The sequence below is a fragment of the Aotus nancymaae genome, unplaced genomic scaffold, assembly GCF_030222135.1.
Source record: "Aotus nancymaae isolate 86718 unplaced genomic scaffold, 86718_ANA_hifiasm-v0.15.2.pri h1tg000041l, whole genome shotgun sequence".
Taxonomy (NCBI): Eukaryota; Metazoa; Chordata; class Mammalia; order Primates; family Aotidae; genus Aotus; species Aotus nancymaae.
This window is the reverse complement of record NW_026988455.1, coordinates 6,881,177-7,001,795: the sequence shown is the minus strand read 5'-3', so window position 1 is coordinate 7,001,795 and position 120,619 is coordinate 6,881,177. Positions and strand designations below refer to the sequence as shown.

General features: G+C 41.2%; 1 protein-coding gene across 2 annotated transcripts; it reads right to left on the bottom strand.

The window, feature by feature from the left end:
• Positions 1-10,051: 10,051 nt before the first annotated feature.
• RAB8B (RAB8B, member RAS oncogene family) lies at positions 10,052-87,946 on the bottom strand. 2 transcript variants are annotated; one of them, XM_012443151.2, is made up of 8 exons: positions 87,796-87,946; positions 31,036-31,096; positions 26,328-26,388; positions 20,451-20,528; positions 19,292-19,381; positions 16,487-16,552; positions 12,666-12,716; positions 10,052-11,858 (listed from the first exon to the last, which is right to left on the bottom strand). In XM_012443151.2, exons 1-8 carry the CDS (start codon positions 87,917-87,919, stop codon positions 11,766-11,768), a joined length of 624 nt encoding a protein of 207 aa, XP_012298574.1. In that variant the 5' UTR covers positions 87,920-87,946; the 3' UTR covers positions 10,052-11,765. The 2 variants fall into 2 exon arrangements, with proteins under 2 accessions (XP_012298574.1, XP_064217453.1); XM_064361383.1 differs by lacking the exon at positions 87,796-87,946 and adding an exon at positions 85,135-85,162.
• Positions 87,947-120,619: the final 32,673 nt, after the last annotated feature.

The window sequence follows — 120,619 nt, the reverse complement described above, 5'->3', positions numbered from 1 at the left end:
AAAGAATTACTACCTAGTTTGTAGTAAGTATCCATGGTTATAATGCCAAGTTGATTCAATTTATGTTCCAAATTTATAAACCATAAAACTAAATATCTTCATTTAGACATCAGAGAGAAAATTGCAATGATGGTAAAGTATCAGATGATCTGCATTAGAGAAATTACTAGTGTTTCTTGGAATTTTAGAGCTGGGAAAGGACTTAGAGATAATCCAATGTAATTTTTAAAAAGCCAACAGAAGATAAAACAAGCCTAGAAAATGCTCCATTAATAAGCAGCAGAACCAGCTTGGATCCTGAAGTCTTCATTTCTAGTTCAGGATTCTTTTTGCTAGATCCAGCTGCCTCACCTAAGCCTGAGACTTTTTTGATAATTTGTTGATTAATGTGACTATCTGTATGAAGTATTTCCGTGAGATTTCACTGTAATATTTACTCATAAGGAACAAAACTCATTTCATGTATTTAGCGGTTGCCATTCTTAACCACAGCTATTTCTATTTTTCTTTCATGTCATCACCCAACTACTTTTAGGCAAATATATATTTATTTATTTTATTTGCTATGGTTCATTCTCGTATGTCCTTGGAACAAATATTGGAACACCTTAATCTTGAGGGTTGGAAGCATGAAGCAGGAGAGAGGGTTCACTCAATTTATCAATACCTAAACAACATTCTGGGTGATCTTATTAAAAGCAAATCCTTCTTACTCTAAAGATTAATATGATATTTAACACAGATTAAGATAGTATAAGGCAGTGGTCCTCAACCTTTTTGGGAGTAGGGACTGGTTTTGTGGAAGACAATTTTTCCATGGGCTGTGGGTTGGGGTGAGGGGGATGGTTTCAGGATGAAACTGTTCCAACTCAGATCATCAGGCATTAGATTCTCATAAGGAGCACAAACTTAGATCCCTCACACACACCGTTCACGATAGAGTTTATACTCTTATGAGAATCTAATGTCGCCATTGATCTGGCAGGAGGCAGAGTTCAGGCAGTAATGCCTGCTGGCCTGCCACTCACCTCCTGCTGTGTGGCCCAGTTCCTAACAAGCCACAGACCAGTACCTATCTATGTCTTGCGGATTGGGGACGCCTGTAAGGTATTTAATAAAGATTAAAATTGTATAAGATAAGAACCACAATAAAGATCATATAATAATGGGAGGTCAAGGTAGGAGGATTGCTTCAAGACCAGGCTAGGGAACATGGTGAAACTCAGTTTCTACAAAAAATACAAACATTAGACTAGGTGCAGTGGCTTACACCTGTAATGCCAGCGCTTTGGGAGGCCAAGGTGGGCAGATCATCTGAGGTCAGGAGTTTGAGACTGACCTGGCCAACATGAGGAAACCCCGTCTCTACTAAAAATACAAAATGTTAGCTGGGTGTGGTGGTGCATGCTTGTAATCCCAGCTACTCTGGAGGCTGAGGCAGGAGAATCGCTTGAACCTGGGAGGCAGAGGTTGCAGTGAGCCAAGGTTGCACCACTACACTCCAGTCTGGGTGACAGAGTGAAACTCCGTCTCAAAAAAAAAAAAAAAATTTTACCCAGGCACAGTGGCCCATGCTTGTAGTCCCAACAACTCAGGAGGCTGAGGTGGGAGAATCACTTGATCCTGGGAGATTGAGGCTGCAGTGAGCTAAGATGGCACCACTGCACTGCAGCCTGGATGACAGAGTGAGACTGTCTCAAAGAAAAGTAAAGGGAGAACCAAACTTTTAAATCACACTTAGCTCCCAAATTGCACTTCACTTACTTCATGGGCATGCTAATTTTGATGCTGACTGAAGTTCACTGATTCTGAGTTATTATTTTGACACAGGGTCTCACTTCTGTGGCCCAGGCTGGAGTGCAGTGGCACTATCACAGCTCATTGCAGCCTAACTTCCTGGGCACAAGTGATCCTCCCACTTAAGCCTCCAGAGTAGCTGGAACTACAGGTGCATGCCACCACGCCCATATAATGTTTGTATTTTTTCGTAGAGTTGGGGTTTCTTTTTTTTTTTTTTTTTTTTAGAGACAGAGTTTCGCTCTTGTTACCCAGGCTGGAGTGCAATGGCGCGATCTCTGCTCACCGCAACCTCCGCCTCCTGGGTTCAGGCAATTCTCCTGCCTCAGCCTCCTGAGTAGCTGGGATTACAGGCACGCGCCACCATGCCCAGCTAATTTTTTGTATTAGTACAGATGGGGTTTCACCATGTTGACCAGGATGGTCTCGATCTCTTGACCTCGTGATCCACCCGCCTCGGCCTCCCGAAGTGCTGGGATTACAGGCTTGAGCCACCACGCCCGGCCGAGTTGGGGTTTCTTTATGTTGCTCAGGCTGGTCTCCAACTCCTGAGTTCAAGCGACCCACCTGCCTCAGCCTCCCAGAGTGTTGGGATTACAGGCATGAGCCACTGTGCCAGGCGATTATTTCATTTATTAAACACCTACCCTGTGCCAGGCCCCTTACTGGGTATGGTAGATACAAAAACTAAAGACACAACTCCCACCCTTCAGGAGCTTAGAGTCTATCTAATGGGGAAGGAAAGTAAAGAGACAACTCAAATCTGTGTGTTGAGTGACACTTTGGGCACACACAGGAGGCTTTTTTTTGAGACAGAGTCTCATTCTGTTGCCCAGGCTGGAGTGCAGTGGTGTGATCTTGGCTCACTGCAACCTCTGCCTCCCCGGTTCAAGCAATTCTCCTGCCTCAGCCTCCTGAGTAGCTGGGACTACAGGCACGGTGCCACCACGCCCAGTTAATTTTTTGTATTTTTAGTAGAGACCGGGTTTCGCCGTGTTAGCCAGGATGGTCTCGATCTCCTGACCTCATGATCTGCCCGCCTTGGTCTCCCAAAGTGCTGGGATTACAGGTGTGACCACCCTTCCTGGTCCACAGGAGGCTTCAAAGTAGGGGGTGGGTTGTGGCCAAAATGTTACCAGAGAAACCCTCAGTGAGTCTTTTTTTTTTTTTGAGACAGAGTCTTGCTGTGTTGGCCAGGCTAGAATGCAGTGGTGTGATCTTGGCTCACTGTAACCTCCACCTCCTGGGTTTAGTGATTCTCCTGCCACAGCCTCCCTAGTAGCTAGGATTACAGGTGCCTGCCACCACGCCCGGCTATTTTTGTGTTTTTAGTAGAGACAGGTTTTCACCATGTTGGCCAGGCTGGCCTCGAACTCCTGACCTCAAGTGATCTGCCTGCCTTGGCCTCCCAAAGTCCTGGGATTACCATGCCCAGCCCCTCAGTGAGTCTTGAAAGTAAGTGGAAGCCAGCCAGGTAAAGAAGCAGGAAGTCAGCAGAAGGAGCAACGTAAGCAAAGGAATAAAATGATATGATGTGTTGGGGAACTGCAGTTATGAGGTTCAAAAGAAGAGTATGGGCCAGGCGTAGTGGCTCACGCCTGTAATCTGAGCACTTTAGGAGGCTGAGGCGGGCAGATCACCTGAGGTCAGGAGTTTGAGACCAGCCTGACCAACATGGAGAAAACTGGTCTCTACTAAAAATACAAAATTAGCCAGGTGTGGCGGGCACCTGTAATCTTAGCTACTCGAGAGGCTGAGACAGGAGAATCGCTTGAACCCAGGAGGTGGAGGTTGCAGTAAGCCAAGATCCCACCATTGCACTCCAGACTGGGCAACAAGAGCAAAACTCGAGAAAGAAAGGAAAGGAAAGAAGGGAAGGGAAGAAGGGAAGGGAAGGGGAGGGGAGGGGAGGGAGAGAAAGAAAGAAAAAAGAAAGAAGGAAAGAAGGAAGGAAGGAAAGAGAAAGAAGAGTATGGGTTAAGGTGTGACAAGATTTAAGGCTGGAGAGAAAGACGTGGGGATGGCAAAGGACTTTGTTTACCATCTGTAAAACTTTTTTACCACCTGTAAAACTCAGCACTGCGAAAACTGAATTGGAGGAAAATAAAATTAGAGGTGGGGAGAGACTGGTTTGGAGAGGTTACAGTGATCTAGGCAGAAGCTGAGGGGACCTCAGCAAAGACGGCAGTAACAATGAACAAGTAAATAGAGGTAGGACCCATAAAATCTGGAGGTTGACTAAGGATCCAGACAGATGACAGTGCTACTTATGATGGAAAAAGGACAGGCTGCCCCCCTGGAACTGCGCTTTGCTTGTGGAAGGGGAAGAGACAAAGCTGAGTTTGAGTTTCAGACATGTTGTGTGTGTGATGTACCTGTAGCAGATCCAAGGGCGGGCGGCCGGTACGAAGGTAACTTTGAGATCTGGTCCTCTGGAACGTGGTTGGGGCTAGAGATACACGTTTGAGCTGGTTTAGCTTTCTATTGCTGCTGTGCTAAATTACCACAAACTTAGTGACATAAAGCAGCACAAATTAAGCCTCACAGTTCTGGAAGTCATTAAGTACAAAATGGGTCTGACCTGGGCTAGAATCAAGGTGTTGGAGCAGGCTGGTTCCTTCTGGAGGATAGGGGAGAATCCTTTTCCAGATCCTGGAGGCTGCCCACATTCCTTGGCTCATGGCTATGCATGGCATCACAGCACCTGTTCTCCCTCTGCGTGCATCATCACGTGGCTTTCTTCTGACTCTTCCTGTCCTCTCATGAGAAGGAGCCCTGGGATTACACTGGGTCCACTTGGATCAGGATAATCTCCCATCTCATGATCCTTATCTTGATCCCCTCTGCAAAATCCTTTTTGACATATAAAGTAACATTCACAGGTTCCAGGGATTAAGACATGGCCATCCTTGAGGAGGGTAGGGGAAGGTGGGGAAGGGCATTTTTCAGCCTTACCATAGAAGTTATGAGCATTTACAGAGCCGTGAAAAAGGGTGAAATTATTGTGCACAAGTGGGAATCAAGAGAATACTGTCACAGAAGCCAAGGAAAGAACATTTCTTGGGTAGGGGAGAGAGAAACATACCCGTGAAATGCTGCCAAGAAGTTAGCTAGGGGCTGGGCGTGGTGGCTCACGCCTGTAATCCCAGCACTTTGGGAGGCCGAGGCGGGTGGATCACCTGAGGTCAGGAGCTCAAGACCAGCCTGGCCAACATGGTGAAACCCCATCTCTACCAAATATATACAAAAATTAGCCAGGCGTGGTGGTATGCGCCTGTAATCCCAGCTACCTGGGAGTCTGAGGCAGAAGAATTGTTTGAACCTGGGAGGCGGAGTTTGCAGTGAGCTGAGATTGTGCCACTGCACTCCAGCCTGGGTAACAAAGTGAGACTCTGTCTCAAAAAAAAAAAAAAAAGAGGTTAGCTAGGAACAGAACTGAAAACTGTCTGCTGCTTGCAGCTAGGCTATCATAAGCACAATGTCAGCAAAGTGGTGAGGGGGTAGACGACAAACTGGAGTAGGTTAAGGAATAAATGAAAATGAAAAAGTGAAGATAGTAACTATGGGCACCTCTTTGAAAACAGGTGCCTTTAAGCATAATAGGAAGACGAGGAAAAAGAACAGTAGGGGAGAGAGGGCCACAAGCCGCAGGGCGGGAGGGCTGAGGATGCCCAGAGGCCGAAGGAAGGGCTAAAAAAGGATAAGCATTTGAGGGTACAAGAGAAAGAGCTGTGAGATCCTTAAAAAGCAGGATAGCAGTGGGAGGATGAATTCGGAGAAGGGACAGAGAGAAGAGCCTGGGGTAAGAATGCCTCTGGCCAAGCATGGTGGCTCAGGCCTGTAATCTCAGCACTCTAGGAGGCCGAGGTGGGCGGATCACAGGGTCAGGAGATGAAGACCATCCTGGCCAACATGGTGAAACCCTGTCTGTAATAAAAATTCAAAAAAAATAGCTGGGCATGGTGGTGTACTCCTGTAATCCCAGCTATTGGGAGGCTGAGGCAGGAGAATCACTTGAACCCAGGAGGTGGAGATTGCGGTGAGCCAAGATCGCACCACTGCACTCCAGCCTGGGTGACAAAGGGAGACTCTGTCTCAAAAAAAAAAAAAAGAATGCCTCTGAGACCAAGAGGAAAGAGGTGAGGATGAAGGTGGACTGTAGATTAGGGAGGAAGAGGAGGATAAAGTGTTTTGTGACTGATGCTTTTCTCTGGAAGGAGGGAGGTGAAAGAGGGACGGGGAAGAGGTAGAAAGCTTAAGAATCATGAGGGTTTGAAATGGCTGTGGGATAAATGGGAAAGACTGAGACTGAGAACATATGCAAACAAAGTGGGAGAGGGTCAACAGTTCTGGGGCCATCAAATTCGGTTCTTTCTGTCTGAGCTGAAGCGAGAGGATCACTTGAACCTAGGAGTTCGAGATCAGCCTGGGCAACATAGTGAAACCCTGTCTCCACCAAAAAAAAAACAAAAAAAAACAAATTAGTTGGGTTGGGTAATGCCTGTAGTCCCACCAGCACTTGGGAGGCTGAGGCGGGCGGATCACCTGAAGTCAGTTCGAGACCAGCCTAGCCAACGTGGCGAAACCCCGTCTCTTACTAAAAATACAAAATTAGCTGGGCATGGTGGTGTGTGCCTGTAATACCAGCTACTCAGGAGGCTGAGGCAGGACAATCGCTTGAACCTGGGAGGTGGAGGTTGCAATAAGCTGAGATTGGGCCATTGCACTCCAGCCTGGGTGATGGAGAAGGGCTCCATTTAAACACACACACACACACACACACACACACACACACACACACACGAAACTGCATTATTTTAAAGTGAAAACAAAAAACAGAAACAGAAACTAAATTTGCAAAGACTAAGAAGGGAAGGGTGATCAATATAAAGCTGCAGGTTCCACAACAGAATGACCTCCATGTATGCTGAGCTAAGTATGATGAACAGGGGAGCTAGCTATTTTCCTAGGTCTTTTTTTTTTCTTTTGAGACAGAGTTTCACTCTTGTTGCTCAGGCTGGAATGCAATGGCACGAACTTGGCTCACTGCAACCTTTGCGTCCTGGGTTCAAGCCATTCTCTTGCCTCAGCATCCCAAGTAGCTGGGATTACAGGCATGCACCACCATGCCCGGCTAATTTTGTATTTTAGTAGAGATGGGGTTTCTTCATGTTGGTCAGGCTGGTCTCAAACTCCTGGCCTCAGGTCATCTGCCCGCCTTGGTCTCCCAAAGTGCTGGGATTACAGGCGTGAGCCACCGTGCCTGATCTATTTTTCTAGGTCTTTAAACAACCCTGGGTCAGATATAACATTTGCTAAAATATCCTCAAGTCTGCCACGGTTTGAATCATATACCTATCAAATTTGCAGAAACTTTTTACTTCATTTTATTTATTTTTCTGAGACAGGGTCTCACTCCATCTCCCAGGCTGGGGTGCAGTGGCCCAATCCCGGCTCATGGCAACCTCCATTTTCTGAGTCCAAGAGATTCTCCAACCTCAGCCTCCTGAGCAGCTGGGACCACAGGTGTGCATGGCCGTGCTGGGCTAATTTTTGTATTTTTTAATTTTGTCGTAGAGATGGGGGTCTCACCACGCTGGCCAGGTTGGTTTCTAACTCTCAACCTCAAGTGATAAACCCGCCCCAGCCTCCCAAAGTGCCAGGACCACAGGCGTGAGCCACCACGCCTGGCCCAAATTTGCAGAAACATTTTTAAAATGTGCAGTCCATTTCAGAGTCATGAGTATTTTCATTTTCATTATGTAGTTTTTATTTTAGACGAACATTATTATAAAAAAAAAGTTCACCTGGAATGAAATCCATTTAAAAAAAAAAACACAGCATCATATCAGTACACAGTTAATGAATTGGCTTAAACAAGATTAACCACGTGACAGGTCCACTTATCTGCAGGAGCTTTTCACATTAAGCCATTGGAGCAAAAATAAAATATGTTTAAACATGTACAGTAGGATAATCATATGGAAAAACTAGAGAGCTTCCATTAGGGGCATGATTTTCATCAAACAGTATATGGTATTTTGCATGAGAGGAACTGCAGTGTCAGCTGCAAACAAAATAAAACCCATCTGTAAGGCCACAGAAATGAACTACTAAATTCACATTTTTTAAAAAGGTAAGAAAGTGAAATAAGTTCTATTAGTTTCTTGGCACAAGAAATGCAATTGCGTATGGCACATGCATTTCAAGAAATGAAGTAAAATCTGAAAATATCCCTAAAATAATTGTTTGCTAATCTTTATTTCTCTACTTTTCAGTCATTTAGATTTTTTCATAGTGAACATGACAGCCATTAATTTTATTAGTCTAAAAAAAAAAAAAGACTGGTTCTACTCTAAAATTGTGCTAGAATTTGAAATTCTTTTAGCATATCCTGTCTGTCTAGGCCCCTCTATATCAAGGGATTTCATTTTTAGACATTCCTTTCTGCCTACCCCTACGCTCCCTTTGGATGTAACAGGGGAAAAGGAATGTCTTTTCTGTTTAAAAAAAAAAAAAATTGAAGAAACCTGATTGCAGAAATGCGTGCTTAAAATTTACAGTAAGTAAACCAACATAATGAAATGTGGTTTTAAAATTTTAAGCTTAGAAGCTCATCTTTAAAGATTGAGAACTAAATTTGTAAAGGAATCTAAGTCATGAACTTGAAAAGAATGTCTGCTTAAATGTATCACTTACTGATCACAGGAAAAACTTTATAAGCCTTAATACAGACTCTCAGCATTCAGAACCTGCATAATGGAGTTATAATCTCTTACTTAGAAACTTCTGCAAAAACGCACCTATATTGCACAGCTAAATTTATTAATGGAGACAGGGAGATAATACTTCTTTTAAGCTACTGGATATGACATGTATGCTCTATTCTAAACTAGTAATTCCTACTTTTCCCAATGATGTCTTCAGTTCAAAACAAAACAGAATCTAAATTTTGTTAGATGCTTAAAGGCTGGCTCACTGTTTTTCTACCAGGTATTAGAATACTAGTTAGCTAAATGAGGTATAATTAAAAAATAGTCCTTCAAAGTAAAGAGTAGTCTTCTGAAAATTTATAACAAAGACTGCACAAAATGTTTATGTAAATAGTAAGAAACCCTGCAGCACCTACTAACCGATGCACAGGTAGATTATTTTATCATAATCTGTCCGAAGTAAAATATAGCTAAAATAAGTTCCCAGTGAAACATTTTACAATCAACTGATTTACATGCTACTTAGTTACAGCACATTTTCACTGGCTGATACCCTCAGACTCTATTTGAAAGGTCTAGTCCAACCATTGTCAAAAATTAATACACTGATAATAAAGTGCAGCCACTGAACCACTAATACTGCTGCAAAAATCTTCATGTACCTTATCCATACGACCACAAAAATGTTCACAAAAAACTAGATTTCTTCAGTTTCAGCAGGGAACAGACAATTATCTGTCATTAAATTCATCTACAAATAGAAAAAATAATGCACTGTATGTACATTATTAAGCAAAGTGGAATATTTATTGGGTCATTTTACCATGCAGAAAGTGAATTTCCTAAGGTCTTAGCTCAATGTATATACAATTTAGCAAAGCTAAATGTAAGAAAATAGCAAGGACAATTTATTTCTATATAACAGAGCATATACTCCCAATTTGCTGCTACTTCAAAGAGCACTTTTAGACTCTTCTAACTTTTACAGGCTCTTTCAAGTGAAGTTCATGGAGACTAGTTATTAATCCATAGAAGACAAAAGAAGAAAGAAGAAATACAACCAAATCACAGCATTATGTTAAAGATAATAACAAAAGCTAACCACAGAATATGTCAGTTTTGGTTTGCAGACAACCCCTGAGATTATATAAACCAAAGTGTTAAGACACCAAATAGTTAGAGGTAAATTACTAAAGAATTACATTCATACATGGTGTCATAGCACTTGTCTTTCAGAAAGTACTTTGTGACCATCCAGAAAGCTTAACTGCTTGGATTTTTTTCAGGAAATAGTAAATATAAGATGTTTCTAAAAAATTATGTTTTCCTTTTGAAAATGTATTTAATTTTAAGATAGTAGAATTACAATCAACTTTCAATGACAGAACTACTAATTATACTAGAACAGCAATGGATGACTTTTAAGCCTATAGGTAATTACAAAAAAAAAAAATTACAGAGGCTGAAATTTGTCAACAAGTTAGTATGTCTATTAAAAATAGCTTGGGAATATTTGCAGCTGCTAAATTCTTCCTATATTTTCAACTGCTAAATTCTTCCTATATTTTCAAGTAAGTATGAAAGATTGACTGGTCCAAGCATTCTAATGCCACATCTTAATTTGAAGAGAATTCTCTGCGGTAATAAGCAATCCCTTTCTGCTTCCATCTCCTGTTCCTATCCAGCATGATAGTAGCCTTTGTGAAGCAAAACAGGTATACCAGGAAGAATAATGAACAGAATTCATTTCCCTCATCCGTTCTGTATCATCCCTCACTGTGTTATGACACTGAAGGCTAGAGTAACAGCAATGACATAGTGATCTGAATTTGGCACGTAAGCTAACACTAAATACCTTGTGATGGTTTCATCTACAAAAAGTATACCAGTACCAGTGTTTGTTGAAAAAGGCAACTAAGCTTTGGGTTGGCTTTAGCCCAAATGACTGGACTTAAGTTCTATAACAATGAACTAAACAGATGGAACTGGGTTCTACACATTCAACAACAGCTGTTGGTCCTATTTTCTCTAATGAAAAGATTTTCCTAGAGGCGGCACTAAGTCTAAGTACTTTTATTTCTAAATAAAAACAACCAAAAATCATTATTTTCACCATTACCAAGAGCTAGCTCTATTAAATTTGTATCAACAAGTTAATCTCCCTCTCTACAGGTAAGCTTTCCACAAACTAACATCTACAACATCTTGTTACACAAACTAACATCTACCTAACTCTTGTTAACTTTTGTAGACAGGGATTATGGTAGGAATTTGGTGTTACAACTAAACCAGTCAGCTAAGGAATGAAGCTAAGAAAAAATATATTACATATCCTTATTGACAGAACCACAGTTAGATGCTGAACTAAAACTCTAAACGGTGTATCTCTCAGCCCACATAAAATTTCAGCTCAAGAAGTTCACAGATAGAAACAGATAATAATGTTCAAATATGTTGTCAGTTTTAAGTAACTGAATGATTACAGTAAGTCAAACATGAGAAAGAATAGCAAATACAAAAGCCAAGGAAAAATGAGATTGTGATTATTTCCTAATGCAGTTTCTATAGATTAGGCAGAGGTAATCATTTTAAAAAGTGATTCATTCAGCTACCCAGACTCTGGCAAATAGGTCAGGGATGAGGCAAAGCTCTTAATAATCTGAAGAAACAAAGAAATTGTGGTCTTTGATGACTAGATGGGCATTTCGGTAAATTTTAAAAATGAATTTAATGATTTTTATTTAAGAAAAAGCCCTTAAATAAATGCTACCAAGGCAGTAATATTTGACCTTATGAACTAGACCAAATACCCTTTAATTTTAGTATATTAACCTCTGCTCTAAATGCTCTGCTTGTAACATCACCAAATGTACAAATTTGCCCAGAACTTCATGACACAAAAGTGTGCAAATATGAATCTAAGATTGTGCTGAAATAGGGAAAGGGTAACTAACGCTGATGTGCAAAGTAAAAAAGAAAGGTAACAGCTTCTGCAACAGGTAATAAAACAAGGAAAAAGCAAGTTAGGTCCTGCATATGTCTCCACTTCATTGCTTCCATGTTTGAAAAAAGGAGCCTGTTCTTTTGCTAGGCCATGAGGCTGGAATCCACTTGGCATTCTGTGTCGAGAGGTCTAAGTTCAGTGGTGCTCTCAGCAGCAGCCAGGAGGTGTGATTCTGAGGCTGGGTGACCTGTGCTTTCAGAGAAGCAGGAAAGGGCCCTCTAGGTGTGCTGCAGTCTCTCAGAAAGAGTTCATCAAAGTAGCGAGCAACGAAAGAAACTGGTCTTCTTTGATCGGTTTTCTGTTATTTTCACTGGTCCACCTGCTCCTGCTGAATTGCTGTCATTCTGAAAAATAGAAGATAAAGTTACCAAGGAAATAAAAGTTTCATGATTTGACCTCAGTTACCAAAAAAAATCAAAATAACTAACCAGATCATGTGAAATGTGTATTCTAGTGAAATGTGTATTCCCTCGAGTATTTTATTAGAAAGGGAACTACTTAAGCACCAATGTTGTCTTTTTCTTTGGAAATGGTGAATTAAAAAGAGGAAAATCCCCTTACGATAGCAGCTTTTATATCAATAATATATTAGATAGGAAGCTTCTATTTCTAGTTCCAATGGAGTTTACAGTTTCAAAGATAATGATGGAAACAATGTTAAGATACTGACATAGACAATTCTGTTAAGAGTTAAGAAAAATGAGTAGTATATAGCATGCAATTATACTAAGGACTCAGGATAAAAAAACCTTTCAAGGTTGTCTTAGTAATTTGTCACTGAGACAGTTTCAAATTTAAGCAAACTTTAGCAACTTCAATGTCATAGTTATGTAGATATAAATATCTGTCACATGAAAACTGAACTGGATAATTTGATGGCAAAAATATAATTTGTGCTATTATTATTTTCATTATTTTGATCAAAATTCAATTAAAGATCACTTAAAGAGCCAGATGAAAGAACTGAAACAGCTGCAGTTCAGAAATAAGAATCCTCAACAAACAGAACTAGGAATCGGAGTTCAACCAAATGAGTATTTGAGTCAGGAAAAAACTGAGTTTTATGTGAATATATTATAATTAGACCTATCCTTTTCATCAAATGCCAAATAAAGAGCAAAATGGAAATAAAAATTATAAGTGATACAAACCATTTTTCTGTTGAGTTTTGTCATTATATCTCGTGCAAGTGTAAAAAATGCCTGTAGGTAAAACAAAACATTTTCATTATTATATATTCACTATATATATTTATTCCCCTTCCCCCATAGATGGGGTCTTGCTATGTTGCCCTGGCTGGATTGGAACTCCTGGGCTCAAGCAATGCTCCCACCTTAGTCTCCTGAGTAGCTGGGACTACAGGTGTGAGCCACCATGCCTAACTTATTTTAAAATAGAAATACATAATTGTTCATTATTTCAGTATAAATATACCACTTTCAAGTTTTACATTAAGAAAATAACAATTGTAATCATAGTTAGCACATGTTTACTCTTTTGAGATTGTATCATAAACATTTTCCAATGTTATCAAACTATAATTCATTCATCAAATATTTTCTTCATGTGATATAATATCTATCACAATAACACACTTGTAGAGTCATGAGTAACTTCCTCAGTACACCAAAAACAGGATGGAAGCTCTGTCTAAGCTACCCCACGACCCTAGAGCAGGGCACGGTGCTGATCCAGGAGATGCTGAATATCTGGTATAATGAGTGAAAGAATAATTATGTATTATCCTATAGTTCTAAAATCTGTCTTCACAAAAATCTCTACTTTTTATTTCTGAGCTTTTCTTTCAAATTGGTCTCACTTTTATACCTGAATATGTATAATCTTCTGTGTCTGAACACTCCAAAATCCCAACAGTTCCTGGAGCTCTCAGCTAAATTCTCCACCGTGGAAGTCAGTTCAAATGGAAGCGGGGCAAATCTGATTAATCTGGGTGATAATTTATCCATAATGTCTCTTGATACAAACCAAGTATTTTGTAAACCCATCATCACTTTATTTTTCTACAAAGCCAAGAACTGTTAAAGAGTCTTCATTTGTCTCCATGCTAAACCCACTATTATGTCAGCCTCTTTGTTCCCAACACTCCTGATCCCTAAAAACTGTTCACAAAAAAGATTATTTCCAATCCAATCAAATAAAAACAATATGACAACTACTATTATTCCTCATTGTCAGTGCCTCACTGTCAAACTCATCACCTATGAGTTTAACTACACTGATTAAAAGCTCTGGCAAAGTTGCTGCCATCTGTATGCCTGGCTAGAATAAGCAGGTCAGGCAGCTCCCAGTTTGAATCCATACTGCTGCAAATGATAGGATTTCATTCTTTTTTATGGCTGCATAGTATTCCATTGGGTATATATACCATATTTTCTTTGTCCATTCATCCACTGATGGACACTTAAGTTAATATACTGATTTCCTTTCTTTTGGGTAGTAAGACTGCTGGATCATATGGTAGTTCTATTTTTAGTTTTCTGACTGTTCTCCATAGTGGCTGTAATAATTTACATTCCTACCCACAGTATATGAGAGTTTCCCTTTCTCTACATCCTTTCTAGCATTTGTTATTGCCTATCTCTTTGATAAAAGCCACTTTAACTGGGGTGAGATGGTAGCTCACTGTAGTTTTGATATGCATTGCCCTGATGATTAGTGATGTTGGGCATTTTTTCAAATACCTGCTGGCCATTCGTTTGTCTTCTTTTGAGAAATGTCTATTCAGATCTTTTGTTCATTTTTAACTTGGAGTATTTCTGCTGGCGGGAAATCCTTTCGTAGCAAGCAGAGGGAAGCATTTTTCTGCTTATCTAAGCTTGTGTAAATAAATCAGTAGAGGCTTCCTGTTTCCTAACACCCACTGGCCAACCTAAACAAGTAACTGTTATTTAAAACAAGGAAAAAGTTCTGATCAGTGTCCACTGGCTAATAAAGTCATGTAGGTCTCAATTTTTAACCATTAAGTTATGATGAACAGTGAGTAACCTAGGAAATTAAATGTTTATGAGACCATCAATATTATTAAGAGAATTACATGTATTAACACATATCACATGTAAATTAAATGTACTATTTTTATGATCAGTTAAAAAATGTTTTTATAAAAAAGAAAATATCAGGCTGGGCATGGTGACTCATGCTTAGAATCCCAGCACTTTGGGAGGCCAAGGTGGGCGGATCACGAGGTCAGGACATCGAGACTATCCTGGCCATGGTGAAACCTCGTCTCTACTAAAATACAAAAAAAAAAAATTAGCCAGGTGTGATGGTACGTGCCTGTAGTTTCAGCTACTCGGGAAGCTGAGGCAGGGGAATCACTTGAACCTGGGAGACGGAGGTTGTAGTGAGCAGAGATCATGCCACTGTACTCCAGCCTGGCGACAGAGCAAGACTCCATCTCAAAAAAAAAAAAGAAAAAGAAAATATCAGGCCAGGCATGGTGGTTCACGCCTGTAATCCCAGCACTTCGGGAGGCTGAGGCAGGTGGATCACCTGAGGTCAGGAGTTTGAGACCAGCCTGGCCAACATGGTAAAATCCATCGCTATTAAAAATACAAAAATGGCCGGGTGCGGTGGCTCACGCCTGTAATCCCAGCACTTTGAGAGGCCAAGGCAGGTGGATCACAAGGTCAAGAGATCAAGACCATCCTGGCCAACATGGTGAAACCCCGTCTCTACTAAAAATAAAAAATCAGCTGGGCGTGGTGGCACGTGCCTGTACTCCCAGCTACTCGGGAGGCTGAGGCAGGAGAATTGCTTGAACCTGGGAGGCAGAGGTTGCAGTGATCCCGTCACTGCACTCCAGCCTGGGGCCTGGTGATGGAGCAAGACTTTGTCTTGGAAAAAATAATAATAATACAAAAATTAGCCAGGCATGGTGGCATGTTCCTAATCCCAGCTACTCAGGAGGCTGAGGCAGGAGAACTGCTTGAACCCAGGAGGCGGAGGTTGCAGTGAGCCAAGATCACGCCACTGCACTCCAGCAGAGTGAGAGTCTATCTCAAAAAAAAAAAAAAAAAAAAAAAAAAGAGAGAAAAGAAAGTATCAACAGTTCTTCTTTTGGTGAAGAAAATCTATTCTTTCTTTCTTTTTCTCTTTCTTTCTTTCTCTCTCTCAACAGTTCTTTTTGGTGAAGAAAACCTTTTCTTTCTTTCCTTTCTTCTCTTTCTCTCCCTTTTCTTTCTTTCCTTTCTCTTTCTTTCCTTTCTTTCTCTCCTTCCTTCCCTCCCTCCCTCCCTTCTCTCTCTCTGTCTCTCTCCCTCTCTTTCTGTCCTGGGATACATGTGCAGAACATGCAGGTTTGTCACATAGGTATACACGTGACATGGGGGTTTGCTGTATCCATCAACCTATCATCTACATTAGGTATTGAAGAAAATCTATTCTTGCAAGACTTTAGATGGTTTGGTTTTCCTTAACAGCTAACTTAGTGAAAATTTATTAAAGCCACTCTCTGATAAACACACTTTCTTATTTCTACTAAATGCCACTATGTTACAATTTATTGTGCTTAATCTACCTCAAATGTGTATACTAAGGGAATGTGTCCAATAAACTAACACTTTAACTCTCCCTTGAGAGTATACAGCCCTGAAAGTGAATAACTCCTGTGCTGCAGGCATACGGGATCACGTGAATGAGCACAGCACACTGGTTGGTCTTCTAGTCCAGGATTTCCAGCTGCCCAAACAAAGCAAAACTGAACTTCTATCTTCTATCTTGTGAATCTTAACTGCACAATCTAATATAACCCAGATGGAGGCTAGATGCTAGAAATTCAACAACCAGCATCTACATAAAAATCAGAAGCACAAAAGTGTACAAAGTGGAGGTGGGTCAGCAAAAGGCATTCAATAGGTCAGAAAATGCCAAGGCTTTGAGAGCTGTTTGAACACAGGCCCCTAAGCAGCGGTGCTGCTCCGTAACAAGTCACCAAACGCTTCCTTCTTACCTCTTCTACATTCGTACTGGATTTTGCACTTGTCTCCAAGAATTTAATCCCATAGTCAATTGCTAGCTGAAAGGCAAATATAAATATTTCAGTTTAGGAAAAGATGCTTGAACATACAATGCATTTATATTTCTTAGGTTTTTCAAAGTCTCAAAGGTAGAATATCTATTTCAGAATTCCTGTGGTTCTCAAATTTCTTCATTTTCTTCTACTGTATTTGGAATTTAATAATTTAACATAATCATCATAAGAAAGATGGCACAACTTCCATTTAAAACGTAATTTAAGGCCGGGAACGGTGGCTCATGGCTGTAATCCCAGTACTTTGGGAGGCCGAGGTGGGCAGATCTCAAGGTCAGGAGATCAAGACCATCCTGGCTAACACAGTGAAACCCCATCTCTATTAAAACTACAAAAAATTAGTCAGGCATGGTGGCATGTGGCTGTAGTCCCAGCTACTCAGGAGGCTGAGGCAGGAGAATCGCTTGAACCCGGGAGGCGGAGGTTGGAGTGAGCCAAGATTGCACCACTGCATTCCAGCCTGGGTGACAGAGAGAGACTCCATCTCAAAAATAAATAAATAAATAAATAAAATAAAATAATAATTTCCGTATTTATCTTTTTTTGTACTTTCAGTTCTCTAATATGGGATAAACACCCACCCTCCCAAGGCAGGAGAATAGGGTCTGGAGGCAGGGAACCTAAGGCCAATTCACACTGACTTCCTACAATAAAAAAGAAAAACCCCAGCCTTCCACGCCCAAGTAACAAAAGAACAGGGGGTACTCCCTTTTGCAACCTCCTCCCCTTTTCTGCTTCACAGATGAAAAATGGAAAGTACCTCTGATTGGTCCCCTTCCACAACCAATCAGAGTTTCTGCACAGGGTGTAACCTTGTAACTTCAATTTCATCCTCTGATTGGACGTGGAGGGCAACCAATCAGACTGGTCATGAGCCACTACTTCATTTACATAGGGTGTAAGCCAAATAACCCACAGGAAATTTCTAAAGGGTATTTAAACCCCAGAAAATTCTGTAAACAGTGCTCTTAAGCTGCTTGCTTGAGCCCACTCCCACACTGTGGAGTGTACTTTCATTTCAATAAATGTGCTTTTTTTGGCTTCATTCTTTCATTGCTTGGTTTGTGCATTTTGTCCATTTCTTTGCTCAAAATGCCAAGAACCTGGATGACTCATAGTCAAGACCCTCCACTGGTAGGTAACACTACCATTATTTTGGGATTCATTCATTCCTTTTATGTGCTCCCAAAGTATAATTCTCCAGCAGTTACTATACTGACTTTTAGGCCAGGCGCAGTGGCTCATGCCTGTAATCCCAACAGTTTGGGAGGCCAAGGCGGGCAGATCACCTGAGGTCAGGAGTTAGAGACCAGCCTGGCCAACATGGTGAAACCCCGTCCCTACTAAAAAAACAAAAATTAGCCAGGTGTGGCAGCAGGCGTCTGTAGTCCCAGCTACTCAGGAGGCTGAGACAAGAGAATCACTTGAACCAGGGAGGTGGCGGTTGCAGTGAGCCGAGATGGCGCCTTTGCACTCCAGCCTGGGTGACAAGAGTAAAACTCCATCTCAAGTGAAAAACAAAAAACTATACTGACTTTCAATGATTTTTTTTTACTTTTAATAAATGAGTTCAGAATAGAACAAAAGCTAAAGTATTCATGCTTTGATTTCTATTGATTGAGACAAATTGTGAACTCTTACATATTCCTCAAAAAGTTCCCAGTTCATTTACAACACTAAAATTAAGTGAATGTTTTTAGGGGAAAAAAGTTTGCATCAAAAGTCAGATTGAAAAACAAAATGTGGCCGGGCACGGTGTCTCACACCTGTAATCCCAGCACTTTGGGAGGCCGAGGCAGGTAGATTGCTTGAGGCCGGGAGTTCAAGACCAGCCTGGCCAACATGGCAAAACCCTGTCTCTACTAAAAATACAAAAATTAGCCAGGTGTGGTGGCACATGCTTATCATCCCAGCTTCTTGGAGGCTGAGGCACAAGAATTGCCTGAACCCAGGAGGCAGAGGTTGCAGTGAGCTGAGATTATGCCACTGCACTGCACTCCAACCTGGGCAAAAGAGCAAGACTCTGTCTCAAAAAAAAAAAAAGAAAAAAGAAAGAAAAGAAAATGCATTTTGCATATATGATTTTTTTTTTTAAGGCTAAAGCAAAATTCAAGACTTAAAAAGTGGAGCTTCTAAGTCAATTTCGAATCTGCCACAGAAGTAAATATGTGTACAAAATACTCTTCTGCTTTACAGGACATAAAAGAGAGAAATGCCCACAACAGTGTATAAATGACATCCATAGCCTCATCAGTTACAAGGAATTTATCCATAAAACCTAAAGCTAATGTGTAGTAAAATATTCTTAAGGAAAAAAATGAATTGGAAAACGATTACTATTGAAACTTCACCTATCCTATAACTTTTTTTTTTTTCAAAGAATGAATTACTTTAACTTCAAAAATGGGCATTTTCACACAGATCTGGAAGAAACAGCGTGAACTCTAAGCTGCAGGAATCTAAGAGAGGACCAATTTGTATCTCCCAGAAAACATTAGCAAATTCTTTAGGAATGAGTCATGACCAAGCAGTATAGGGAGCTGGATCTCGAATACTAATTCACACCATTCAAGTATGGATTACATCTCTTTGTTGTTGATATCCAATTTAAAAGGATTAAAACACAGATTTAAAAAAAACTTAAATCAATAATTAAATAATATGAAGAAAAGAAATGCTTAATGTGAGTAGATTCCAACCTTTATCCATTCCATTCACATTTACCTTCTCCCCTCTTTCTTTTGACACTTGTCTTTTGTCATTCATATCACATTTGTTACCCAGGATCATTCTTTCAACGTCGGAAGAGGCATGCTGCAGGGAGAAAATAGCATGCTATGAAAACAGCCTGAGAAAAACCCGTTACTTAATAGACAAATCCGATCTGTCAGAAACACATGAATTTAATAAGACAAATAATCTTTCACTCACACAGGCCTAATTCAGAGAAAAGTTTAAAGACGGGTGGAGGGGCAAAGTTACAGCACAAGGGCCCTCACAGAGCCTGTACAAACCTTCTTCCCGAGGTTTGGAAAGAAGGTCGAACAAACACAAATAAAGCTTACGGTGATCTAATGACAAAATTTCCAAATATTTGTTTGGGTCAAAAAAGTACAAAAACTTGGTACTGAGTGAACCAGTGGAGAAGGTATTCTGGATTCTGAACTATTTAAAAAAGAAATTCATGTAGGTTAATAGAAACGTGTACAAAATTATTTCAGAGTCAAATTTCTTTCTTAACTGACAAAGACATTAAAAAATCTTAATACCAATTATCCCGGAATTTCAAACATCCAAGATGGAGAAAATGTCAAAACGGCAAAAAGTTGCCAGTTAGTAAAGAGATATTGTTGCTAGCCAAACAGCATGGTGGGATAGAGGCTGGGAACCAAATGTTTTAATCCTGATTCTTCCTTGTTTTTCTTTTTTTTAGAGTCGGGGTTTCTCCATGCTGAACGTTGGTCAGGCTGGTCTCGAACTCCCGACCTCAGGTGATCCACCAGCCCCGGCCTCCCACAGTGCTGGGATTACAGGTGTGAGCCACTGAGCCCGGCCAGTTCTTCATTTTAAAGGCTGTATGAGCACAGGCAAATAACTTCTTTCTGGTCTCAGTTTCTTCATGTGTAAAATGTGATCTAGGATTAAACTGTTTCCCATATCTGGCCAAAGCTTAGAATCTTGTGACATTACTTCTCTGTCCCTCTGACTCCCAGTAGTCACACTGGCAGCACCAGAGATTTATGGCGCTCTTCAGAGAGAGAGGTGTCCAACCTGCCAACGGCCTGCTTCTAAGCAGCTCAGCTGCCTTGCAGAGACAGAGGAACCTTTTACAAGCACCCAGCAGGACTCTTGTCCAATGTCACCATTCTTTTTCTGCACATACCTCTTCAATGTTTCTGATCCAATTTTTAATATTGTCAAAGGATTTTTCATTTGTGATGTCATAGACCAGCATAATGCCCTATAAGGGGGAAAAATATTTATTTAGTACTTTATATATTTATAGTATATAATGTCAATGTACTCCTACCCTCCAGAAACCTTTTGTTTGTCCACTTTTTTGCCTTTAAAAAAGGGTTCAGCCGGGCGCAGTGGCTCATGCCTGTAATCCCAGCACTTTGGGAGGCCGAGGCAGGAGAATCACCTGAGGTCAGGAGTTTGAGACCAGCCTGACCAACATGGAGACACCCTGTCTCTACTAAAAACACAAAATACAAAATTAGCCAGGTGTGGCAGTGCATGCCTGTAATCCTAGCTACTAGGGAGGCTGAGGCAGGACAATCGCTTGAACCCAGAAGGCAGATCTCAGTGGTGAGCAGAGATCTCACCATCGTACTCCAGCCTGGGCAACAAGAGTGAAATTCCATCTCAAAAAAAAAAAAGAAAGAAAGAAAAAAAATGGGTTCATAATAAATTTGAAAAGTACAGAGAAACCAAAATCAATAAATAGATTATTCCATTGATCTCACCATGTAAATAAAAAAGCCCATTAACATTTTCACTGTTAACCTTTAATGAATTAGTGATTGTGGTAAAGGTGATACACCCTTTTTACCTGACCTAACATGATAACAATCAGCACCAATTGAAGCTGAGTCAAAACAGAGATAACATTGAAAGTAAGAGTTAATCATTTCCATTGTGCATTTGTTTATCCCAGGAAGAAACTACCTTGCTTTCTACTCTTCTCCTAAGACTGAGACCACACTGCTTCAAACTTATTTTGTATATAGGCTGATCAAAATGTCGCTGTTTATCTAAGTACATCACAGACACTTAAAATCCAATGCATTTGTTATACTGGTTTAATGTAAGGCATTCATGTCATATTTTTAAAGTCCCCACGTCTGGTATTTCTAAAGGCTTTACCTTCCAAATGTTTCAGCTAACACCATGTATGCTAACTATTCCAAAATCTATATCCCCAGACCACACTTCTGTACTAAGTACTAGATCTACTCACCTGTCCGTCCACTACACAAATATTTAGTGAGCACCTACTGTGTACCTGATACTATACTGGATGCTACTAGCAGTGAACAAGATAGAAAAGGTCTCTTCCTCTTGTAGATGGCTGGAAAAGACAACAGACAATGAGCCAATACCTATACAATTAATTGTAATTTTGACAATTGCTATGAAGATACACGGGGAGCTCATATGCTAGGGGTGTAATCGAATCTGGTTGAGGGGCTGGAGTGAGCAGGGGAGGCTTCCCTGAAGAAATGACATTAAAGCCAAAGCCTGGGAACTTAGTAGACTTAAACTAGGCAAAGGGCTAGGAGCTGGGGTGAAGAGGGGAAGTCCAGGTACCCAGCAAATAGCAGAAATATTGTAAATCTTTTGCTGATGTTGAACCAGAGACCACTGGATTGAGTGAAAGAAAGTCAGCTTGGTAAGGCTGGACAGATCTCATGGGCAAAGGGCACAGGATGAGGCTGAAGGGCTAGGCAGGAGCCAAAGGTACTTGAGAGACCACTGCCTAGACACTGGCCAATAGATATCCCCTGTGGTCACAGCAAACTCAACAAAGTAAAACATGAGATTGTCTCATCTCCTCTGAATCTTCTATTTGTCCTTGTATTACCATTTTGGTCAAAGTAACCCTGTCAGCCAACCCAAGCAAATGTGGGAGTTATCTTCTCTATAGCCAATCAGTAACTAAGTCCTGGAGACCCAATGACCTAAATATTCCAGAATCTTACCTACAACACATATGGTCTTATTCGGATTCTCACAAATTAGTCTTTACCTGGATTCCTGTCATCTTTAATTGATCTCCCTTATTAATTTTATTCTTTCATTTTCTTTCTTTTTTTTAGAGTCGAGGTCTTGCTATGTTGCCCAGGTTGGCCTCAAACTTCTGAACTCAAGCAGTCCTCCCACCTCCGCCTCCTGAGCTGCTGAGATTACGGGCATGGGCCACTACATCCAGCTTTCCTGCTTTCATTCCTTTATTTTTGAGACGAAGTCTCACTCTGTCGCCTAGGCTGAAGTGCAGTGGTGAGATCTTGGCTTCATTGCAACCTCTGCCTCCCACGTTCAAGCAATTCTCTGCCTCAGCCTCCCAAGTAGCTGGGATTACAGGTGCGCACCACCATGCCCGGCTAATTTTTTGTATTTTTAGTAGAGACCGGGTTTCACCATGCTGGCCAGGCTGCTCTCAAACTCCTGACCTCGTGATCCACCAGCCTTAGTCTCCCAAAGTGTTGGGATTACAGGCATGAGCCACCGTGCCCAGCACCTGTTTTCATTCTTAATGTCCTCTAATCCACTTTCCATAAGGGCACAAGAATTATCACTTCATTGATCAAAATCCTTTAGCACCTCTCCATTACTCTCAGAATTAAATTAAAATTCCTTAGTATGATAGGGGAAGTCCTTCCAGGTCTGGCTTCCAACTTTGTAAGTAAATATAAAATATCAATATCAATAAATATAAATCATATAAAACACACATATACACATAGAAAGGAATACAGGAAATAAAACATTAACAACAGATCTCTCAGAGTGGTGGGATTGTAGATGATTTCTTGGGATTTTCAAAGTTTTCTACAGTGTATGTATCCTTTTGCAACCAGAAAATCATACATTATTGTTTAAATGACAAACAACTCCTCTATCCTCCCTCCTTCCAGCCTCAAATACAAATGTTTCACTTTGGCTACATGCTATAAAAGCGATGTTAAAATTGTCTCAATGTAAATAATTTTATTTTAAAAAGGTCAGGCCAGGTGCAGTGGCTCATGCTTGTAATCCCATTGCTTCAGGAGGCTGAGGTGGGCCAATCACCTGAGGTCAGGAGTTCAAGACCAGACTGGCCAACATGGTGGCCGTCTCTACTAAAAATGCAAAATTAGCTGAGCGAGGTGGTGCGCATGGCTGTAATCCCAGCTACTTGGGAGGCCAAGGCAGGAGAATCACTTGAATCTGGGAGGTGGAGGCTGCAGTGAACCAAGATCATGCCATTGCACTCCAGCCTGGGTAACAAGAGCAAAACTCTGTCTCAAAAAAAAGGTCAAAGTAGAGAACTATACATTTTAAAATGGTTAAAATGGTAAATGTTCTCTTATGCTATTTTACCACAATAAAAATAAATCAAAGTGAATTCTGCATAATTCCTGATGCAATGTATTTGGCTGCCTACAATATTAAATTTATCAAATAACTGCTCTAGCTCTACCATCCTTTTGACTGTATGAACAACCCAGATCATTTATATGCCATGTCATCATGAAGTTTCATTTTACTGGTTAGCACAGAAAGGATGAACATTGTGTGGTGTTATGAGCACAAGCTCTAGAGTCTGAGGCTTTTAACTCAGGCTCCCCCACATATTAACTGGGAGATCCTGGGGACTTTATTTTATTCCTCTCAGTCTCCACGTCCTCATTTACAGAACGAAGACAATACTTCTTCCACTCTAGATCATTTTGAAGATCTACTGAGATATATGTAAACTTACAGGCTGGGACATAGCTTGGACTCAATAAATGGCAGCTATTATTAATGTATATCTTCAGTTTCAATTGCAGAAATCATTCACCTATTTTCTTATGTTTTTAAGCTCATTGATATTAAGGATCAGTCAGAAATACAAATTCCAGTGTATCAGTTAAAACTTTATATATTTAGTATATATCCACAAGAAGAACTGCTTCCTAAGAATTCAGAAGATGGTGTTGGTCTATGAGAAATTTTAATAATGTAATGATATGATCCTGTTTTTCCCCAAAGCCCAACTATCCATCAGGATCACTGCTATGTCTATGAATGCTGCTGCTGTGTTTGAAATGCCACGGTGACAGAATCCAGTATAATGCTGGTCAACATGCCACATACCTGAACCAACCAACTAAACCTGCCATAACCATCACTTGCTGAAACTGGGGGCACCACGACCCATTGGAATAGATGACTTGAGAGATCCAAGACTCGGGCAGAGCAGGATTCCCTGGAGATTTATCAAAGATGCTTTCTAAGTGTAAAATTTCCCACTGATTCGCCCTTCACCAGGCATTTTTTGAGCCTTTACTATGTGTCAGACACTGGCATTGTATACAGCAGAACAAAGACAAAAACCACTACCTTCAAAATGTGGAAGATAATACTATTTAGAATAGCAACAATTTCTAATTATCTGAAGTAATGTGGGGAAAGACTAGGCAGTAGAAAAATTAAAAGATGATCCTCAAATCTAAATGTTATTTAATACATTTTCATGCCCTCTTTCTTCATACTATGAACTAGAGCCAGACATCCAAGCGAAACGTTTACTCCCATATTCTAAGCGCGCCTGCCCATCTTCAAGTGAAAATGAGCATGCAAACTGTGTCAGCATTTCATTCGCAGCACGCAAAAAACTGCTCAATAGAAAGGGATGTGTGTCTAAGATGTATCTAAGCAGAATTACCTGTAAACTATTCCAAATCATCCCTGTTATGATGTTCTTTTTATCCCTAAAATTCCCCTCTGGGGGAAACACACAAACAACAAACAAATGTCTTCCTGGCACATATAATGAGCCCATTCCCAGTGATCCCAGTCTAAGCAAAACAGATTGGCTGGCAGCTATTTGTATTAAAATGATGACCCTTCACAATCTTAAAAGTATTATAGGGTGGAGTGTGGGGAACAAATACACATAAAATGGCTAGTGGTACACTACAGCCTTAAAAAGGAATGCCTAATCTTTTTGCGGGGATGGGTTATGATGCTACGCAAACACTGGAGGGCGAGTGGTGGCGGAGGAGGAAGGGCAGCATGTCAGTGAAGGGATCTGTAGGTGCAGACCACATCTTCCTAGAGGTGTGGGGACAGCTATTATCCCTTCAGCTCTGTCACCCTAGCAGCACTCCCAGGGATACAAGAATCTTTTAAGTAATGAGTTGGGAATGATGGCAGCTGGTGCCCTACATCTACCAGGTTGGGGTTCATGATCTCAGTTGTTCAACCTTCAAAGACTCTCTGAGCATACTGGATTTCATCATAATTCAGAACTCTAACTTGCGCTTGGCTTAGGCCTGAACACCAGAGATAAAGCTGTGGTCTGGGCCTGGCATTCTAGACATGGTTCAGCAGAGCTCGTGGAAGTAAGGCAGCTTCCAAGCTACATACCACTGTACTCGCAGCATCACACTGCCCAGAGCCAAAAAGCAATAAAAGTGCACTGAATAGATGAAGCATCTTAGGATAGAACATAGCTAGTGATGAAGTTATGACAGCAAGGAAAATGCCAGGATTCACCAAGGAACTCAGTAGTCAAGATTCACCAGATTCTAAGCCTCAGAGTCACAGATCATTCTGCTGCTTTCTGGCCAGCTGGTAGAATGGTGGTCAGGGGGTGACAGAGAGATGGAGCCACAGCAGTGGATGTTGTGGAGGTGGTGACATAAGAGATAATGGCGGCAGGGCTGAATGACAAAAGACTATAACAAAGGAATACTTAGCCATAGGGCTTGTGGTTTGCTAAGATTGCCATAAGGTATTAATAAAAGGAAAAACAATGAAAATAAACAATCACTTCAGAATGTGTGGAGGAGTTCTAGAACATCTACAAGTTAATCACCTGATTATTAGGATGAAGACCAATGGCGAAGGATACAGTTGCTAAACACAACCGAAAAATGTCTTCCCTATCACCAAGTTTATTCTTCTCCATTGCACTAGACTCCAACTTGAATCCTATAATCTTGGCAAACAAACATTCATGTTTCACTTCCACCTGAAGAGTTACAACAACCTACAACACACTCACCATGGCTCCTCTGTAGTATGCTGTCGTGATTGTTCGGAATCTTTCCTGACCCGCTGTGTCCCTAAAATATGAAACAGAGGAGAGTGGTTTTTAAAGTCATCACCAGCATCACTGAGGAGGGACCCTGCTGTAGGAGATGTAATTCTGGTCTGCTCAGGGTGCAGTGGTCACAGGGGAAAGGAGAATGAGACACAAAGGGAGCCTACTACACGTCTGTGAGCTGGAGGCGGTGGTGGCCACAGGAGCCTGTCAAGAGCTCACAATGACTTGGATGAAAACCCCAGACCTTGATAAAAGCAGCAACAGAAAAATACACAGGAAAATCCTGGTAGGAACTGGTGTGTCATTAGTCAAACACATGTGGGAGGGAATAGACAATAGTTCTAAATTCTTGGACTCCCCGAGGTAGTTATAATCCTTTTTGTAAGTGCTTAATGATTAAAACACTTTGCTTTCTTGCCTGAATGTCTGATTTCTGTAGAAAGCAAGCAATCGAGCTGGACTTATTACTGTGTACATTCTGCTCAGCAGAGCACAATAAAATAGATCTCCTCAAGAACTTTTTCAGCTATGGAGCCCATGATTTCACGGGGACCTGGAGTTCAACACATAAACCTTGACAATGTTTCCAAAGACTTTCAAACATAAACAACATGTCAAAACTACATAAACCTTCATATATTTTTGCTTTTTAGCTGATAGGATACCATTAAAATGCATTCTGAAAAATACAATAGTTTCTAATTTCATTTATAGAAGCAATTCTATAAAGGATGTTACATTTCCTTGATACTTGAGAAAAGCAATATTCTCAAATTTGCCACTTCCAGCCAGAATTAATTCATTCTCTGTGCTACTAAGACAACATAATTGCAGCAAGAAAGAGGCATTTGTGGAAATATATTAGAAATCTAGTACATACCAAACCATAATAAAAGATGAAGGCCCAAAGGAATATCATAAGTTAAAACAATAAATACCTTAACATAGACATATACCCTACAAAATACTTTCACACTGCACTCATGTGATGTCTACCACAGCCCACCGGGGTGGGGGTGGGGGTTGGGGTTGTGTGTGTTACCAGCATCCAAGTTCTGCAGATGAGGAAACAGGCTCAGAGGATCTAGGCCCCAGCTCTGCCACTAAACAGCTCATACTTTTTTTTTTTTTTTTGAGATGGAGTCTGGCTCTGTCACCCAGGCTGGAGTGGAGTGGCGCCATCTTAGCTCACTGCAACTTCCGCCTTCTGAGTTCAAGTGATTCTCCTGCCTCAGCCTCCTCAGTAGTTGGGACTAGAGGCACCCACCACCATGCCTGGCTAATTTTTGTATTTTTAGTAGAGATGGGGTTTCACCATATTGGCCAGGATGGTCTCAATTTCTTGACCTCATGATCTGCCCACCTTGGCCTCCCAAAGTGCTGGGATTACAGGCGTGAGCCACGGTGCCCAGCCCAGCTCATACTCTTAAAGGAGACAAGCCTCTTAGGTCTCAGCTGTTCAGCTCCAGTCCAGGCCTCACAAAAAGCCATCTTATCCTGTCATTCTCTCTGATCAGGATTAGGTACAAGGGGCACTTGTTTGATACATAACTAACAAATCATGGGGAAATGGAAGCCAAGCACATTTGAGCAGACTAACCATATTTTCTCGATATGAACATACTGCTGACCTAGAACCAGCTTTACAGTAAGGATGTAAGAGAAGCACTACCATGTTAAATGTAACTTGTGAGGACTGAATGGAGACAATTTTGTTGCTAAGGGTAATGACAGATAGTGCCGTGATGTTGTGGCTACTCTCTATTAAGTTAGAATTAGCTGATCACCCACAGTCTCCTAGAAGCACTTACGATCAGCACAGAGTCAGAAATTCTCTGAGAAATCCAAGGAGGGGATCATGAGAAAATATGTAATTTTTAAAATCTGTAAAATATTGGCTTCCTGTTCAATACTAATGGGTGGAAAGGGCAACGCATGGTAACCTTCATAACATTTTCTAATGAAGCACACTGGAAACCACTAGGAAGCCAACCACTACGTTCCAGAGCGGTTGGTAGTTGTCCCAGCTTCATCGCATATGCCGTCAGGTGGACTTAATCACTCTCAGTCCCTTCTCTATAAAAGAAGGGCTAGGGAATATTCTTCTATCCCAGTTCTGAGATTCAAAAAAGAAATCGAGCCTAAGGCAAAAGCTAATATGTATAACTTTACTCTTTAGGCCTGCCTCGTTCTTAGTCAGTGCTGAATTCTACATTTTATCTACTGCTGTCATTATTACACATTAGATCAGCAAACATCACCAAAAACCTTCCAAAAGCTCCAAATCTATATGGCTCCATGCAAAGCACTGAACTGAAAGAAATTAAACCAGCTTCTAGGAGGTTAAAAAACAATCTAAGAAGAGCTTCTGAGTTCAAGTCAAAAACATTCAATCTAGCAATCTGGAAGAACCATATTTATTCACTGTAGTTGAACAAATGCTTCAGGAGTTTATGAACCAAAATTGGGTAATCATAAGATCTCTGCCTTGCATACTGCAACATGAGAGTTGGGAAACAGCCTAAAGACTGATAGTTTGTGTTCCTCCAACATTTATATGTTGAAGCCTGATCCTCAATATGATGGTATTTAGATAGGGGGACTTTGGGAGGTAATTAGGTCATGAGAGTGGAGCCCTTGTGAAAGGGATTAGCGCCCTTCTAAGAGACACCAGAGAGGATACAGGTGAGACAGCTGTCTACAAACTAGGAAGCAAGCCTTCACTAGACACTGGGTCTGCTGGCACCAAATAAATGTTTATTGTTTAAGACACCCAGTCTATGGTATTTTTATTATAGTAGCTGTGACAAGTATGATCCAGTAAGAAACACATATAATAAGAAACATATTTGGTCTCTGCTTCTGGTTCTTGGAACACAAATCCTAAAATCCTCGGAATATCCAACAAAGTGATAAAGTTATTCTTGTGTGCTAAAGAAGTAACTGGTGGCTGGGGCTCCTGTCCAGCCCCAGGATAGGAGGCTGGTTGCCAGGAGAACCAACCAAGGGATCAGCGGGCTGGAACTTTCAGTCCCACCATCCAATCTCTGGAGAAGGGCGAGGGGCTAAAGGTTAACTTAATCACCAATGGCCCATGATGTAATCAATCATGGCTACACAATGAAACTTCCATAAAAATCCAAAAGGACTGGGTTTGGAGAGCTTCAGAATAGTGAGACACATAGAGGTGCTGGTTGTGCCTGGAGGGTGTTTGCCCCCTCCCACAAGGAAGAAAGTGTGGAAGTTCCTCACCCCTTCCCACATGCCTTGCCCTGTGCATCTCTTCCATCTGGCTGTTCATCTGTCTTCCTTGCAGGATCCTTTATAATAAATAGGTAAACGTGTTTCCCTGAGTTCTGTGAGCTGCTCTAGTAAATTAATGAAACCAGAGGAGGAGGTCATCAGAACCCCAGTTTATAGCCAGTTGGTCAGAAGTACAGGTGACAACCTACTACAGTTGAGTATTCCTAATCTGAAAATCCAAAATCTAAGCTCCTAAATCCAAAACTTTTTGAGTGCCAACATGATGCCACAGTGGAAGATTCCATAGCTGATCTCAAGTGATGGGTCACAGTCAAAATGTAGGCATACAACACAGTTTATTTTAAAACTTTTTATTAAAATATTGTATAAAGTTCTGTTCAGTTTTATGTGTATTAGCCGTATATGAAACATAAATGATGAGACTTGAGTCCCATCTCCAAGATATCTCATTATGTATATGCAAATACTCCAAAAATGCAAGAAAATCCAAAATCTGAAACATTTCTGTTCCCAAGCATTTTGGATAAGGGGTATTTAACTTGTACTTGCAACTGGCAGCTGAAGTGGGGATACCGTGGGACCCAGCCCTCAACCTGTGGGATCTGACGCTATCTCCAGGTAGACAGTATCAAAATTGACTTAAATTATAGAACACCCAGAGAGAAAAAGAAAATTTAAAGAAAAAGAAGAAAAAGTATAGGACAACCCAGTTGGCATCTGCTGGAGAATTACCTGGTGGTGGCAGGGAGAACCCCCTGACATCTGGTGTCAGAAGTACTGTGCTATGTATGAGAAAAAAAGTGTGTTTAAAAATATCTTACAGAGCAGCCTGAACTGTGACATGATTTTTTCTCAGTCCAAAGGTCTTCATTTTTCTATTTAATAAGAAATATGCAAATAAATTATAAAACATCATAGCTGGAGGGGATCTCCAACGTCATCAATCCAACCAATTTACAAGTGAGAAAAAGGAGATCCTGAGAAGGAAAATAACTGGCCCAAAGCCCTCAGTTTGGAGGCATCGTGGCTAAAACCTAGATCTGTACTTCCTGCCAAGGGTTCCTACGATATGACTACTTTGCCTTATCAGCTACGACAACTATGATGAAGTAGTAATTTGCATTCCTTAGAATTTAGTTTCCTCCCCTCACAAATTACAGTTTTGGAAAAATTAGCTATCGGATCTCTTCTGGCTCCAACAATTACTACCCTCTCTCACCTTCCCAACTCTTGGTGGAGATAATGTTTGAAGGTTTCCTAATATTTACTTATTTCCCCTTGGTTCTGATAAAGGAAAGATGTTTTAGCTATCACAAGATGCCTGTAACTTAATAAAATTCACATTTAATTCCTATTTTCAATTCCCAATTAAAGCAGAAACTCTGTGTGTGTGTTTACTTACCATATCTGAAGCTTAATTTTCTTTCCATCTAGTTCTATTGTTCTGATTTTAAAATCAATTCCTGCCAGAAAAACAAGGAAAGATAGGTTAAGTTTCTTCAGATATAATCAAGTCTCATTAGGAAGAGGACAAAGATTTCTATTGAAAAAAAGCTCTCCAACGCACTGGAAAATGTGAACACAGAGAGGGTGTGAATGGTATGTTTCCTCTGAATACGGGCTGGAGAAAGGAATGCTAATTACTCAGCAAAGAATTCCCACACATGTTAAATGCAACGTATTATATGCCTCATTATTCTGACACAAATGGATCACATCCTGCAAAGTTATATAATTTAGATAGATTGAGAACATGCCATATTTCCTACTTCCTGAAGTACATATAGACAATGCTTCCTACCTACTCCTCATCCCCAGCCCTTCCCTAGGTGGCTATGGGACCTCTTTAAAATATTTTCCTCCATCTCCTTCCCTTTTTTTCTTTAGATTCTGCAGTTGACTAAGGAAAAAAAAAAATCTGCCTATTTGACAGTAGGAGAGGGAAAGCCTGCATATCTATTTTATATAGTTAGCAAGTATTTTATTTTATAATAGTATTTTATGTAAATTTTATATAACAAAAAAAAATTTATTTTAATAAATGTTCCCCACAGATTACTGGCTAGAGCTGAAACAGGCAGAATGGATTTTAGCCCTGGCTGTACTCTAGAATTGCCTGGTACTATGATCCGAATGTCCCCTCCAAAACTCACATTGAAATTAGATTGCCATTGTGGGACCTCAGAGATACTAAGAGGTAGAACCTTTCAGAGGTGATTCATGCGGAGCCTGTATGAAAGACTGTCCTTATCACAGGAGTGAGTTAGTTATCTTGAGAATAGATTTTTATAAAAGTGAGTCCTGCTCCTCCTACATTCTCTTCTGTATGAGTACACTTGCCCTTCCAGTCTTCCAGCATGAGATAATGAAGCATGAAGGTCTTCACCAGATGCTGATGCCATATCCTTGGACTTCCTAACCTCCAGAACCATGAGCTAAATATACATTTCTGTTTATTATAAACTACACAGTTTCAGGTACTGTCACAGCAGCAGAAAATGGACTGAGATATCTGAAAAATGTTAAAAAGAATACTCATGATTAAGCCTGCTCCCTTCCCCAAATTCTGAGATTGTGACTTAATTGGTCAAGGGTGGGACCTGGGCACTGGTAATTTTTAAAGTTTCCCAGATGATTCTAACCTGAAGCCAGAAGTTTTGGCTTTTGAAGGGCTTTGCCTTTTGAAGGGCACTGGCACTGCAAAAGTTCAAACCCTCCCTCACTTATTTCCCCTCACTATGGTAGCTCAAAATTTATTTATCAATTTCAGCTACAAAAAACCACAAAGCCCTTGACAGATATCAGCAAGCTCTATCATACATCAGGAATAAGCTTTCGAAGACCAGTTACTGAATACAACCTTCACTGCAATTTGCTAAATCCTCATCATCTGGCTACTCAGCTTTGTTTAGATTTTTCTATTCTTGTGCATTCTATCCAGCAGGGGTTCCCAACCCCTGGGCCATGGACCAATACTGGGCTGCACAGCGGGAGATGAATGAGAGAAGCTTCATCTATATTTACAGCCACTCCCCACTGCTTGCATTACCGCCTGAGCTCAGCCCCCTGTCAGATCAGCGGTAGCATTAGATCTCATAGGTGTGCAAACCCTACTGTGAACTATGCATGCGGGGGATCTGGGTTGTGCACTCTTTTTTTTTTTTAGAAAAAGTTTTTATTTTTTATTTTTATTTTTATTTTTTTGAGAGAAAAAAAGAAAGAGAAAGAAAAAGGGGGAGAGAGAATAGGATTCTTGCTCTATTGCCCGGGCTGGAATGCAGTCTAAAAATATGTATTAAAAACCTCTTTTATGCCGATAATTGTGCTTAACAACAGAGACAGGAAGGAATAAGGGAAAAAAATAACAAACTAACAGCCAACCAATATTTCATTTAAGTCTGTGAAATGCTATGCAAATGCTGAAGAGTGATTTACTTCCAATTTTCCAATTATGTGGTCACTTTCAAAATAGGTGTAATGTGATATTGAGAAAAATGTATGTTCTGTGGACGTGGGGAGGAGAATTCTATAAATATTCACTAAGTTTACTTATTCCAGGTCTAAGTTCAAATCATAGATGTCCCTATCAATTTTCTATGTTGTTGATCCATTGAATATTAACAATGTGGTGTCAAAATCTCCCGCTATTATTGTGCAGGAGTCCAGGTCTCTTTATAAGTCATTAAGAACTTGTCTTATGTATCTGGGTGCTCCTGTATCGGGTGCATATATATTTATAATCATTAACTCTTGTTGTTGCATTGATCCTTTTACCATTATGTAATGTCCTTCTTTGTTTCTTTTAGTCTTTGTTATTATTAAAGTCTATTTTGTGAGAGACGAAAGTTACAACTCCTGTTTTTTTTTTTTTCTTTTTTTTTTTGCTCTACATTTAATTGGTGAATCTTCCTCCATCCCTTTGTTTTGAGTCTTTATTTGTCGTTGCTTATGAAATAGATCTGGATACAGTGTACCGATGGGTTTTGACTTTTTATTCAATTTACCTGTCTGTGTCTTTGATTGGGGCATTCATTACATTTAAATTTAGAATTAATATTAATATTTGTGAGTTCAATACTGTCATTTAACGCTAGCTGGCTATTTTGCCCATTAGTTGATGTAGATTCTTCATTATAGAGATACTCTTTACGTTTTGGTAAGTTTTTGGGATGACTGATACTGGTTGTTCCTTTCTGTTTGTAGTGCTTCTTTCAGAAGCTCTTGTAAAGCAGGCCTGGTGGTGATGAAATCACTGAGTGCTTGCTTGTTCGCGAAAAATGTTCTTTTTCCTTTGCTTATAAAGCTTAGTTTAGTGGGATATGAGATTCTGGGTTGAAAATTCTTTTCTTTGAGGATATTGAATATTGACCCCCACTCTCTTCTAGTTTGTAGGGTTTCTGGTGAGAGGTCTGCTGTGAGTCTGATAGGCTTCCCTTTATGGGTAATGTGACCTTTCTCTCTAGCTGCCCTTAGAATTTTCTCCTTTATTTCAACCCTAGTGAATCTAGCAATAATGTGTCTTGGAGTTGCTCTACTTGAGGAATATCTTTTAGGTGTTCTCTGGATTAGCTGGAGTTGAGTATTGTCCTGCCTTACTAGATTAGGAAAGTTTTCCTGAATAATATCCTGAAGAATATTTTCCAACTTGGATTCATTCTCTTCATGACATTCAGGTATACCTATCAATCGTAAATTAGGTCTTTTCACATAGTCCCATATTTCTCGGAGACTTTGCTCATTCCTTTTTACTCTTTCTTCTCTAATCTCGTCTTCTTGTTTCATTTCATTAAGTTGGTCTTGGACCTCTGATATCCTTTCTTCTGCTTGATCAGTTAGACTGTTAAAACCTGTGCATACTTCATGAAGTTCTCCTATTGTGTTTTTCAGTTCCATTAATTCACTTATATTCCTCTCTAAATTGTCTATTCTCGTTAGGATTTCATCAAACCTTTTTTCAACGTTCTTAGTTTCTTTACGTTGGGCTAGAACGTGTTCTTTTAACTCACAGAAGTTTCTTATTATCCACCTTTTGAAGCCTAATTCTGTTAATGGAATGCATTCGTTCTCCATCAGGCCTTGTTCCCCTGTTGATGAGGAACTGTGATCCCCTGTAGAGGGAGAAGCATTCTAATTTTGGGTATTCTCAGCCTTTTTATGCTGGTTTCTTCCCATCATTGTAAATTTATCTACCTGTCATCTTTGTAATTACCGACTTTCAAATTAGGTCTCTGAGTGGATGTCCAACTTGTTGATTCCCAGTGCCAAAATCTGAGCAACCCACTGCACTGGCCAAAACAGCAGCATCAAGATTCGTGGTGCTTTTCTGCCCGGGAATCTCTGGTCTGGCTTCCCTCTTGTGTCCCTTCTTCAATCAGGTAAATGGGTGACTCTGCCTTCTCGGAGCTCCAAACATCGATCAGTCCCATTTACTCTGCACCAAGAACTGCCGCGCAGGGGCGCAGGCAAAACCGCAATGCCGGCCACAAGGGTCGCCCTGGCAACCCATGGGGCTCCTCCGCTGGGAATCTTCCAGTCTGTGGGTAACAAAAATTCGTCTGAAAGCGTGGCATCCTCTCGTTCTGTGTGCTTTCTCTGGGAGCTACAATCCCGAGCTGCTAGTGATCAGTCATCTTGGATATCTTTCCGGGTTGTGCACTCTTTACGAGAACCTAACACCTAATGATCTGTCACTGTCTTCTATCACCGCCAGATAAGACCATCTTGTTGCAGGAAAACAAGCTCAGGGCTCCCACTGATTCTACACTGGTGAGTTGTATAATTATTTCCTTATATGTTAACAATGTAGTAATAACAGAAATAAAGTGCATAATAAATGTAATGTGTTTGAATCATTCCTAAACCACCCACAGCCCCCACACCACCACCACTTCCAGTCCCTGGAGGAAAAACTGTCTTCCATGAAACTGGTCCCTGGTGGCAAAAAGGTTGGGAACCACTGTTATACAGAACCCTTTAAAGTGGTTTCCAAGAAATTTCAGGAAAACACGTAAATTATATAGCCTCTAAATTGACTTAACCATTGACTCCAGTTTTTTTTAGGTGGGCAGCATTCAACTGCTATGTTACTACAATATTTCTTTATGTAAACATTGAAAGCACCCCAAAAGGCTGCTTCCTAGTCCAGCTTTATACAATGCATAGACATAAACCAACTGACTTTCCCCCTTTTTCTCTGTGTGGTACATTTACCCCAGGGAGCCTTTTTAGGTACTCTTGTGAATCTTGAAATAGGCAACAATTACACCCAAGCCAATTTAGCAGAACATCTTTTCCATTATTATTTCCCCTCACTAATAACCATAAATTATTAATAAATATCAGGTTGGCACAAAAGTAACTGCAATGTTTGCGATTACTTTTATAATTCAAAATATTTAAAAATAATGGTGAAAACCACAATTACTTTTGCACCAACCTAATACAATCTGATACCCAATATTCCCAAGTTATCTGGCTCACATTTTCTCCCCTAAGGTACCTCCCTCAACATTTCAGGGTCTGTAAAGGTGACACAAAACTCTTCAACTCAGCATAAACATTACTGCTAGCATCTGACAAAATGTACTGTTGCCATTACTCACTTAAGACTTAATAGACATTGATTTTTATTGATTTATGTTTTATATGCCTCCAAATCCAGTGTAACAAAGACCCTCTAGGAATCCTCCTCTATCTTTTACCTCACTTTGGGCCTGGCATCAAGAACAGTGCCCAACACCTGGTAGGTACTCAATAAATGTTTCTTCAGATTAACATTTAAAAAGACATTCATGACTTTCCAAATCCTTAGAAACAGGAAGTAGTACAATGGCAGTTACCAGGATCTGGAGAGAGGGGGAAAGGAATAGTTGTTTAATAGGTTTGGAGTTTCAGATTTGCAAGATGAAATAGTTCTAGCGATCAGGTGCACAACAATGTGAACATGTGTAATGCTACTGAACTGTACACTTAAAAATGGGTAAGATTGCAACTTATATGTTTTTTACCACAATAAAACATAAAAAATCATGACTTTCAAAATGCCTGTTGTATACGTGAATAAATTAATTAAAAGGCTGATGTCCAGTATTTTACTACTTAATAGTTCATTCACTTTTTTTTTTTGAGACAGGGTCTCCTTCTGTTGCTAAGGCTCGAGTACAGTGGTGTGATCTCGGCTCACTGCAACCTCCGCCTCCTGGGTTCAAGCGATTCTCCCACCTCCCACCTCAGCCTCCCAAATAGCTGGGATTACCGGTGTGCGGCACCAGACCCAGCTAAATTTGGTATTTTCAGTAGAGACGGGATTTCACCATGCTGACCAGGCTGGTCTCAAATTCCTGGCCTCATGTGATCCGCCTGCCTCAGCCTCCCAAAATGCTGGGATTACAGGCGTAAGCTAGTATGCCCAATCTTCATTCACATTTTAAAGAAAAGAAGAAAAGATGATGTATACCAGAATATTTGTTCAGATTAATATTTTCCTTATTCTGGCTTACTAAGATAGTAATTCCTGTTCTTTTAAGGTTGATTTTGTCTGTAATTGGAAGTCATGGGCAACTTTACCACCTTCACTCAACAATGCCAATTTGAGGCTTCTTAAATTCTCACTTACTCTCCATTCATCTAAAATACTTCAAAAACTTTCTAATGACCGAGACTTTTTTTTATTTGTTGGAAACATTACCTTTCAGTTATGTAAGGAAGTTCTACAAGATTTTGATACTTAGCCATCTTTTCACTACTGAAAGGTTTTCAATGTTCATAAAAGCTGTGAACTATGGCATTTAGCTTTTGCTTATGCTGCTGTCAAGGGTCAGTTGACAGACAAGTGAACAAAGTCAAATTAGCACAACATGGAAAAAAAGGTAAGTGAGACCTAAAATAGGTAATAGTTTTAGAAAGTAAGAATTTCACTAAAAGTGGTAAAAATTCATTGAAAAGGTTCTGTCACTAATAACTTGTCAACAGGCTGCTTAACTTCTCTAAACCTGTATTTCCTAATCCATAAAAAAAGGTTGACAGGATCTAATAAGATAAATTAGACGATGTGTGTGAACGTGCTCTGGGAACTCTGAAATTCCATATAAACCTAAGAGATTACACATTCTGTCTATAACCCTACAGCTCACAGCTCTTGCCACTTCATGCATGGATTATTTGTAATAGCTTTCCAGGATACTAGGCCAACATCTCCCCCGGTCTAATTCCCCTACATGCCACCCTGTAACGGTGTCACTACACTACTTAAGAAGCCGTGGAGCCAACTTCCTCAGCCTGGTGATACAGCCTTTCCCACCAGATGCACCATTCTCCTGACACTGCAAACCTCAGAGTTTCTCCAGATGAGGCCTTTTGCTTCTCTCAGTGGGCCCCACACCGCATTTCCTCCACTCCTGCATGACTGCCTCACTTTGCAGCCTTCTCGGAGGATGCCAGTCCACCCATGTAGTTCTTTCTCTTCTCTCCTCAGCTCTCTACTCAGTCATGCCCATTCCTACCTCAAGGCCTGGCTTTTGCACAGTGACTTAATCCTGTGTCTTTGGGTTTTATTACCATAGTGCCCTGCAATTGCTCTCAAATCATGCAAAGACTCCATCCTCTCTTTGCCAGTTAGGTTGTGCACAGAAACATGAGTACAGTAACCCAGTACTGTAATCCCAGTACTTTGGGAGACCAAGCTGGGCGGATCATGAGGTCAGGAGTTCAAGACCAGCCTTACCAACATGGTGAAACCCTGTCTCTACTAAAAATACAAAAATTAGCTAGGGTGGTGGTGGGTGCCTGTAATCCCAGCTACTGGGGAAGCTGAGGCAGGAGAATTGCTTGAACCCAGTAAATGGAGGTTGCACTGAGCTGAGACTGCACCACTGCACTCCAGCCTGAGCAACGCAGGGGAATTCTGTCTCAAAAAAAAAAAAAACAAACAAAAAACAATTTTAGAAATTTCTTAATATATTATAGTAACAGTAGTTAAGATGCTGAGAAATCTTATCCCAATAAGAAAATAAAGACACACACATTACAATTAACTTGACAATAATATCAGTAGTGGATTAACATTCATGTTAAAATTTAAAGTAACAATAATTTCCTGATGCTATTCCAGGGATTAAAAGAATAATTAGCTGTAAAATGATAATATAATTAGGATGCTTTCAGCTGCAAACAGCAGAAAACCTCAAATCAAAATAGCTTAAGGTAATTTGTTGACTCATCTATAACAAGCCCAGTGGTGAGTTGGGGTTCAGAGATGGCTCAATCTAGGGCTCCAGCTCATTTCTCTGTATCTCCCTGGGCTCTGCCCTCCAGGGAGTATCAATTTCACACTCTTGACTGATAGCAGTTCCTGACCACAACAGAAACACCAGAAGAAAAGAGATCATTTCCCTCTGCTTCTCAAAAGTAAAACAGCCTTTCCCCAAAGCCTCCAACGATTTTTCCTTCATGTCTCATTTCTGGACTTATAACCATGGGAATGTCATGTTCTGGCAGGGTAAGGCTGAATTCCTGAACTAATCACTGCCACGGGGAATTACCAAGATTGGATTAATCTAAATCCAGTCTCTAAATTTAGATTAATCAAGGCCTATCCCTGGAGCTGGGTCACTCCTAGAATCCATAGGGCTGCTAAAAATAGTAGAATAAAAAGGCTGTTGAGAACAATAATAATATCCTCTATATTATAAACATATTATATATCCTCTATATCTCAAATCTATCTAATAAAATTTTATATTCATAGCTATATGAAACATATCTATATGAAAGAGCTCTGCTATGATTCTGTGATCAATGTGATTACGTTTCATGAGAAACTGTAGTACTTCTCTGAAGGCAATTTCATGTAGTGTTTGGCTAAGAACTAGAAAATAAGAAAAAAAAAAAGGCAGGGACAATGAGCAGCCCAAGTAGCTGCCAAACATCTCTGTGCTGAACTGTGACCGCAGCTGCTAGGAGAGTCCTTGAGCCCACAAGTCCAAAGACTTGGCTATCCCCTAGCCCCAGATGACTAGAGACTAAAAAGAAGGAGGGGGCTGTCACACAAACAGCAGCAAGAACCACAGGTCATCCTGGCAGTAACGGAGCAACCTTTTTTTTTTTTTTTAAGATTTAAAAGGACTATTCAATCTCAAAATACATAGCTTCTGAAGGACATTATCCTTAAGGTCAAAAAGCCCTTTGTTTAAATTATACTATAGAGCTGTAGTAACTAAAACGGCATGGTATTAGCATAAAAATAGATAAATAGATCAGTGGAACAGAATAGAGAACCCAGAGATAAATCCATACATTTATAGTGAACTCGTTTTTACAAAGGTGCCAAGTTTGGGGAAAGTACAGTCTCATCAATAAATGGTGCTGAGAAAACTGGATATCCATATGCAGAAAAATGAAACTAGACCCCTATCTCTTGCCATACACAAAAATCAAATCAAAATAGATTAAAGACTTAAATCTAAGACCTCAAACTATGAAACTACTAAAAGAAAACATTGGGGAAACCCTCCAGGATGTTGGACTGGGCAAATATTTCTAGAGTAGTACCCTGCAAAAACAGTCAACCAATGCAAAAATGAACAAATGGAATCACATCAAGTTAAAAAGCTTTTGTACAGCAAAGGAAACAATCAGCAAAGTGGAGAGACAACTATTTACAAACTACCCATCTGACAAGCTAGTAATAATCAGAATATATAAGGAGCTCAAACAGCTCTACAGGAAAAAATCTAATGATCTGATTTTAAAATGAGCAGAAGACCTAAAAAGACCTTCCTCAAAAGAAGACATACAAATGGCAAACAGATATATGAAAAGGTACTCAACATCATTGATCATCAGAGAAATGCAAATCAACACTACAATGAGATATCATCTCACTCTAGTTAAAATAGCTTTTATCCAAAAGATATGCAATAACAAATGCTGGCAGAGATGTGGAGAAAAGGGAACCCTTGTACATTGTGGCTGGGAATGTAAATCAGTACAACCACTACGGAGAACAGTTTGAAGGTTCCTCACAAAATCAGATACAGAGCTATCATATATACTCAGCAATCCTGCTCCAAAAGAAAGGAAATCAGTATGTTAAAGAAGTAACTGCATTCCCATATTTATTGAAGCACTATTCACAATAGCCAAGATTAGAAAGCAACCTAACCATCTATTAACAGAGGAATGGATAAAGAAAACATGGTATATATGTACACAATGGAGTACTACTCAGCCATAAAAAGAATGGGATCCTGTCATTTGCATCAACATGGATGGAACTGGAGGTCATTTTGTTAAGCGAAATAAGCCAGGTACAGGAAGACAAACTTTGAATGTTCTCATTTATTTGTGGGAGCTAAAACTTAAAATAATTGAATTCATGGAGATAGAGAGTAGAAGAATGGTTATCAGAAGCTGGGAAGGGCAGTGGTGGAGTGGGGGAAAGCAGGAATGGTTAATGGGTACAAAAAGTAGTTAGAAAGAACGAATAAGACCTAGTATTTGCTAGCACAACAGGGTGACTATAACCAAAAATAATTTAATTATACATTTTAAAATAACTGAAAGTATAATTAGACTGTGTGTAACACAAAGGATAAAAATACTTAAGGTGATGGATACCCCATTTACCCTGATGTGATGATTATTACTCATTGCATGCCTGTATCAAAATATCTCATGTAACTCATAAATATATACATCTACCATGCACCCGCAAATTTTTTAAAAAGCTTTTTATATTCCAAAAGTCTTTTTGAGAGCATCACTTTTTGGCAGCACATAATATAATAATTCATATTCAAAATGACGACCCTGAGTCATCCTGACTCACGAGCAATTCATGACCCACCAGGAGTCATGCAGCCCCCCCAGCTGGAAACACAATCCAATCTAAGTTTAAGAGGTAAGAAATCCAAAGTATTTCCATGTTGCTCAAATAGGCCTCAACATTCATTTTTTGATGGTTTTAAAGTGGTCCCAGTTTCCTCATTAATATTTATCTAGTCAATACAATAGGAAATATAAATTTAAGAAAACATTCCCAAAGGAATGACTCAAAGACATTTTCATCTTGAATTTAAAATCTCTCTGTTTCTAATGGATTTTGCTTTCCTGAATTGACTCTTATGCTAAATGGTTGCTCAGAACATGAGGCAGGGAAGTAAGTATGAAAGAGAATCATAGAATTATAGACTTGAGAAGTACCTTAGAGATCATTTAGTTCAGGCCTGTCTGTATGGCTAAGAAAACTGAGGCCAAGAGAGATGCACCAATTTACCCAGATTCACGAAGACCAATAAAAAAAGCTTAGATTAAAATCAAGTTTTGGCATTTAAAGATCAGGCCTTCCTAAAGAGATACATACAAGAATGTCCAGGTCTTGCTGGGGAAGCCTCCTCTTTCAGGGTCGTAGTATAGAACACGGCAACAACTGAAAGGTCCACCAATAGGAGAATGCCTTGGTATACAAGAAGAGAAGGAATACTCGAGCAGTGAACAAAAGCCAGATTTATCAACATGGATGAATCTAAAAAAGATGATGCTAAGTGAAAAGAACAAGCTGCAGAAATAATACAGTCAAATCAATTTGTGTATTTCTGAAAGAAATATTTAAAATGCCAAACCAATAGTATTTATCTCATATATATACTTTACACATGGATTATATATTATACATATGTACTCTACATGGATTACATATATATTATATATAATCCACTTGTAATGAAAGTATAAAACATAAATAGGAATGGTTATTAACAAATTAAGAATAACTGATACCTCCGGAGAGAAATGGAAGAGGAGGGATTCATAGGAGACTTCAGCTCTATAATTTATTATTTATAAAACTGAGTGGTAGGTACATGGACATGGGAACGTTTTATATTAGCTATACCTTAATATGTCTGAAAGTTTTCAAAATTATTTTAAAAAGCAAGTATTCGTTACCTGGAAAACACATATGGAGTTATGTTCATTAATGGCAGTAAAAAACCAAACCAAATTTTAGAGATGCGGGGTACCTTAGAAGATTTAGTCAGGGAAAAAGCAGGCTCTATCACCCTTATTCAATTCAGTATAAAAAGAGGTCCTGTGAGCCCTTGATAGCCCATCCCATCCATACCTGGTCACCAATGGGTTACAGCCCTTCTTTATATCTAACAAGGGTGGCAGTGCCTGCTTTTTACCTGACTAAATCTTCTAGGATACCTTTTATCTCTAACATTTTGGTTGGTTTTTCTACTACCATTAATGAATGCATGCCTTCACATGTCAGATTTCCAGATAACTAATATTGGATCAAGTTCAGATTGGATCAAGTTCGGAGAGTGAGGGGCAGGGCAGGGAACTGGGGTGGCAAGGAATGCTAGCTACTCTGATTTCAAGCAGGGGGTTCAGGGATTTTTCTTCTCCACATCAAGGAAAAGGAGCTTTGACTTGGACCAAGGACAAGTGAAGAATCCACTTTTGGATCACTGTTGGGAGTGGCACTCTGACAGGAAGAACAAAGGAGTTCTGATTTTCCATTCAATGGGAGAATGGAGGAAGACAGCCACTGCCCTACTCTTGGGGCGGGAGCTTTGGAGGGAAGGGGGGATCTTTCCTGAATCTCTGAGGAGAAGGCAGTGTGGTATTTGAGGTTTCTGCATTGTCCAGGGCAACCCACAGGTCACCCAGGGCCGGCAGATACCTCACCGTGAGGCACCAGTGAGGGGTAAGGAGCAAGCACTCACCCAGAGTACTGCTTATCAGATATTTCTCAGCAACCAGTCATGTTGCCGTAGGCAGATGAGGGGAAGGGCCTGGCCAGCAAAACAGAGAGAAGGAAACTTTCAACCTGGCCCAAGTCCATAGTTAACAGATCTAACGGGGAAAAGGAACTTGGAATGAGCAGTACTGGGCCACTTTTCATCCACAAATTACATATAATTGAACATGGGAAAGGGACAGACTGACAAGACTCTTTTACACTAAAGTCAAATCAGTCAGTCAACAGATGTTAATAACATAATCTTTTCTGTTTCAAGAGAATAGGGAGGTTGCCCCAGGGTTTGTGAATGGGTGAAAGGATACCATTGCTGGAGTGTGGGAAAGAGTACTTTTCTTGGCCTTCGGAACTCTCTCTCTAGGGCCAGCTAGTTCTCCTGACCTTCAGCATAAGCTGTGACTTGATGCATTTTGGCTGGTGGGTGTTGCAGCTTAGAACACACAGCTCTCCTGTCTTGGGCACTATCTTGGGTCTCCTGGGGAAGTCCGCTGCCTGCTCCAGAAAAATCAGGGATAGGAAAACATCAGGGACCTTCAACTAAGGTTTTCTACACCTGGTTCCCACTGAATTTCTTTAAAAGACTAATTTGGCTGCAGTCATGAGAACCATGAAAAAAATTCAGACTTCTGGGTCATTCAGCCTTTCAGTGAATGATAACAATGCAAGATTTCAATGCTGGGTTTACTCACAGCACTGCACATTTTTCTACAAGGGTTGTATCTATCCCCTTTGACCCACTTTAAAAACGGAAGTTAAATACTATGCTTTTACAATTAAAAAGGAAAAAAAAGGACTGTTTCAAAAGTACATTTGGAAACATGTGTGATCCCAAGTTATCTGAATATGGGTTATGTGGTTTGTCTATTTACATTTCAGAGACCATCCAGAAATAGAAAAAAAGTTTCCCAAATATTGAAGTCCACTTTAAAGAAATGCTACATTCACCTCCTTAAGATTTTTATTAACAATAAAGATACAGTTCTTGTCAGTTTTGAAACTCTGACAATCATATTTTGCTTATGCTTTTGTTGTGTGAACTTAGATTAATGAAATTTTAGAGTAGCTGATTTTAGGATAATTAGTTGAAATCTCTAATTAGAAAAATGGATTACTGAAATAAAACATGAGTCATAAACTGAAGCTTTAAAATATTTTTTTCTCAAAATAAAGGACTTGGAAAAAATATAAAGGTAGAAATAAATTAAGAAGGTTACTTAGATTGAGGCTGGGAACAGCGGCTCATGCCCATAATCCCAGCACTTAGGGAGGCTGAGGTGGGTGGATCACTTGAGGCCAGGAGTTGGAGACCAGCCTGGGCAACATAGTGAGACTCCATTTCTATAAAAAAAATAAAAATAAAAATTAGCTGGGTGTGGTGGCACATGCCTGTGGTCCTAGCTACTTGGGAGGCCTACATGGGAGAACAGCTTAAGCCCAGGAGTTAAAGGCTGTAGTGAGCTATAATCGCCGCGCCACCACTCACCAGCCCTGGCAATGGCGTGAGACTGTTCTCAAAAAAAAAAAAGAGTATTACTTAGATTGAAAGTAAAGAGTTCAAGGCATTGTTCTTTCATAAATATACATTATATAAGTTATAAAGCTATTTTCACCTAGTACAAATTATTTTGCTGGATATATTTAGAACTATTTAAATTGTTGTTTATTTATATTAAAATTTACTGTTTTTTTGTTTGAAAATTTGGAAGTCTAAAGTTTAGGAGGAAACATAATAAAAGTAAGTTCAGAAAACATTTAACAACAATGTGAAATGATCACTGGCAGCCAAATATTAGCTTTGTTCAACCTAACAGAGGAAAAGGGGGCTTTTTTGTTTTTTTTTTTTTTGAGACAGAGTCTCGCTCTGTTGCCCAGGCTGGAGTGCAGTGGTGTAATCTCGGTTCACTGCAACATCCACCAATGGGGCATTTTTATAAAGGGGACAAACAAATGTTCAGCAAATATATCTTGCCCTTAAAAAAAAAAAACCTGATAAACTAAGAAGATAGACTAGAATATTCTGATTTGTTTGATTCTTCCATCCTATGAATAGGAAGTGGTAAATTAAATGCCATTTATGTATAAGTCAACAGTGACACACATTACCACTTCCTGCTTAAAAAGCTGAATGGCTTTATACTGTTTTAGAATTTTCTATTTGTTACTAAATTAAATTCAGTTCTTGGCATTCTTCATATGACAGCTGTACCCATAAAATCTAATCATACTAACAAAATATAACAAACTCATAAACTAATTCTGGAAATTAGGAAGAATTTACTAATTTTTATTTGAGCCATAAACATGCATTTCAGATATAAAAATAGTATAGATAATAGTTTTAAATAATGTCTCTATTTGAGTTTCGAAGGGCTTTAATTTGTAAGATTAAAATATCATGATCTAGTTAACCCTTAACGTATCTCTGGGAAATAAACAAGCAAAAGAAATAATTTTATATCAAATGATAACTAAAATATAACTATGTGTTGAATCACAAATAAAAGGTTTCTAAATGCTAGAACTACCAAAAATCAAGAAAGACAGAAATAGCAAATAAAGTGTAATAACACAGCTACAACTCAACGTATGCAGAAACAGTTAGGAAGCATTGAGAATTTTAAATCTGATTAAGGAGCCAGCAGAGATTACCCAGCATTCAGCTCACCATTTGAGCCAGGCCAAATGAATTCATGACAAGTCTCTGTTGCAAATCCTGCACTTTGAAAAGGAAATGTGTTTCAAGTGTTACTCAATCTGGAAGTAGCAATAAGCTTGACGATGTCAAAATGTGGATTTTAGAGATTCTCAATGAACAGATATTTCATTTTCAACAAAGTCTCTTTTCATAAAGGGCCTAATTGGTAAACTAACCTTTCTTAAAGAATAAAAGTTCAGAATGCCTCTGAGACCTCCATTTCTTTCCCCATTATTAATTCATCACTATCTCAAGAACCAAACTGCTCCAAAACAAAACCAGTCATGTCTCTTCTGTTCCAACCATTATTTCCAATAAAGAGTACCTTTGTAGCAGGAAAGCTCCCCTTGAATGAATCTCTATTACTTCCTAAACCTAGAATTTCCTTGTTTGAATTCTGACAACTCAGTCAGGTCTGCTTCATTTAAGGGTGAGGTGAATACTCCGTAGACATTCAAAAACTGAAGTTTAAAAAAAAAAAAGCAAATCCCCAATTTTAGGACCTAAGGCACTATTGCTATGGGAAGACCATATTGCCACATCACTGGAATTATCACTGGAAAAAATGACAACTACATTCCGATGATGCTGCACCAAAAATGCAGTGAAACTGATTATTTGGCTCTTTTTAAGTATTGACCACATATCGTATTTTCCATTCATTTAGAGGTAAGTGAAAGCTAAAAAAAAATAAATAAAGTAATAGAACTAAGTAGTAACGCTACATAATACAACTAACTAAAAACAAATGATTCTTTTCCCTTTTAGAATAAATTCTTAAAAGAAAAAAATTGAAAAGATTGTTACCCATGTAATGTATCAGATAGCAATCAGGGTTAAAACAAATTTTAGCTATATATATATATATATATATATTTTACTTTCCAGGAAAATTCCCAAGTCACTTTGTACAGCTTATATGGGTATGAACTGTAAAATTTGTTAATTTTCCCCACCCAGTTAATACAAATTGACATTTTAGCAGGGAGGAGAGGAGGAAGGGTCTTTACCAAATGACTAGAGGCAATAGAGAAAAATCTAACGTCATACTCTCCCAGCCTGGGCAACAGAGTGAGAGCCCATCTCTACAAAATGAATTATATTAAATTAAAAATCATCTGGGTGTAGTGACACATGCCTGTAGTCCTAGCTACTCAGGAGACAGAGGCAGGAGGATTATTTGAGCCTGGGAGTTCAAGGTTATAGTGAGCTATGATTGTGCCACTTCACTCCCACCTGGGAAACAGAGCAGGGCCCTGTCTCTAAAATAATAATAATAATAATAATAAATAAATAAAATAATACTCTTTCTCCTGCAGGCCTGTCTCTCCCTTCTCCCATCCTCTTAACCCACTGACTTTTCTCTAAATAAAAAGTGATAAGAGATTATAAAATAAACAAACATAACTGCAAACTTTCAGTGTTCTGAATCTAGTTAACAAGAGTCTTTTCTTGATCAAAACCAATGTCAATGCCACAAGAGTATATGAAAATTAAGCAGCACTTACAGCTCACTGTAGCCAGTGTGATGAATGGATAATTATAATAAGCTATTGCTGATGAGAAATGTTAAAACAAACAGAGTAATGCAGGTAAAAGGATGAGGCAAAAAAAAAAAAAAATCAACAAAAATGGCATATTTTTCCCAATCAAAAATGAAAAACTACCAGTGACTACATCCTCCTGATTTGTAAGCACAATCCTCTATGATACAAAAGTCTGAAGGTGAGAACACTCTATAACCTTCATGGCCAATTATGCTTATCTATATATGTAGCCATTCACCTTAAAATAAAGTCATTCTTCTAACTTTTTTTTTTTTTTGAGACAGAATTTTACTCAGCCACCCAGGCTGGAGTGCAGTGGTGTGATCTCGGCTCACTGCAACCACCATCTCCCGGGTTCAAGTGATTCTCCAATCTCAGTCTCCCGAGTAGCTAGGATTACAGGCACTCGTCATCATGCCTGGCTATTTTTTTCTTATTTTAGTAGAGACGGGGTTTCACTATGTTGATCAGGCTGGTCTTGAACTCCTGACCTCAGGTGATTCGCCTGCCTTGGCATCCCAAAGTGCTGAGATTACAGACGTGAGCCATTGTGCTCATTCTTCTAACTTTATAGGCTGCCAAAGGATTCTGTCCTCTATTACTTCCTTGGTTTTTTTTTTTTTTTTTTTGAGACAGAGTCTTGCTCTGTCACCTAGGCCAGAGTGCTGTGGTGCATCTCAGCTCACTGCAATCTTTGCCTCTGGGGTTCAAGAGATTCTTGTGCCTCAGCCTCCCAAGTAGCTGGAATTATAGGCACGTGCCACCACACCCAGCTGATTTTTGTATTTTTAGTATAAACATGATTTCACCATGTCGGCCAGGCTAGCTCGAACTCCTGACCTCAGGTCATCCACCCACCTTGGCCTCCCAAAGTGTTAGGGTTACAGGCGTGAGCCACCACGCCTGGCCACAGTTCTTTTCAAATGCTGGAGAAATACATTAAAGACCACTGAATGTCTGTGAGCACCTGTCTTCCTCAGGCACATTTCGCAAAGTTATAAAATGCTTTTTAAACAGGTCTTCATCAGGCAGTCACCCCAAATGACTGACACGTAAAAGACTAAAGACTCATCTGGAAATCTCTAGCCTGACCTTGAGCCCTGAAGGGCAATGACCCTTATTTCTACAGCAGAATACCTGGGAGTGAACAACCACATGGTATGCCTTCTCTTAAGCACGTACAGACATACTTCCCGGAAAATAGCTTTCCTCCTCTCCCCTACCCCTTATTTGCCGATTCTGGGGTAGCCACTGAAGCCTTTGTGTCTTATTTACCATGAAGGAACATTTTGAAGCTATTAAAAATGATCCTTGATTGTTACCAAGATTATATAGAGATCTGAAAATTATTTATGTTATCACGTTATACACATGGCAAAATATAAAATGCACTATGTCTGCAACTATGCAGAAAATATATGTGCATATAGAAAGCAACGTGTAAAACAACAAAGTAGTTATGTTAGGCTAAGTATATTAATATGAGATGATTTTCAAAATTACAAACTAAAATTTTCACTGACTCATTATTTTTGCATTAATAAATTTTGAAGAACATATTATATATACGATAGTGAAAACAGTACTCACTATAAGTATACTTCAAATTCTGAATTAAAGAAGCTTTTAGGGACTGCCCTTGCAAAATCTTAGCATTCAGTCTAATGTTGTTTTCATGGGAAAAAAGCACGAAAAAGGACACCAAACAACTAATTCACGTGCTCCACCTGAAAAAGCTGGTGTTAAGTGGGAACTGGAATCATTATCTACCAAAGAGCCTAGACAAAATTGTTCCTGTTTCTCTAATACTACAGTTCCGGTTTATTTGCTGTCACCTGCAAGACAGCGTGTGGGAAACAAAGAAAAGGATCAAGACATGAACTTGCTTTCACATGCTGTGTTTCATGGCCATCTGCAGAAACAAACCCAGGAGGAAAGGCATCATTTGCAGAATTCATTTTTCCAGGCTATCCCTGTCCCTAATTAACACAGATAATTCTGAGTTTGCCATACCATAATTTATTAACCACATTCAATTAATCTAATCAGCTGTAAAACAGGAGAGAGCAACAGCGCAAGTTTTAATAAAGTGAGCTCACTGGGGCAGGGTTTGATGGCTAACACCTATAATCCCAGCACTTTGAGAGACCAAGGCAGGAGGATCGCTTGAGCCCAGGAGTTTGAAACCAGCTTGGGCAACACAGGAAACTTCACCTCTACAAAAAAAATAAAACAATGAGCTGGGCATGGTGGTGTGTGCCTGTAGTCCCAGCTACCTAGGAGGCTAAGATGGGAGAACTGCTTGAGCCTAGGAGGTTTAGGCTACAGGGAGCCATGCTTGTGTCTCCAGTGTGGGTGACAAAGTGAGACCCTGTGAAAGAGAAAGAAAAGGAAGAAAAGAAAAGAAAGAGAGGGCGCTCACTGGATCATGGTGAATTCCCACATAGACAAAGAGGAAAAGCAGCTTTGGTGAACAATTTGATTTGTTGTATTTTTAATTCATCTTTCTGCTTATAAAGCCCCATATTACAAATGAAGTTAAGAACAAAACAAAACAGAATTATATACAGATTATTTTAAAAATAAATCCAGGGGTTCAGAGGGTGAAGAATTCTGGGTTCCTGCATATACAAGGAGTGGACAGAGCCAGAATGTTTCCATACATAAACAGTTGAGGAAAACAACGAAAACTAAATAAAACAAATTGAACATCAAGTTGTCAATTTACCTCTGCAATTGAGAAGTTAGTATTTACAATGTTAACTTCATTTACCCAGTTTCTGACTGATCCAAAAGTACTTTTGCAGCACCCTAACAGTAACCCTAAGTTACTAATATAAAAAACAAAAACAGAACTATTCACTCACTGATAACTTCACACAGTGTCATTTCAAGGATGACCTCAGGCAAGCCTGGGGCAGGAGGTCCATATCTGGTGGTTACAGTTTTGGTATTCTCACTTTGATCTGCATTGTCATTAGGTCAGGAAATGCATACAAAGGTGGATGCAAACATCAGAGGCATGTGAACCAGAGCAATACAGGTCATAAAGATGTTGCTGATAAAACAGGTTGCAGTAAAGGAGCTGGCCACAACCCACCAAAACCAAACAACCTCTGGCTGTCCTTATTGCTACACTCCCACAAGCGCCATGACGGTTTGTAAATGCCATGGCAACATCAGGAAGTTACCCTATATGGTCTAAAATGGGGAGGCATGAATAATCCACCCCTTGGTTAGCATATCATCAAAAAATAACCATAAAAATGGGCAACCAGCAGACCTTGAGGCTGCTCTGTCTACGGAGTAGCCATTCTTTCACTCCTTTACTTTCTTAATAAACTTGCTTTCACTTTGCACTGCAGACTTGCCCTCAATTCTTGCTTGCATGAGATCAAAGAACTCTCTCTTGGGGTCTGGATCGGGACCCCTTTCCTGTAACACAAAGAAGTTCAGAAACACGAAACACAATGACTATGTATTTTTAATCTCAAATGGTTGTCAGCAGAATGAGAAGTGTGAAGGAAAATGTCACTGGCCATTTTAGGAATAGATCATAACCATAGGTGGCAGATCTTTGCATGAATTTCTGAGAGTGAAAGAAGAAAGCAGAAAAAAAAGTGTGCATTCTGAAAAACTATTATTTAATCAATTTTGCATAGTTAATAAACCTTCAGAGCTGAAGGTTAATGTCCATATTTGGAGATTATGATACCACAGTTAGAAAAGTGGGAGATTTGGCTCCTTACCATATTTACAACCAATTCCTTATCCTATGTGTGAGTGTAATCCATTTATCAAGTTGTAGAACAGAAAACTGATGGAGGCTGCCTCATTCTAGCTATGTTACCAGATACGGCTAGAGTGCTCAACCACACATGACAGGTACAATAAGGTTTATCTTAGTCAAATGTAAGTCCAATTTAGTGAAAATCAAATTGGGCAAATTTCAAGATTTAACTGGACAAGGAAGGAGTGGCTGGGCACAGTGGCTCACACCTGTAATCCCAGCATTTTGGGAGGCATAAGTGAGAGGATCACTTGAGCCCAGGAGTTCAAGACCAGCCTGGGAACATGGCAAAATCCCATCTCCACAAACAATACAAAAATTAGCTGGGCATGGTGGCAAGTGCCTGTAGTCACAGCTACTCAAGGGGCTGAGGCGGGACGATCACTTGAGTCCAGGAGGTCAAGGTTACAGTGAGCTATGATCATGCCACTGCATTCCAGCCTGGGTGACAGAGAAAGGCCTTCTCTCAAAAAGAAAAGAAAAAAAAAGAGAGAAGGAAAAAAATATTAAATTATTCTTGCCAATGAGCTAAACAAGGAAAAAAAAAAAGAATCAGTGGGCACCTCCATGAGCCTGACACTATGCTAGGCAGAGGAATACAACAATGAAAAGTTATGAGTCTCAAGGAGCTCCTAGGCTAGTAGTCACTAAAATTCATAATGTGAAAATCCTAATCCATGCTTGTGTCTTTGTTAAAGACAATATTCTAAGGTTTGCCCTGCAGTAGCAGGAACTAACAATAGATGATGACAAAAAACCATGATTTCCTAAGATATGAAACTGTCTGCTTTAATTCTGTCATGTCCATAAGCAAGTATGTGTTTATCTCCCAAAAGGCTAAGAGTAAGCAAGTGGCATTTGTCTGTCACAAATGTCAAAAATGGTACTAGTAACTTTTCACGTTGTTTAGAAACAAATTCGGCTTGAAATAGAAGACAGTAAAAAAAAATTAAAAGTACTCAATATGCCATCACTTTCACATTCTCTCCTAGCACTCCAGTAAATAAACTATAGTCTTGGTCAAGTTTGAAATTCACTCTGAATTGTAAGAGCTTTGATGACTAGCTGAAAATAAAAATTATCAAACATATTTGTAAGGAATGATAATATTAAAAACTCTATCATGGTTAAGTTACATTAACAAAAGCTAAGGGACTCAGCAAACCAGCAAACTTCTGTAGCGCAGCTATAGAGTCTCGAATCCTGACTCCAAAGTCCTTTGTCTGATAAACATGATGATAGTACATTAAAGATGATATTATATTTATCGTGTACCTACCACGTTCCAGGTAAAACTATAGGAAATAGCCATCACTAATCCCCATTTCACTGACAAAGAACCTGCAGCTCTAAGAGGTTAAGTAACCTGTACAAAACAATAAGAAAGTGGCAGAGATGGGGTTTCAACAGGAGAGTCACCCTTTAGAGTCCACCCCGGAGGAGGTACTAGCTTAGATTATGGAAGATTTGGGAGGAATCTGTTTCCAATATATCCCTTAAAGCTGAACCTAACTCCAAATTATGCCGAGATCACAAAAGGAAAATTGTGTCCATTTGTGGTGGACCTAAATATTGAGAATTAGTTCTTTGAGTCTCTGAGCATGCTTAGCATAGCCATTTTATTATGAAATTCTCATTTCTAGATTAATCTGAAATAGATCTGATCATCCTGGCAAACTAGAGAAGACTCCATCTATGTAGGTCTGTTTTGAATCAGAATGAAGCTCTCTCCCAAGGCAATGTCCAAAATAAGAGATGTTGAGAAGATGGGGTAATAGGTAATTTTCCACTCATATGATTGAAATCCATTCCATGTTAGCCTATGTGACAGGGACTGTGACACTCATGCTGCTCCAGGAAACATGCTCTTGGTTTTACAGTAAAGCTAGGAAGAACTAAAAAATTTTGGATGCCTGGGGTATTATCAGTGGTCAAATGTACTTGGCCATTTGAAGACTACCTTTTAAATACACATAAATATCTTCCAACCAGAGATGAACGTTTTGTATAACTTTTCTCTATCTAATCATAGTTGCTTCTTCCAATTCTGAGTTTATAATGAGAAAGAAACTATGTTGGAAACAACTACAAATGATAAACATAAATAAAACAAAATATGGCCAACTGGTACACTGTTCTGTAACATAATTGAGGCTCCTTCCATCACTTGAATAAAGCCTGATGGTTTCTAATGCATTTCCGTGTTTTGATCATCACAGACAACCCTGAAGATGTAGGTATAACAGGAATCGTAAGTACCTCCACTCAGAGAGAATGAGTGACTTACCCAGCACTACAATGCTAAAAATGACAGTGATTCCAATTGCAATACCCTACTATATCACACTGCTTCATTAGGAGACATTTTGTGGGGTAATGAGTTATTTTTATTCCTCTATCTGAGGCCGCACTATAGAAGAAAACAACATAAAAGACAAAAGAAAAACTCCTTTTTTGGAACAGTGTATCAGTCAGGGTCTAGTCAAGAAAAAGAAATCACTTCAAGTACAGTCATGTGTCACTTAACCGGAACGTTCTGAGAAATGCGTTGTTAGGTGGTTTCATCTTTGTGCAAACATCATAGTGTGTACTACACACCTAGACTATGTGGTATAGCCTATTTATTGCTCCTAGGCTACAAACCCATATAGTATGTTACTGCACCAAATACTGTAGGCAACTGTAACACAATGGTAAGTATTTGTGTATTTAAACATCTAAACATAGAAAAGGTACAGTAAAAACATGGCATAACAGATAAAAAATGGTATACCTGTATAGGGTATTTACCATGAAAGGAGCTTGCAGGACTGGAAGTTGCTCTGAATGTATCAATGAGTGAATGGTGAGTGAATGTGAAGGCCTAGGACATTACTGTACACTACTGTAGACTCTATAAACACTATACACTTAGGCTACACCAAAATTATATTTAAAAAATAAGGTAACTGTAGTACAATGTTACAATGGTTATGATGTCACTACGCAACAGAAATTTAGCTCCATTACAATCTTATGGGGGCTGGACATGGTGGCTTACACCTGTAATCCCACACTTTGGGAGGCCAAGGTGGGTGGATCACTTGAAGTCAGGAGTTCAAGACCAGCCTACCTACATGGCAAAACCCCGTCTCTGTTAAAAAAAAAAAAATATATATATATATATATAAAATTAGGCTGGGCGCGGTGGCTCACACCTGTAATCCCAGCACTTTGGGAGGCCGAGGCGGGTGGATCACAAGGTCAAGAGATCGAGACCATCCTGGTCAACATGCTGAAACCCTGTCTCTACTAAAAATACAAAAAAAAATTAGCTGGGCATGGTGGTGCGTGCCTGTAATCCCAGCTACTCAGGAGGCTGAGGCAGGAGAATTGCCTGAACCCAGGAGGCGGAGATTGCAGTGAGCCGAGATCGCGCCATTGCACTCCAGCCTGGGTAACAAAAGTGAAACTCCGTCTCGGGGAAAAAAAAAAAAAAAAAAAAAATTAGCCAGGCGTCATGGCACATGCCTATAGTCCCAGTTACTTGGGAGGCTGAGGCAGGAGAATCGCTTGAACACAGGAAGCAGAGATTGCAGTGAGCCGAGATTGGGCCACTACACTCCAGCCTGAGCAACAGAGTGAGACTCCATCTCAAATCATCATCATCATCATCATCATCATCTTACGGGACCACCATTGTATACGTGATCCATCATTCACCAAAACGTTGTTATGTGGTGCATGACTGTATTTACAACAGAAGGAATTTAATAGAGGAAACTGGCTATATAAGCCATTAAGTTGCTGCAAGTCATATTGGGGATGGTAAAAGGTTTAACAACAGCAGGGAGCCACAACTACCCCTAAGCCAGAGAGACAAAAGGAGGAGATGGTGTTACGGGAATTGAAGCCCTGGAGTCACGTGACAAGAACCATGGGGGGCCTGTTCAGTGAGAGCTAAAGCCATAGAGAAACAGTCTCTGCTGGAGAAGCCACCCAAGGCAGGAAGAGAAAAAGAGAAATAATGTGTTTCTCCCTTTTTCCTCTTGCACCACTTCCTGCTAGTTTCTCTAATTAGCTGAATCCAGCCTGAAGCTAGCTGACCCAGGAGCCTGGATGGAGAAAGAAGGAAGAATGAATCTGAGAGAAAACTGACAAAGGGCTACAATTAACCCTCAGCTGCAATAATCAAATGTGTGACTGTTACAAGCAACTGAGATTTTGGGGTTGTATGACTGCAAAAGCTGACTGATACACATCTCCACAAACACTGAGTAGGTACATATTTACCTACTCAGTGAAATAAATGGAGAATCAAAAAATGAAATCATAGCAATAATTACCTTTAATAATTGCTCTGAAGACATTTCCACTATTACTTTGTGAGCCCAGGGCAGAAGGCAAACACACGTACACACCCCCAACCACGCCCCGGTCCTGAAGGACAAGTCCATTCAGGAACCTGTCTAGCCATGTGGTGGGATCCCCGGCTAGAGGTGGAGATGAGTCCTGGCCAGGACTGTCTTGTAGCTTCACAATCAGTGGGGCAGTTTGGGACAGGATGACCTGGTGAACTGGGAGTGTCATATACTGGCAAGTCAGGAGCCAGGCCTTCCAAAAAGGAAGTTTGTCACTGAGTCAGCGATGTTGCCAAGCCCTAAGCCAGAGCAGTACTAATATAGCTCAAAGGTTACCACTGACATGGCCACTCAAGCTTTTTGCTCATAATACTTCCAGCACTGTACTAGCTTCCATCATAATACATACCATATAGCTTCATTAATTATTTATAATCCCTCCCTTCTCTCAAAGTAGACTGTATGCACCACAGGATACTGGATACCTTTTTAGCTTATGTAACTCTACAATTACCCATCCTAAAATAAATGGCCCCATCCAACATATCCAACCTGATTTTTCACAATTCCTCAACACACAACCTCAGAAATGCCTCCTTCATGCTCTGTGGTATTCCCTGCCTCTAAGCATTTTTCAAGATCTCCCCACTGTCTGGAACATTCTCCATCCTTCCCATCTGAATCTTGAAAGTGCTTCAAGATTCAGAAACTCTATCTCCTCCGTCCTCTAGTTACCCCAGTCAACTCTGCTCATTCTCTACCCTAAATTCCTACAGAATTTAGAATATATATCATTAGATGTGGCATTTAATTATTTTTGTTGTTTCATATAACTTTTACCTTCCCAATTACACTTGAACAGAGGATCTAGCACTGTATATGGCTAATTGAGTAAGTGCCTGGTAAATGTTTAAAGGGATAAATGAAAGATAAACCCTTTTAAAAGTAGAAGCCTCATCTTTTACTTACAGCACTTCATTTGGAACCTCACTCCTATTTGCCAAGCAAGTAACAGGCACTCAATAAATACTTCTTGACATTGATCAATTACTCTGAAATACAATCAGGTTCACATATGTCAAGACTGATCCTACTGGGATGCATCCTAATGGCAGGCAAATGAAGTTACATATTTGAGTAACTTTAAGTGATAAAACAAAAAAGTGAAACACAAAAACCCACTAAAATATGAAACCACTAAAAGTTTCATAAAATAGCACTTGACTCTTACTCCTCCTTACTCTTATATGTGCAATGAACACGGTACTCTCCTTTCTATTCTCATGTTCTTGTCTATTGTCTTTCTCTCCATTAAAAAAAAGTTGGTCTGTACACAATAAATTGACTTCATGACCCAATAAACGGTTGCAACCCATATTAAAAACACTGGCCTAAAATATTCTTAAATTATTAAGAAAAGTACAAATGACAAAACAGTACTAAGCATACATAAAGTAGATGTCTTCATTTTAGAATGAAGAAAAGGCAACAGTGCAGTCTCTTCTAGAGAAATGAAATGGAATGAAAGGTGCTGCTACCATTGTCTCAATTCTAAGTCTTAAAAATCACATGTAAATTTAGATAGATTTAGGGGTTCAGGTGATTATTTAAAATTCAACATACTGAAATAAATACCAATTCTGTAATTATATTAAGAAGCCTGATACAAGGGCTATCATTGAAGTGGGGGGAAAGAATTGGTTATATCATGTTGGTTAGAAAGTCTTACTTTCTTCAGAAATCATAATTTTCTTTCTTTTCCTTTTTATTTTTTTGAGATGGAGTCTTGCTCCGTCACCAGGCTGGAGTGCAGTGGTGTGATCTTGGCTCACTGCAACCTCCACCTTCCAGTTTCAAGCAATTCTCCTGCCTCAGCCTCCCTAATAGCTGGGACTACAGGCACACGCCATCATATCCAGCTAATTTTTTTATATTTTTAGTAGAGATGGGGTTTCACCACGTTGGCCAGAATGGTCTTGATCTCTTGACCTTGTGATCCAGCCACCTTGGCCTCCCAAAGTGCTCAGATTACAGGCATGAGCCACTGCGCCCAGCCAGAAACCATAATTTTCTTAACACTCGAACAACAATCACAAAACCGAAAGTTGCAGATGTCTCTATGCTGTGTGGGAACTTCTGCCATTGCCCCAACAGCTAGAATGGCTTCCAGAGACCATGCAGAAAGGGCAGAAAGCAGTAAACCAAAAAAGAAGAGAGACAATAGACTTACCCAAGTGACCCTCTCAAAAACAGCCAGTTAAGCCAGCAGCAGAAGCCTTCCCATCAAAATAGGCTCAACAGTAAAAGACCCAGTTTTCTTTCATGGAAAAAAACAGAATCTGTCTGATCAAATACAGTCTCCATAGAATTGGTTTTTCTAAAAAATGAGACACGTCTTCAGTGGCAAACTGCCCCACAGCAGTGGCTTTCTGCCTTTTTTGACCCAGAAAAGAAATAATTTTTATATAACAACATATGCCACATATATACAAACTTACATAACTGAAACAAAAGTTTCATAAAATAGCACTTGACCCTTACTCCTTATTACTCTTACATGTACAGTGGACTCTGTACTCTCTTTTCTATTCTCATGTTCTTGTCTGTTCTCTTTCCCTCCGTTTAAAAAAAAAAAAAAGAGTTGGTCTGGACACAGTAAATTGACATCATGACCCAGTAATGAGTTGCAACCCATACTGAAAACATTGGCTTAAAGAACATTCTGGAAGTCATGTAAAGGTCATATTCTCTCTCTAGATCTCTTTCTTTAAAAAAAAAAGAAGAATCTACTGCTGGAAGAAAAGGTCACTTTAGCTTCACTTTTTAGTCAGAGAGAGAAAAATGACAACTTCAAGGTCTTGCGTATAGTTGCCTTTAAATATTTGTTACTTAAGAGGCTATATTAAAGCTATTTTTTTCTTCCTATTTTGTGAGTAAAGTAACATATTAAGGAGCAGGGAGGCTAAGATTTAAAGGAAAAAAGGAGAATTCCAATAATGGAAATACTGCTTGAGCAACATGCCCAATACTTAGAGTATGACTGCCAGGAATTCCTCTCTTACCTGAGATCTTTGATTTATCAGCCTAAGGCCAAGAAACAAAGGAGAGAAAGGCCCATCACAAAAGGCCAGAAGAGTTCAGCAGTTTGGTAACTGACCTCATTTCAAACAAATGAAGTGGGACTATACCCTTTAAATGAGGAAATAATTGCCTGCAAAATCAATGACTCCAGCTTAAAACAATCCAGAATGGCTGAAGCACAAACTTGTAGAACAAAATGCAGCCAAACAAAAGGAGCTTCAGATTAGATAACGCTGTATAGTGGAGTCCAATAATATCTTCAAGATACTCTCCCGAGATCCCGGCTCAACAGACAATGATGCTGACAGCTATAATGGGATAGGCTATCATTAATAAAAATAGCTATCACTTCTCAAGAGCCCACTTAGGGCCAGGCACTGTGATAGATACTGAATATACCTTATCACTATTCTTATAACAAACAAGCCTGCAAGGGGGCTTTAATCCCCATTTCACATAAGAGCAAACAGAGGTCTAGATAAGTAACTTGCTTATACTTCTAGAAAGCAATAAGACTGGAATAATGAACCCAGTTGTTATATTTTAAACCTTCATCTCCCACGGCACATTTATTTTGCCAACATAAGCAGTAGAGGCATAAAAAAAAAGGACAGATAACCACATGCACAACATACATGGAGCGATAGGAAGGAAGGGAAGAAGGAGAGAAAAAGGCAAAAAGGAACTCGTCCTTTTAAAAAAGACACATTATTTCAGAAAACGGCAGCTTCCATTAGTTTGGAATCTAAGCTTTAGCTCTTTAGTTCTAAGTGTCTATTTTAACAGCAGGTATTACTACGTGAGCTCTGTACTGTCAATTTAGGGAAAAGAATCTTACCCCTAGAAGAATAATTTTAAAGTGAGACTCTGCTTTTGTTACAAATATTTGATATAGATATTAAGTGGAATAAACATAGAAATTTGCCCTTCTCTCCCTTGAAAAACTGTCTTTATCACATTTTACTTTAAATTGTTTAGATTTTTAAATTTTCCTCAAATTAAAAAGACAAGCTAAAATAAAGGTAACAAAATATTATTAAAGGCAATGCTTTAATTATACAGCAGGAAAACCACTCATTTGCACAATGAGCATTTTATAGCTGAATGAAACTCTTCTCAAGCTTGGGGAAAACACTCAGAGGTATTCAGAATCATTAGTCCTTTGATCCTTCATTTGGTTTCAAATGACCATAAGTGACTCTCCAAATTTGGTCAAGGATCTGGAGTTATTATAAACAGTACTGCCAAACAATAGTCTTGGTTAAGGCTTTCTCACTGACTCAAAAACATGGCGCATTGTGAAAAAAACATTTTCCTTAAATGTCTAAATTGCTGCTGGAAAAAATGCTGCAAAACATTAGAAAATTCCAATGGAAAAACCCCATATTCCATTCAATATTTTTAAATGTCAAGGACCTTTATTTTTACATCTTTTACACGAAAAGAAAGTAATCATATAGAACGATCCTAATTCCATTATGCTTATTCCTCCAGGCCCCCACATGTACCATCTTTTCATTAGTCTCTTCGAAGTACATCCGAATTCCTTTTATCTGATTAATCGTACGTTAATCATATATGATTTATCTAATGAGATATCTGATTATTCTTTCTAAAGATGAAGTAAACTACCATGAGCTCAGAGAATATAAGGAAATGAAATGAAAGTTAGATTCAACACAACTAAGAGAAACAGATGTAATCAACCCATATGCATCTAGTCAGAGGCCAACTTCTCTCCAGCAAAAGTCCCCCAGTGTGTTAGCAACAGAGACTACTGCACTAATACTGCCTTATGACTAAAAAAGGAGGAATATTTTACAAATAGGAACTTTTTTTTTTTTTGAGACAGTCTCGCATTGTTGCCCAGGCTGGAGTGCAGTGGTGCGATCTCCGCTCACTGCAACGTCCGCCTCCCGTGTTCAATGATTCTGCTGCCTCAGCCACCTGAGTACCTGTGACTATAGGCACACACCACCATGCCGGCTAATTTTTGCATTTTTAGTACAGAAAGTGTTTCACCATATTGGCCAAGCTGGTCTCAAACTCCTGACTTCATGATCCACCCGCCTCAGCCTCTCAAAGTGCTGGGATTACAGAAGTGAGCCACTACGCCTGGCCTTAAGTCAGAACTTTTAAATCCGTGGCACTTAATATTTAAAAGTTGGGTTGAGGCCAGGCGTGGTGGCTCATGCCTGGAACCCCAGCACTTTGGGAGGCCAAGGTGGGTGGATTGCCTGAGATCAAAAGTTCGAGATCAGTGTGCGCAACATGATAAAACCCTATCTCTACTAAAATACAAAAAATTAGCCAGGCGTGGTGGTGTGCGCCTGTAGTCCCAGCCACTCAGGAGGCTGAGGCAGGAGAACTGCATGAAACCAGGAGGCAGAGGTTGCAGTGAGCTGAAATTGTGTCACTGCACTCCAGCCTAGGCAACAGAGCAAGCCTCCATCTCCAAAATAAATAAATTAATTAAATTAAATGAAAGCTGGATTGAAACATTTATATGGACATTAAAAAAGAGGAGAAGTCACAGTAGATAATATACATGAAAAATTATAGAGAAGAAAAACACATCATATGGTGGGTGCTAAGATGCTAATTATGGACTCTTGAATAGGGTAATTTTCTTTTCTTTTTCCTTTTTTTGAGACAGGGTCTCATTCTGTTGCCCAGACTGAAGTGCAGTGGCGCAAACAAGGCTCACTGCAGCCTCAACCTCCTGGGTTCAAGTGATCCTCCCACCTCAGCCTCCAGAGTGGCTGGGACCACAGGTGCATGTCACCACACTTGGCTAATTTTTAAAATTTTTTACAGAGATAGGGTCTTGCCATGTTGCCCAGGCTAGTCACAAAGTCCTGGGCTCAAGCAATCATCCTGCCTCAGCCTTCCAAAGTGCTGGGATTACAGGCATGAGCAGCTGTGCCTGTCCTACAGGGTAAATTATTAAGGGCAAGTAGAATATAGTTCCTCTTTTTTCTGAATCTTCTGCCAATTCCCACTTCAACTTTCAGTAAAAAGTAAAGGGTTGTGAAAATAAGCCTGAGTTGACAATTTTAAAACTGATTAAAATAAAAATGAAAATTATGAGGACCTTGGGTATTTTTCAAAATAAAGCAGAAAGAACTTTCCTTTTGATAGTCCATTTTACAAGTAGCAAAGTCTATCACACAGGGATTCTCAATTCCTTCCAAGACTACAAAGAAATGCAATATGACAAAGATACAGTGTTAATTGGCTAAATTTTTACATAAGCATAAAAACTACTTCCTACTCTTTACAAACTTAATATTGAACAGAAGGCAGTTTTTCATTTAATATCTTTGAAAACCCGGCGTTAAGTAAAAAATACCAAGACAATTTTTTGAATACTTTAATCAGCAGGATAGAAGTATACAAATGAATTTTAAAATAAAATCAATGCACCAATGAGTAAGATCTAATATGAAAGTACTCACATTTCACAATGAGACAGCTGCAGAAAGGCAAAGGTCTAAATTCCAGAAAGAAGGAATAGATATGAGGGAGAAAGGGCCCTTGGACTGAATTATCAAGTGTGATGTCTTCAGCTTCCACATTCCCAGAGCCCCTGTCAGTGGTTTTTGACAAATATGGTATTTGGTCACAAATAGCAACAGCAGGTATCTTTTGTGTCTGGAATGGGAAAAGAGCTCAGAATCCTATGGAAATCGCAGACTCCTGATTCCATAAGAATTAGGTGGAAGGTCTGAGGACAGGGCTCTAGATGCCCTAATTCAATTTTAAAGACCTTAGTAAACGAGAAAAATAAAATTAAATACTATATGTGTATTCCATAGGAAATTATTTTTATTGTTTCTTTGGAAGGGAAAAACACCATTATATGTAGTTTTAGGAGGAAAAGAGAAGAAACATGAATTCTCAGAAACAGATTGTAACCCTCACAGCTCAAGGGTTAGTTACATTAAAAAAGATAAATGAACTGCTGCTGAAATTGGAAGCAAGAAAACCCACCCTGGTCACATTCACTGTCAGATGCAAAAGCTTTGTGAAGTGTCAGAAACTGGGCCTGGTGCGGTGGCTCATGCCTGTAATCTTAGCACTTTGGGAGGCTGTGGCAGGTGGATCACCTGAGGTCAGGAGTTTGAGACCAGCCTGGCCAAAATGGTGAAATCCCATCTCTACTAAAAATACAAAAATTAGCTGGGCGTGGTGGCATGTGCCTGTAATCCCAGCTACCCGGGAGGCTGAGGCAGGAGAATCACTGCAACCCGGGAGGTGGAGACTCCAGTGAGCAGAAATCACGGCCCTGTACTCCAGCCTGGGTGACAGAGTGAGACTTCGTCTCAAAAAAAAAAAAAAGAAACTGAGCACACCTATTTCCAAGGAATTCAACACCAATGGTGAATTCTTTTTCAAACTGAAATAAAACTCTTGGCTCACTACATTAGATCCTTTACCTCTCACACTGTAGTATCTTGAAAGGAATGGCCAATCAGAATTTTTAAAGAGTGGCCAGAGTTTTTAAACACTGGAAATCTCTACATTTTACACCTTAGTAAAGAGCAGGAAACCACTTTTTTTTTTTTTCTGAGACGAAATGTCGCTCTGTTGTCCAGGCTGGAGTTACAACGGCGCGATCTCAGCTCACTGCAACCTCCGCCTCCCAGGTTCAAGCACTTCTCCTGCCTCAGCCTCCCAAGTAGCTGGGACAACAGGCACGCGCCACTATGCCTGGCTAATTTTTGTGTTTTTAGTAGAACCAGGGTTTCACCATGTTGTCCAAGCTGGTCTCGAACTCCCGACCTCTAGATCCGCCCACCTCAGCCTCCCAAAGTGCTGGGATTACAGGCGTGAGCCACAGTGCCTGGCCACGAAACCACTTTTGTTTTGTTATTGAGAGCACATACAAGATATGGGAATACATGGAAAATGTAGAAAATTATTTGGAAGACAGAATTTACTCATTTTAAGTTTCAACACTCATGTAAACAAAAGCAGCTGGAAATAACTCATGTAGGAATTCCCCATAACAAGAAAGAAGATTGTTTTGTTTTGGGTTTTTTTAAAAAAATGTCCATATTACAACTTTTATCATTATTTTAAAAATGAAAGCGGTATCTTCTATAGTCACAAATGCACAGCTTATTGAATTTAAAAGAGGCACACATTCCAGTTTAGGCATAAGCACAGTAACTAAATAGACTTGAACAAGAAATTCTTTATGCAGTACAGATTTTCTGAGCATTTGGCACTCTACAGAAAACCAATCAACTGACCTAAGTTCCATTATAACTGTATCCCTAGCCTAACCTCTGCTTCCCTCCACGTCCCCTTCCACACATATCCACCTGGTTTTGGTAGTGAAATAGCACCTAGAAAACATTTATCTTCATCGGATTTTATTTAAAGGAAGAAGTCAGAAAGGAATTATCTAGTAATAATTTAGTTACAATTTCAGGCATCAGCAGGGAAGCAGAATAATGAAAATTAACCTGCATACAACTTGAAATTATCCCTAGTTCTGAAAAGAAAATAGGCAGAACCTAGAGAGTTCCCTTTTGATTCCAAAGAGGAGGGAGGAAAGGAAGGAAAGAAGGGAGGAAGAGAGGGACAGAGGGAGCATTTAGGCAGTGAAACATGCTTTAGGGCTCTGCCAAAGTCTTATAAAAAACTAAGACAAACCCCATAGTTAACTACTGACAGTGACATGTGCTTTTAATTATATTCTGAAAATGTGCACGCAAGCAAGGCAAAATTATATCATGGTTCTCATTTACATTTATCATTGCCTCACTATGGGAATATATAATCACATACGGACATCTGTGAATGATTATACACGATGATGGGCCTTTCAAGATCAAGTTTAAGAGTTCTAGTGTCTTTCTATTCATACACTGATCATGAAGCAATTCACTAGAGCTGTTTTAGGGAATACGGAAATATTTGGGGAAATCCAGAGGCTGTCTCCTCATCACATATAAAAATTTTGTAATAATTTCCTTCACCTCCCCCTCTTCCCACAGTAAAGCTCGACAGTGACATTTCCTTTCGCCTATCCAGTTATATGAATCGCTTTGTACTTTACAACATTCTTCCTTGTAGGGATTTTGTGTTTTTACCTTGAATCAAAAGTGATGCCAAATCATCACTAATACAACTTGACTCTTCTGATCCCCAATCAGAATTTCCCCTCCCCTAATTGAAAGTGACATTTTCTAGTACAAAAATTTTCAAGCAAAATGAGGTTAGACTAGAATAAATATGAGTCACAGATGAACACGAACTGAAACAGAAAATGTGCCAGTGAAATCCCTCCCTTAACAACTTTAACTCACAACCCTGGATGTTTAAAATGATAAGCATGGTGACCTATCCGAGAACAACCTGGATATCACATTTTTGTTGTTTGTTTTTTTGCTGTGAACTAGTTCAGTGTACTCTGCTTGTTATACCCTAAGGATGCCTCTACACCAACTCAGAAGGAAAGACTATAATGCACTGTGCAGGAAGATGGGGCTCTTAGGTCAGGCACTGTGGCTCACACCTGTAATCCCAGCACTTTGGGAGGCTGAGGCAGGAGGACTGCTTGAGCCCAGGAGTTCAAGACCAGCCTGGGCAACACAGAGAGACTCTTTCTCTAAAAAAATAAAATAAAATGAGCTAGGCGTGGTGGCGTACGCCTGTAGTCTCAGCTACTTGGGAAGCTGAGGTGGGAGAATCATCTAAGCCTGGGAAGCCGAGACTGCAGTGAGCCATGATTGTGCCACTGCATTCCAGCCTAGGCAACATAGTGAAATCCTGTCTCCACAAAAAGGACACAGGGCTCTTCATGATGTTGCATGATCACCTAGGGGCAACTCCCCCTCAGCCATAATGGCAATGAGACATCTACCAATATCTATCATGACCAGTCACTAGTCAACAATTGACTAGTGCCAGTCAATATGGGACAATAAGAAAAATGTTGTGCTTGGCAAAAATAAATAAATAAATAAAACACCAAAACTATAACTGGATTTAACTGAAGTTAATTTTGAACTCTACACACTGCCTGTACCTTTAAGAAGATACATTTAAAGAAAGTAAATATTAAATACACTATCACAAAGTTTATAAAGGAAATTTCAAACTATGGCTCTCTCTAAAGTCTTGCGTAAACATTCTTTCCTATTCGAATGGCCATCAAAATTAAGGATATAATAGGGTTAAACAAGACTCTCAATCAGAGATATGGTGAACATATACAGTCTGGCGTAGAACTCAGTTATAATATCCCGGCACATGAGACAATAATCTCCCAACCTCTCAACACAGAAAGAGACAAGAATTCACTCAATCTGGCTGTAGTTTCAGGAACATCTGTGAAGCATTTCCCATATTCTTAGTAATTTCTATACTTCTGATCTACAAAGGATATTCTACTATTTGTTCTCTTGTCAAAAAAGCAAAGTTAGGCCAGAAGAGATTTTAACACAAAACACTTAAGCTAATAAAAGCAGAGCTGATCAAGCTGATCTTTTGCTTTTATTTGGGTTTTTGCAGATAAGACACACATCTCAAACCAACCATAGAATCCTCCCCCAAACTCTTTCCCTGCTGTTAATCTTTTGATATTGCAAGAGCTCCAATGGGTCCCTTGTGTAGTGGTATCTTTTGGCGAAAGAGGTTTCCTCAGGTTGAGCTGAGCTCTGGCTCTTCAAAGCTAATTAGAACCACACCACACAGTATCTCGAGTATGCTGCCAGAAAATGCCTATGGTGTAATGTTAAGGAGACAATTAAATTTCTCCTTGTTCTCTTCAGAAGACAATTAAATTTCTCATCTTTTATTTGCATATCAGCTACTCAACAAAAACCAACCTATAGCGGAGAAAAAAAAAAAGTCCAAGAATGGGCCTTGCCTACAGCTGCAGCTACCACCCACTACTCGCCCACCCCTTTTTCAATAGAAAAGACAGGGGGCGGCCATGGCACATACTTCCTGCTCCTTTCAGGGTCTTCCATGTCAGAAACCCTGCCACATTCCCCACGTCCAAAATTATCTCAGTGCTTTGGTGGAAAAAAATTGAAAAATGATCCACAGAAGGTTGGGAAGCTGGAGGTAGCAGGTACTCGGACAGCACCAAAGCTTGCCTTGTGCGGACAGCAGGAGGCCTCGCTGTGGCGCTACCTGTCTCCTACCCAGGTTTGCCTTTACACAATTCAATCTCAGGAACAAAAGATTTTAGGGGAGAGAGAAGAGGTAGACAAAGCAGGAAGGAAAACCAAATTCATTAAGGAAACATTTTGTAACGAAGAATAAAAGTGACAGTGCTGTGCGTAGCACAAAGATGGCTTTCTCAAAGACACAGAGAAAGCCTCATTGTCTAAATCAGGCCAATGTTCACAGGGCGCTGACAGCTCTAGAGAGGGCCAGAGGCGAAGAAACTGTAGCCTCTTACCTGGGGAAAAAGAAGATTTTCAGGGCCTCTTCTGTCAAAATTAAAAAAAAAAAACAATTTTCACAAAAGAATGCCAACAAAACACGCAACTTCTCCACTTCGCCATCACAACCATAGCAGGCCCGAATCTCACTCTGAGATGTTTAGAGTTGCCATCTAAGATTATTTTATCTTTAAAAGATAAATGGTCATTCTCAGCAAGCTAACACAGGAACAGAAAACCAAACACCGCATCGCATGTTCTCACTCATGAGTGGGAGTTGAACAATGAGAACACATGGACACAAGGAGGGGAACATCACACACCAGGACCTGTCGGGGGATTGGGGGCTAGGGGAGGGAAAGCATTAGGAGAAATGCCTAATGTAGATGGGCTGATGAGTACAGCAAACCACAATGGCACGTGTATACCTAGGTAACAAACCTGCACGTTCTGCACATGTATCCCAGAACTAAAAGTATAATTTAAAAAAAAAAAAAGATAAATGGGCAATTGTTCCTAACATGTTTCAGTAAGCAACTATAATTCTAATTTCAGAATCACCAGAAAAAAAATTCTAAGGTAATACCTTTAAAGGCTCCCTTCCCCAAAAAATGACAGTTTTATCTCATCAAATTACTGCATCAGTATCATCCTGAAATTTCAGTTCAATGACAGTTTTTCAAGCACCAAATATGTACCAAGTACAGTATTTGGCAATGCAAAGAACACAAAGACAAAACATGTTACTGTCCTAAAGAAATTTATCGTGAGTCCCAGCATTTTGGTAGGCCGAGGCGGGCAAATTGCCTGAGCTCAGGAGTTTGAAACTAGCTTGGGCAACATGGCGAAACTCTATCTCTACTAAAAATACAAAAAATTGGCTGGGCACGGTGGCTTATACCTGTAATTCCAGCCCTTTGGGAGATGGAGGTGGGTGGATCACCTGAGGTCAGGAGTTTGAGACCAGCCTGGCCAACAAGGAAAAATCCCGTCTCTGCTAAAAGTACAAAATTTAACCAGGCATGGTGACAGGCACCTATAATCCCAGCTACTCAGAGGCTAAGGTAGAAGAATCGCTTAGAATGCTGGAGGCAGAGGATGCAGTGAGCTGAGATTCAGCCACTGCACTCCAGCCTGGGCGACAAGAGACTCCATCTCAAAAAAATAAATAAATAAAATTAAAAATACAAATGCAGTTTGAGAATGGATTAATGGAAACTTACAAAAGAGCCAGCCTTCAGCTTCAATGTGAGATTTGAATCTACTACTTTGATACATTTTTGGCCGGGTGCAGTAGCTCACGCCTGTAATCCTAGTACTTTTGGAGGCCAAGGCAGGTGGATCACGAGGTCAAGAGATCGAGATCATCCTGGCCAACATAGTGAAACCCTGTCTCTACTAAAAAATACAAAAATTAGCTGGGTGTGGTGGCGCATGCCTGTAGTCTCAGCTACTCGGGAGGCTAAGGCAGAAGAATTGCTTGAACCCAGGTGGCAGAGACTGCAGTGAGCCAAGATCATGCCACTGCACTCCAGCCTGGCGCCTGGAGACAGAGCAAGACTCTGTCTCAAAACAAAAAAATATATACAAAAAATTAGCTGGGCATGGTGGCGAGTGACTGTAATCCCAGCTACTCAGGAGGCTGAGGCAGAAGAATCACTTGAACCTGCGAGGCTGAGGTTGCAGTGAGCCGAGATCACCACTGCACTCCAGCCTGGCAACAGAGGGAGACTCCCTCTCAAAAAAAAAAAAATTATCGTGGGAGTGGAGGGTTGGGGAAGCAAAGAATCAAAGAAAGATGGTTCTACTTATAGGAACAACATGGTAAGTGCCACATGAAAGACCAAAGTACTACAGGGTACAAAGTCCCACTGAAGAAAGAGAAAGCACCTTGGTGGTTGGGTTGGGGGTAAAGGGAGACAATTCTGACATGGTCTCATAAAGAAAGTGACATATGAGGTCTATCAGGAAAGACAGATGACAACAGGCCGAAATGAGGTGTGTTCTTGGAACTTCCCATTCTGGGCAGAGCAGTAGAGCAGTGATTCTTAGACTTTTTAATTTTGTGAATTAGTAAAATGTACAGGGGGAAATAAAAGATGGTGATATGGAGAATAAAAGAAGGTAAAAGCCAGGCACTGTGTATGCCATAAAGTTTGCTTAGGGAGAAAATTTCCCTCCCTTAGAGAAACAAAATAGCAAGAATTCTATTACAATAGTTTTTTCTTCCACAATGAGAGTGAAATAATGACCATTTCTTATTACCAGCATTTTATAAGTAAAGGAGTATTTTAATTCCAAAAATGTAAAAAGCACATCATCTCAGAGACTTAAAAATGGCATTTCTTCTCACGTAAGGGCCTGTAAAACCCTTACACTGGTTAGGTGAAAATGTGACCACAGCCCACCCAGCACAGATGTTGAGGGTCCCTGGGTTAGAGTTTAGGACTCCTGTGGAAAACAGAGAGTGAAACAGCTGAAGTCACACTGTCGGGAGTTTCGAATGATAGGCCAAGGATGATGTATTCCAGTGAAAAAATAAGGCTTTTAAGGGAGGCATAAAGGATTAACATGATAATCAGAGCTATGCTCTAAAACTAACTTGCTTGAAGTGTGTAGAATGGAATTGTGGAAGGACGCTGCCCAAATGATCCTGGAAGTGGTTGGGGCACTGAGGAGGAGACGGCAAAGTCCAGGAGAGAGGTATGGAGGGCCTCAGTTAGGGTGGCAGAAGAAAGAATGGAAAGCACTTGGAAACAAATTGTACGTAAGAATTGAGGAAAAGAATCAAAGATGGCTTCCAGGTTTTCAGCCTAGATACCTAAAAAAAAAAAGATGAAAGGGTTAAAAATATATATGACAATTCATGAAAGGGTGCTAGATAAAAGGAAGAAATGAACTGACTGTAGGGTGGGATGCACACAGAGGAGTCTGAGAGAGCCTGGAAAGAGGAGACAGAAAGTTGCGTAGTCATACGTGGAAGGGGGCAAGCTTAGCTCCATCACTACGTGGGAGCTTTTGAGCACTTACACATGCCTAGGACTGCAGGAGGAACTAGGGATATGATGAGAACCATAATAGACCTGGTATGTGCACTTATGGAGTTTACAGTCTGGCAGGACAGACAGACATTAATGCAATAATCACACAGATGGACCTAACTACAAATTTTATTAAAGTGTCTAATTTCTAAAGGAAAACATAGAGAACACACACTTGGAAGTGACTTTCATTAAAAGGCAAAATGGGACTACCAGTGGAAAGGGGAGGAGCAGTTAGAAGAGCAGGAATTATGCTAAAGCAGACAATTCCTGGAAGCCAAAGGAGGAATGAGCTTCAAGGAACAGACAATAAACAGTGTGAAATGCTGCTGAGAGGCCAAGAGGACAAGGACTGAGAAAGGACTGCCGGACTGTTGTTAACAAGGAGGCCATAATGACCTGAGTGCAGTTCTGAAGGGGGCAGAGCAGAACTTAGAGGGGCTAATGAGTGAGGAGACAGGGGACAAGACTTCTCGCTTTTAAGAAATTAAACAAAGGAACATGGAAGGGGAAAAGGGGAGATGGGTGACTTGAGAAAGCAGCGAATGTACAGGATTTCCTATTTAGAAGGAGGGTGATTTCAACAGGGTTGAAAGCAGAGCAGAAAGGGCAAGTAGAGAACCAGACAGAGAAGACAGAGGATGCAGGAGAGGAGGGAATGACTGCCAGGGCCAGCTCCCAGAGAGTGGGAAGGTATTATTACATCAAGCATACCAACCAACAGGTTAGCACTGGCTCCTTGGAGAGAAGGGAGAAATAAACGAGGGAAGGTGAAAACACCAAGAAATTAGGAATAGTAAGAAAGGATGCTGAGGAAGGACTTGTTAGGGAGTAGGGGATCTTTTCAGGAAATTGGGCGGGAGAGGGGAGCGTTCTGCCATGATTTCAGTGCAACACCGAAAGCTGCCACTTAAGGAGACTGCTATGGGCTATCAACTGCACAGTCATTAAAAAAACATTACTGAGGGTATTCTCTGCACCAGGAACTGTACATTTATGTGTGGCATAGATGAAGTTAGCAGGCATTTATTACTATAGGTAAATACTCTGGGTAAAAAAAAGAAATGGGCTGATTTGATTGCTCTCACATCTAGAAAAAGACCATAGGCATTAATAGGTGATAACTACACATGCTTTGAGGCTTATGTATGTGCTAATGGGGCAGGTATCACTACTGCAGCAGCCTAAGAGTCAATCCCCAGAAGGAAATACATGGTGTTAGTTCATTTATTCCACAAACAGATACTGTGTGCCTGAGCACCAGATAAAGGAGCTCTGAAGAGGCCAGTGACAGTTCCTGTCCTTCAGGAGCTTCCAATCGGGTACGACAGGCCCTGAAAGCTCTGGCTCTTCCACCATCTAGGCACATTTCACTGCTTTTACTGCACATGAACTGAACTCCCCATCACAATTCTGTATGCTTTATTAGAAAGCACAACTCTCACCATCTGAACATTTTTTACAAGATACTTTTCTGGGTACATCAAAATTTTAGGGAATAGACTGGACCAGAGGGTTTCATGGCATGGTTTTTCAGTGCCATTAAACTTCAAAATGAACTCTCTTCAAACTGCTTTTAAAATCATAAATCAAATGTGTCACTTCTTATGAACCTGACATGTTTTCAGAGCAAAGAAATAAAATAAAATGTGTGGGCTGGGTGCAGTGGCTCACACCTGTAACCCCGGCAATTTGGGAGGCCGAGGCAGGCAGATCACCTCAGGTTAGGAGTTCGAGACCAGCCTGGTCAACATGGCAAAACCCCATCTCTACTAAAAATACAAAAATTAGCCAGGCACTGTGTGGGGCGCCTGTAATCCCAGCTATTCAGGAGGTTGAGGCAGGAGAATTGCTTAAACCCAGGAGGCGGAAGTTGCAGTGAGCTGAGATGGCGTCATTGCACACCAACCTGGGCAACAAGAGCAAAACTCTATCTCAAAAAAAAAAAAAGTGTCACTTCCCTGAATGTAACCCTTTGAACTATAATCAGAACAAAATCTGTCCTCCTTACTTACACTGGCTTGAGGCCCTTCCTGCCCTTGTCCCTACCAACTATCATCCGTGTGTGTGTGTGTGTGTGTGTGTGTGTGCATCCTTTATTTATTAATTTTTTTTTTTAGACAAGGTCTCTCTCTGTTGCCCAGGCTGGAGTACAGTGGTGTCATTATAGCTTACTGCAGCCTTGATCTCCTGGGCTCAAGTAATCCTCTCACCTCAGCCTCCTGAGTAGGTGGGACTATATGCACATGACCATACGAGCTAATTTTTTAATTTTTTGTAGAGATGAGGTCTCCCTATGTTGCCTAGACTGGTCTTGAACTCTTGAGCTCAAGCGAGCCTCCCACCTCAGCCTCCCAAAGTGCTGGGATTACTGGTGTGTGCCACGGCACCCAGCCCTCATTCTTGTATGAGAAAAAGTGTTAAAGGCGGGAAATCAAACTTTACGCACATTTATTTTCCTAAATCTCTTGAGACAGTTTAAAGATGAAACAGAAATTAACAGCACGTATTGATACTGTAAAAGTATGATTAATGACTTTTTTGAGATGAAAGTATCATCTTGATTATTAGGGAAAGAAAAACCTATTAACTAATTTTCAAGTTGGGCAATTTACTCCATTAAAATCAGCTACCGTGTTTTAAGATGCAATGTATTGTTCGAATTCATGTATGCAAACAAACTCATTAAAATTCAGGAGATTTCACTCAGAAACTCACTATACTTAAAATTCAGAGCCCTTAATAGAGGGTATTGAGCCAGAATATTTAAATGGAAACATTTGTCCCTTCTAGACGGGGTATTCTATGCTGTTTTTTGTTTATGTTTTCATCCAAAGTGGTAATTCAAGATGCCCTGAGAGTCTGCAGCAATTGGAAGAAGTTGCTCCTTATATTACACTAACACGCTGCACCGAGGTCAAGGGCTGATTTTTTTTTTCTTTTTTGGGACGGAGTTTTGCTGTCATCCACGCTGGAGTGTAGTGGTGCGATCTCGGTTCACTGCAACCTCTGTCTCCTGGGTTTGAGTGATTCACCTGCCTCAGCCTCCCAAGTAGCTGGGACTACAGGCACATACCATACCACCACACCCGGCTAATTTTTTGTATTTTTAGTAGAGATGGGGTTTCAACATGTTAGCCAAGATGGTCTCGATCTCCTGACCTCATGATCCGCCTGCATCAGCCTCCCAAAGCGCTGGGATTACAGGCATGAACCACCACAGCCAGCCGTCAAGGGCTGATTTTCAACGCCTCCTTACGCCAGCTGATGTAAAGGATAATCACTGTCACTCTGGGGATGAGTTTAAAGACAAATATTTCTAACTCTAGCTTTGTAAAATGCATGCATTCCTAAACTTTATTAAGAAGTAATTTTCTAGAAAACTGATATACATTCCTTTAAGTAAGCAAAATGAATGCTCCCATTCATATTTTGTATGGAACTCATCCTAACACGTGCTTCTTACATTACCTGGATAAAATGAAAATCCTCACCAAATACTGAGCCTGACTGCATGACAGGCCCTATGCTTCATTAATGCTTTACCACAGTACTTCATTCAACTGGCTCATGACAATCCTCTGCAGAGAAGAGGAACTAAGAGACCACATAGGTTAAAAAACTCACCAAGGTCATCCAGCCGGTAAGGAGTGGCACCCACAATTCACCCTGCACAATACTACCTCCCTGACGATAATGAATCAGAAAAAATATTTCTGAGTCACTGTCGGGACAGAAAAAAGTATGGCAGTTAAAAATGGATTCTGGAACTAGACTGTTTATTAGCTATATGATCTTCAAAGTTTATTCAACCATTCTGTACCTCAGTTATCTCATTTGGAAAATGGGGATAACAGAACACAACTAAGACACTGTTGTGAGAATTAAATGGCTCAATCCATGAATAATGTTAATGCCTAGAACAGTATTTAGTATACAGTAAGCACTCAATAAATGTTAACTCCTATTAAAATCAAGTGCTATAACAATGAAGCAAGCCCCCAAAGATTACCAAGGTTCTTATAGCTGTCTGGACCTGACCTCAGTGAACTAGGGACTGATTTCATTCATACACATTTACATACACTTTTTGTGTGTGCTTCCCATGTGCCAAACATATCATATACACAATAACAGCATTCAATTCTCAAAAAAAAAAAAAAAAAAAAAAAAAACCAGTCCTGCAAGGGAGTTACTATCCTTCTCATAATAAAGACAATGGTTGAATAATTTGTCCAAGGCTCTCAAATAGGAAGTAGTAGAATCAGAATTTGAACTTTGGAGTTTCTATCTCAAAAGCCCAAGTTCTTTATCTACACCATTATTTTGAGTTCTTATGTCTACTTTTTCCATTTTGTCAGTGACTCCATTGGTGATAACTGAGGACCAGAGTTTTGACAGAGACTTTACAGTGTATCTAGAACATTTCCTTTTTACACATGAAGAAATAAAAGCCCAGGAAGTTTACTGTGGACTTACCTGAAGTCATATACTGAATGTCATTTCCATAGTCCCACACTGCCACTTTTTCTTCTCTGATGTTGGTGGCCTGCCTCCAAGAGGCTCTCAGCCCTGCTCCTAATCTTTTTGGGTCATAGAGAAACCAATGACCACTGCATAAATCAAGACTAGAAAGGCTAAGGTAGGGCTCAGAGGCTTCCCTATGAGGCAAGCTCATGAGTTTTATCAAGTGGACTTTGTTATATCAAAAGTCAAGCTGCTTGGGCTTCTCTGCTTTCTGGCTCACAGTGGCATTATGGAGACTTAAACAAATCAGGTGTTCATCTAGTTTACAATGCCACTGTGTCTGTGAGGAAAACTTTGCCAAACAGGGTTTTTACAAACAAAAGCTAGAGTAGATGCAATTTCACCCTCAAATAGAAGGACAGGCTTACATGAAGGCTTTGGCAAGGAAGGAAGCTCACAATTAAGGTAGCTGTTCCTAGCACTTAGTAGTCTAAGGCCAACAGCATGCAAGCATAACAAACCAACAGTCCCCATGTGGACAGACAACACTGAGATTTCTGATATCATTAGTTTCCTTTTCACAAAAGAGTCAGATTCATAATTAAACTCTGTGCCCTCCTGTCTCCATTCTGCTGTGCACATATTTGATTGCTTCCTAAGGGCCTGAGTTAGAAGCCAGGAGACAGCCCAAAACCACAAGCCCACTGACCTCTGGGGCCCCAGAGGGAACTTGATGCATGTTTGCATTAGCTATTACACAGGCTTGTCCAAGGAGAGGTTGATCTCATCTTTTCACTCAACACACTTTTCAAGGGTTTGCTGGCAAGTTTAAATAGTTCTTACAGACCACTGAAAGGGACTGGTCCTATGGCTAAGTGCCCAACATACTGAGTCCCGTGGAAAACTCCAGCACCTGTTTGGAGAGGAACAGGCTGTTGCACACACAGTGCATTCCAGAACTGAAGTGCGAGGCTCATGTCTCAGCCCCTCTAGCTTCTTACTTGATTAATCAAGTCAATTACCCTCTCAGAACTTTAGATACCTTGTCTAGGACAAGGAGATAGCATCTTCTACCTTATTTGATTATTGAGTAGTTTATATAAAGTAATAACATAAGTGAAAGTACTTTGGTTTTTTTGTTTTTTGTTTTTTTTTTACAGGATGGGGTTTCTCCATGTTGGTCAGGCTGGTCTCAAACTCCCAACCTCAAGTGATCCGCCTGCCTAGGCCTCCCAAAGTGCTGGAATTACAGGTGTGAGCCACCACGCCTGGCCAGTGAAAGTACTTTATAAATGGCAAAGGTCCAAGTGAAGGGAAATGTCTCTTAATGTACTAATCGGCCTCCCCATATATGATCCCACAGTGGCTCCCTACTGCTCCCGGATAAAGTCCAGACTCTTGAATAAGGTTAGAAGCCCTTCTACCCTCTAATGACCCAACTTCACCTATTGTCACTTCCCTCTTACCTGAGGCATCAGTCGAACAAGATGTCTTCAAGTTCCTCCTTCAAGGGCTATGCGGTCTCTCTGGTGGGCAGAGAGCCTCCCTCCTTACTCTCTTCCATTCTATCCAACTAACTCCTCCTTTGGGTTCCAATCTGAGCTGAGATGTAATTCCCTCTCAGAAACTTTCCCCAACCTCTCCTCTGCATGCTCTCATAAACACTTACTTTTCATCATTGTGTTAAAATTGCCTGGATACTCCCTAACTCTCTCCCCTTTCAAAATTTTGCAGACCAAAAAGTGTTGAATGAGTGAATTTAGTGAGAATGATCATGACCTAATGTTTGGCCTGAGTACCTGACTAACAAACCACTACAGTACCCCCACCCTCAACTTCATAAGCAAGGAGGAAAGGGGTTCTTGGAGTTCTAGTTAAGAACTCACCCACCCCCCAGCCACTCCCTTTTAACCCCAAAGCAAAAGGCTAATCAAGAGCCGAAGATGTACTTGCATTCCAGATCTCCTAGTCCAGTTTCTTTCTGCTTTCCCACAAAATGTTAACTACACCCAGACTGTATGCCAAACCATCAGTGTCTTTTCATAGCAAGAGAAACGAAGGCAGATGGGGTCTAAGAGAAAATAGATTTGAAATTAAAAAATGAATGTTCAATGTCAGGCATTGTGTGACCTTGGGCAACCCCGGTACCTCTAGGCCTTAGGCCCATCATCTGTCAAATGGAAATTCAGCACCAGCAAAGGGCTTCCTATTATTTTAGACTATTTTCCACCTACCTCACCATGAGTTTTGTTTTTGTTTTTGTTTTGTCTTGTCTTGTTTATCCTTTTGGGGTGACGGGTGCCTCACTATGTTGCCCAGGCTGGTCTTGAACTCCTGGGCTCAAGGGCTCCTCCCTCCTCGGCCTCCCAAAGTGCTGGGATTGCACATGTGAGCCACTGTACCTAGCCTCACCAGTTTTACAGAAAGAAAATGAGACTATTTGAAAATGCTTTATACATTTCTTCTCAAAGAAATACTTTTACAATTTTCAAGAAGTTATTTTTCTGGTGATGTTTAGCTTTATTACTCAAACCAAAGCATTTAAAGAATGGGATTCAAAACATTAACCAGTCCCTTTAGTACAACAAAGATTTTAGCCAATTTACAAGATCAATACAGGCTTGTTTGAATTAACTAATGCTACTTCTTCCGTCTTCATGTCATCAAAACACTAGTGTCTACCAGTGCAGAGAATCCTCATCTACAATCTCTTACTGAAGAAAGAAAAAGACAAACCCTTTTATACACACTGTTTGATTTCATAGACTCAGAATGCTGCAGCTAGAAGAGATCTGAAGACCATCGAGGCCTGCACTCACCCTTCGTGATCAGAAAACAGGCTAGTCTGAGGTTTTCAGGAGGGGCTTGTGCCACGAGTAATTCAAAACACAAACCAATTGTTTTTCACAGTCCTACATATTTTTTAAAATAAGAATTAAGAGATAACTTGAAGAAAAACTGGTTAAATCATACAATAAGATCACAACATAAATTTAAAAGGTAATAGTGCTTATCAAAGTTAAAGGCTGGCTGGGGACGGTGGCTCACACCTGTAATCCTAGCACTTTGGGAGGTCGAGGTGGGCAGATTGCTTGAGCTCAGGAGTTTAAGACCAACCTGGGCAATGTGATGAAACCAGGTTTCCACAAAAAATACAAAAATTAGCTGGGTGGGGTGATACACAGGAGGCCACTCATTCCAGCCTGGTGACAAAGTCTCAAAAAAAAAGAAAAAAACAAAGTTGAAGGCTGAAGGGCCAAAGCAAAGATATACCTCTGATGATATTATATATATTTATATATGCAAGTTTTTCAACTTGATTATAATGGAATTTTGTGTATGTGAAAGAAATTATTTCACTTTTTCCACAAGTTTTTCATGCTTCTAAAAGTTTGGAAATTTTCAAAACAATGTAGACAAAACAGGGAATGCAATAACTCAAATTATTTTGTTTGCGGACAACACCCTGGTCTGTGTTCATTACTGGCTATGACTGAGACTGGCACCAATTTTTTAAAATCATCCAGTTCTAAACAATGTAAGAGAAATATAGAAGTCATAGGTCACTATTAATTCTCAAACTATTCTACAGAGAAGTTTCTAACTGTTCACCCAATAGTTTGCTCCAACTGCTAACAAAAGCAGAAAGACACTGAACCAAGTAGCCAAAGAAACAGATGGGGGAGGGGAGATGTTTTCACTTCTCTCTCCCCAGCCTAATCCCCTCTCCTTAAATCTTGGTATGGGTGAGGTGCTAACAGACAATGAAATAAGAAAGTGGTTGGAATCATTCCAAAAGTGAAACAGTTGACTCTCAATAAAAAATTGTTTTCCATGCTGTATCAAGATTTTACTCAGGTATCTCCAGAAGAGAAAAAGTAAAAGATTCCTTGTTGAAAATCACAAAGAGCGATCACATCCAAATTTATAAGCAATAAACAAATTACAGAAGGGTTAGTCACTGACATCTCACAACACAAACTCCTTTTTTTGTAATGGATTTGGTGTATTCTTATGTATGTGTGTGTAAGGAGATTCGAGTATGCTGCAATATCCATCCCAGATTAACAAATATTGCATAAGAAACGAATTTACAATTCAACTTTTAATAAATCATCCAATATTTCACATTAAAACTTGATCATACACCTTCAAAGATTGTCTTTCCACTTTACACATCAGGATATTATCTATGATTTATTAAAATAATTACCACCAAGTTCTTTGCAAAAGTGCAAACTTATAACGTGATATGGGAAGCCACACCAGTCCTAGCTCTGCCAGCAGAAGGCCGTGCTCATCTACATGTTGCTTAACAGCTCTGTGGATGGTTTTTATCATGATGAAGTGGGATTCCACACCTAATTCAGCTTTTGCAATGTGTTGAAATCCTGCAGTGCTGCCAGGAGACCGCAAGCAGCACCATTACCCAGGCTTTCTCAGTGGTAGCAAGCCCAAATGTGATGAACATGATAACAAGCAGAGTGTTGGCATTCTCCCTGAGAGCCGAGAATTAAAATTCGGGGCTGAGGAAGATTAGAGCTCCCTGGAAAATGTCCAAAGTTGTAGTAACAGGTAAATACCAAAGTGCTTAATTAAACTAATGCTAAACAAGTAGGACAGCAAGAAAATACTTTCATCACAGCTAAGTGAGCTGCTGTGGAGAACTGTTTCCAAACTGTTTCCACCACTTTATGTGGCTTCCCAAAGTCCCAAGCAACTACGTAACTTTTTTTGAAAAGCAAATTTGTTTCTTCCTCTAAGGACAATCAGGTGCCTACCACCTTTCAGGTTCTTGTTAATTTAACTGGAAATAAGAAAAATCCCAAACACAAAACGGAACATAGGAAAAGGGCCCCTCTCCAGACATAGTATATCTAATCATTATTTACTAATAATATTACTAATACTGAAATTTAGCCATAACATGTTAGACAGCAAATAGCTACCTATTCATTTTAGAAAACAGCAAACGTATAGGAAGTTGCTTGCCACCCTCCCTCTCTTTCCCTGTTGTCCATGGCAGATAATAGGAATCCATCACAGCCCTCAGCCACGCTGAGCTCACTGGGGACCTCAGAACTGAACAGAACATAGCTTTCCTGGCAATCACTACCAATCCATCAATATTGACATTTTTCATCCCAGCTTTGCATATTCTTCAACATACTATGCCAAAATATTGAAATGGGTTCAGTCAGGTATGGTGGCTCACACCTGTAATCCTAACACTTTGGGAGGTCAAAGCACACGGATCACTTGAGCTCAGGAGTTCGAGACCAGCCTGGACAACACATAGAAATCTTGTCTTTATAAAAAATACAAAAATTAACCAGGCATGGTAGTGTACACCTGTGGTCCCAGCTACTCTGGAGGCTAAGGCAGGAGGACTGCTGGAGACCAGGAGGTGGAGGTTGCAGTGGGCTGAGATTGCTCCAGCCTGGCAACAGAGCAAGACTCTGTTGAAAAAGAAAGAAAGAGAAAGAGAGAGAGAGAGAGAGAGAGAAAGAAAGAGAGAGACAGAGAGAGAAAGGAAAAGAAAGCCACTTCGTGACAGTTTTGAGACTAAAGAAAACCTTTATTTAAACTCTAAAATAATCATTTTTTTCCTGTAAGACAAGAAGAAAACATAACCATAAACATCAATGTACTATAGACATATGCTGTTCCAGTGAGATAGACAAGGGGTCTATATAAAAATGCTTACATAAATATTTTTAAAAATAGAATTTGGCCTTATTCAACCCAAACGCCCAGTCCAGGTCTAATCCACCCACTACCCTGTTACTCAGATGAGTGCTGGGCAGAACACAGACACAAACACCCTCCATCTGCTAATTAAAAATGGGCATGAAACTGTTAACAGGCATCTGTTGCATTGTTTGAAGCTAACGGGCAGAGACAAAGCTGAAATGGCTCTTATAATGCAAACCCAGTGATTTCACTCATTTTCTATTTGGTATTTATGTTAGTGGGGGGTTGGAAGCTGGGTGTTAAAACAGCTTGTTATGGAGACTGAAAGATAAGTGAAATATCTTTGATATTCTACAACAACCCTTTAAAACTGATTATAGAAAGATATGCAGCATTTTATACTGGGGAAGTAACATTCCTGTGTTAAGAATTCAAATTAAACACTTTCTTTTCATGTTAACTCAAATATCATCTAATCATCTATAATACTGTGAAAGAGAATAGTAACAAATTCAAGCTATGCTTTCCAGCTCATATAGGGCTTTCACGATTCATCGTTGCAGACATTTAATACAGGCCTTGGAGATTTAAAAGGTGAATGTGACTTGATTTTTGCCTTAAGGAGCTCACAGCAATGATGAAAGGTAGACACAGTATGTTATAATTGAAGGAACTATGGCCCTAGAAGGATAACTGACTTCCCAAAGACCACAAAGCTAGAGCAGCAGATGCCCCTTGCTCTTAATTCAACACGCTATCTCCATAATGCCAAACCTAACAGTCCACTTCATCTGCCTGGAAAATGAAAATAATTTAATGCTGTTTCATGCCAAGACCAGGTCTGATAAAGGATCTATTTTAAAGTACCGTAACCACCATCCATCCTTGATGGCCATGCCTACTTTGCAAGCTGGTAGCTCACAGGCCTCATCTAGCTCACAGACATGTCTGCTTGGCCCTTACTGTAATGGCCCTCACATTGTTTTTTGTTTGCTTTGGGTTTTTGGTTGTTTTTTTTTTTTATTGCCCATAAAGTTGGGTTTTTATGAGAAATTCTCAGCTCATCTTGAACTATGTGATGCTTTTCCAGCAAGGCAACAATAAGCTGCACATGAAAAGCAGCCACTCCCTGAGAGAGGGAATACATACAATACAGGGCCCACATCACACCCTGCTGCTTCCCATTTGGGGCCAATCCTCTTATTCATAGTTCCCACCAGACCCATTTGAGTCTGCCATCCCTAACCTAGGCAGCCAGAATCTACAATCTTACCTTGAATTTCCCTTTTTATGTGTCCATGGCTGCTTGCATTTCCGAAGCTTAGTGATATCATACTCCACAGCATTACTCGCCACCTAAAATCTACTTCCCCATCCTCACCCCAACCCTCTTCTCAAGCTATGAAAACTCTATTCCTGCAAAATATTCTCAAGTAACAATCCTAACACATACAGGAGAGCTGATGTCCAGAGCTGGGCGCAGACAGGCGGACCTAGAGCACAGACAGCCTCAGGCTCATCCGCTTCAGGATCTACGATTCAATTCAAAAAGATACTGCTAAATTTTTCCTTGTCCTCAAAGACTAGATTTATTTCCCTCTAAAACAATATCTAAACCTATTTCCCTCCAGCTTTTCTCAGTGGATCCAAACAATCTCGCTGCTGTTGCCAAGAGAACCTCCTCCCTGACTTGCTGCCTGCACAGCAGCTGGTGAAGCTCTTCATTAAAGTACACATTCTTCAGACAGATTCATATTTGTACCCAAGACTCAGTTTCCCCATGCCCATCCTTTATATGTAGGAAGGCTTTTTTCATTCACTAGAACACCGATTGAGGAGATTAGTTTAACCCTTTATGATCAAGTATCAAATCCTACTTTTTCTGAACCAGAGTTGTTATCAAAGCTATTGCTTAGATGGGAAATCCACTGACAGCTTTGAAAGAACACAATGACATTAAAATAAGGCTTTATGTACAAAATGTTCAATTTGAACTTGGATGTTCCTTGCATGTTTTTGTTTGAGAAGTTGAAACCAAGGAAAACAACTATGGAAATGAAAATCAACTTGCTCTACATATCTGGATTACGCTCAGCCAAATGTGGATATAATCTTGGATAAAAATGTAAATATGACAAAGTTTGTTTTTCAGTCAATAAGTCTTGATAAAAGCTTTCAAATGCTACCAACCAAAAACAGCTTTTAATTTTAAGCAACGGTCAGCAAACTTTCTACAAAGAACCAGTTAGTAAATATTTTCAAGTTTTGTGGGACACATATGGTCTCTTTTGCATACTGTTTTATTTTTTAGTAACCTATAAACCACAGAAAAACCATTCTTAGCCTGTGATCTGCACAAAAAACAGGCTGCAGGTCATGCTTGGCCCATGGGCCGTAGTGTGCTAACCCCTGATTTTAAGGAAAGTTAATCCAAGAAAAATATGCAGTGTTATAGAATAAAATGTCTAAAATTACTCTGATGAGCCTAAGCTGTGACAATTAGCAACATACCCTCATTAATATGATTTCATTAGTTATTTTACATATGGAAGAAATTCTAATGATGGGATACATTTTGATCTCCTAACCTGAAACTACAGACACAGAAAGAAAGCACAAAGGATAGCTATGCGCTGTTATTCCAGCATGAACTCCAACCGAGCATTGTAGTAACATTTGCTATTCACCTGAACACAACCGGCTAATCAAGTGGAAATATCTTAACTTTCCTCACATAAAGGTGTATGCGCAAACTCTAATTCTCCCCTGGAATAGGTGATGACTTGAATTTATGGGGACAACAATACTGATTAGGAATAGTAGCAGCTCAGTTGTGAAAAGTTACACAGACTTGGATTTGAGGTTTCACCACAGGATCTCCTATAATCAGGTGTGTAATTTTGAGGGTGTCAATTAAACCCTCATTGTTTTTATTTATAAAATTGGGACAGGAATAAAGTAGATAATTTCTAAGACTCTTTCTGCTCTTAAACTATGACTATACTAAATAATGAAACCACTCAGGAAATACCTAACAGGAAGAAGGGGGCAGGGCAGGAGAGAGATGGCAAAGGGAAGAAGCTCTGATTCTCCTGTCAGAGGACAGGGCTGGGTTATCTCTTTTTTGTTCAACCAGCACCTTGTTCTGTCCAGAGCATTTCAAGATGTCGGTAAGCTCTCATATCAATATTAAAATGCATCCATTTCCCATAGGAAACATAATCTATAGCTAACTGTATTGCCATTCCTAGTTCTCTTAATGTTACATTTTACAGACACTTAATTAAATGTTAATTATAATTATATAAGGGTTTTTTTTAGAGCCAATTAAAAAAAAACTCAATTTTCAAACATTTGAACTGAAAGGTTTGTTGGTCCTAGGCACTGGACCAATAATTTCAAATGGATAAAACAACCCTTATCCATAGTTAACTAATATTATTGATGGATATACTAGAAGATCCTCAATAAGTCAGATAAAAGAAAATCTACCTTCCACCACCCTTCAAAGAGCAAAAAGGAAATGAAGGAACCTGGGATATCAGAGAAGATAGCAAGACTTTATTTACTTATCTATCTATCTATTTATTTATTTTTGAGACGGGGTCTTGCTCTGTCGCCCAGGCTGGAGTGCAGTGGTGCAATCTTGGCTAACTGCAATCTCTGCCTCCCGGGTTCAAGCAATTCTCCTGCCTCAGCCTCCCGAGTAGCTGGGACTACAGGCATGTGCCACCATGCTCAGCTAATTTTTTGTATTTTTAGTCGAGGCAGGTTTTACCATGTTGGCCAGTATGGTCTCGATCTCTTGACCTCGTGATCTGCCTACCTCGGCCTTCCAAAATGCTGGGATTACTGGTGTAAGCCACGGCACCTGGCCTATCTATTTATTTTTTAGAGACAGAATCTCGCTCTGTCTCCCAGGCTGGAGTACAGTGGTGCGATTATAGCCTACTGTAACCTTGAACTCCTGGGCTCAAGTGATCCTCCTGCCTCAGCCTCCCGAGTAGCTAGTACTACAGGTGTGTACCACTCCACCTGGCTAATTTTTTAATTTACTTTTTGTAGAGATGGGGGTCTTACTATGTTGCCCAGACTGGTGTCAAACTCCTGGCCTCAAGTGATCTTCCTGCCCCAGCCTCCCAAGTAGTTAGGACTACAGGCACACACCACCACGTTTGGTGAATTTTTGTATTTTTGTAGAGACAGGGTCTCACTATGTTCCCCACGCTGGTCTTGGAACTCCTGGCTTCAAGCGATCCTCCCATCTCAGTCTCCCAAAGTGCTAGGATTACAAGCATGGGCCACCACACCCAGCCAGGACCTTAGAGAAGTGAGAAGAAGAAAGTGTCTGTGAGACAACTATATCTGGAATCAAAATGACTACTGTCTCCTTCCCTGCATAATGACAGAACCCCTATCAAAACAGTGTCAAAAGATGGCAGATTCCCATTTTTAAAACTACTATAATTTTGACAAAGCAAAATTAAGACTTAAAATGTATTTTCATGGGAAGAAACAGACACCCATACATATCTACCAAAACACACACACACAAACCCCAGGCATTAAGAAATACATCCTTTCCATGTGACACAGAGCTTATCAAGTGTTGTCAGCAACGCTGTAGCAGATCTCATCAAAACCCAGTCAGAAAAGCCCAGGAACTTACATACCTAGGTACTTCATGACTAAGGAGGAGATGGTCCACCAACTGCCACCTCAACAACTTCATATCACCTGGGAATGAGGTGAGAGGCCTGGGGAAATGGCTGCTAGAGATTCGAACACCCAAAATCTATACTTGTAAGCAGTGAAGACTCTGTGGAACCAGAATGGTGCTAACATTCACCTTATTTTCCCAGCTTAATTTTGACTGCAGAGCATTAGGTTTCAGGTATATAAATTCTGCTGTCTGAAGGCAGTGTGCTACCACTTCCTGTTGGAGCTCCGGGGCTAAATAAGAGGTATGGGATTTCCCCTCCTCTGCATCAACTGAAGACACAGTTCACAGCCTCTTTTTACCACATTCACCTCACAGAAAATATAAAGACCCAGATCTCCCATGAGATTCACCTCCTTTTAATGTCCACTTCCTATTCTAACCTGTTTCAGGACGCTGCTTTTCACGCCTTCATAGCTGTTAATCCTCCAAAGAGCCTCATTTCCATCATTTTTTTGAAATTGACTCACAGACTTGAATCCCTCAAAATGAAAAGTAATTTTTAAAAGCTACTATTTTAAAAGGAAGCAGACATCCTTACAGGAAACACAGGACAAAAAATAAGGAAAAATAGAGAAAATGAATAAAAATATTACAAACAAGCAAGTCATCCAAGAAACTTAAGAGAAACAGCATCGGCGAGATTCACTTACTTTCAAGGCAGGAGATACTCCTCGGAGGATCAAACACAGAATGGACAAAAGGACACCCACTCAACTTGTTAGAAATTATCCTTTACCATCTGTATTGTGGTATGCATTCGACAATGAAAAATTGTTATTTGAGGCTTTGTAATTAATATGTGTTAAAAATTAACGCCCTTCAATTGCTGTACCAACAGCTACCACCAAATCTTAGGCATATACTTGAGAAATGACATTTAAAATGTGCTTTCTCAGAAAAGAAAAAGTCCCACTCAAGACTGACTGCCAAGAACTTGCAATTCAAACTTCCCTAAGCCCAGACATCATAGGAGGTTTTAGACCATTCAATCTATATGAAAGATGCCAGAATGAACAAACCACAGTCTTTTCTAATACTTAAAGAGTGCTCTATACCAAATAGTCTCTTTTACAAAAAGATAAATTACCCTTAAAAATACACAAATATGTAAACACATGTATTACCAAAGCCCTAGCTCCCTATCATTTCCCAATCCAGAAATTCATGGTGAAATATGCTGTGAGAACCATATGAAAGATGCCTAAATAAGTTATTATTAGAGGACAGAAACATCACCAAGACAACCAAAAGCTGAGATTCTTAAGGTACTTAATTAATCTGCAGCTATTTAACAGGAGAAAATGATGTTAAGGTGTTCATTTCTAAGAGCTTAAAACCAGCTTTGACTTGGTCTTCAGTTTATAGTAAGTTAAGAGATCTTGTTACCTGAACACAGTGTCTCCCAGTACAAAAGTAGGAAGGACAGCTCCAGCCAAGATCAGAAAAACTCTTGAATCAATTGGAAGTAACTGGGAGGTATATCACATGTTGTGATTCATTTAACAATAATTAGAACCAAAGCAAAATATACAGGGAGGCGGGAGGTGGGCAGAATGTAAGATCAATTCCTTGGCTGAGAAGTTGTTAAACATTCAAACCCAAGGACTTAAAATACCGAGAAGACTTGCTTCTCAGGAGATGGTAGTAAGGAGGTGAACCATATTTTCCTGACCACATCATTTCCAAAAGTCACCAATTCCCTTAACATCCATTAACAATCACAGAACAAATTAACGCTCTATAGACGTTATTCCATCATTAGTCACATTTTGCTTTCTCCTGCACTTGACCCAAAGGAAGTAAAGAGAAAATGGTAATCAGTTACTGGAACTAGTCCTGCACACTGCTACTTTCCATTTCCTCCCTTTTCCATCTCCCGTCTTCTCTGCTCAACCTCCCTTTACTACGATGTTGCTTCTGCTTTTCCTTTCTGTCTCACACCCAGCTCTCCTTTACTTTCTCCACCAAGTATCCTCATTCCGCCCTCTGGTCCCTTGAACTCTTCTTCCACCTGCAATTTTCCTCTGCCCCCTCCTACATCTCTGTCCAGACCTCCCGTGGCCAGCGTCCCCCTTCTTCCTCACCTCCTGACCGCTCATTCCCCTGAATTCCCTTCCAATTGCCTGGCTCTCACCTCTCTGTCCCTTGTGTCGTCTGTCCCTTTACTTCACATCCCTCTCATTCCCCCCACCCCTCATTTCCCCTTTCACATTTCCTTCCTCTCTTGTCTTTTAATCCATTTTCACGTCCACTATCCCCTTCTCTCACTACATGAGATTTCCTGCGTCTTCCCCTCAACGTATTTTGTCCCTCTAGGACCCCTCCTTGTCAGTCTCCGAACCCTCCCGTTCCCCCAAACCCCCAATTCCTTGTTCCTCTGTTCCCCTTCCCCTTCCTTTGCCCCCAAGTTCCCCCTTCGCCCCAGAGTCAGGTCTCCGCTCGCCCAGATCGCCCCTCTTCCTCACGCCCTCGCCCCTCTCAGTGGCCCCGCCACCCTGCAGTCCCGGGGGGCTCCTCTCCCGGGCCCCCAAGCGCCCCCCGCCCTCTTCCCATCCCCTCGTACCCGCCCCCCAATTCTCTCCCCGGTCCCGGGCCGCAGCCCCTCCCTCACCGATGGTGGAGATGAAGGTGGTGTTAAAGGCGTCCTCTGAGAAGCGGAACAGAAGGCAGGTCTTGCCCACCCCTGAATCGCCGATCAGCAGCAGCTTGAACAGATAATCGTACGTCTTCGCCATCTTCTCGCTCCGGCCCTCTGACCGGGGAGCCAGAGGAGGCGGCGGAGAGAGGCGGGGAGGGGGCCGCGGGCGAGGGGGCGTGCCCGTCAATCCGCCGCTGCTCGCCCCGCCCCGCGCCCCGCCCCTCCACTCAGAGAAGGCCTGCGCGCCCCGCCCCGCACTGCCAATCCGCGAGGGCTTCGTCATCACCGCCCGCACCCCGAGGCTTCATGGGACTTGTAGTTCCTCCGGGGAGCTTCGGGCGTGCCCCGCGCGGACTGTCCTGGCGGCTCCAGTGGATAAAAGACCTGCTGTGGGCGGGGTGAGAGGGTGGAGGCGTTTCCACCCGAGCTGGGAAGGGAGGCTGCGTTTCGAACTCTGCTGGTCAAACCGCCGGAACTTAACTTTGTTATTTCTTTGTGTGCGGGCGCCTTGCAAATCCAGGACCTCAGAATCAGAAACCCGTAGTTCCCGCACCTCTTCCGCGGAGACCCGGAGCAGAGATGATTTCTTTCCTTGGCGCTGCTGTGGCGCAGCCTACGGGTTATCTGCAGAGTGCATTATCCAGCTTCTCTCCCAGGCCATGCTCAGCACCACTGTAACCCCCCACCCGCAGCCCCTCAGTCACAGAGCTGGGAAAGAATGGTTGCAGTGCTAACTCGAACCTCACTCGTGCCCCTTTCTATGAACCACACAGACCAGAGCCAAACACGGTGGGTATTTAGAGGATCTGCTACGCTGATCGCTCCCCTATCCCGCAGGAGGATGGATTTTTAAATCTCGGAAGACTTGTGCTACAGGTCTGTGCCCCATAAAACTGCAAGCATCCTGTGAGGCGGGAACCGGACCACGGGAACTTAGAGAATAAGATTTGAATTTAGTCTTGGCTCTGCTGCTTAACCGCTGTGACAAGTCACGGAGGCACTGTACATCTCAGTTTTCTCATCTGTAAAATGGATATGAGACAAGATACTTCATAGGATTCTAGTGAAAATTAAATGCAATGCTAAACGTGAAGGTTCTTCGAAACCCATAAGGCACTGTAGAACTGTTGGCAGTGATGGTAATATTCATTACTCTTCAGTAGGCTCTCAATCAACTGATGACAAATATGGGGGGAAACAGCATTCTGTTACACTCAAGTTAATCCTTTATTATTTATTGTCTTCGGCTAATTCTTTGTTTTGTGGATGTATTGTTCAGTCCTCTTTGATCTGCTAGTGGTAGAAACCCAACCAGATTAGCTGTTGTTGAAAGGGGAGTTGACTGGTTCAGGTAATGTGGAAGGAAAAGGCTAAGGACGTGTGGGACCGGGAGTCCATCCTGCCAGGCCTCTCTATCTCTCATCTGTTGTTCTCCCTTCCAAGTTTTCATTTCTAATGTGTCAGATAGATACCGACAGATAAAACCCACATGAACAAAAGCTCTTTGGAGTCTTCAACAATTTGTAAAAGGATAAAGGGGTCTTGAGACCAAAATATTTGAGAACGGCTGGTCCAGACATTTACCTTAGCTATAAGGATACACCTTCTGGAAGGCTAGAGGTAATTAAGGGAACCAGTGGACTCCACCATTAGTGGAATAAGAAAAGGCAAAGGAAAAAAAAAAAAAAACGGGGACAGTTAGTTGAGCAAGCCAGCAGGCTTTACTAAGACACATCTTGTGTGCCTTGGAACTTCACATACGGTGCCATTCTCAGTCCCATTGTGGCAGAAGACTTAGTTGGTCCTAGAATTGGACTTCATTTTCTATGTGGATTAAAGATGAAATGCATCATCATTAACTTATTGATCATACAGTAGCCAGAGGGCTGCTGCTTCTGCTGCTTACGGAATGTCTCATTCCTAGGGTCCACTAGATAGGAACAAAGCTCTAATGAGGTCAAAGTCACAGTGTCTGCCCCTAATGAAGAAGGATTCTGCCCTCTGGCGCCGGCTGAGCCTTCTTGCCCAAGCCAGTCCTGGAGCAAGCCGCTGAATGTGGCTTCAGCCATGGTCTGAACAGTGTAGACTGTTCTATACCTTCCTCCTCATTCCTGGAAAAGAAGGGGAAAAAATTCTGCAAGGACCAGTGAAATTTCTTTCTTTCTAATGATGTATATTTATTAAAATGATATTTAGTCCCACCGTCTGTATGCAACTGTTTTCATTCTCTTTCTATATGAATGAAAATGTGCCGGTATGGTAAAGAAATTAAGTTCAAAAGAGAAACTAGCATTAGGAATTTTAAAGTCCGTAAGTTTTCTTAGGGGAATTTTGTTAATTGATGGGAATTTTTAAAAAATAATAATGTTGTCTTATTTTCACTTCCCCAGTTTTTCTCTGCTACCAAGTATATATAATATTGGGACTTTCTAGCTGGTAAGTTTGTGTACCACTGTTGAACCATTCAAGCATTTTGACATACTGATACTACTTCAAGAAGAATCAGATTTTTTTCTTTTACACATTATTCATTTTCATATTTTGTGCAACAATGTTATTTAGAAATCAGATTCTGGTAGTAATCACTGAGTACTATTGAATCAAGGCATTCTGCTCAAAGGATTGGATGTTAAGTATATTTGTAGCATTGTGGTTACCTCAGGTGGCAGGTTGCTGGTTGCCACTGTTCCTTCTTTCCCCGAGTGCTATCAGTGGACCCGGTTTTAAACTCCATGTTACTATGCTCTGAGTAAGCCACATCAATACTTTCTGTCAGTTTCCCAAGCCCACCCTGTAAATACTGCATCACTGCAGAGCGCTAGGCAGACCAGCACATTCAATTTGATGTAGCAAATGTTTATTGAAGACTTCTATAGGGTTAACATTGTACATGACAGCTTGACTACAGAAATCTAGATGTCCAAGGAGTCTACCTTCTGTGAATTTTGTCAGACCAACACTCTTTCTGCTTTTGGAAAGCTGCTCCACTTTCTAATGGTAGCTGTGAATCATGCCAGTTCACTCCACATGCCACAGAGGTGGGCATATGAGCCAGGCTGCATTGGAGTTCTTCCCTGTAAAGTTTCTAAGGAGGTGGGTTATGATGCTAAAAGGAGGTCTGTCTGGCATGAGGTCTATGTGAGCTTTAGGCTGGTTTTGATCAAGGCTTTAGTTCATTTTCCTGTGTTCTCTTCTTCCTGCTCTGTGTTTACTTTGCCCTCAGGCTAGCTTTCCTCCTGGTAGCAAGCAAGACTACCATGTTGCACAATTCCAAAGGCATTATTCACTCTACACAGTAATGTATTCATCTTAGGGGTCTACTCCCAAGATTCTACAAACACAATCTTGAGGGTCTGTGTGTTTTCTAAGCAAGTTTTCAAAATAATTTAAGAATTTTAAAACTAGTTTAAGTTGATCTGTGACACTGAGAGCAAGAAATGTCACCTTTCTTAATTGCTTTAACGAAATTAAATTTGACTGAGACCCCTACTTGTCAAAGCCTGGCAAAACCAATATCAGATTTTTGTTTTTATTTATTTTTTTTTTTTAAGATGGAATTTCACTCTTGTTGCCCAGGCTGGAGTGCAATGGCATGATCTCAACTCACTGCAACCTCTGCCTCCTGTGTTCAAGTGATTCTCCTGCCTCAGCCTCCCTAGTAGTTGAGATTACAGGCACCCACCACCATGCCTGGCTAATTTTTATATTTTTAGTAGAGACAGGATTTTACCACGTTGGCAAGGCTGGTATCAAACTCCTGACCTTAGGTGATCTGTCCGCCTTAGCCTCCCAAAGTGCTGAGATCACAGGCGTGAGCCACTGCGCCCAGCCTAATATCAGTTATTATTGGGACTTTTCCTCCCCTTAATTGTATCTTGCAAGAATCCAGGAGCTCACATTGTCCTGAAAAATTAAAGGCAAAGCAGCCTCTGGGAATCAGTGTGTACCCATCTCGGTTGACACTTCTGCCCAACCACTCTTAGGTTCTGGCCCTCTGCCATCTGTTGAGCACAGCTGTCCCGGTGGGCTACAAAGATGTCCTTTATGGTGATTATCTTCACTGACTGATGACTCAGCTGTTGAATAAGTTCTCTCTCTGTTATTGAATGGTTTGTGTGCTTCTTTGTCTGCTCCCTTAAAAGTTGAGCTCTTTGAGGAAAGAGACTTTGCTAATATATTGCTGCATCCCCAGCACGTTTAGCATGATGTTTTACACATAGTAGGTACTCAAGGTGTTGAATGAATGAATGAAGATCTGACTGGCGTATCAGCTGACTAGCTAATTTTATGACACCTGGACACCTTTAGTTTATTATTTGCTATAACACGTGTTTGGGACCTCACTAATACGTTTCTATTTGTATTCTACCTTGTATTTATATGTTATTCATTCGGTAAGTACATTATTCATTATTTTGTTTAAGAAATCAGTATAATTATGTATTATTTTTCTGGTTTGTCAAGATCACATTGAATGATAAGCCCTTAAAAATACCAATTTATCATGTCACCTGTGTGTCATAAAATCATATGATATTTAGTGATACTCCAGTGTAGAATTCTACAATTATCCTAATCAGAGGGACAAAGTGTACCATTTCCACTCACTGATATTTCCTGAGCAATCACTGGGTGAAGAATGTCCACTCAAACATTCATTAAGTTCACACTATGAAACCAGCTAAGCAAGGCCAACTGGAGGATACAAAAAGGTGTCTCATGTGGTCCTTGCCCTCAGTTTGCTCCCAGCTAATTGAGGGGAGAGCCCACAAGTGAAAAGTTCAATGGTAAATGTGAGGCTGGTACACACTGCATTTATTTTGATAGTTTGAGTGTCCATTGTGATTGGTTGGCTTTTCATTTAGGTTAGGGAGGCATCCATTCTGATTGGTTGGGTGTCGACTTTGATTATTTGAGCATCCATTCTGATTGGCCAGTCTTCCAACCTAATTGATCAAGTGTTCATGCCAGACTGATTGTTACGTATTATGCGTATCACCACTGGATGCAAAAGTTAAATAAAAATGAGAGATGATAAGACCCCCAAAAATTGCTACATGAAAATATAGTATCTGCTTGACTAACAAGTCTCTATAAACCTAACTTCTCATAACAAAGTCAGCATGGTATAGAGGGATGGGAGGACACTGTACATCCCTCAGCCCCGAGTTAATAAACATGACTGAATAAGAGGCTATCTTTGGCATAGGCCTCTAGAATATGGGCAAGGGCTAAGGCCAATGCCCAGATGAAGGCAAAATTCTTTTCTTGGGGGCCAGGGATAGATACCTAATCACCTAGAATAGAGAAGAAGCCACTCGAGTTGCAGCTATTCTGGATCCACCATTTCTGGATAGGTCCAGCCCACAGAAAGAGGAGGTACAGCTTAGCATACCTAGAGAGAGGGGCTCAGTATTTTAATCCACTAAAGCATTGATCCCCAACCATTTTGGCACCAGGGACTGGTTTTGTGGAAGATAATTTTTCCACGGACCAGGAGGTACAGGGGGATGGGTTGGGGATGGGTTAGGGATGAGTCACGTACATTTATTGTGTACTTTATTTCTATATCACATTGTAATGTATAATGAAATAATTATGTAAATCACCATCAGGTAGAATCAGTGGGAGCCCTGAGCTTATTTTCCTGCAACTAGATGGTCCTATCTGGGGGTGATGGGAGACTATGACAGACTATTAGGCATTAGATTCTTTTTTTTTCCTTTTGAGACGGAGTCTCACACTGTCTCCCAGTCTGGAGTGCAGTGGCACAATCTTGGCTCACTGCAATCTCCATCCCCTGGGTTCAAGCAATTCTCCTGCCTCAGCCTCCTGAGTAGCTGGGATTACAGGTGCACACCACTATGCCCAGCTAATTTTTGTGTTTTTAGTAGAGATGGGGTTTTACCGTGTTGGCCAAGATGGTCTCAAACTCCTGACCTCTGGTACTCCACCTGCCTCAGCCTCCCAAAGTGCTGGGATTATATGTGTATGCCACTGTGCCCAGCCTAGGCATTAGATTCTTATAAGGAGTATGCAACCTAGATCCCTCACACACACAGTTCACAATAGGGTTCATGCTCCTCTGAGAATCTAATGCCACCTCTGTTCTGACAGGAGACAGAGCACAGGTGATAATGCTTGCGCTCACCTGCTGCTCACCTCCTGATATGTAGCCAGTTTCCTAACAGGCCACTGACTGAACCGGTTCACTGCCTCGGGGGTTGAGGACTCCTGCACTAAAGAGTGGCTTGGTGTATAGGTGCCACATTTTCTTTTACAAGTCTATCATTGATGGGCATTTGGGTCTTTGCTATTGTAAACAGTGCTGAATACTATGCAGCCATAAAAAAAAGATGAGTTCATGTCCTTTGTAGGGACATGGATGAACCTGGAAACCATCATTCTCAGCAAACTGACACAAGAACAGAAAACCAAACACCACATGTTCTCACTCATAGGTGGATGTTGAACAATGAGAACACATGGGCACAGGGAGGGGAACATCACACACTGGGGTCTGTTTGGGGGGTGGGGCCTAGGGTAGGGACATCAGGGGTATGGACATTGGGAAAAATGCCCTATGTAGGTGACAGGGGGATGGAGGTAGCAAACCACCGTGGCATGTGTGTACCTATGCAACAATCCTGCAAGATCTGCACATGTACTCCAGAACTTAAAGTACAATTAAAAAAAAGAAAAAGAGTGGCTTGGAAGGAATCCATTCTAATGCCTCTTATATTATTTCTTTCTCTGTTAATAAATTTGCTAAGAATCAAATATTAGTAAAATTCATTCCTTTCATTAAGCTAGGCATTGCTATTTTGTAGGATTTTGTGTAAAGTAAGACGCGCAGTAAGGACTTTGCATTTTGGGTACAGGTTCTTGTAAACTTGAAGGTTTTTTTAAAAGTCTTTTGGGGCCAACTTTAAAATGGACTCTTATCCAATAGCAAAGTCAAGATGTGCTGAAACTCACAATCAGCATCAGAACAGGTGTTGGGATGCTATGGTAGTAAATAACAGAATACTAAATGACCTAAATAAAAATACTTATTTAAACAACAAAAATATTTAATCCTATACTAAAATAATCAGATATAGGCCTAGTGACCTGTGAGGCTTAATCCAACAGCTCAAATGACATGCCTAATTCCTGGTTTCTTTCTGTCAGCTTCTTAGCAGCGTGTATTCAAAATAGTACTTATTTCAACAGGCTAGCCCCATGTGGTTGCAAAACGTCTTCCTGAAACTCCTGGGGCACCATGCTTCCAGATTCAAACAGAGCAGAATGTAGAGAATTCTTTTCCCCAAGATTTCAAATAAATGCTAAGCATCAAAAGATTGAGGCTTAACTGGGAGGAAGGAATTGAGTTGCATGGGCCTTGACTGTGCTTTCCTGAACCAATCCAGGGCCCAAGAGAGTGGCCTCAGTCAACTGATAAAAACCACAGACAGAGTCAGCCTCACCCTAAACACAGGGTTCTATTAGTGAAGAATGGAAAAGATAAGGCTGGGAAACCAACAAATGAGCACTATCTGTGTTTAAGTGTCAAATGCACAGGGATATTTGTTCACTTGTTTTTGAGACTGAGTCTTACTGTATTGCCCAGGCTGAAGTGGCACAATCTCGGCTCACAGCAACCTCTGCCTCCCAGGTTCAAGCAATCCTCGTGCCTCAGCCTCCTGAGTAGCTGGGATTTCAGGCATGTGCCACCACACCTGGCTAGTTTTTGTATTTTAGTAGAGACAGAGTTTCACCATATTCGTCAGGCCAGTCTCAAACTCCTGATCTCTGGTGATCTGCCCACCTCGGCCTCCCAAAGTGCTGGGATTACAGGCGTGAGCCACCACACCTGGCCATCACATGGATATTGTGTCAAGTACTATCAAGTGATTGATTACATTGCAGAAATCATAGAACTGAACCCAGGAAAAGTCTGATTTGTCATTCTCTAAACAGGTGGATTGATGCTTAACTGGGAAGAAGGAAATATGGCCTCCCTGAGGAGGGAATGGGTCGCCCAGAGCCTAGGCACTTGGACACCTGGTCCCTTTTCTGCCCTACTTCAGGAATCAGCTAAGGGTATAAAGCCCATTTTGGCAGCAAAGAGTTTAAAGTGGGCTTCATACCCTTAACTGGTTCCTGAAGAAAACTTTCTAATTTTTCTATCAGGCTCTGACAAATCTGTCCTGGGACTTTGCAATGATAAAAGGGACTGAACTCAGCATCAGATGACCTGAGTTCTGTTTCCCTCTCTGCCACTAACTAGTTCTGTGACCTCAAACAAGCACAACCTTTCTGTGCCTCAGTTTCCTTAACTGTAAAATGAGAAAAGCTGAATGAGATTATTCATTCCCATTTGTAAAATCCTTTAAGCTCTTGAATCCAGGCTCCCATAACAGATGTCCTGAGATCTGGAAGTTCTGGTCTTTTACACAATGGTCTCCCAGGCTACCCAAACACCCTGGTAAATCAGGGGATTTATCAGCAGCCACAGAGGCCTTGTGAGTCCCATTGAGGCCATGTAGGGTGTGGAGCCGGGAAAGGAGCTCAAGACCTAGTTCCTTGTTCTAAACAACATTCAAGTCAGCCTTATGACTCAGTTATCAGTGCTTCTCTTTTTCCAAGGAGTGCAAAGTTTCAGTCCTGAGATGACAACAATGATTTATTGGATTGCCAAACAATTGTGTTAAGAGAAAAATGAAATTGTGCTTTGTATTTTGAGCCAACTCCAATCAGATTTCTGCCTGCAATTACTAGTTAATAGGAATAATCATTTACCGAGTAACCTTAAACATGGACTCTCTCTCTGTCTCTCTCTCTATATATAGACTCTCTCTCTCTCTCTCTCTATAGAGAGAGAGAGAGAGTCTATGTTTAAGGTTATTCGGTAAATGATTATTTATATTATATATATGAATAAATAAATAAATGATTATTCATATATATAGATAGATAGATATAGAGAGAGAGAGAGGGAGAGGCAGGGTCTCACAACGTTCCGTAGTCTGGAGTGCAGTGGCTATTCACAGGCACAATCTTAGCTCAATTTAAACTCAAACTTCTGAGCTCAAGTGATCCTCCTGCCTCAGCCTCTCGAATAGCTAGGACTAAACAGGAGCACACTACTGCGCCTGGCTCTGACTTTTTTTTTTTTCCTGGTTTAACAGCAGCAAGGGCTTATAGACAGAGTTAATCAGGGAACGTGCTGAATTGCTCCAAAACCTGTGATAAAACACCCTATCCCTTTGTGAAATTCCTTACTCTCACTGCTTCAGACAGAACTGAAGAGCGAATATGAAATCAAGCAGGACTCTGATTTTTCACTTTTAAAATTACAAGGATGAATGATGATGATAACCTAATAGAATGCTGAATAAATAAGGCTGAATAGGTGACTCCATTGGGCCAGGTTGAATATTCAGATTAAGAGAAACCGAGAATGAAATCCTAATCACATAGTCATTTCCCACCAATAGCTTTCAGAAACTCAAGTAGCTATATGGCCTAATTAGGCCTGTTTGGGGGATTATCACATTTTATTTCTGCAATGAATGGCATCATTTGGGGTTTAATATTTATTGGGGCTTTTATGAAACAGAGAGGTTTCCATATGTCTCTAGAGCAAAACATTTGTGTTTGCCATCTGCTACTCAAGAGTAGTTTTGTAGAAAAAGAATGCAAATTGCTTGCTGCTTTAATTACTTTGGGGCTAGGCTATACTATAGGTGGGACTGTGGAATAGCCAGTGGAATTCACTGCTGGGAGAATACCGTTGTTTACTTAGACACCAACTTAAAGAATTCTTTACAAGCAAACTGCAAGAAAAGAGATTAAAGCCGAACATTATTTTTGTTCTTTAAACTCAAGGCAAAGACCAGGTGAAGAGAGGTGTGAGATTTTTTTCAAGCAGGCAAAAAGGAGACCCTATCGAGGAGATGAGAGACTTTAAGGTCTGTATAGTATCAGTTCTCTTTTTAAAGATCTGACACCAACTGAATCTGTGACTCATAAATACTTTTAAAAAAATCAGAGGATCTCCTTGAGCTCAGTATCAAAAAAAGTAATTTACTTTTCATCACCAGGAGCTAATTACCTGGGCTTTGGACTCCGTACTGTTTCTCCTTTTGCTCTTCTCATTGGCTTCTTGAATTGTGTGTAATTCTCTATTCAGTAGTATCTCCACTAGCCTATACATAGTCATCATTAGAAAATACAGTATTTCTAATCACTTTGCTTAATCAGGAGTCCCTTCAACCAATAGTGTTCACCTAAAAGTAGAAACTCCAGGGCTTAGGAATTGTCTGTGGATTTAAATCACTGATGCTTTTTCTAGCTTTTCTTACAGTAAAATTTTATTCATCAAGGTTATGAGAATACAGAATATAAGAAATTGACAAATGAGAGGAACCTAGTCTGCCCAGTAACTGAGATCCCTGACAGACTACCTAACCTCAATGGACCTCTGATTTCTAAGACTACTTTTTGCTTTAAGAGGCCATAAAAACCAATGTCTAGGCCGGTTGCGGTGGCTCATACCTGTAACCCCAGCAGTTTAGGAGGCCGAGGTGGGCAGATCACGAGGTCAGGAGTTCGAGACCATCTGGCCAACAGGGTGAAACCCCGTCTCTACTAAAAATACAAAAATTAGTCAGGTGTGGTGGCACTGGCCTCTAATCCCAGCTACTCGGGAGTCTGAGGCAGGAGAATTGCTTGAATCAGCGAGGCGGAGGTTGCAGCGAACCAAGATTGCGCCACTGCACTCCAGCCTGGGCGACAGAGTGAGACTCCATCTTGATAAACAACAAAAAAACAATGACTATAGAGATGTTCTAGGGTTTCTCAAAATGTGTATCTCAGAACACTAAGTGAGTCAGCAGATGCTAGTAGGTGATACGAGAAGGGTTTCAGGGCTAAGCCTTTTGAGAAATGCTGCTTTCAATTGTTTGGACCGTGCAGCTCCTCTGGCGTCAGTGTGCGGAGGCGCCGCCGTGAGTCTCCACTGCAAGGTGCAGCACATGGCTTTCCACACACTCCATTCTGATGGCGCATCTTATGGGGCTTGTGTCCTCCTGCGCACTGTATGTTGGGAAACTGCTTTCATCTAAACCCTCTATTTTTGCGGGTTGCGGGGGATGCAGTCTCACTCTGTCGCCCAGGCTGGAGTGCAGTGGCACGATCTCGGCCACTGCAACCTCCTCCTCCTGGGTTCAAGCAATTCTCTGCCTCAACCTTCCGAGTAGCTGGGACTACAGGCCTGCACCACCATGCCCAGCGTACTTTTAGTAGAGACGGGGTTTCATCATATTGGCCAGTCTGGTCTCGAACTTGTGACCTCAGGCAATCCGCCTGCTTCGGCCTCCTAAAGTGCTGGGATTACAGGCGTGAGCCACCGTGCCTGGCCCTTAGTTTTATTTTCATTTATTTATTTATTTATTTATTTATTTATTTATTTATTTATTTATTTTTGAGACAGGGTCTCACTGTCACCCAGGCTGGAGTGCAGTGGGGCGATCTTGGCTTACTGCAACCTCTGCCTCCCAGGCTCAAGGTAACCTTCGACTTCAGCCTCCGAGTAGCTGGGACCACAGGCTCACACCACTCACGCCCAGCTAGTTTTTATATTTTTTTGGTAGAGATGGGGTTTCACCATGTTGCCCAGGCTGTCTCACACTTCTTGCCTGAAGTGATCTGCCCACCTCGGGCTTGCAAAGTGCTGGGATTAGAGGCTAAGCCACCCTGCCTTAGTTTTAGATATGAAAACACTAAATGGCAAAGTTCTTCTATCAAGCTGAAAATCAACACGTTTACAGGGAGCTGTGAGGAATGACGGCAGCATCCATTACAATAATACCTGACAGACTGGACTGAGAACACCTGTCCCTGCCTCCCAGGCTTCTCCTGAGTTTCAGGGCAGGGCTCTCTGCCACTACCCCTGTCACTATCAGATCCACAGGAATATCAGAGAAGAGGGTGGGGCGCTGTGATGGCTCTCTCCTCCCCACCTGGGGAGGCTGCTTCATCCTGAAGTTCTGGGGGGCTAGCAGACCTTGCACTAAACTGAAATTAAAATCACCTTCCGTGCAGAATCATATTTACCCGGAATTCTGAATGAACATTCTGTATACTGTGTTTTTCAGAAAAACACTAATGTCAAGTAATTAAGCTAACATCGGTATTTTTTCCTTTGTATTGTTCTGCATTTTGAACGAGTTATAGGATAGGTTAGAGGGTCACATCACACCCAGGCTAATTTCTCACATTGACATTTAAAGTGCTGTAAAAATGATCTGCACAATGAAATGTTTTTACAGATGAATTATTTAAATTTCTTGAGGGCATGAATTATATTCACATTGTATCCCTAATGACTAACACAGGCTTGGCATATATTAGCCACATAGTGACAAATATGTTTACATTAGTAAATTATAATCTAATGAGCAGGTTTTAATAAAATAAAATTAAATAATGGTAATAATATACTCACAGCACTAATGATATCCTACCTTTTCAGATTAATTGACTTATCATAGTCAAGGATCATGAAATCTGGTTTTCTTATTAACAGAGGCCATTTAACAGTTTTCACTTGTAATCTCCTGATTTCACAAACACCACATCACAATTGCACTGTGATGTGGTGTTTCTTTCAGGTAATAATAAATGAGATCATTTCTATATTTGACTTCTCAACACATACACAAAGAATTGGAATGAGCTGGTAGTTATCAAGTCCTATCTTCCAGTCACTGCAGAATTCCCCTTTCAACTACTTGGTCTGTGCTTAAACATCCCCAGGGATAACACACATGATAACAACCTTGAAATGTGTGATTCTAGAGGGCCTTCTGAGTCATCAAAGAAGGATTAAGTCATGTTGGTAAATGATAGTTTGTGTTCTATAGTTTCAATCATTTGATAAAGACTCTTTTAGCAGCTACAATATATAAAGCAACTTGCAAGATACCATAAGAGGAATAAAGATAAAACTGACACAGACCATTCCTTAAGAAGCCTATGGCCTTTATGGGAGGTGGGATGCACACTTAAATAGTTAAAATACTAGGTATTATTATGACATGCGGGTAATGTACTGTCGTGCTAAAGTTCTTTCTTTCTTCCTCTTTCTTTCTTTCTTTTTTTTTTTTTTTGAGACAGAGTCTTACTCTGTCACCTAGGCTGAAGTGCAGTGGCTCTATCTCCCCTCACTGCAACTTCTGCCTCCCAGGTTCAAGCGATTCTCCTGCCTCAGCCTCCCGAGTAGCTTGGATTACAGGCATGCACCACCACTCCCGGCTAATTTCTGTATTTTTTTTGTGGAGATGGGGTTTCACCATGTTGACCAGGCTGCTCTTGATCTCCTGACTTCAAATGATCCACCTGCCTCAGGCTCCCAAAGTGCTGGGATTCCAGGCGTGAGCCACCATGCCCAGCCTTATAGTTCTTTCAAAACTAGTTTATATTTCTTTAGACACTGGTAGTCTATAATTAAGTGGATTACCCAATATATTAAACACCTCATTCCCTAACTATTGTTAATAAATAGAAGGTTACCCCACTCAGTATCAATGACATCGGGTTTTACTAGCAGTCATCAGCGACGCTCTTGGGTGGACCATCCCAGCAAGGTCTTACTGACCAGCGTTGAGCCACCTACTTTGGACCCACAATCCACCTTAACTGATGAGCCAGGAGGATAAATCATGGTGACATGGGAACCCGAACTGCATTGAGAGAGGTTTCAGAGATGCTTTTGGGAAGCTGGATGCTTATACAGGCTGTGACATAGACCAAGTTGCCAAGTGACAACTAAAAATGGGATCAGTCAGGGAATACGAATTGTCCCTAGCTTTTCAGAGTGGCTCTGTCTGAACAGATAGTGGCTTTGTTGGGGAGAAGGTGAAGGGGATAGGAAGAGAACCTGCCTGTTCACACCCCAGAAGGGACCACCACCTACTAGTGTGAAACAACTTTTAAATTCTGATTTGGGCTCTGTTTCTACCTCCACAGGAAAAGCAAAAAAAAAAAAATTAAAGGAGGCCGGGAACAGTGGCTCACGCCTGTAATCCCAGCACTTTGGGAGCCTGAGGCAGGTGGATCACCTGAGGTCAGGAGTTCTAGACCTGCCTGGCCAACCTGGTGAAACCCTGTCTCTAATAAAAATACAAAAATAGCTGGGTCTGGTGGTGGGTACCTGTAATCCCAGCTACTCGGGAGGCTGAGGCAGGAGAATCATTTGAACCCCCTGGGAGGTGGAGGTTGCGGTGAGCTGAGATCGGGCCATTGCACTCCAGCCTGGGCAACAGAGTGAGACTCCATCTCAAAAACAAACAAAAAATGTAAAGGAAATTAAATTATATAACATACCTCCAAAGATTATTAAGGAATGTGTCCTTCATATATTAGGAACAATACTGTGGGAGAAAGTTGGACTAACCCTTGCCTGAGCCAAGAATCCAGAATTCAGTGCTGTTAGCATTTAAACACATAACAACGAATTTGCATCAAAATAAACACTGCACACATTTCCTTACACCTTTTGCCTCAAGAATTTGGTGATGAAAATACTTTTTACATGTGGACATATTTCCCTTAATATTAAATGTTGTAAATGTTTATGCAAAACTGAGATACGGTTAACAATAAGGAAGCTCATAATTTTGGCTTCTTTGCACCTCAGAGCCAAGACTACGATCATGACCCTGATTCTGAAGAAAATGATGTGGACAGAAGCTGTTTTGTCTCACAGCTCCTCACAACCTTGACTGACCCAAGCAACTCCCACAACAATGCCCAGCAGCCCAGGAAGTCAAGCTTCTCTTCTTCCTTCCCCTTGGTCCATTCCGGGGAGGCAGCAGTAGTGACACTGATCTAGGATCACCTTCTAGAGTTTTGATGTCTGGTTTTGTATGGGAGTGCAACCTTACCAGTAAAATATTTACATACAGAGCTCATTCATTTGGTCTCTGGCCCTTATGTCTACTGAACATCATGCCTACTGCCAAGAATAAATAAGTTATTTATTGGAGGTAGCAGATAAAATACTTCAAGCAGCTCATGCCTCTGTGTTTTATAGTTTAGGTAGAAATAATGGTACCCAGATTTGTGTAGACTCTATTAGCTTACACCTTTGGCTTATTTATTATTTGGCCAGATATGATTTGCTCTTAGGTCTTGGCAAGAGGGGCCTCTCCCCTGGGACCCACTATGTAGAGAGCTGGACAAGGAGTCTACAGGCTAAGTGGATTTACTCACCCAGAGCCATGCCATCATTTTAGGCTACATTCCAGGTACTCAGAACTCAGAATTTCCTGCCAATGGCCCTGCTCCAAGACTGGTGTGGGCCTCTTCTCCTGTTCTCCTGCTTTTTTTTTTTTTTTTTTTTTTTTGAGGCAGAGTCTTGCTCTGTTGCCTAGGCTAGAGTGCAATGGCACAATATTGGCTCACTGCAACCTCCACCTCCCAGGTTCAAGTGATTCTCCTGCCTCAGCCTCCCGAGTAATTGGGATTACAGGCACTCACTACCATGCCCAGCTAATTTTTATATTTTTAGTAGAGACGGGGTTTCACCATGTTGGCCAGGATGGTCTCAAACTCCCAACCTCAAGTGAACCTCCTAAAGGGCTGGGGTTACAGGTGTGAGCCATTGTGCCCGGCCCTGATCTATCCTTCTGAGAGTAGACTATACAGTTGGGCCATATGCCCAAGTGGCAACCAAAAGGGGGTGGCGATATGGCCCACGCTTGGACATATGGGCTAGAATCCATATCATGAGTGTGTGAGGCCCTTTCTGATGTGGGCCCAATTTGAGGGGTGGAAGAAGGGCATTGGTCTGGGCTAGGGCTGCTCTCCTGAGCCACCACATTTTGATATGGAGCTCTAAGGAGCTGAAATATTCTAAATTCAAACCAATTATCTGCATCATTGTAAAGATGTATCTGTCAAGGTGGAAACCCAAGTTTGTTAGCTTTGGCTAGAATTTTAAAATATTTAGACATATGATACGTGGGTTTTTATTTTCATTCTTGCTCTAGGTTCCACAAAATGGGAAACTGGGCCTGTCCTTGGAATGTGTTTGATTTCGAGTTTGTTTAAAATTCTAATATAAGCGCTCTGGCAAGTGGTTGCCAAGGAGGGTAATGGGTGGGCCACTTTGCCACCAGGTCAAACAGAGCATTGCTGCCCACCAGCATTCCAGCTACCTTCCGACATCCTTCTGCTACCTGACCCAACAAGAGAAAACTGTGTGTGTGTGTGCATGTGTGCCTGTGTGTGCGTGCATGTGTGCGTATGTGCCTGTGTGTGCATGCGTCTGTGTGTGTGTAAGTGTGTCTGTGTGCGCGCACACATGTGTGTAATATCCACTGAGAATCAGGAAAACATGACACGGAAGTGTTCACATCATCCAAACCTCACACTGATGTTCTGTTCTAGATCGCCACAGCTGCTCTGCCAAGTTCCTCTCCCCAGTTGGCTTCCTTTAGCTGCTCGGAGCTAGGAGCTAGGCGTTTTGAAGGCCTCCTCCAGGAGACGAAGAATGAACTAGAAAGGGAATCATGCCAGGCTTCCTTGATTGAACCCCACTTCACTTCAGCAAATCCTTAAGCCTTTCTGTCTGTTTTGTCAGCTGTAAAATGAGCAGACTAATTCAGCTCTACCTCAGAGGGCAATGAGTGGCAGGTTTAATTAATGATGATTGTGACGGGCTTTGTAATGTAAAGTTGTGTATAAATGAAAAAGAGCTTTAGAGCTATTTTATCCAAAGTCAGCTAAGTTTGGAGTGCATCCTGCTTTCCACTGCTATGGTTAAGCCTCTAAGTCCTGATCGCAGACTGCTGCAGACAACAGAGGGGCAGGAAGGCACAGCCAGCTCACATCGCCTGAACAGAAAGCAGGGCTTAGTAATGGCAGTGGGGGGCAGAGCATGTAATCAACACACGTCTCAGATGTCTGCATGGCAGACAGCACCAAGATTCACTGAGTGCAGCTGGTGGCAGATGATGGGCTGGTTTTTGCAAAGTACAAAGAACAAGGTGTATCCATTTATTCCAGGGACTGTTCTGGAGAGATCCTAGAGATCTAAAGTGTCACACTGAGGGAAGAGTTCTTTCCAAAGATCTCCCCTGCAGGTCTTCCTATCATCCCTGCCTGGGTTTGCTGGCTGACAGCTTGCAATAGCTAGCAGTCTTTTCTTCAGGGACACTGCTTACTGAGAACATGCTACAAGGCTCAGGCCTATCTAGGATTTGTTTCTTCCTTTAAATTAAGTCTTGTGTCTTTCCTATTTCACTAAAGACACAGTGACACGGTTTGGATTTGTGTCCCTGACAAAATCTCATGTCTAAATTGTAGTCCCCAGTGTAGGAGGAGAGGACTGGTGGGAGATGATTGGATCATGGGGGCAGACTTCTCCCTTGCTGCTCTTGTAATAGTGAGTTCTCATGACATCTGGTTGTTTAAAAGTATGTAATACCTCCCCCTTCACTCTCTTCCTCCTTCTCCGGCCATGGTAAGACCTGCCTGCTTCCCCTTCGCCTTCTACCGTGATTCTAAGTTTCCTGAGGCCTCCCCAGCCATGCCTGCTGTACAACCTGTGGAACTGTGAGTCAAATGTCTTTTCTTTATAAATTACCCAGTCTCAAGTAGTTCTTTATAGCAATGTGAGAACAGACTAATACACGTGGCTACCTAACTTACCAGAAGTCGTACTGGTCCCACTGAGGATCACACCTGGGAACTGTTGGTTACTTTGGCTAACATGGGATTTCTGTCTCTTTCACACAATTCATCTAGCAACATTCACAGGCAGCACATCATACCTTGTATATACTTAGTGGACGTGACCGCTCCTTCCCTTAATCCCCTAGAGCCCTGTGTTTCTAGGATGACATATCATATTGAATATTGTGTTATAATTATGCTTATGTAGCCTCTTCCTAGTATTAGATGACCTTGAGCTTCTCAAAATCCCCAAGAGGGTCTTAATCACTTTTATGCCCTCATCCTTAGTACTTCCTTATAGGAAATACAAAAGATGTTGTTTCAAATGCAGTGGAAATAAAAAGACCTAATGAGTGATGAAAATGATAGGAAGGCTTAATGTCCATTAGGGAGCTTTGTTTTCAAAAAATTTTTTTTTTTTTTTTTTTTGAGACGGAGTTTCGCTCTTGTTACCCAGGCTGGAGTGCAATGGCGTGATCTCAGCTCACCGCAACCTCCGCCTCCTGGGTTCAGGCAATTCTCCTGCCTCAGCCTCCTGAGTAGCTGGGATTACAGGCACGCGCCACCATGCCCAGCTAATTTTTTGTATTAGCAGAGACGGGGTTTCACCATGTTGACCAGGATGGTCTCGATCTCTTGACCTCGTGATCCACCCACCTCGGCCTCCCAAAGTGCTGGGATTACAGGCTTGAGCCACTGCACCCGGTCTGTTTTCAAAATTAAAAAAAAAAATCTTGTTGGAAGATCTAGATATATTATATTCATAAGGATCAAAGGTCTTCAGCTTTAGCCAGACTTAGGTTTATAGGTTGGTTCTGCAAGTTGCCATTTCTGAGAACTTAGGAATGGAAATTAACTACCTCTGTGCCTCAGTTTCCTCATGTATAAAATGGGGATAATATTACTATCCACTTCACAGGGATGTTGTAAAGAGTAAACTGGATAATCCATGTGAAGAGTGCTTAGCACGATGATATCATCATCACCACCACCACTATCAGAGATTGTGGAGGAGAGAGTCTTAGTTGCTCTCTGAGGCTAACAGTATAACCTTTGGATTTAACAACGGGCCCCATAGTTGCCTTAATGGCACCTTATAAATCAGAAGCAGGAACCCGCTTAGGTCAGAACCTCTAGATTTTTTGCTTCTCACCCCTAATTTCAGATTTTCTTCTTTGGCCACTTGAAGAAGTGTGAATAAGATAGTTCTCATTTAGACATAATGTGAGGGCTGTTTAAAAATTACTATGCATACTTATTATGCATAGTAATTTGTTGGTTGTAAAATATACTGTTAGACACATGTAGATCCTTATAAACTGACTCAGTCCTAATGTACTTGGCATGTCTTTAGTTTAAATGGTTTCTCCCTTCAACATGTGGTCCCCAGATTTTATTATTCCACATGGAAAATGTTTCTGTGGTAGACATTCACCACCAGTTTGCTGAAGTTTATGGAGAAAATGTTTTCGGTTAACAAATGATGTCCCATTAATGCTGGAGATTTAAGGGAAAAGGCAGGGAGCCTGGAGGGGAGGACACAGAGCCACCAGCTGCAGTGCCAAACGTAGCAGAGACGCCTGGAGGGAGTGGGCACATTTAGGGTCTTCTGTTCAGTCTGTGCCTCCTTTCCTAAAAGTTGCCCCCAGCCCCCTTCCACAGGGGTGGCCCCAGCAGTCACTAACTCCTCAAGCGACCCTGCGGCTCTACCAAAGATGACCAGGGTAGACAGTCCTGAACCAAGCTGAGCAACCAGATTCTTTCTCCAGGGCAGCTGGAATTAGGACACAGGCCTCTGGTCAGTTACAGTTGGCCCTGGAACTAGGACAGCTTATAACAGGGGGCTGGCCTGGCCATTTTCACTATGTACCCTGGAAGGAAAACCATGCTGTGGAGACAGGACACTGACACAGTGTCAGGGAAAAAGAGAGATGAGAAACCAGGTCACCCCAAGAGAAAAAGGGAGGTGGCAAGAGCATGGCTGTCTCCATTCGCAGTGGCCTCTCAGGGCTTTGTTTCCACCCCATGAGGCCTGGGTACCCTTCCTGCTCTGGCCCATGCCCAGCACACTCTCCATTTTAGCTCAGGCAAGTGTGAGAGATCTCTGTTCCTGGAAACCCAAGGAGCCTTGGCTAAGTCTGTGGGCTGGCAGAGAGAGAAGATTAGCCAGAGATTCGGGTTGTACAGAAAGGGTCTGTCTGTTCACACCCACCCTGCTAGTCCCATCACACTCAACCAGCCCATCTAAACCAGACACGCACACAGATAATTTTTACTGATGATAATACTAAATGCAGCAGATTCACACTTATCCCTAAAATAATGTGTTCTCTTAGTCACTTCCTGATATACCTTCTTCTGTCGTAGGGAAGTAGATGGACGGCATTATAGGCATACCCAAAACGAAACAGGATTGGCACCGGTCTTGCCAATTCCCCTGACAGTCAGTCCCATTGCTGGGGCATTTGACACTTGTCTGCAGCTTTGGCCCTGCCCCAGGTTCACATGCAAATCCTCTGTCTAGATGGAAGGCTTTAAGAAGCCCTGTCATGGCCGGGCATGGTGGCTTACGCCTGGAATCCCAGCACTTTGGGAGGTTGAGGCAGGTGGATCACGAGGTCAGGAGTTTGAGACCAGCCTGGCCAGCATGGTGAAATCCTGTCTCTACTAAAAAAAAAATTAGCTGAAGCTAATGGTGGCTCATACCTGTAATCCCAGCACTTTGGGAGGCTGAGGTAGCTGGATCACCTGAGGTTGGGAATTCAAGACCAGCCTGACCAACATGTATAAACCCTGTCTCTACTAAAAATACAAAATTGGTCAGACATGGTGTCGCATGCCTGTAATCTCAGCTACTCGGGAGGCTGAGGCAGGAGAATCGCTTGAACCCAGGAGTCGGAGGTTGCAGTCAGCCGAGATCACGCCATTGCACTCCAGCCTGGGCAACAGAGCAAGACTCTGCCTTGAGAAAAAAAAAAAAAAGAAGAAGAAGAAGCCCTGTCTCAGTAGTTCAGGAGACATAGTTAGTTTACTCTCTGACTTGTCCTGCTTTGATCAGACCCCCTGGTTCTGGCTTCTGAGATTCTGCCTTCATCCTGGAATTGAGTCTCAGTTCTTATCCCCTGTTATAGGATCCAATGCCTTGATTCCACAAGCTTCAGCCCCTGCCTCCATAACCCATCCAGCTCCTTGGTCCCTTCAAAATCAGAACTCTAATTTTCTTACACCTGTTCTTTCTAACAAGCTGAGACCTTCCTCCCTGCCCCTTGTCCTGCCTGACACACACTGGCAGTCCGAGTCACTCACACTGTTCCTCCCAATATCTCCCCACCACTCTACCACCTCCACTTTCCCCACGCCAATAATCACATTTACTTACTTACGGATACCTACTTGTGTCACCTGCTGGATCTTTCTAACCTTGATGCTCTCTAAAGTACCATATCACTGCTACTACTTTGAGGGTCCATATGGCCCCAAAGCTCTACCTGCCTAGCAGACCGCCTCCCACTGACTTTACCCAGGCACCCCAGTCACTTGCAGCAGAGTGACAAAGAGGCAGTGTGGCATGATGGAACAAGGATGACAGGAGTATGAACATCTGGGCAGACCTGGATTCAAATCCTTGCTCCTCCACTTGGACAAGTTTCATTTTTTTTGAGATGGAGTCTCACTCTGTCACCCAGGCTAGAGTGCAGTGGCATGATCTCTGTTCACTGCAACCTCTGCCTCGCCTCCTAGGTTCAAGTGAGTCTCCTGTCTCAGCCTCCTGAGTAGCTGGGATTACAGGAATGTGCCACCACTCCTGGCTAAGTTTTGTATTTTTAGTAGAGATGGGGTTTCACCATGTTGGTCAGGCTGGTCTCTAACTCTTGACCTCATTATCTGCCCACCTCTGCCTCCCAAAGTGTTGGGATTATAGGCGTGAGCCACTGTGCCCAGCCAGATGAGTTTCTTAATTTCTCTAGAATCCAAAGGGATTGTTGAAAAGATCATATGAGATAATGTACCTGGCAAAATTTAGCAGATATTTAATAAAATACAACTGTCTTTCTTTCCTGCATGTAGATTTTTTAATTGCATTTTAGGTGCATTTAAACATAGAGTCCCATATTTAGATTTCTTAAAATGCAATTATAGCATAAGAGATATGAGGTCTAATAGTTTTAAAGGACAGGATTTTAGTCAGTTGTAAGTTTATGTAAATCAACAATGTGATACCACTGCACTGACAAAAAAACCTTTGCGATATTGGGCTGTACTGATACACTTATGATAATTTGAACAGGACAAGTACTGTTATTCTCAGCTGGCAGTGTGTTCAGTCATTGGGCCTATTTTAAGAGAGAAATGGGCAAATTGGAGGATGACTAGAGAAATGTGATAAGGGTGATGGGAAACTGTTTATAGGAGCCAATGGTACTCATCCTGGAGAAATAAAGCCTTAGAGGAGATGAAATATCATCCTTAATTAGCTCTAGAGTTTATTTTTATTTTTTTAGAGACAGAATCTTGCTCTGTTGCCCAGGCTGGAGTGCAGTGGTAAGATCATAGCTCACTCATAATCTCAAACTCCTGGATTCAAGTGATTCTCCCTCCTCAGTCTCCTGAGTAGCTCGGACTATAGGCATGTGCCACCATGCCCAGCTAATTTTTTTTATTTTTTGGTAGAGATAGGGTCTCCCTGTGTTGCTCAGGCTGGTCTTGAACTCCTGGCCTCAAGTGATCCTCCTGCTTTGACCTCCCAAAGTGCTGGGTTGACAGGTGTGAGCCAATGTGCCCAGCCTAGACTTGTTTGTAAAATGAATGATATGTGTTTCTATGTTCTTTCCCTAGACAGAACTTCAATAGGTGAATTTAAGTTAAAAAACAAACAGATTTTTATACAATACAAGGAACAATAGAGCTCTCTAAAATTGGAGTGGATTGTCCCTAATGTAAAATGAATTTTTTTTTCTTTTTCTTTTTTTTCAGGAGAGATGGTTTCTTACTATGTTGCCCAGCCTGGTCTCAAACTTCTGAGCTCAAGTGATCCTCTTTCCTTGGTCTCCCAAAGTGCTAGGATTACAGGTGTCAGCCATCACACTTGGCCTCTAATCTGATTCTATTTTTAATATATTACCATACTATTTACAAGTCAGAAAGCAATGTCCCATAGAGCCCTTACTCTGCGTAATGTGTTATGCCTAGGCAGGTAAAATTAGTAAGATCAATTTTTTTTTATTCAAGGCCAATTTTCCAGTCTGTGGATTAGTCTAACAGATCATTCTTTCTTTCATTTTTAATTTCTGCTCCCTGCTTTTTGATCAGATGATAGAGAAAAAGAATCCCAAAATGATCATTTTGGGATATTTTATTAGCAGCTTTGATAATAATGGAAATATTTCAAAAAGAAGTCTTAGGCATGACCGATCAGAAGATAGTGCTCATCTCTTCCCAACTGTCTGTAAAGTGACTTCATCTTAGTAGCTTGAAAGTGGTCATAGTAGGAATATTTTCACCATGGAAATTAGCAAACACTGCTGATCAGCACACCTACCCTTTCCTCCCCACCTCCAAGCTCACTGACCAGTGCTCTACTGCTTGAGAGTTTATGCTACCCAATGACTACAGGCCTGGCACTACTAATAATGACGATAGCCCTTCTAGTAGATTGTTGGATTATGTGTCTCTATAAAAATATATTTAAAGCCAGTGCTATTTCACTTTTTTTTTTTTGAAGTGGAGTTTTGCTCTGTCGCCCAGGCTGGAGGGCAATGGCTCTCTCAGCTTACTTGCAACCTCCTCCTCCCAGGTTCAAGTGATTCTCCTGCCGCAGCCTCCCAAGTAGCTAGCATTACAGGTGCCTGTCACCGTGCCCAGCTAATTTCTGTATTTCTAGTAGAGATCGGGTTGGGGGGTGGGGGGAGGTCTCACCATGTTGGTCAGGCTGGTCTCGAACTCCTCACCTCAAGTGATCTGCCTGCCTCGGCCTCCCAGAGTACTGGGATTACAGGTGTGAGCCACTGCGCCCGACCGCTATTTCACTTTCATGTGAGGACAATTGGAATTTAAGTGGTTTCATTTAGTTAATGAGTTTCAGATGAGTGAAATATTAGGGGAGATACTTAGGGAAGACTAGATTCACTCGCACCTGCCCTATAGACCATATATTCTGTCTTTAGGAAAACTCAAAATAACTATAATCAGTATATCGAAGGGGCCTATTATACATAGCTACTTACGGAATGACTGTATAATATGACTATGACATCTCCAAGATGAAGGCCCCCTGGAAACAGGAAGTCCGAGTTCTCAGCTGGCCAGCGCTTGTCCTGTGTAAGTGGCTCCTTGTGCCACCTATGGGATCTTGAAAGAACAATCTCTTAGCTTTTGATTCAGAGACTCCAGTAAGTATTTTTTTGCAGATAGAACATATTCATAATCTTTCTTAAGGTAAAACCATTGTAATGACATTGCATTTTACAAGTTGTTATGAGGGAAATACCATCAGTCCAAGATTCCCAAAGCCAACTGATTTCTTTTGCAAATTCTAAGCCCCCCGGAGAACTTACACAGCAGTGGTTTTCAACCCTAGCTGCTCGTGGAATTACCTGGGGAGTTTAAAAAAATACTGCCACCTGGGTTCCACCCCAAGTAATCTTAATTTAATTGACCTCAGCTGCTCCTTTGGTGCGTCTTATGTGCAACCAAGTTGGGGTTTTATTGACTTAGAGGGTTCCTAGAAGTGGTAGAGAGAATGAGATTTGCTAAAATGAACAAAATATTTTTGTTTATTCCAAATAAACAGGGGAAGAGGGGAAGGGGGTGCTTTCCTGTTTCAATGTGGAGAAAAATCCTTGTTACTCTGGAGTAGTAGGAATCTGGGCTCTGGCTTCCTGACAAGCACTAGGAATTACAGTCGGCATTTATTGAACACTTGCAGTATACTATGTGTCATCTCATTTTTTCTTCATATAACCTCATGAAATAGGTATAAATATTTTCATTTTATAGATAGAGACACAACTTGGAGAGGTTAAGCAGCTATTAGAGTTTCTGTGTTCCCAGGAAACAGGGTTTACGAATTGCCTACCGCTTTGTATATAGCAGACATTCCATAAATAGTTGAATAAGTTTTTCCAAAGTGAATAAATAGAACACCATTCTTCTTAATACTTTGAGCCCTTTAACCCATTAGCCTTTTAGTTAGCATTTATCTAATGGAAAAACAGAATGCTTTTCACATATTTTGCTTGTACCCACTTTCCAAGGGAAGAAGCAGCAGAGGTCACTACAGTGTCACATTAACTCTGCAGTGACTTTGAATCACTTTCCTAATTTTATCTTATGTATTTGTTTTTGGAGACAGGGTCTCACTGTCGCCCAGGCTGGAGTGCAGTGGTACAATCACAGCTCATTGCAGTCTCAACCTCAGCCTCCTGAGTAGCTGGGACCACAGGCACATGCCACCATGCTCAGCTAATGTTCTTTTTTTCTTTTTTTGTGCAAACAAGATCTGGCAATGTTACCCAGGTTGGTCTTGAACTGCTGGCCTCAAGCAATCCTTCTACCTTGGTCTCCCAAAGTGCTGGGATTACAGTTGTAAGCCACCGCACCTGACCTTTCCTAATTTTAGAAACAAGTTAACTGAGGCTTAGTCAGAATTCAGTGGTCTTTTGATGTTTTCATCACACCAAGTTGAGCCAGAGGAACAATCAAAGGCATGCATCAAGAAGGATCAACTAAAATGATGACAAAAAGAGAGGGATTCTGAATAACTGGAATCATTGTCAAAGAATGACCAAGTCAGCTCTATTGAGTATGGTACTCAGCATGTTCCTGGAGTGCCCATTATGCTCTGTGCTAGGCTTTTGGGGAGATGAGACCAAATCCTGATCTTCAAGAACCCTATGGGCCAGACGCAGTGGCTCATGCCTGTAATTCCAGTACTTCGGGAGGCCGAGGCAGGCAGATCACCTGAGATCAGGAGTTTGAGACCAGCCTGGCCAACATGGTGAAACCCCATCTCTACTAAAAATATAAAAATTAGCTGGGCGTGGTGGCAGGCACCTGTAATCCCAGCTACTTGGGAGGCTGAAGCAGGAGAACTGCTTGAACCTGGGAGGCAGAGGTTGCAGTGAGCCGAGATCACGCCTGCACTCCAGCCTGGGTGACAAGAGCAAGACTCCACCTCAGAAAAAAAAAAAAACCTGTGGACTTTTGGGGAAGAGAAGGCATGACACAAGGAAAATGAAATAGCAGTATAAGAGCATTTTTTTTAAGTTCATACAAGACAGCAGTAGCTATTGACAAGTGATTAAGGTAGGCAACAAGAGTTCAGAAAAGGGAGAGATTATATTTGCATAAATTTATGCTGGCCTCAGCACCTTCATCAAACACCTTGACACTATGAACCGTGTGGTTACAATGAAGCTTGAGAGAGCACTATGCCTCTCAGTAGCTGACTCTCTCCCCTGGAGCCTCGGGCAGATAGTGAGAAGGTTTGCAGGAAGCAAGAGCAGGGGAAATGAAGAGACCTGATCACCAAGGTAAGCAGGACAGGTGCTGGGAGATCTCACCTGACTGCGAAGCTTGGCTATTTTGAACTATTAATGATTTTTTTGTCTCCCTGTATTTTTCCCTCATTCTCCTTTTAAGCATTAGAAGCGTATAGTACTTTCTTGGCTTTGCTTTTACAAATTTTAAGCCCTCCAGACAACTTATAGCAGGAAGTTCAATCCTGGCTGTTCATGGAATCACCTGGGGAGTTTAAAAATACTGCTGCCTGGGTTCCACTTCCAAATACTCTAATTAAATTGACTTCAATTGCTCCTTTAGTGATTCCAAAAAGCAACCAACTTTGGGTATCATTGACTTAAAAGTTTCCTAGATATGGTGAGAGAATGAGATTTGCTGGAATGAATAGTGTATCTTGGAGAATCAATGAAAGAGGAGTGCTTTCCTGTTCCAACACAGAGAAAAATCCTGGATTTGATACCCTGGAGTAGCAGAAATCTGGGTTCTGGCTTCCTGACAGCCCCAGTGGAGAGGGAGGAAGACTCCAGAGAGAATGGCAGTGTGATATATTTAGTCCAGTGCTCCTCACACAGGGATGTGCACAAGGATTACCATTGTTAAAATACAGATTCTGACTCAGTAGGTCAGAGGTGGAGCCTGAGAGTCATTTTCAAAAAGTTTGTAGGTGATACCAGTGCCGCTGGTTCACAAAGTGGCAAGGATCTACATGGCTAAGAATATAGGCTGTCTCCTTTAAGATTCCCATGTCCATTTCAAGCATAGAACAGGAGGAGCCGAGCCGGGCCAGGCGTAGTGACTCAAGCCTGTCATCCCAACACTCTGGGATGCTGAGGTGGGCAGATCACCTGAGGTCAGGAGTTTGAGACCAGCCTGGCCAATAGGGTGAAACCCCATCTCTACTAAAAATACAAAAATTAGCCGGGCGTGGTGGTGGGCACCTGTAATCGCAGCAACTTGGGAGGCTGAGGCAGGAGAATTGCTTGAACCCAGGAGGCGGAAGTTGCAGTGAGCCGAGATCATGTCATTGCACTCCAGTCTGGGCAACAAAAGCAAAACTCTATCAGAAAGAAAGAAAGCAAGAGAGAGAGAGAAAGAAAGAACAGGAGGAGTCACAGCCTGTTAAAACTGAATGGTCCCACAGGCAGGGACAAAAGATGTTTCTGCAATGATCTGGTTTGATTGATGACTGAGGAGCTGATGGACCCCAACTGCAAAGCTTTCTAGGCTAAAAGAGGACCACATCCTGACAGGGGATCCTGGTATCAGGGTCCTGGCAGATCACAGATGGCCACTCAAAAGGGATGACTGAAGAGAGTTTCATGAAACATCCTCACGAATAACAGATAGACTGCAACTCTACAGCTGGCACTTTGGGGGCCACAGCTGTGATCCTGTTGGAGAACTGTATGCAGAAAAGATGGATTTGCAGAAGTTGCTGCTGATTTCAGGAGTATGTTGAAAATGAGCCACAGCACTTTAATAACTGCCAACAGGTGGACAATAGAAGGAAGAGAAAAAATAATGCAGTCTTATTATAGTTTGCTGATGACAGAGATTTCTTGGAGCATCTCAGAAAAATACTTAGAAAGGCAAGGGTATGAAAAGTTATCTTTAGGCTAGGTGTGGTGTGGTAGTTCATGCCTGTAATCCCAGCACTTTGGGAGGCTGAGGTGGGCAGATCACCTGAGGTCAGGAGTTCGAGACCAGCCTGACCAACATGGTGAAACCCGTCTCTACTAAAAATATAAAAATTAGCCTGGGCATGGTGGCACATGCCAGTTGCATCTAACTTGGGAGGGTGAGGCAGGAGAATTGCTTGAACCCGGGAGGTGGAGGTTGCAGTGAGCCAAGGTCATGCCACTGCACTCCAGCCTGGGCGACACAGTGAGACTCCATCTCAAAAAAAAAGAAAGAAAGAAAGAAAGAGAAGTTATCTTCAGCCTGGGCAACATGGTGAAACCCTGTCTCTACAAAACTAAAAAAAATTAGTCAAGTATGGTGGTACACAACTACACAACTATGGTCCCAGCTACTCTAGAGGCTGAGGTGGGATCGCTTGAGCCCAGAAAGTTAAGCCTGCAGTGAGCTATTTTCACACAACTGCACTCCAGTGTGAGTGACAGAGTAAGACCTTGACTCGAAAAAAAGAAAAGAAAAGTTATCTTTAGGACCTCCAGCTCAAAGTGAATTTTTTTTTTGAGATGGAATTCAAGCAATGCTTCTACCTTGCCTCCTGAGTAGCTGGGATTACAGGCACACACCATGACACCTGGCTAATTTTTTCATTTTTAGTAAAGACGGGGTCTCACCATGTTGGCCAAGCTGGTCTTGAACTCCTGACCTCAAATCATCCACCTGCCTCGGCCTCCCAAAGTGCTGGGATTATAGGCGTAAGCAACTACGCCCAGCCTGAATTTCTTAAAAGCAAAACTAAACTAAACTAAACCCTTGATCATCTTTCTGGAAAAAGGGCATAGGCATGAAAAACTTGAGTCCAGGGGAAAGCTGGGAATCTGATTTATTTAGAGCAGCTCTTGGGGCCTGAAATTTAGCACTGGTTGGGTTCCTGGCTTAGCCTGTTCAAACACCTGTGTGCCTTCCCAGCATCAGAAGCTGGTAAAGGGAGGCTGGGCACAGTGGCTCACACCTGTAATCCCAGCACTTTGGAAGGCTGAGGCAGGTGGATTACCTGAGGTCAGGAGTTCAAGACCAGCCTGGCCAACATGGTGAAACCCCTGTCTCTACTAAAAATACGAAAATTATCCAGGCGTGGTGGCAACTACCTGTAATCCCAGCTACTCGGGAGGCTGAGGCACAAGAATCACTTGAATCCAGGAGGCGGAGGTTGCAGTGAGCTGAGATTGGGCCACTGCACTCCAGCCTGGAATTCCATCTAAAAAAAAAGAAGTTGGTAAAAGGAGATGGGAGTAGAGATGGCCGCACCTTTCTGAGGTCAAAGGAGCCAGTGCCAAATAAGAGGTTTCAGTGGCACCTACTTAGACCTGGCCAGCTAGACCAGCTGGAGAGTTCTTAGGGAAGCAAACAGGATTTTGACTGGTGCTTTACAGTTCTTCGGAAAGCCAGGTGGGAGCTCCTTCTGCAGGATCCCTGAGAGCAGGCTGCCAAGGCAAAGGGACTCCAGGGTCCTGCATCTGCTGTCAGTCAGTGCAGGGGCCTGAAAACATTTTAGGAGATATTGAGCTTTGGAGGAGAAGAAGGCAGAGTTTTAATTAGAGTCCAGGTCTTCTTGACCTTGAACATTTTATTTCTCAGGCTGGGCCGGAGGGTTTTGACACTGTACCGGGCATTGGTTAACAAGAACTGAAGCCTTAAATAGGACTAATAATCAGAAATTGTTCTGAGACCTATGACACATGAAGTGCCAAAATAAATTCCAACTTAATTAGAAAGTTAAAGAATAAATATCACAGCAAAACAACTAAAAGAAAGCAAGGGCAAATATTCAGTTAATTGTATGGTGACCAAGGCCTCTTTAAACACAATAGCAAAAAGGAAAAAAAGCAATGGATTTGAAATACATGTGAACGTGTGTATGTGAATACATAACATTAAAAACTTCTGCATGGGGCTGGGCATGGTGGCTCAAGCCTGTAATCCCAGCACTTTGGGAGGCCGAGGCGGGTGGGTTATGAGGTCAAGAGATCGAGACCATCCGGGTCAACATGGTGAAACCCCGTCTCTACTAATACAAAAAATTAGCTGGGCATGGTGGCGCGTGCCTGTAATCCCAGCTACTCAGGAGGCTGAGGCAGGAGAATTGCCTGAACCCAGGAGGCTGAAGTTGCAGTGAGCTGAGATCACGCCATTGCACTCCAGCCTGGGTAACAAGAGGGAAACTCGGTCTCAAAAAAACAAAACAAAACAAAACAAAAACTTCTGCATGATTAAAATAAATCATCAAGAAATAAAATTCGGCAGGGCACAGTGGGTCACAGTGTAATCCCAGCAATCTGAGAGGCAGAGGCAGGAGGATTGCTTGAGGCTGGGAGTTTGCTGCTGCAGTGAGCCATGATTGCACCCCTGCACTCCAGCCTGGGCAGTAGAGCAAGACCGTGTTTCAAAAACACAAGAAAACAAAAGACAATAAAATTAAAAAATGCGAAAAAGGTTGGGAAAAATATTTGTAACATATATGATCAATATTTAATATCCTTAATTTAAAAGGAAAAAGAATAGGCTGCTCTGCCTATGCAACAGCCATTCTTTATTCCTTTACTAAAAAATAAAATAAAATAATAAAGAATAGATGACCATCCTTATAGAAAAATGCTAATGGCCAATAAGCATATGGAAAATATTAATTACAACAATAAAATATGACAAAATACTAGTTCAAAACAATAGTTCTTCTGGATTGAGACAGGGAAAAACAGAATATCCAGTATTGTCAAGGGTGCAAAGAAAGGAACATTCCCATACATTTATATCTGAAATATAAATTCGTTTCACTTTTGTGGAGGGTAATTTGGCAGTTTATGTTACAAACTTTAACTTGGGCCGGGCATCGTGGCTCACGCCTATAATCCCAGCACTTTGGGAGGCCAGGCGGGCAGATCACGAGGTGGGTGGATCATGAGGCAGGAGTTCGAGACCAGCCTGGCTAATATGGTGAAACCCCCATCTCTACTAAAAATACAAAAATTAGCTGGGCGTGGTAGCAGGAGCCTGTAGTCTCAGCTACTCTGGAGGCTGAGGCCAGAGAATCACTTGAATGTGGGAGGCGGAAGTTGAAGTGAGCCAAGATCCTGCCACTGATTCTAGCCTGGGTGACAGATCAAGAATCTGCCTCAAAATAAAATAAAATAAAATAATGTTTATTATAGCATTAATAATGAAAAGTTGGCCAGGCATGGTGTCACGCCTGTAATTCCAGCACTTTGGGAGGCAGAGGTGGGTGGCTCATGAGGTCAAGATATTGAGACCATCCTGGTCAACATAGTAAAACCCCGTGTCTACTAAAAATACCAATAAATTAGCTGAGCCTGGTGGCACGTGCCTGTAGTCCCAGCTGCTTGGGAGGCTGAAGCAGGAGAATCCCTTGAACCCAGGAGGCAGAGGTTGCAGTGAGCCGAGATTGTGTCACTGCACTCCAGCCTGGTGACAGAGTGAGCCTCTGCCTTAAAAAAAAAAAAAAGAAAAAAGAAAACTGCTGGGAGGGAGTATTGAACGTTAAGGTTTGACAGAGCTAGGTCGTGGATACATGAGTCTTCATTATTGCATTAGTTTTCTATTGTTGCTGTAACCAATTACCATAAGTGTAATGGCTTAAAACAACACAAATTTATTATCTTACAGTTTTGGATAGAAGTCTGAGCCAGGTCTTACTGGGCTAAAGTTGAGATCCCCTCTTTGGGGGATCCAGGAAAGGGTCCATTTCCTTGCCTTTTCCAGCTTCTAGAGGCTGCCCACATTCCTTGGCTCATGGCCCTCTTCCATCTACAAGCCGTTAACATAGCAACTCTCAGACCTTCTTCCACTACCACATCTCTTTCTCTCCTGTCTTCCTTTCCACTTTTAAGAACCCTGGGGATCACACTGGGCCTACACAAATAACCCAGGATGATCTTTCTAGATTAAGTCAGCTAATCAGCAACCTTCATTCCACTTGCCAGGTAACTGCAAGTTCTGAGGATTAGGACATTGATGTCTTTGGGGGCCATTATTCTGCATATACAATTATATTATTCTATATACTTATCTGCATGAAAATATTTAATATTTACCAATATTTTATGAATTTTTAAATATCAAATATTTTAAAACCCAAACCCAATTTAGTGTATGGTTGAAATGAAGATATATATAGTCAGAGGACAAATGCTTTATGCCCATTAAGAAGCATAATGTAGAATATTCCAGCCTGGGCAAAATGGCGAAACCCCATCTCTACAAAAAATACAAAAACTAGCCAGGCATGGTGGGTTGCACCTGCTGTCCCAACTACTCAAGAGGCTGAGATGGGAGGACTGCTAGAGCCCTGGAGGTCAAGGCTGCAGTGACCTTGACTTGGAGATGGTGCCACTGCACTCCAGCCTGGGCAACACAGTAAGGCTTTGATTAAAAAAAAAAAAAAAAGAATATGTAGTGATACGGAGCAATGCTTTTTTTATAGTAAGTGGGAGGAAAACTCAAGTCTACAAAAGATTATGCACATGATGATCCCAGTTAGGTTAAATCAAAACCCAAAATAAACCTATATCCAAGTGAGTAAAAAATATTGGGAAGGATATAGGTCAAAAGTTACAAATGTTTATCTCCAGATGGTAAATTTTCTTCTATTTTTCTGCATTTCCCAAAATGTATATTATACATTTATCCTTTTTGAAAAGACAAGGTAATTAAGAACATCCAGTTAGGGCCAGGCGCGATGGCTCACGCCTGTAATCCCAGCACTTTGGGAGGCCGAGGCGGGCGGACCACTTGAGGTCAGGAGTTCGACCAGCTTGGCCAACATAGTGAAACCCTCGTCTCTACTAAAAACACAAAAAGTAGCTGGGCATGGTTGCGGGCTCCTGTAATCTCAACTACT

Bases quoted from the DNA above. Each gene is read 5' to 3' on its own strand.
- RAB8B (XM_012443151.2), bottom strand. From the start codon at position 87,919: ATGGCGAAGACGTACGATTATCTGTTCAAGCTGCTGCTGATCGGCGAT. The intron at 16,553-19,291 runs GTAAATGTGAAT...TTTGCCTTTCAG, and splicing joins CAAAAGAAAGAGGGGAGAAG to CTAGCAATTGACTATGGGAT. The intron at 11,859-12,665 runs GTTTGTATCACT...TCTATTTTTCAG, and splicing joins CAAAACTCAACAGAAAAATG to AATGACAGCAATTCAGCAGG.